The sequence below is a fragment of the Cyclopterus lumpus genome, chromosome 13, assembly GCF_009769545.1.
Source record: "Cyclopterus lumpus isolate fCycLum1 chromosome 13, fCycLum1.pri, whole genome shotgun sequence".
In the NCBI taxonomy this organism is placed as follows: domain Eukaryota; kingdom Metazoa; phylum Chordata; class Actinopteri; order Perciformes; family Cyclopteridae; genus Cyclopterus; species Cyclopterus lumpus.
The window spans coordinates 14496754-14627516 of NC_046978.1; the positions used below are offsets into that span (position 1 = coordinate 14496754).

At 42.5% G+C, this 130763-nt stretch overlaps 3 protein-coding genes across 6 annotated transcripts; 1 reads left to right on the top strand and 2 right to left on the bottom strand.

The window, feature by feature from the left end:
- Window positions 1-11620: 11620 nt before the first annotated feature.
- On the bottom strand, window positions 11621-29841 carry tiparp (TCDD-inducible poly(ADP-ribose) polymerase). Of its 2 annotated transcripts, none has more exons than XM_034547934.1 (7): window positions 29524-29841; window positions 27285-28341; window positions 19856-20045; window positions 19218-19405; window positions 15666-15968; window positions 13954-14211; window positions 11621-12475 (listed from the first exon to the last, which is right to left on the bottom strand). In XM_034547934.1, the coding sequence occupies exons 2-7, from the start codon at window positions 28313-28315 to the stop codon at window positions 12286-12288; spliced, it is 2160 nt and encodes a 719-aa protein (XP_034403825.1). In that variant the 5' UTR covers window positions 28316-28341; window positions 29524-29841; the 3' UTR covers window positions 11621-12285. The 2 variants fall into 2 exon arrangements, with proteins under 2 accessions (XP_034403825.1, XP_034403826.1); XM_034547935.1 differs by lacking the exon at window positions 29524-29841 and adding an exon at window positions 28987-29208.
- Window positions 29842-53140: 23299 nt separating this feature from the next.
- Window positions 53141-55057, top strand: ssr3 (signal sequence receptor, gamma). Its single transcript, XM_034549235.1, has 5 exons — window positions 53141-53375; window positions 53839-53965; window positions 54067-54165; window positions 54408-54539; window positions 54759-55057. The coding sequence occupies exons 1-5, from the start codon at window positions 53243-53245 to the stop codon at window positions 54823-54825; spliced, it is 558 nt and encodes a 185-aa protein (XP_034405126.1). The 5' UTR covers window positions 53141-53242; the 3' UTR covers window positions 54826-55057.
- A 1096-nt stretch (window positions 55058-56153) lies between these two features.
- On the bottom strand, window positions 56154-112530 carry kcnab1a (potassium voltage-gated channel, shaker-related subfamily, beta member 1 a). 3 transcript variants are annotated; one of them, XM_034548601.1, is made up of 14 exons: window positions 112322-112530; window positions 83925-83968; window positions 73790-73827; window positions 68729-68808; window positions 67727-67771; window positions 66660-66704; window positions 65529-65572; window positions 65323-65409; window positions 63081-63166; window positions 61205-61325; window positions 60885-60979; window positions 60044-60164; window positions 59442-59530; window positions 56154-59259 (listed from the first exon to the last, which is right to left on the bottom strand). In XM_034548601.1, exons 1-14 carry the CDS (start codon window positions 112528-112530, stop codon window positions 59170-59172), a joined length of 1194 nt encoding a protein of 397 aa, XP_034404492.1. In that variant the 3' UTR covers window positions 56154-59169. The 3 variants fall into 3 exon arrangements, with proteins under 3 accessions (XP_034404492.1, XP_034404494.1, XP_034404493.1); XM_034548603.1 differs by lacking the exon at window positions 112322-112530 and adding an exon at window positions 85405-85461; XM_034548602.1 differs by lacking the exons at window positions 73790-73827; window positions 83925-83968; window positions 112322-112530 and adding an exon at window positions 69521-69545.
- Window positions 112531-130763: the final 18233 nt, after the last annotated feature.

The window sequence follows — 130763 nt, forward strand, 5'->3', positions numbered from 1 at the left end:
ATCTGTAATGTGCAGAACCTAAATGTGAAACAAGGGAACAAAGGAATCACACTTTGAAGGACTTAATGGGCGGTATATTCTAACACAATCTTAAAAACCTGATACTACCTTTATTATTTCTACAGACACTGAACTGACAAATATATTGAACTAGTTATCCACAATTTAATGAAAAATACACGTCAAAATAAATAAATACCCACAGAAGCTAAGTATTATCGTTTTTACTAGAGCCTAATACAAATGTATATCCTGCCCTTCATGCTGCTTTCCATTGTACCCCACAATCTCCACCGTACCGAGCAGCTGTGTTTGTCAGTAAACATCCCTTGGCTGGTAAGTACAAACAGCTTAAGACTGAGTCAGTGAAAATGACCTGAAACTCTTACCGTCCTCCACGGAAGAAGTTTGGAATAGAAACGGAGCAGAAAAGGTAACGTGTCCCCAGTGACTACAAGGATCTGTTCCTCAAGGTCTGCTATTTCTCTCTCTCTCCATCTCCCTGGTTTAGGGCGTGTGTTGGATACTTCCCAGAGAACCAGACACTGTAGCCCTGACCCAGCAATATCCTGTAAGCCCTCCTCAGCACCGTGACGAGCTACAGTGTATGCGCACGTGCTAGTGTGCGTGTGCAGTTCAATCAGGCAGAACATCTTGACTGCTAAAACAATATCAGATGATTGGGGACCTTGACACGCCCCCATGGCTTGTTGTCAAGGTTACGAGAGTACATAAATAACAACAAACATTTACAAAACTACACCACAGACACATGACAGATCAGGCTGTCAGATTATTACTGGCCTTCTTTCAGCAGCCAGTACCGCAGCCACCTCTTAGTTTTACATGTAAAGCATTTAGAAGTTGGTCTGTTTATTTGTTTGTTTGATGAATCGACATATCACAATTTCCCAAAGCCAGAGTTGACATCTTCATATGTTTTCTTTTGTTCCGACAAACCGTCCAAAAAACCCAAAGATATTCAGTTTACAATCATAGAAGGCCAGAAAATATACACATTTGAGAAGCTGGAACCAACCAGTCAATATGAGGTTTTAAGACTTATTTCATAGCTCATTATCGCCAAAAGGACATGAGCATCTCCTTTGCCAGTCATTGTGAAAATGTTGTTCTCCAGGTCACTCGGTAATTTGGCTAAAAATACAACCATCCGGCTGGATGGATACATGAAAGGTGAGCCACTTTGGCTACAAATTCCAAAGTGTGGTACACAGTTCACAGGCTGACTGACTGCAGAAGGCTGGAATGCAGGCCTGCTGTGGCTAGTTAGCCAGCCGGAGCTAAGCAGCATACAGCACAGTAAATAAAGTGCAGCCTTTGCCTTTCTGTTACACGGTCTGTTCTGGTCCGGTCTCCGGGATAATCAGGACGAATGGAGAGCAGCTGTTTTGGGGGGTGGGGCGTATGGGAACGGGTAGGGGTGCGAGGCCGAAATGGAGAAGGCAGAGTTTTTACATGGGAAAAGAATGTGGACGCAATGAATGGGGAAGGAAACAGGCCCGAGGCTACTTGTCAAAAAAAAACAAGATCCGGCCTGATACATAAGAGTGAGTTACGAGATGAAAGTGCAGGTGTAAGGTAAACGGCACAATTAGAAGTCAGGCGAAATACTTTCCGAAATGACTTTTCCCACTTTCAAGGGATTCTGCGCCATGAGCAGGCGGAGGAGAGGCGTCGGCATGCGACGCAAAAGGTCACCGGGGCAGCCCTTGAAGTCGTGAGCCGCACACTACAGTCATTTGCAGGGCTCCCCTGAGATCCCGCAGTATATGTGACTCACGCTAGCGCAGCAAGATGTGAGGGAGAGTTTGAGAACTCAAAGGGATAATGGGATTGAGTCCCGCTCACTGCAGTTGTCTCATCTCTCTTTCTATCACTCTCCCTTCAAAGGCAATCTCTCTGACCTTTTTTCAACGTCCCAAAAGGCCCGTTCGCTCCCCTCTGCCCGCCGCCGCCAGTCTCTTTCATACTCTGCTTTAATTTCCCTCACTATCTCGGCATACAGATCTCCCCCTCTCTTGCTGACTGTGTGACTGCTGTCCCGTACAGGGAGGGAAGGGACAGCAGAGAGGAGGCTGAGGGAAGGAGAGAGGGAGAAAGGAACGTGGTGCACCGGATGGAGGGATGAGTTTCCCAGACGTGCCACCGTGCTGTACACATTCCTCAAGGGCTTTGCATCCGGTTCTTTCGTCACCACCTCCACCAAGGCTCACACACCACGCTGCACGTACGCACATATACCCGCCTCGAACACCATACCCGCTCCTACTCCCCACAATGGTGCCAACTCTTCCTCCAGGACAGGAAACAGTGACTTCTACTTTTCTCTCCCCCCCCCCCCCCCTTTATTTTCATTTGCTCATTAGCATTTTCCTCAGCACACTGGTTCATACACCACCAGTATTCTTTTTCTCTTTCTATTTTACCTCCACCCGGCGGAGATGATGGGGAACCAAATGGTTTTGATAAGATGAGTTTGCCTTCTGCTGGTCACCATTCTACATTCCCTTCCCTCCCTGTAACCTATTAGGGGGAGACATGGGGAGAGAGAGACAAATGAAAAGAGAGCAAGATGGAAAGCAGCCTGGCTTTGGTTTGCTAAAAATGGTTTTAAGAAATAAATAATTCGTTACGTAAATCAAGTATGCTATTGATGCTATTTAACATTCAAACCATCATGTATATAATATTAGGTTTGGTCTTTTTGGCGGAATACATGCATGAGTGACGTCTTCTTTACTTAAAATAAAAAAAGTAATGTTCTTACATGCATGTGTTCATATTGTTTTATTCTGATTATTGGGAAGAATGTATAATAAAATGATCAAACCCTTCCCCAGCCGTCTACCAGTTATACTCCCATTGATTGCATATAATATTTACTAATGAATAGAATATCAAAGATAACTTTTTGTAGTCGTTCCGGTGTTTTTAAAGCTATGTTGCTACTCTGGATGTTCAACCCGTTAAATCCATGACTCCAATGTAGACAGCGCGTCAAAGTTTAATAAGAAATGTGTGACAGAAGCTTATACTGTCACTGCTATTGTATTCCATTTGCTTTGGTAGTGCGAGTATGTAACCATATAAATACTATACAAATACAGAAAGAGATGCAATACAGAGATACCAACTATAGCTCATTGTGAACCATGTAAATGCTGTAATCAAACTATTATCTTAATCTTATTATTAACTGTAATCAGTACATCCAAATATAACGTCCGTTTGCTGGCTGTCACAGACTCGTTTTCAAACCAATGATTGAGGAAACAGGAAACCACACAAACTTTATTTGTAATAAAATATGCCGTTCAAATAAAACTGGCAGTGTGGACACAGTTGGCTTTTGCATTGAGCAGAGGAGCTTCTGTTCCAATCGAGGACAAGAATAGGCTCTAACCCATTTAGCCTCAATTGCTGACTTGGACGGATGAAAAAGACACACCAGTTAATTTATCATGTCGGGAGCAGCCAGACACATTTTGAGTCCCAGCCCCAATATATTAAGAACTCTGCAGTACAAAGGGTGGAAAAAAAAAAAAAAGAATGGGTGCGCTGATTCGTCATTTAGCAGCAGCTAGAATTTAGTCACCCTGTAGTCTAATTGTTAAAGGTGTACATACACCTGAGTAAATAGGGAGTGGATGGGACTTATAATGTTCTGGGTGTGAGGGAAGCAAAAACAAGAGTCTGTGCGCACTAGATTGCCCATGTATGAGCATCTGAGGGGCTGAGTAAGGATGAGATTTGCAAGACTGAGCGAGTATTTGAGAAAAGCCTGTGTGTGTGAGTGTGTGTGTGTGTGTGTGTGTGTGTGTGTGCATGTGTGCTTCAGCTATAATCCTTAAGGCCTTAGGGAGGTGTGCACACATTCAGCCTTTTCCTGTTGCTTCCCATTAATTCCACCTGTATACACTGGGAATGAGCCCCTGCTGGCCCTCACCCTTCCTGCCTCCACCCTCCTCCTACTCCTCCCTGACTCTAAATCCCCAGATGTAGGCTTACTGAACACCCAGAGAGACCAGGCTGCTCCCTTCCTTCGCATGCTGTTCCTCTCTGCACACAGTGTTCTCAGCCACGGATCGACACATTACAATTTGAATGGATAGGATGAGCATATTTATTCAAATCCACATTTGAATAGCCATTTTTGCTGGAACACGTAGGACAGCTGCCACATGGCTGTTGAACTTTTGATAATGTTGCCATGGGAATGAGCACTGGCACGGTGCGAGAGCCAGAGAGCTGAGGTGTTGCCAGCTGTGCTGAACATTTGCATTGTGTGAGCCTGTTTGCACTGCCCCCACACACACACACACACACACACACACACACACACACACACACACACACACACACACAATGTGTGACAATGACAATCAGGGTTGGGTCATGGATGTATAATCATAATAATAATACATCCATGGGTTGAGTCGGACCATCTCAGTTACATACTAATATTTATTAGTAACATTAACCCGATTTCATGATTTGACAGATTCACTCGTAAGTAATGACAAATTCAAACTGTATTTCAGATTATATGCCAATTGTGTGCCACATATGAAAGAGACATACAGTAGAAAATAAAATTAAAAAAATAAACTGCCACTATTTTCAATTTTCAATTCAATTCAATTGAAAATAGTGGCAGTTTATTTTTTTTAATTGTATTTACTGTTAATTGTCTTTAACATTGACTTTAAACCAAGTAATCAGAACATGTAGCTCAAGTTAACATAATGACGCATGGCTATTTGTTTTTTTATTCAAACAGATTTGAATAATAGAATATCAATTAGATATTAAATGCAAAAATACCAATATTCTGGAAGTGGTAACCATCACCGGGGAGGGAGAGCGAACGAGAGTGAGATAATAGATGTAGATGGATAGATATTTAAAAATATATTCAAAAATGTCCTTCCTGTGGGAAGCACTCACTTTAAAAAAGGGCGTGAGACAAAATGCCTTTCAACGTCAGACGAGAGGGTTCTGAATAACGTCATTCATGAGTTAGAATTCAGCTACTTCATACCTACTCATTGTGAAGCGGATGCCGGTGCCTAATTTATAGAGATTTGAAATGTTATAACAGATATGACCTGTCCTGCTATTTTATGTCTCTGTGTGAAATTGGCAAATATAAAAAGTGTATCATCATGAGTTGCAAGTGACATCAGCAACCCAGTTTTCCAGCATGGATGAGAGGAATATGACACCTTCCTTGAGAGAGATATGAGTGATGTGGTGAGATTGATGGAGGTGGTTTTATTTCTTTGCTGGTGACTAATAGACGAGTGGGCAGGTGTGTTTGTTCATCCTACTGAGAAGAACTCATTATTAAAAAATAAAATACAAATCAAAAAAAGTTCCCAGTCACAGCTACTAAAGCGGAAGCCTCCGGGGGCCACGAGAAGGGAAATGGGCTTCCCATCGGCTATATGAACTGGTGAATAATTGATTTAGGATAAACAAGCACTTTTTGCTGCTCTCAAGTCTGAGCATTGACTGACTGAGAGAGGGGATCATGATGTTTTAACTTGTGCTTGTTAAGCCTCAATTATTAAGGCTGGATCTGCAGCCCTGTGGCATGGCTAACCTTTTGAACTCGGCTCAGACGAGCTGGGTTTGCATGCACGCTGGCATGCATGAGCATGCACGCACCCTCCATATGGCACAGATCACCTTTTGAACTCCAAACAGACACACACACACACACACACACACACACACACAACATGAACCTGCATGGAGACACAAACATAAATGAGCAAACTGAGACTTTTACACGCGACCTCGTGCTGGTTCGTCGAAGGCTGCTGAATAAGTCCTTGATTAGAAGCCACCTTTCCTGTCTTTCTTCCCTGAAAGGCCACATTATACGTGGTTCGGCTGCTGTGAGCAGAAGCCACCTGATTCTCACGCATTTAGTGTTTATGCTTAGGAAAAGGAATGCCGTTTCCTCGGGAGCGGCAACAACCTACTTTCTAAGCTTTTAATTGTAAGTATACCGGTGAACCAAACAGGATGCACATGCATACGGATGAGCTAATTGAGCAAAAACATGCTGGCAATTAAAAACAAATGAAAAGAAATTCAAGCCATCATTCCGCTTAACATTTGGTGCTTCAACATTTACCACAATGTACAGCTGTACGTACCTTTGGCTTTCAAGGAGCACTCAGGGACACATCCTGAGGGCGAATGCAGACTCCACCCGTCGCATCAGAAGGAGTAGTTGATGTATCACCTAATGGTGGCTCCTCAAGAATAAAAATAGATTCATACATCTAAAAATTAAGCAGGACTTGTGACAATAAGACACACTGAAGTGAGAGATTAAGCATCATTAGGATCATCTTTCAAAATGTATTATAGATGATTACACGTTGATAATAATTGCCTGTTTGAACTCGCTCTTTGGTAATGCAACAGTTATGACTCCAAATGGTGATGTTTTTGATGGGCCATCCCAAAGTCCCATCAGCTCTGGTTATAAATGACTATTAAGCAAATGCATGTTTAGTTCATCTTCCTGTGCAAACACACTCACACACTCACACACACACTCACTGTAGCTAAAGAAACGGGCTCGGTACTTTGTCAGCGAAGAAGCGAGTTCTTTCGAGTCTTAATCTTTCTGTTTAATGAAGAATATTCCTGCAGAGATATGTACTCACTGCTCACAGCAGAGATAGCCTGGATTTTAACTAACACAATCAAATCAAAGATATACTTTAACAAGCGTTAACCAGGAGTTTTGGAATTACCTTTAGAGCCAGAGATTAGTGATTAGTGATTAGTGATTAGTGAAGCCCTGACTTGAAGTCATTGGTGGTCTTACCAGGAGTGTAAACCATCAGTAGGTCTAACAGCTCCCGATAGGCCTGTTCCTTTGTCCCTTTGTCCCCCCCCCCCCTCCTCCTCCTCCTCCTCCTCCTCCTCCTCCTCATCTCCGTCTCCTGTCCCTCCTCCCTGCTGCACTCAAGTCCTCTAAACCCCAATTAGATAAACAGGAGATGACAGCAGCGCTGGTGGAGCTCAGCCAGAGAGATGGATGATGCTAAAAGAGAGCGAGAGGGAGAGAGTTGGACACAGAGGGACACATTTTGTACCTGCCCAGATCAGGCACAGAATTTGGATGAGTATTTGTTTTTTTGGGACGCGGGATTTATATTTTTTCTAGCCGCTCGTTTGGTACCACGATGCGTCATTATGACATTGCCTGCCACAATTTCAGAGGAAACATCAATAAAACTCAGAGGATCTTTGGTATCATTACGGTATCCACCTCAGGCCGCATCTTTGCACAAGCACTGGTGTAAACTGCTCTCTGTTTGTGGGTTCAGGTGGTAAAAACAAAACAAAGGCCTTTGGGAAATGTCCACGCTCTCTCTTCACATCAATATGCTACATTGTGGGAAGGCAGATTATATATAAATACACACTGTGCTTATCAGTCCTGTTTCCTACATCTCTTACAGCATTAAGGGGAAGCAAAATGATAATGATAAAAGATAGCTGCTAGAGAGAATTAGGAAACCATAAACCAAACAGTAAAAGAAGCCACTAAATGGTCAGAAATATGTCAGAGGTCATGAACTCTCTCTCAGACTTACTCTCGACAGCTCGCACACGCACACACACGCACACACGCACACACGCACATCTGACTTCTTTCCGTGATCATGCAGGACGGTGCCTAAGCTCAGCCTCAGGCGGGGTCTTAAAGGTCACGATCTCTGTGCCGCTTTAGAAGGTCGCGCAAAGTTCATGACACAAGCCTGACCATATTTGGCTGCTGGCTCTCTTAAAGGCTTAGAGCTGAAATTTGAAATGATAGAGAGGGAGGGAAAAAAACAGTAACTGGAATGTTCATTGGTTGCAGCTGGGCATCGTTGGAGCAATATGGACCCGGGCTAATGCAGGAAGTGTGTGTGTGTGTGTGTGTGTGTGTGTGTGTGTGTGTGTGTGTGTCTTTGTGCATACATATGTGCATATATGTTAGTGTGTTTATCTGTGCATGCGTGTGAGAGAATATGAACAAGATATTGGGTTAATGCAGACCAAAGCTTTAGACATTTCCAGATACATGTGTGAGTGCGAGTCTGAAAAGTAAACACATGTATGCAAGCTTCTGCGTGCGGGTCTGCATGCATGGCAGCATGTGTTCGAGTGAGGGAGATATTAGAGCAATATGAAAAGGCTTATGTCGGAAGTTTAAGGGCAGATTACCAACAAAAAAAAGGTTCTCGAAAGTGCGTTGACCCTTTTTCTGTGGAAAAACACATTCACCAGGTAGTTGCAGAAGTAATGTGTTCCTCAGCATGCAGCTGATTAACAATTATTCTGCTGTGTTTACTGGTAACAGCATCCCATATTAGATGTGAAATAACTCTACAACGAGTTCAACCCTTGAGTGAAAATTTGTTATTCAAAAATCCCCCCAAAACTCCAAAGCTGCATATTACAAATTCGTGTGGGGGTATTTAACGGTCTCATTTCTCTACAATTGAAACCCCCCTTTTTCAAAACTGAATCATTTAGATCGGAATGTGTAATAAGCTTGATTCAAACTGATGTGGATGTGTGCGCATGCATGTGTGTGTGTGTGAGTGTGTGTGTGTGTGTGTGCACATTTGAACCTAATGCACAATGAGACCCAAATGAATTATGAATGCATCCAAAATGATTTTGAATCTCTTTTAGAAGCCTGGTCTTCCTTTAGATGGTGCAACGTCAGACGTAAACACACACACACAATAATCTTGACTGCTTTGAATAATTCAAAGTTGTCGTTGCTCTTCTGAAGGCTACGCTTCACTCTCCGCATGCCTTTATCTTTCTCTCTCACACACAAACACGCAGAGTCCTTTTTTTCTGCAACCTCATCTCCCTTTTCTTTTTATTTCATCTCAGTCCTCTCCTTCCGTTGTTTCTCTCATCTCCTCTCTCCTCTCATCCGCCCTCAACATCTTCTCCCGTCGTCCTCCTCCTCCTCCTCCTCTTCTAACCCCAGCCAGCAGCTCTACAAAGTAGTGCTCTATGTGTGCCAGCAGCCATTCCTGGAGGGCAGTCAGGCAAACCAACCTAGCCAATGCCCGCTGCATGACTCAGAGACTTTAGAGAGAGAGAGAGACAGAGAGAGACAGACAGTGAGAGAGAGAAACGGAGAGACAGACAGACAGACAGGGAGAGAGGGCTAGAATCACTGAGGGCAAAAGGATTTTAAACTGCTAAGATCGGATGAGAGTTTGGTTTGGGCAGGTTGGGAAAGGAGAGAGAACGAAAGGCTGTAAAAGAGATTAAGAGAGAGAAGCTCGGCAAGTAAGAGAGAGACGGGGAGATAGAGAGAGATGGGGGCAAATAGAGGGCAACCTGCGCGATCTTGCATGCACACGAGAAGAGCAGACAGGCACGCAGCTCAGCGAGGAGGCACGAAGAGAGCAACAGAACTCCTCCTCCCTCGTTCCCCTCTCCTCTGCCAAAAAGCGAAGCTCAACACGGCAGTCTTACACGACACGGTGACCCGAGGCCGAGCACAGCGGGCTGAGGGGGGCAACTAAAGGGAGTCCCTCGCAGGGAAAAGGAAGGAAATGGGTGTAAAGGGTAGTAGCACGACACATGTGCTGATGGATGAGGAGTCCCACATATAGGCTGTCAATCATTTTAAAGCTGTATTGTGTCCGAGTTGTACTTTTAAATGTGAATTGAATGAAAATGTAATTTTTTTTTTTTTTAAATGATCTAAATAAAAATTAAATAAACGTTTCCGTTGTATTGCTCACAATTGTTCTCACAAGGGTCAACAAGTGTATCATTTTGAAATATCTGAAGCCCGAATTTGAGATATGATCCAGTCATGAGTCAACACACACCACCACCACTCTCAGATACTAGATAAAACAAATGTCTTCTATATTACTATTTTATTATTTTGTTGGTCTAAAAATAGAAGAAAAAAAAAAGATTAATACGCTTAGAAAATAAACGCCATGTGTACATTTAAAGGAATAGTTTGGGTTATGAGTTGAAATGTATTTTCTAAAATAAAGCAGATAGCATATAGCAGACTCCAGGAAGTCACTGGGTCTAGCCAAAAAAATGTCCTGCACATATCCCACTAAAACTAAAACTTCATTTATTGCACAAATTACAAAAACAAGATATACCATATTATATATAGAGAAAGAGATATACATCAGATTGTGTTACTTTTTGAGAGAGCCCGGCTGGCTCTGTCCCCCGTTTCCAGTCTTCTGAACTAATGTGGAATTATTCCATTATTGCCCATATTCACACGAAAAGATAATAAAATAAATCAGAAGGACCTGATTTCAGTAATGTTCACAATGGTCGCTTTGTCTCTGCAAACAAATAAACACTGCAAATGAGAACAAGCCAGACTGAGAGAAAGGAAGGTCAGATAAAAGGATTAGGGACAGAAAGACAAGAGATGAGGTGAAAGATACAGAAGAGAACGAGCGGAGGAGGAGGAGGAGGAGGAAGAGGAGGAGGAGGGGTGTTGAGTTCTTCTGCTGATCCCTCTGGACGGCATTAGACATGGCGCTCAAATAATACACTTGGGCTGTGGATGTGGGGGAGAAGAGCCTGAGGAGGTGGCAGACAGACGGAGGAGGGCTGAGCACAGGCAAATTCTTTTCCGGCTTTAATACCACTGGACCCAGACGAGAACAAATAATCAGATGAACGCCTCAAAACCTGCTGACTGTAAAACATCACGCACGTAGCTGTGGTTCGGCGATCGGTGTCACTCTTCTCACTCTTTTCAGAAACAACTGGGATGACCGTATATATATATATATATATATATATATATATTTGTTATGCATTCTCGAAATAGGTTTCTAAAGAATGAAGTCTCGTTTTGCTGCCTGCACAGAGAGGACTGATCGGTCTGATGTTTAGAGGAACGTGCAGCTTCATAACTAATACATCTGACTCGACATGATTTGAATACAGCACAAGTTGACCAATTACACTTTTTTTTCTTTTAGATTCTTTATTTAATCAATGTTACATTAAACTAACATAAATAAATTTGTTTATGAACAAAAGGCACACAGTTCAAATATAAACAAAGAGAACGCCTGTACAGTTTGTCTCATTAAAACATATCTACTGTCTCTGAGAGAGAGAGAGAGCGGTCCAAGAGAGATGAGTTTCAGGGGGGGGTTGGGGTAGAGGGTGGAGGGCTTGTTGACAAAACGCTACAGCGCCGCCGAGTCTCAGCGTGAAACTGTACACTCTTCAATCCCCCGCGAAGAACTGAAGTGGTGGGCGCAAAGGCAAAAACGCCGACCAGGGCACAGCACTGGCTTCATGGGAAACCTCTGCCGGGAGGTTTTCTGTGGATGTCCATTTGTAAAAGTCCCACTGAAACTCACGTCCATTTGTCTGTTTGAAGAGGCCACAAGTTTCATTTTCACAAAAAAAAAAAAAAAAAAAAGATTCAAACACGCAGCACAAAAAATTGAAAAAAAACTAAAAACGTTTCGGGCCGGAGGCTGGGTAAACACTCACAAAGATTTTTTGTAAGAGAATGCCGGGGGGGGGGGGGGGGGGGGGGGGGGGGGGGGGGGTTAGCGTCTGATTGGTTGGTTGCTGCTTCCTCAGAACAATACTGCCAGTGGGTCATTCAAAGCACTGGCAGGACGCTAACGGCCTACCACAGCATTTGTCCTGGTGCGGAACGGAGTTCATGTACAGCCATACGACTAAGTCAAAACGATAAGAGGACTAGGTTTGGTTTCTCCTGCATCTGCTCCAGATCAATAAGGTAGATCAAATCCCGTTGTGATCATCACTAGGCTCCTGATCCTACTAGATAAGAACGTGTGGAATATGAGTCCAGTCAAGTCAGTTGGGGTCGCAGCTGTCGATGTCAGTTGTCATCCACCTCTGAACACTGGATGAAACAGGTGTTGTCCTTTGCTAATACAGCGTTGTCCAGTTTAATCCGGTCTAGACCAGTCTGTTGTTCTTCGGTGAATTCCAGTCTGGTTGGATCCAGCCGACTGCAGACCCGAATCATGTAGTATTTGCAAACATGTCCGAAGACTGTTTTAACCTGTTTAAGCGCAGCAGATGGGTGAAGTTTAGTCTGGCTCTAGAGTTCAGCTCGTTATTGGCCTAAACTGTAACCTTTTCACCTGAAGTGGCAAACTCCACACATCTGGCACATTCACAGACTAGACGCATTTGCAAACGCAGGCAGACCCAGGTCTGGTCCAGGGCTTAGACGGCGACAGTGCTGGGTACCTCCTCGTAGTGAATGATAAAGTAGGGGTAGCTCTGGTCATCGTTGAAGATGACATAGATCTGGGGGTCCACCCAGTTGTCCACACAGGAGTCATAAAGGTCACTGGAGGGGTCACGAAGGTTGATGGGTGGAGGTCGCCGCATGGAGGGATTTCCTACAGTAAACCTAAAAATATAATAAACACAACAGAGACAAGGTTAGTAATGTGGTCTGGACTATATATAGTGTCGACGAGAAAGCAATTGTCTTTATATTTGCATGGTACAACCGATTTTAATTCAGTTCTGCAAGTCTGGAGTTACAGAAGAATAATTTACCATTCAAAAGTAGACTTGTAAATTCGATGACGACAAGATTGCAGCTGCTCCTCCTTAAATAATATTAGCATATGCTGTATGTGCATGAAAAAGTATGTGTTTGTAAGTATAAGAAATGAGCCAGTGCATTGTAACCAGTGTTTTTTCCTCTCTTAAATATTAATTTCCCAATCACAAGACCAGTAATCCATCACTGTTTGTTCCACTTTCTCTGGGGTTCATGAATAAAACATATTCAAATGAGAACATGTTCAGCTACAGACAGAGTGGATGGGTAGAGGCGTCACACAGCCGATGGGCCAGATACGGCTTCGGACCGGAGAGTTAACCGCACCACGGGAAGCTTCCCTATTGGTCGATACCCCCTGCTCAGGTCTGGAAGCAATGTCTCCGCCGGTGCCGTGGAACACATTGAACACATTGAACGTGTGTCGTGTGTTTCCACACCATCCTCCGGGCGCACCGCAGACTGTCTGCTGCGCCATAACAAAAGTGGAGATGTATGTTGGCTCCAGCCAAATCAGCCATTTTACATTTGTGGCTCTAGATTTGACTTGCATTGTAAGGAATGGGAGTCACATGACGCACAGCATGACTGAATGATGGCTTATGGAAAAATAACCCTTAGGGATTTCCATGATCCAAATTAATTCGGATATATTTTGTAAATGTTTTTTTGAAAGGGCTAAGAGCGAGATAGTGATAGCATCAGAAGGTGCTGTTGTTAATGCAGAGGTATGTGCTGGAGGGAAGAGGCTTGTCAAACAGCTCCGATGGAGACCGTAAAATATGAAACCCAAATAAAACTGGAAACATGAACTAACTTGCAGCTTCAAACCGAAGCATGACGTGTCCTAGCTGAGCTATAACACTGACAAAAAGAAGAATTAAACATATGATGCCGCCAATACTGAGAAGTTAGGAGGTTCAATATCCCATTAAATATATTGAGAGCTGTGAGTGTAGTTTATACAGAGGAAACTACCCCGTTAATATCTCTGGTTGTATTGTTATTGCTAGCAATGCTGTTAGTGCGATCATAAAAAAAAAGAAAGACAGTTGAATTGACTGCATTAGCCAAAACCTAGAATCTATAGTTGAACGTTAGAAATATAATATATCACAATATTATTTATATATATATATACACATATATATACACACACACACACACACACACACACACACCTAGATACATACACACAATGACTTAAAAAAACCCATTAAATCCATAACACCAACCCCCTAATAAGACATGAAAAGTCCCGTCCATAATCAAAAGAAACTAAAATGTCTCCCACTATCAACTACTGCGCCCACACACACCTGCCAGTGAGGACTTTGGCCAGGAACATGCAGTGGACTCCTTTGGGCGAGCGCTTGGAGAAGTTGTGAGAGTAGACGGCCTTGCGGGCAAAGTAGGAGCCCTGGCCAAACATGGTGGCGTGTTTGCCGCAGACTCGGGGGTCGAAGTTGTGCTTGCAGATGCCCTCCACCACGTCAGCCGAGGTGCCGTGGAAGAGGTGGCGCTCGCTCAGCAGCCGGTCCATCTCCGACATACGCCGAGACATGTACTCCTTCTTCCTGTTGGAGCAGAAAGGGGCCGAAGGTGAGATTTGTTGATGATGAAAAACATAATAAAGTTATAAACAAACCCCCTACTCTTCATTCTCTATTCGATGAGGCTGATGCACTGTGAGAGAATTGGTAAACAGCTGGGAGAAATCCTGCTCATTCTATTGTTGAAAAGTTGTGACCACAGCCTTGTTTGCTCTAAACCGGTTAAGAACATTGGGCCTAATCCGCTTCATGAGCAACACACACACGCAACTCGTTTGATGTGAGCATGCGGAGGTGAAAGCGGCTCGAGCCAGAGAGGATGTGACCCGGGCGTGACCATGGCCCCGCTGCCTGTGGCTTGACACAGACAGACTTTGATGCATCTGGGCAGGATGACTACCTTTAATATGAGCAACCAGCAATCTCATCAAGTAGCACACAGCTGGTCCCTCTCCTCCTTTTCACATTCTTTCTCATTCATCCTGTGCTTGTTGTTAAGAGATGTTCTTATGCATGTTTTTGTCTGCGAGCAAATATGCAGCTGTGTCAGATATAATTTGAGGTCAACAACAGAAATCTGTATGACAAGAGTACATTTTGAGCAAAATATGTGAAGCTGGGGCCAATTAGACCCCAAATCATTTAACATGAAACCGCACCACACTAATATTTTGGTACAACTTTAGCACCACTTTGGGTTCCTGATATCCTCTAAATATAAACTTATTCCTATATGCTTCTAAACTAAATACTATCTTCACAATCACGAATGCGTTAAAGTTGTTATATATATATATATATATATATATATATATATATATATATATATATATATATATATATATATATATGCCACTTGCACCACACAGCATGTAAAGGGAAATTAAAAGAATCGAAGCTGGTCACTCAGACCCGACGAGAGCAAACTGTCTGATTGAAATGTTTCCTCTGTTTTGTTTTGAAGATTTTTTGACGGTTAGATTAACAGAGGATGTCTCCAGAAATGAGCAAGTGGCTCACCTCTTGTACTTCTCCCCATGTTTAATGTAACATTGATTAAATAAAGAATCTAAAAGAAAAAAAAGTGTAATTGGTCAACTTGTGCTGTATTCAAATCATGTCGAGTCAGATGTATTAGTTATGAAGCTGCACGTTCCTCTAAACATCAGACCGATCAGTCCTCTCTGTGCAGGCAGCAAAACGAGACTTCATTCTTTAGAAACCTATTTCGAGAATGCATAACAAATATATATATATATATATATATATATATATATATATATATATATATATATATATATATATATATGCCACTTGCACCACACAGCATGTAAAGGGAAATTAAAAGAATCGAAGCTGGTCACTCAGACCCGACGAGAGCAAACTGTCTGATTGAAATGTTTCCTCTGTTTTGTTTTGAAGATTTTTTGACGGTTAGATTAACAGAGGATGTCTCCAGAAATGAGCAAGTGGCTCACCTCTTGTACTTCTCCCAGAGAAAGGGGTTCTGCACACGCTGGATCTTGAGGATCCTAAACTTGGTCTCCGACACCGTCTTGTGGAAAAGGCTGTACACCGTCCGGTAGCTGCGGTCTTCGCGTGACACCGGCACCTGCAGGAAGTCCTGGCTCATCGTCATGGGCAACCATGTTTCCGGAAAAAGGCTGGGTGGGTTGGTGGTGGTCGGCGAGAGGGGATGCGACACAGTGAGATCCATGGACAAGGAGGAGGAGGAGGAGGAGGAACAGGGGAGGGGAAATGAAGAGAGGCCGCCCAACGTCCTAGAGAGAAATAGAAAAGGTGTCAAAATGATTGTGAATTCAAAGGAGGATTTCTGTAATGTAGTACTTATGATAGGGATCAATTGTTGAGGACACTTCCAATTAATTCATACAAATGACTTTTGCTGGCATGGAGTCAAGTTTGAAGTCAGTGCTCAACCTTGTGTAAAAATGTGACATTTGATAACTAACAAGGATACACTTTAACATACATGTAGAATATTATAGCATGAATGGTTTGAATGGAGGGATCATTTTCAGCAGCTAAATTCCACTGGAAATCAACAACCTCCTATAAACTCAACACAACGCAATCTACAATTAGCACCACATTACACTGCCTAGAATCAATTTACTTTTGTTCCCCACCATGAACATCGTTATTGTACTTTTCAACTACAGTAGCACAGATCTAAAAAAATATATATGCAAGGATAATTTCTCAAAAGATAAATAAATAACATACAGTCTACTAAAAAAATAAAATAAAACATATATACATTTTTACTATAGAACCAACAGCCTCTTAAAAGTCTTCACATATAGCACAACATGCTGAAACCAGCGATGAGACATGGAGCACACCTGATCGAGGCCGCATCCCAACGTTAAACCAACTGCCTTCCAAAATCATATATCGCCAACTGACAGCAGTGACATCACTGTGGGGCTGAGCAGAGCAGCTCCACAGCAGCTGTCAGCCGCCACCGACCAAACAAACAGCTCAGCGCCAAAATGAAACAAAACAAGACAACGGGGAGGCAGAGTGAGGGACTGACAGCAACGAGACCAAGCGAGAAGGAAGAATAAAAAAAGCCAATTGCAGAGCTGTCAGGAAAAGCGACAAAAAAAGCTATTGTGTCTGACATTTCAGTCAATAACAGTGGTTTGCCTGTCAAGTTATTGCTCTCTAAGTGTAAATGCTGTTAGCCCTATCAGCCCCAAGAGAGCGTGCATATGTGTGTGCGCGCGGCGTCGAGAGACCGTGATCAGTGCGACTCCCGAGTCAGTGCGACAGTTTTTCCTCATTTCTTTTCTCGCTCTCTTTCTCTCTCGTCTGTCTGTCTGGCCTCGATTTCTCCCCGCCAATCGATGTCGCTCTATTCCCCCATGTGTGCTCTGGAGAGATCACAGCACGGCCTGCTGCCGTAAACAAGTGTGACATGAAAAGGGACATAGGACAAGAGGGTGATGGATTCGAGGACAGAAAAGACAGAAAAGGAGAAAAGATTAGGACAGATAACGGGGGGATGGGAAAGATGGCTGAAAATAACATCATCAGGAGAGAGGGATGACAGAAGGCGAGGGAGAGAGAGGACAGGAGGGAGCAAGGGAGAGTGCCAATCAAGCTAATGACTTCTAAGCCAAGCACAGATTGTTCCTGACACACACACATACACTAGATTTAACCAAAAAACAAGTGTTAATGATATTGCTATTTGCCTGCTTTTTGTTCCCATAATGTGACTTTGTGATCACATCTTTATCCTCCAGAGTGATTAATCAAAGCACACCCACACACACCCACACAATAACAACCGGATGAAAAAGTCCCAGGAACAAATCCCTCGATCCAAAAATTCCAGCTTCCCACAGTCCCATTTCACACTCTTTTCACTCAGCAGCTCTGCTCTGCTGTGCAACCAGTCTGGAAACCATTTAGACCACTCTCACTTCCTCTCACTGTGCTCTCCATCTCGCTGTCTCTTTCTTTCTTTCCTGTGTCCTCCACTTCCTCCATCTAATTTCATCCCCCTTCCTTCCATCTCCTGGTCTCCATCTTGTCTCCTCTTGACTGTAAGTCCCTTTAGGAACAGCTCGTACTAGCGCTCGCTCTGTCCGGGACACTGGCAGGCCGCCGCTACAGCAGCCTGCTCGGCAAAGGAAGTGAAACATTCTGCAAATGGGGTGAGATGACTCCACTTGTTTCCAATCTGGTATCACTTGTTTTAGGAATATCATTGAGGCGAGTGCAGCGAGGCAAATCACTTCACTTCTATGAAGAGAAACTGGGAGCTGAAAGATGAAGAAAGTGAACAGATCTCATCTCATTCACAGATTGTTCTCACTAGTTATCAGACAAATAAAATGAAAAAGTATTTCTTTATCGATTTGCTCCCCCTGTTTCGCCTCGCTGTCTATTATCCGTTTGTCTGGTTCAGGCCTGTTTTATTCTACTCTGGTCTGCTCCTGTGTTCCGGTAACTCGGTTTGTTTTGCCAAAACTCAAGTGTTAATATGGGTTTGAAGTGCGGCTTTCTCGCTCATGTGCAACAGCATTGTAATGGATTAAAGGTGAATGTGGTGCTGAGAGGATTTTGAGTATTCAGCCCTGAGTGTGACATTAGCAGTGTGTACCGACCTCTGTGTGCCTGTCTGGCTCCTAACAGGGACACTCACAGAACACAGAGCCACAGGAAGACAGTGTATACTAAAAAGTCAACTGTGTGTGTGTGTGTGTGTGTGTGTTAATGTGCATGTGTTGCCAGGAATTTTATGTAAAATCGAGGACTTTGTTATACTAAATGTTGCTTCATATCCAAAATACGAAATGTTCTCTAACAAGGTTGAGATGTGAGAACTAAACGATCAACTGAGGACTGACTGTTCCGGACACTTGCTTTTAACTAGCAGCTAAACCCTGATGTTTATCAGGATATTTTTGCTGTCCTTCACGGAGGTTAAAGGACAACGCTCTTTTGCATCTAAATAGCTTCCACATCAACGACTCCAGACATGTTTGAAAATGAGCTTGTTGGTCAGCTCGTCCTGTATTTGACGAGATGATTGGCCGAAACAAGAGTCTACAGCCCAATGTCAGCTCACATTAACAATGGTAGCATTGTGATGTTGAGCAGGTATAATGTTCAGCACGTTCACCATCTTAGTTTAGCCTGCTAGCATGCTAACCATGCTAATTAGCCCAAAATACAGCCGTACAGTTCAGTAAAGCTGAGGCTGACGGGAATTAGTCTGGAAGGTATGTTGATTAGTAGTGAACACATTTAAAGAAGCTTTAAATTCACTCTGAGGGGGACATATGTCTCCACAGACTTTTGTTGCAATACAAGTGTTGACTGATGAGTGGGCCGACCGCCAGACCGAGACCGTGGTCCCAATAGCTGCAGCGCTAGAATGGCTACAAACAACTCTGGATTGCTAACACACGGCCAGGACCGATATATGTCCTGACCTCCTTATTTGAAGAGCAAGGCGATAGTGACATCACGTGTTAAATGTCTCCACTTACTGTAGGAGTGGCGTGAGCATCACAGAGGACATGAACGTGGGCCGCTTCTTGATCTGACGCCGGAACCCGAAGACGGCGTTCTGCTGGAAGCCCTCCCTGATGTTGAGGATATACTGGTTCTGGAGCGTAATGAATCGCACCTCCTTAAGACCCCTTGAACTTGCCTCCTCGATGAGCTTCACCACCGGCTGTGTCGGCGAAGAGGTGAAAGAGGACGAAGAAGGAAAGTGGAGAAGGGAGAGGAAGACAAAGAAGAGATTAGACCCAATCATTTATCACTTTATGCAGTTTTGCATTTTCATTCAACTGTGGAAGGAGGAAGGGGGAGTTCGGAGAGGGAAATGTCAGTGAAGTGTGGTACAATGTTCAGACAACGGAAAGCCAAGCTAATAACGACATCATCGTGAAACACAAACAAACACTGACGCACAGATAGAAAAACAGTCAATCTTTACTGATTTGGTTAAATAAACTGCTGGGGGAAGAGCTGTGTGTGTGTGTGTGTGTATAAATTGATCACATCCCAGTGGCTGGACGATCGATCGGTGTGGGCAGAGTTAATGCATCTGGCCTCGTGTTAATAGAGCGTGCGCGCAGACAAACACAACCCACATGCATAATTGCACTGAGTGGCTTACCTCGGAGTATTCCCTCCAGCCAAAGTTGTCTCTGCAGTAGTACTTCCACACTGTGTGACAGCTGGGGGTGGGGTTTGGGTTCGTTGGAGGCGTGGGTAGAGGGCTGGCGGGAGTGGTCAGTCGTCGGACGCGGTCAAACTCCAGGTCACACACTCGCATCGCGCCGAAGTCTAGGGAAAACACACGACCCCTGGAACAAAAAAGTTGAAAACCAGTTAAAAACAAAAAGTATATTGGCACGGTCGGCTAACATGTGGCTGTGGCACGGTGACCTAAATGGTCACAGTTTAGAATCCTATGAAACCTTAATTTCACCAATGTGCTCCGGAGCAAGTCGACCAAACCGCTAATTGCTCACTCAGTATGAGTCACGGAGGGTGACAGCATCAACTACATGACTTAGAGGTCACAAAATTGAAAGACAAAACATTGCCAAAACATTATATGTTACACAAACTGAAAACACTTATGTCATGATTCACACATATATCTTCAATTTTTAAACTTTACTTTTACTTTAGTCTGTCAAGATTTTAACCAGAATGACGTAAGCAAGACTGCCAGGGAATGTGCCATTTTACTTTGTAGCATGATGGTTAAATGAATAGTAACAAAGATACTTCTCTTATGTCTGTGTAGTATATATGAAGCGTAGCTCATTAACTTAGCTTCGTTAATATTGCGTTAATGAATAGTGTTTATAAGTGAGCTTTTGGGGTTTCTACCTTTGGAAAAAGCCAGGTTAGCTGTTCTCACCCGTTTACAGCCTTTATGCTAAGCTAAGCATATTTAGCGTACAGCCCTGAGAGTGGTATCGTTCTTTTCATCTCACGCTCGGCAAAAAAATGAATGAGCTCATTTCCCCAAAATGTCGATGTAGTCCTGCAAAGCGTTGACTCTCATTTTAGCAAAGCTGACATTTCTCCTCTTGAGAAGGCCTCAGTCGGATTCAGCTAGAACAATGATTTATGTAACATGCTAATGTCTTAGCATCTGCTAAGTAAATAAATGTTAGAAACACAGAGCCTAATCTTATCATGTGCATATAACCTCCCTTAACCCCTCTCTGTCTCGACAAGCGTGGGACAAATCCCTGTGTGTGTGTGCGTGTGCATCAGTCTCTCTGCATTAGTCCTCCATATGGCCTCTGGCAAATCCTTTCTGGGTCAGACATACCACTCACATAAATGTGGGCATCATAGACTGGCACGCCATGCCATGGAAGGAAGCCTGACAGAGAGGCAGACACACACACACACACACACAAGCACACACATTCTCACACATAGTCTCACACATATGCCTATCCATCACATACACACATAATCACATGTAAGATTTGCAACACACAAAGGATGCACATAGCCTGAAAGTGTTAATGGCTCATTGATTTATGCCGGGAAACTAATTGGTCGTCATGTCAAAGGTTAGTCATCGGCGAGTGTAGTGTGTCTGTCTGGAAATGAGTGTATGTGTCTGTGTGTGTAAAGCAGGGGTTGTGTTCTGGTAATGTGGGGTGCCTCAGGTTTGTTCTCAATAAAGCACATGAATTACATTATAGATGTTTCCCATCTAAAACACAGAGGAGCTAGCTGTGTGGACCTGCTGAGTTATTGTTCAACAGACTGGAGAAGTGAAACCTCATTTCATGATAGGAACATGTGTGTGTGCTGCTGTATGTAAGTATATCGCTTTGTCTACTGGAAGTGCAATTACTGGTTACTGGAGTTACAGGCGCACACACACACAAATCAGTTTCGGTCAGGAAGGTGATAATGAGAGGTGCTGAGTCACTTTCCGAAAAAAATGAATACTGAATACGTACATAATATTTACAGTCTGTGTTTCTGCTAAGTCACACTGGGACTGCATCCCTACAAGAGGAAGTGAAATAGGAATTGAGCCAGTGAGCACGTGCAGAAACAAAACAGCAACCGAGGAGTGAGTCACCAGGTCACCGGTTTACCAGAAAGACAAGGCAGATGCACAATGCAGATGTCCACAAGTTATTTCTCTCCGAACTGCATTCAAGTGTTCAAGAAACAAAAAAAAAACAAAAAAAAGGTTTCGGTTTCAATGCAAGCAAAAAAATTGAATTTGAACATAAAAAAAAGGCAGAACAGGGAAGCAGAAGAGAAAAGAAGAGTGAAACGGGCGCCACAAGAAAAGACATACAGAAGGCAAGCAAATCAACTGAGAATGTAGCAGAAACAAATTAACTGTGAAAACAGTACATCCTTTACTTCACCTCAGCCTGTTCTCCCCTGCTCACTTTGTTCTCATAATTCTTTCTCTCAAATTTTTTCCGTCATCTTTCTGTTCTGTTCCCTGTTTCACTCCTCCTTTCTCGTTTCTCTGTTCTCTAAACTTCATGTCTGAGAAAAAAGATGCACCTGCATGGCCCTTTCTCTCTCTCTCTCTCACACACATTGTCTCTGTGTCTCAGTACAGAGCAGTTTCTGCCTGCAGCGATGTCATGACGACAAGAGCTTCTGTAAATGTGTGTGTGAACTTCAGAAGGACTTATGAGGCACGTTGCACCCACATTTTCAGGTTTTATTATGAGGAGGTTGTGTGAACTTAATTGTCGCATTTACAAGAAGGCTCCCAACTCCACTGATTACCTTGATCTCTCTCTCTCTCTCTCTCTCTCTTACACACAACACACACACATGTTAAAGAAGATGGCTCTCTAGAAAGGTCAGTCAATGATTTTCAAAGCCTTTCACCGAGTCCTTTCCCCTCCCTCGTTCTCAGACTAGTTTGTGCCGTTGTAAAAATAACATTCCGCCGGTTAAATTAAGTGCACTGAGATTCGCTGCTTTCAAAGTGGAGGCCAATCAAAAGATGGAAAGAGACGCAAGGCACGGTCACTCTGGCAAGGTCGACACTTTCAAGAACCGAATGTCGGGGCTGTTCCAGCTCGTGCAAAAAGCACACATGCGAAAGTCAACAGAAAATGCAAATTGAAAGAGTAGCGCGTTTTAGTTTTACAGGAAAAAGACTTAGACGTTCAAATGGTAAACCCAACTGCTGACTAGGGAGGGGTGTTTGTATGCTAAAGGTGAAAGACGAAGGCCCTTGAGCAAGGACGTGCAAAGAAAATCCACCAAACCGGCTCTGTTCTTGTAGCGGGCAGCTCCCGGGCGTGTGGATCAGTGGTGACTATGGGAGCAGGGTGTTGCTGGAGAAAATGTTTTCAACAGAACCTTTCCCTGGATAAATAAAGGTTAAGAAAACTCACAGCACTGTCCAAATGTATGTTAATCCCCCACACTGCCTTAAGCACACACACACACACACACACGCACACACACACACACCACTTCAAATTTTCTCACGGCTGCACACACACAAGGACCCGCATACCAGCATCAGTCATGCTATTGTGAACGTCACAGGCTGGGAAAAAAATAAAACATGTGCACGTGCACGCAAACTTCATCAAGTAATGCCCTGATAAGACAGTCAGTCAACCAAATCTGCTGACGAAGGCTTCTTCACACACACACACACACACACGACCTTGATGTCATGGGTAAGTGTTATTTCCTCATGTCGGAGCTATTCACTTCCCAGTAATCTATTCAAATGTGCTCCATTTGAGTTTTTTTTAGGGCTCTTAAGGCTGCGAACTACATGGATTCACACAAAGAGAACGAGAACAAGTGTACACGGCTCCAGCGCGTCCTGGATTGTTCCTTTTAAGAGCGAGTACCTGTCCTCCTCTGCTGCACATCGTTAAGCTAACAGTTCAGGTTGTCCTTTCGCTAAGTCCTTTAACCCTCTTTTTTAAATTGTAAAACTCTGAGGGCACAAAACATGAAAGCACCAGCGATGGGATGGGAAGATAACTGAATTTGATATAAAAAAATAACACAGAGACACTTGAAAGGAAAAGAGGATATTGCTTTAGCGCCGAGGACAAACAAGCATTTCCATATCTCTTACACCTCTTTAGGGACCTCGAGGGACAATTGAGGAATGAAAAAGAGGTACAGGGACAGCGAGAAAGGGAGTGAAAGAGGGGCGGGACAAAGAAATGTACAGGACGAAAGATTCAGTCAGGAAAAAGGAGGAAGCAGTGGGGAGGAAATAAATAAAAACAAGATGGAGGGATGAAGGCAGACTCCGAGTAATAAGAGGCAGAGCGACCCAGACCTCGCCCGACTGATTCATGGCATGGACTGTCTGACACGTTATACACACACACACAGTCTGATTATCTTGACACCGCCTATTTTCCCACACGCAAACCAGCTCTCATAGACACAACCATGCTTGAATTTCTTTGATTCGTGACACAATGAAGTAACATGGAATCCCCCACGATATCAACACACCGTGGTGTCAGGTCGCTCTGCCCTCAGTGCTCCGTAACTCTTTATGGCAGTTAATGACAGGCAAGGCTTACAAAAGAGTCTCTCTCAATCACTCTCACACACACACATGAATGTGCTTCGTCATGATAATGTAAAAGAAATCAGAACAAGTCGCCTATAGATATACACCACACACAACACGGTGAGTGTAGAAGATTATCACAGTACAACTTTTAGAAGCGATGACTGCGACATTCATCCTTACTGCTGAGTTCATGACTACGGCGGATTAGCCAGACTTCAATTCCTGCTTATCATATGGATGGGATTAACCTGTGCTATGGATCATACACACATGGGAACAGCTCAGCGCCGAACACACACTAGCATTCGCTACAATAGGCCGCACAAGACATAATCAGACGCAGACACACAAAAATGCCTGTAGGTTTTCTGTCCACTCACTTTCTCTCTCTCACACACGCACAGACACACGGCAGATGATAAAAACGTGCCTGTGTTGCCATACTGACAGTAAAGCTTGTTAAGGCATCTGCTGCTCTTTAGATCGCTAACAATGTTATCATTTGGCTGTGGTAACCATGGTGATACCTTCGCCCTGTGTGTGTGTGTGTGTGTGTATGTGTGTGGACTTGCGTGCATGAGAAGACAGGCTGGACTGCGTCTCTAAAGAACAGTATCAAAAGAGTTCTCACACACACCCAGTGCAACACAAAGCGTCGAGTAAATGACTGAATTGAGTGTGAGCACTTTACTGACTTTCCGGTTTGTCACTCATCGCCTGATTAGATCTCACGAGCATCAAGACATCACTATAATTCCACAAAATGACCACCACCGTTGGGTCCTAACCGTTGGTGTAAATAAACATTGGATTTGGAGAAGACAACACTTTTTTAAAACCAGGAATTAGCCAGTGTTTGCGCTTACTGTGGGTGACTGCGTAGCCACTCAAGAAACCCACATATGTGCGAGTGTCATTTGTGCGTTATGTCTTCACTCTACCATTCTCAGTCAAACCTGTTTTTAGGGTCAGGGTTAGAAAATACTTAAAATACAAAAACAGATTATTGAGAGTATTATGCTGTGGGTGGTTGAAGTGGAATGTTCTCCAGCAGCAGTAACAGAGAGGTTATGATAAAGAATAGCCATGATGACAACATATTTGACAGTGACAGCCCTTACAGAAGGGTGTTTACGGTGTCAGGAACTGTGTAATTAGGTAAGAATTAGTGTGAATTCAGTGATTATCTAGCTCGTGACCAAGGGTGTCAAAATACTTGAAAGACTAATTACCAGAGAATACAACAAACACATTGTTGGGCAAAATGTTTAGTGCACAAAGTAAAGTAAAGTCAAAATAATTATTGTTATAATGACAACAAGTGAGCTAGATGGTCCTGTCTGACTGCGAAAGTGTGACACACTAAACGGGCCTCAGAAGAATTTGGGTTGACACCACCAGGTGCATGTCCTGTTGGTGGAGCAATATGCACTTTGCATAGAGTTTCAGTTGAAAACATGAATCAACAAGTCAAACACACAGACACATACAAATCTTTGTACACAAACGCAAACCTGTGTGTGCGTGTGTAGTGTCAACACAGACATAAACAAAGACAAACACACATGGCTGCTCAAAGGGCTCCGGTAATCATGAAAGACCTGATGATGTGGACGTGGTTGAGGGTATAATGGCTTTAACGCTGTGTCGGTAAGTATTTTACACGGACGGCACTTTTAACTCAATTCAGACAATAATAGGACAAAGACTGTTCAAACGTCCCAATTACATTATGAGACTGTGCCTGAAGTGGACATAGTATAGTTTGAAGGTGGATGTTTACAGCTCCAGTTGCCTTAAAGACTGGAATATAAACAGAATGAACAATAAGCTAACTGTTTAGAACAAGGCGAAGAGCACCCAGGAGTACATACTCTTTGTGCGTGAGTGCTCGTGTGAATGTGCCTGCATACAGTACCGTTTCACAGGAAGCGGTGCATGCTCCTTTATGTCACCCCACTGGGGCTTGCCAAGTGCTTGCATGTGTGTGTGTACATGTGGGTGTGTGTGAGAGAGCGAGAAAAAAAAAGGTTTATCTCTGTCTGCTAAAAGGCGTGCGTGTGAGCACTACAAGCCACTGAGCTTCTCTATGCAGCCTATTCGTGTGAGCGTCTGCGTGCCAAGCAGTGTGTGTGTGTGTGTGTGTACACAGCGGTGTATAACCGAGGGAAGATGAGAAGCTGCCAAGTGCGTCTGTGTCAGTGACCGCACAAGGCAACTGAGGGTCGTGGAAGTTCACAGCTTTCTGCCATAGTTTTGGACGGAGTGCCAGCCAATCACAGGGAGTTTGGGAGCAGGGGGGAAAAAATCCAGTAAATAGATAACCAATATCAGGGCCGGGATATGAAGTGCCGTGAATACGCAAGGGCACAATAGCTGATATGATAGTTCAAACAAAGATGCAGCTACACATTAACTAAGACACGTGAAGGCCAAACCGCACGCACACACGTTCACACATGCATTAATAAACCACATTGATGGTAATAACATCTTTGACAATAACAGGAACATTCATTTGGCTGCAGTCCACGAGCCACACATGCAGAGAACAGCTGTGGAGTCAACGCTTTCAGTTTGTCACTGGTGGTGAAACCAAAGAGGAAGCTTGGGCCGAGGTCTACTGTTTCCAACACTGCGGACTAGAGGTGCTTATCATTCACAAGCAGCCTATCAGCTTACTGCACCATTGTTGCCATGTCACTTGTGTCAAATATTTGTTAATTCATATGTACTTGTGACATGGTGACAATGTAACTACTCAGTGTACTGCTATACTGTTATTCAAGGTATATATGGCATCTTTATTCTGATATTATTATAAATGACATTAGTGCTTGAACTATGTTTTCAGTTCCTTTTTTTGAATTGATTGAATTGAAAGTGAATTGACCCCCCAGAACTTCTCTGTTATGGCTCACCTGCACAGTAAGTTCCTGTATCAAACTGGAGGGCATACAGTATACACAACAAAGGATAACAGCCGATAAAGGTTGCACTGAACTTATAGAAGGATACTTACTGAAACTTGAGCCTGACTTGCTCATTGTCCGGGTTACAGTACAGTCTCTCCAGCTGTTCCTGGGAGTCGTCTGCTATGCTCTGCCACGTCTGATTACTGCTCCTGCGGATCTGCCAGTGGTAGGGCAGGACAGTGTGGTGGTGGGCGCAGTCATTACCGTATACACACTGTCCCTGGAGGAAATCTACACAAATGTCCACTGAGTCCGACTGGTGTGTGTGATACTGGAGCTGCGTGAGCAGCTCAAAGACCAAGTCCAAGGAGGCCTCTTCACTTTTGTCCTGAAATAGCACTCCTTTGTCGGGCTGCAGGAGGAGGGAAAGGGGGGCCTGGACACCGATGAAGTCTTTGACTGGAGGGTTTTTAGACCCAGAGGTTAAGAGGTCATTGCTTGTGATGCTCCCCTCCTGGTGAAGAGCCTGGGGTGCAACTGTGGGAGGTATATCTCGGCTGGGGGTCGTTATTGTCACTGTGCTACCGGCCGCCCGGAGGCCAGGTTTCGGCTGAAAGCAGCGGCTTTCGGGGGGTGTAGGGTCCGTGATCTTGGGTCGCTCCGCTCGCCGCTCAGTCTCCTCCAGCTCCGCAGTAGTATCGGCTATTTCCACGTCACAGTCGCGGGCCATCAGTCCCGGCACCCCGGTCCCGGCTGCGGTGTCGTCGGCAGCACTCGGGTCTTTGAGACACACTTGGCCCATACAGTTCTGTTTCACCACGACCGCTGCGCACAGGTTGCCCGCAGTCCTGCCCGGCTGGTTCCGGGGAACGAACACCCCGTCCCCGGACACAAGCGCATCCGTGCTCAGTAGCGTGGTCAGTATGGGGTCCTCCAGTGCGCGGTGGAGGCATTTGGCGTCCAATTTCCGCTGCTTCTTCTTGAAATATGGTTTCACCAGAGGTATTTTGTCCGGGAGACCCACTATCCGCTGTTCCGTGAAATCTTCCCCTTCGTCCATATTCAAACTCATATCCAGGGAGATCCCAGTCGGCACACCGTCTGTGGATTTCTGGAGAATGTGCAAAGTTTTATCCATGACGCCCTTCCTAAACCACGACAGTCCTGGGAGAAAGAAAAGGGAAAAAGAAAGATGTAGTCATCAAAAGATAACACGCACACACATATAAACCTATACGCTTAGATTCCAAGGTGAAGTCATCCCGTCCTCCATAAAGCGATATGATTAATAGGTTGCTAGGGCGAGCTATTACGCTGTAACAAAGAAAAGAACAAGCCGGTAGACCTTTCCTTAGGGAAGGCAAAGCCCTCGTTTCATCTGCTGAAACGAAACCTGTTTAACATCTCCGACAAAAGCGACACTCTGGTCTGCTCTCATAATGACCCTACAGGGGTAATTAAACGCAAATGGGCCCCAACACGAATAACACAGCGAGAGCCACAATAACGATGAGCCGAAACAGACGATTATAACCCCTCAAATGATTGTTACAGCTTGTTAGCCATGTAATGAATCTCGTTGGGAAAGGCGACGGGTTCACGCAGCTGCTTGCGTCCAGTTACCGAAGCGGAACAATATATATATATATATATATATATATATATATATATATATATATATATATATATATATATATATATATATAAAAGCCTACCTAATCCCTGCTGTAGAGAGCATAGTCGCTAGTTTCAGATTCATTTTATGAAGGGGAAAATATATATAACACCGTAGACTATTTCGCTTCTCACTCCGTGTGTGGGTCTTTGGGCTCTCAGCAACATCACGCGTGCAATTACAGCTGCGTCGCCGAGCAGGAGCGATACCATCACCACTGTAACAAAACCCCTCTCTCTCTCCCGGGACTATATATTTTGATCACGGGAGTCCGATACGCGGCCGCTGCCGTCTACGTGCCCGCTTTCACATGGTTGCGCGAGCAAGTTTGCACGTAGGCTGCTGTCGACACACTCACCCCCACACACACACGCACTCACCCCCCACCCACACACACACAGACAAAAACACAAGGCACTGCGGCGGAGCAGCGACAAAAGATACCCCGAGAGCTTTATTATTTCACCGCCTCGCGACAACTCGTTATAACAAACGTGTCTCCTCCAGAGGAGCGGGGCTGCGGAGTTGAAACGCTTTAAATATATATATAAATAACAAACAACCAGAGAGGCACTGCAGTGTGCTGGCAGGGTGCTCTGCAATAGCGCAGACGAACAACCTCGCTATATTTCTCTCTCTCCGACACAACGAGACGACACCAATTCCCCTACCTGCGCGATAAAGTCCGCCCCTCTCCCCTTGGTCTCGACACTCTTTGGTGGGTTAAATCCAGTGCGTACATCGGCGGAGCTCCGTATCCAGTCTGAAAGTATTAGTATCCGTGTCTGGACTAGACTGTAGTCCGGTTTGGTTTCTCGTGTCCCTCTGCTGCCCCCGCCGCTCTCATGCTGTGTCTCTATTTCATGCTGTCTGTCCCTCTCTCTTTGTATCCTACGTACCGGATAGAAAGGCGCAGGCGAGGAGCAGAGACCGACAAAGGGCGAAGCACAGCTGTGGCGAGCTCTGCCTGCCTCCCGGCTCCGCACAGCCAGGCCCCGCCCCGTAACCTGGTCACAGGCGGGGCTTCGCTTCAAAGACGGCGGGGGGAGGGAGAGAGTCGTCTGGTGGTGATCGGAGGAAGCTGCATGGGGGTTGTGGGGACCCTCCGGGGAGAGGGGGGGGGGGGGGGGGGGGGGGCTCCGAAAGTAGGGATTAAACACGACAAATGTCATTATTATACAACCATTAAGGCAGACCAGCAAGAATAATTTAGATAATGTCCCTAAGTAAAACGAGCAGCCTATTAAATCAACATACAAATACTCCACTTCAAATGCATTCAAGTTTGGGTTAGCAAAGTATTATTATACTTTGTATAATATTAACAGATTCATTTTTTTAAATCCATTGAACCGTCAGTGTGTGGTGTATGCACACTGTCACATTCAATACAGTTCACACAAAGAACCCTTAAACAACAGTAGCTACTTTACTGGGCCGTTTGTGAGTTAGTTAGAGCTAAAGGAAATAGGGTCTTATAACACAGGACCCCTCAAGACGGGTTTCCATGATTAGGTAGCTTAATAATGCAAGACCCTTCTTAGTTGTAGACCTATTTTTTGGTTTTGGGGGCCCCTCGGAGGTCTGGGGCCCAAGGGTATAGTTACCCAGCTTTGTCCGGTTGGTAATTCAGTTTTACTTAAATTAAAGGTACTGTGAGGATCCTTACAAAGGACTACTCTCCCACCAAATGGATTATTTTACAACATGGAAAACCCCAAATACTCTATTTTGTGGTTTGATTCATTTATAATCATTACAACAAATATTACATAGACATTAATAAAGCCAGTAGAAACCACTTATGAAGGATGACATATAAGAAAGTGATGATCAGTATTTTAATGTTGAGGCTGATTTGAGTGGTTTCAACAATAACAATTCATGATAAGAAAACTCCATGGCACTCAAACTATTGTAAAGTCATTAAAGCCAACTCAGAGTTTGCTCTTAGGTCTAACATTACATTTCAATAAAGGAATTTCAATTGTTTACAAAGAGAGTGCCTTGGGGATTTCTTGTGATTTTTGTGTTTACATGTATCTTTATCCAAAGACCACCTCAAACAAGTCTACTGGAGTCCAGGAAGCGCTCCTAACCAAACATCTTTGTCATCATATTTAATAAAAAGTGAAATAAAAAAATGAAGTATCCTAAAATGTGCGGTAAATACAGTGTCATCATTTGTACATACAAGAAATGTGTTAACTCAAATATTTAGTTAATTAAGTCTTGTGTGAAGATGATTATTACTCCTCCCATGACAAGTCTTTTAAAGAGGTGAAACTACATTGGAAACATTTGGATGGATCACAGCAGATTATGCCACATGAGACTAAGCATGAAACCTGTTGAGACATAATTGTAATTACACCATAAGAAGAAGAGAACGAGTCATTTTCTTGAGCTAGTATTTATTGGTTCCTTGGTGTATTTACTAGCCTAACTGTCCTGTGCACTTGATCGGTCACATTTCCACAAGGGAGTGAAATGCTTACTGACATTGCATTGAGTCAGCTTCCCTCTCCTCCCTGTTTTACCAGAAGTAGTTTTTTAGGAACCTGCTGTGCTGCACTGCCTTCCGGCTCAAGTTTCGTTGTGTGCAGACAAGCCTGCTCAACCAAACAGTTTCTAAAAAGAGGATTTCTCGAAAGGGCTGGTCTCTAAGCACAAAATGCAAACCGACCACAGAGTCATATACAGTACGTCAGATCATAACAGAAACAATTCAGGGATATATTTAGTAAGATACTTGGTGTGGTCAGAGTCATAACTGTATGCAATCTGTGTCCAAATATTACTCTATGAAACATCAGATAAGTGGATTTGAAGGTAAGCCTGCTGTGACAGTCACAAGCTGTGTGCTCTGTTATTCCCTTTCAACTGGAATTAGTGACAGACTTTTTTTATAAGAACACCTACGTCCAAAAACTCAATCAAGTATTTAACCCATTAAGGTTTAGTGCAGTGTTTGTCTCCGTAAGGATGAGTGACAACCGTAGGATGATTTTTTCCTATTGTTCTAGAAAGTGAAATAACAGGAAATTAAAGCCACCCTCATTTCCCCCTCAGGATCCCTGTGGGAGCCACTATAGAGGAAAAAACACATCTAATATGTTATTCATGAGAATAGTTACCTATTAATCGCCCCCTCAATGCCGTTTAAGCACCCACACCTTTTAACATCTCTGCCCATCAACCCCCTAAACTTTAATGACTACGGTGAAACGAGCAAACCTGATTGTGCCACAGCTACTTACATGCAAACTATGTTCACACCTTCTAACCACCAACAGGTCTGCACAGGCTTTTTAATAATTTATTTTTTCTATACTACAGGCCACATGCTGCGGTTCAAGAGGTCAGAGATCAACAGCAACGTGTGCAACCATCTACCAGGCTAACACTATGCCGTCAAAGCAGCTCCAGTGAGGGTTAGTAATTGGGAAATTGCTGCCTTGCTGCTACATGGGAGAGCTGACGTATATGAGAGTAATTGCCTAGTTGCATACCGACGGATCTCCGGCATTCATCCCTGGCTGACGTGCATAACGACGTCCTATTGTTCAAGTCTTGACTTGTCTCAGAGGACGCCCTATAAAAGAGATACCAGCCTGCCAACTTCAGCTTTGCATGTTGTCTTACAAATGTCAGTGAGTGATCGCAACACATGAAACAACAAGTACTGCGATGGGCCTTCCATACATCTGGGAAGTGCTGTTATGAAGTGTAATAGAAACATTAGAGAGAAAACTATCAACATAACCCTGGAAATTGAACATAATGTTCCGTGAAGTGTGTCAGCATCTGTACAGGGAGAGTTATTACAGTATTTATTTGGCAAAACTCAGGTATACTCCCAGTAAAAATGTAAGGTGAGGTCAAAGGTCCAAACAGCAGGGTGGCTGCTGGCAGGAGCAGGAACCAAATACTTCTAACAGTAAACCTATTCGACACATGAAAGGTTATTTGGGTGGGTCTTTTTAAGTGGCAGGGTAAAGGTGCTGCGTTTCAGCCCCCACCACCTGAATCTTATCTGTTCACATAACACAATTACTGGAGGCAGATCAGTTAACACTGGTGACATGCCTTCAGACTTGACACACCTGTTTTACACACACAAAATGGTTTCACAGCTTGGAAACATAAAAATACATTTTATTGAGGTAATTGGTGTTAGATTGGTAGTGGAACCCGTGGGTGCCATAAACAACGATGAAAGTCTTGTTGTATAATTATTGTCATTATGGCCATTCATTTAGTCTCTTTCATGTGCATTTCAATGGGTTTTAGGTTTTACAAGTGGAATGTAACACATTTTCTCACACCACTTTGCATAGTTAGTACTTTAAGTCCATTTAGCCGCTTATTGTTCTTAACCTTTACTCAATTAACATTTTGAATGCAGGACTTGTGATTAAGTATGTGTACATTTTTGTGAGTAGGTGAATCATCTGAACACTGGTCGGCTTCACTGATGTAGAGTGCTGTGAGAGTTGCCTGCTGAGACTATTGACTTTATATGACTAAAGTTCCAGATATGTATAACTTCCAACGCCCAGAGCAGGTGCTTTATTTTGTGAGTCAGCAACACAGCCTGTTCCATTCTTTCAGATTGAAACTGGTTCTGTGTACATCTTATACCACTTTTGAGCTGTGCCAAGGCCGTTTTTCTACGAGTAATTATTTTGTGCAAGAGATGAAACACCATGAAAATAAAAGACTATGAAATAGCCCCATGAATACTGGGGAAATCCAGTCAACAATGCTAAATGAGGGGTAGTTTTATATATATATATATAATGATTCATTTCCCCCCACTATTTCAAAGACAGAACACAACACATGGAAAATTTAAAGAGATAATGATAGAGATATGCACAAGTCAAAGTGACATTATGACGAAAGTAGTAGGGATAAACATACCATTAAAACACTGTTGTCTAACATCTAAATCATGTATTTCTGTGTCACTGATTCACTGGAATCCAAACACCTGCTTTAAATATCATGCCGTGTGAACCATATTTCCTTCTAGACAGCCAACAAACTGTCAAACAATCTGACAGAATGAGTTTCAAAAGCAAACAGACTTTTACAGAGAGAAGGGTAGCGTCACTAATGAGCTACCTGTAGCCTGCATGTACCCAAATAGACCTGATGTACATGATCTATTCCTCTGCCAATTTATGTTTACATTTTGCTGCGATGAAAGAAGACACATGAAAGAAGACACATGAAAAAAAAGAATAATTTTTTGCAGGCCGGCTTTGATATGTGAACACACCCAGAGGCATTTCAATTGACTAAAATAGTTTAAATGTTTTTTGCATATTCTCTTTGTGTATTGTGTTCCAACTGCACACATGCAAACAACACTGGGAACACCAGCGAGAAATAATTATTTTCTGTTAGAAATGTATACTATTTTAGTGAGCAGCAACATCTACTTTTGAGAGACAATGTCATTCGTCAACAGGCACAAAGAGTGAATTCTTAACAAAGGTAATGAGATGATGATGGTGACTAAAATGGTTGAATGGGATGCTAATGACTTGTAGTGCTGGAAGGAACACTCTGTGGTGGTGGTGGTGGTACTAACCCATTATGAGGATCCCTTCACGGCTGCAGTATAAAGTAGCAAAAATAATTTCTCACATCTATTGAACCTCCACTACTGTCTCAGTTTCTTTACACACACAGACACACACTGTCATTATCCTCTCGTTCTAAAATACAACACACACAGACATCATTCTCCTTGTGATCTAACCAGTCAGGCTACCTGTACGTTAGTCTGTCTCTAACAATAACCTGAAATAGCTAGAAGTTTGACAAGCAGGCTAACTTAAGATGACTGAGTGGAATCCTAAAATACCATCTCGATGTAGTGTGTGTATGTGCGCCGGAGGTTTAACAAATGCATTCCTGCATGTGATGTCTGCACACCGGCCAGTGCGTCAGATTGCAGACATTAACTTTCTTACACAGTGAGTTCAGTGAAACTCTTACAGCAACATAACAGTAAAGAGTTTTAGACACAGTCTCAGTTTTAAATATGTATTAATGTTACTCTGAAAGTGCTAAAGAGTGCTGCAGGAATGAGTCCCAAACCCAGAAATTAGTCAGCGTTTTGGTTCCCTATTCTCAACACCGATGTGTTTTTTGTATGGGTTTTTGGTCCGATGTCGAGGGAACCAGTATGATTCGAGTTGGCCTACAAAGAAACATCTTCCCCGCAGCACTCTTTAACTGCATCAGGTTAAGCAAGACGTAGGCCCAGCGGGGCCTTGAGCTAAATGCTAACATCAACATGCAAACAATGCTCACAATGACAATGCTAACATGCTGGTGTTTAGCATGTATATTGCTTAGCATGTTCGCCATCTAAGTTTATCATGCTCACATTTGCTAATAAGCACGAAACACAAAGTACAGACGAGGCTTATGGGAATGTATTTTTGTAGCAATTTTGTCAAAAATCTAAGAAACATTTTGACCTGATGATAGAGCGACATGAAAAGCTAGAGGATAAGCATGTCATTAGGATTACTCCTTTGACCACCATGAATATCTGTAATCCATCTAATAGTCGCTGAGATATTTCCTTTTGGACCAAAGTGGTGGACTCATCAACAGATAGACAGACTGTAGTTACCGTCCCAGACGCCACGCTGCTAGTGCTGATCGTTGACTTGTGTATTCACCTTTTTCTACACTAACATGTCTCCGTAATGCATGCTACCTTTTCTTAAGACTTTCCAAGCTTCTAATCATACTTTAACCTTTAGAAGGAACCATAGCAGTGTCAAATCACATCTGTCTGAGTAGACCCCTAAAGGTGAGAATGACCTACTCACATACAGGTTCAAAGCTTGGTATCGGGGATCTCTGCTGCTATGGCAACATAACAGGAATGCATGTGTGTGTGTGTGTGCGTGTGTGTGAGAGAGAGAGAGTGTGTGTGTTGGTGTGAGCCTGTGCTTTGGTGGTCTCTTTGATGATCTATTCCAAGAGTTTGGCATTAGTTTATGTTTGAGGTTCAAGGAGAGAGGGAAAAGAGGTCAAGAAGAAAGAAAGAGGGGGACAGGGAGATGGGGAGGGGCAGAGGAGAGGTTGAGGGTCAGCTAAACAAAAGGCTCTTTGGCCATGCTTCCCCAGGTCAGGGCTTAGAGGGCAGGAAGTAGCGCAACAATATCCGGCACTTCAGGTTAGGTCCTCCCGCCCCCATTAAACTTCTGTCTCTCTCCCTCACACACACACACACGTGCACACACACACACACACACACACACAGGTCACCCAGTGTGCCTTGACAATGTATGCTGATCAAAGGCGAGCTCTGGCTCTTAGAGGGGGGCAGTGTAGGAGATTAGTCCGGGAGGGAGTGTGAGCTTGTGTGTGGTTGTTCATGTGTGCTGTGGGTCAGCAGGTCCTGTGTGCCTGCCATTCGTCAAAGAGTCGCGGGCAGCTTTTGTGATTACACACTCCGAAATATAAAGGGAAGTTATTGTCTCTTGAGCAGTCACAGCCGGTATTTGGGGTAGATGCTGTTCTTAGACAGTGTATTAAGAAGCATTGGGGTCATTGGTTAGCAAGCAAATCCTTTTTTCAATTGATGAGACAAATTTATTTAACATTCTGGATGATACAGCCTTTTTGAATTAGCACATAGCACACGTATTGTTTATATTTGGCTCATCGGTCACCTTACTCATATATCAATAATAATTTCTTTGACTCCAATACATAATGTCCAGAGACGACATAGTTAATTTTGATGGTTGAAGGTGCAGCAAACATTAAATAATTTTCCAGTGATTTGCACTTTTTATAGATTTGCAAAATACAATATTTTTTGGAAAGAATGGCAAACAGCCCAAAATATCCTGGCTTTTATTTTTGTCATGTCAATGTTTCAATATCTTGCATCCAGTTAGAACAAAATGTGTCATGTATATTTATATATATACTATATCAAGTTAAATTGGCTGGGACTTGGTATCCACATGGACACGCTGACGCATTTATGTTTGCAGTCCTCACGATTTAAGGTCATTGAAATATAGACTTATTGTGTTGATACAAAGACAGAGCTCATGTTGTATTTAGGTTTGTTGCGTTATATGGGAATTTGCTTTGATATTTAAGCAATGAAATATTTATATTATGTTAATAATAACCACATGGTAATACTGTGTAAATAATCCGGGGCCTATCTAATCATGTTATAGTACAGTTACGGCGACGGACTCTCTCTCCACCTCCCTACACTGCCGAAATAGAGATAATAATAATAATAAGGATACGGTCATTATCGTGAATTATTTTGGCCACGACAATCATGGCAACCTGAGTTGTGTTACATAAACAGATTGCTGGTAATCCTCAAGCACCATGTACAATAAGCATGACCGACTAAAGCTACTTGCCAACTTAACTTCAACACACTTCTCTTGGCAGTTTTTGTGGTACTTGTTGTTTCCTCTGTTGCGTAGGTGACATTTGGAAGTGCTCGGGTACTCCGGTTGCCTGAACATATTTCAGTCAGGTCATGGCTGTTTTTGTTGTGGTTGTTGTTGTTGGCAGGGGATACCCAAACAAGTGGTAAGGAGTCTGGGCAGGTTTGGCATTTACTTTGTTTGCTTCATCATCTCAGAATTGAGCACAGGTGACACCCTAGAAAATACCGCATGACACACTTCGGTGGACAAAGAGGGAGGAAGGTGAGACGAAGAAAAAGTTGGAAGGGAGTGAAAGAAGACAAAGATGAGGGATGACTCATATCTGTGCCGTCGGGGAGACATTATTGCGATCACATGTGGATGTGGAAAGGAAAGAAAAGGGGTGACGGAGAGGGAAACACAAGGCAGCCAGAAGGACACAGAGAGAACGCTTCTGGAGAATTGTGTCTTCCTGGAAAAGCAGTGTGCTCTGCACCAGGGAGATAACAGAGAGAGACTCAAGGTGCAGAGGAGGAGAGGCCGAGCAGGTGGACATGAGCCAGCATGTCGCTCGGGGCAGAAACTGTGGCTTCAGAGAGGAGAAGTGAGGAGAGCAGAGGAGGAATTTTAATGACCCATAAACCAGCCCAGCAGGTTTGGATTGGAGAAATGCCTCAGATGCCTCCCATATCCTCCTCTTCTGAATCTCCCCCCTTGTTAGGTTAAATATAAGTGTTGTTATTTGCAGGGACCATCAGCAGCCGCAGCAGCATTATCTACCGCACCTTGATATCTTTACTCAGTTATGCCATCGATGCTCTGTTACTGTTTACATATCTTGTGTGTGTGTGTGTGTGTGTTTGTGTTTGTGTGTGTGGTTTCTGTGTGTTTTGAAGTAGGATCCCTGTTTCCAGTCACGTATAACAGCTAGTTAATGATTCCTTTAGGTTTCTGTTTACATGACAGCATGTTGACTTTCCCTTTCCCTCCTCAGCTGATGTCCCGAGCTTAACTTTGACCCGAGCGTGACACGGCAGTCACATTCCGTCAGAGTGGTGTGAGCGGCTATTTTCCCTTCTCTGTCAGACGCTGCACTGCGTTTCACCCTATCAAGCCTTGGGAACCATCTCTCTTATGTGCATGTGATATGTGAGAATGTGTGTGTGTGTGTGTGTGTGTGCGTGCGTGTGTGAGGGGAGAGGGGGAGGTTTGGGTTTTCATTCTCCGTCCCTGTTTTGGTCCCATGTTTGGTTGTAGCACATGTTTTACAAGCTCATTGTGAAATGATTTCATGTTATCTAAAGACCCATTTAACTGCTGATATAACTTGTTTATTGTTTTTATATTGATTAATGTATTAATTGATCAGTCTCATATTGGAATTGTGTTGTCTGCCTTCTCGTCGTTACTGAACTGTCCCCTGTTTTAATTTGATCTTCTCAGTATTCGTCCCCCACGTTACTGTCTCAGCATGACATAATACACTGTGGTTATGATTAGTTGCTTTTGAATTTAAAACTGGTTATGTTGTTGTCCCTCAGCTCAAGGGGGTAAACTGCAGTTCTTTGTTAGAACATTTTAATTGAGGACATAAAACTAAAGTCAGTTTTTAAAGTCAGTAGCCTGAAGTCAGCCATCGCTGCTGTGTGAAAGACGCCTTAAAGCTGGTTGACCTGGGAATGAACTCGACCAAGTGGTACCATCATTGCCATAGTGTCCAGTACCGCCCCTGGTGTGCAGGTTTTAACCACAGAAGCTTGAGAACCCAGGAAACAGAGAGAAAAGAGGACATAAAAGAAGAAAAGAGGACATAAAAGATCTCTTTTTGTTCAGGAAGTGGTCAAGTTTGCTTCGCTGGCATCTCTAAACATGTAAGAAGTGGTGGCATCTGTTCAAGTGTGTAATCAGCCACATATTACTCAATATATATTCTGTTCAGGAAAAGGAACTCTGAGTGCCGATTCAAGTTTTCTCCCCCAGTCACCCTGATTCTCCTCAGAATTGTAATATTGATTGGTATTGCTGCCTGATTGCTCCCAGGATGACAAGAGGTTTCAGTGTCAATCGTTTGGTCCATCTGTCCATCCGTACATCTCCAGAAGAAGACTGCCATGAAATACATAAAGTATCTTTGGTCCCTAGAGGCTGATTCCCGGTCACTTTTTCTGACCCATTGACCTTTCATCTGTTTTAATCAATACTTTAATCTGGCCTGATACTCACCAAATTTACTCTGGATATTTATGATCTTCGGAGCAGGAACACTAATACTTTAATGACTTCCTGACCTCTCAAGTAGCGCCACCATCGGGTCACATTTTGCAGAGCATTTATAATTTAGTGAAATATACAACTGTACACACACTACAAAGAGAACAAATCCTTTCTATTCTGGGCACTTCAGGTCATTTCCTCCTGAGGTAAATTCAGGCTACAATGTCAACGTTTCACAAAAGATATCCCGTAGTAAAATGGATACTTTCAATTTAAAGAATGGTTCTTATCCCGTCATCAAGACAAAAACAATGTTGTTTTTTCTGCCCTGTAACTTTCATATTATACGGTGCAATGAATTTTACTGGCTGTAATCCACTAGTCCACGTTTTTTAAACTTCTTTTTCCTCCCACAAACTCTGTTATCACCTCCTGGTCTGTCTGTCTCGTCCGTCTCTCCCACTCCCACTGATCTGTGATACCCCTTTCTTCTACTTATCCTGTCATATTATGTTTCCTTGTCCTCCTCCCTCACTGACCATCCATCACACCGAATGACAAGTTTACAAAGGCATCAGAAGAATGGAGAGAGAAACTGAAAAAAACCTATGTGAAAGCAAGCTGGAGAGCTGTGGGCTAGTGTCAAGATTTCAAGTATATTGACTGAAGTGGTGGTGGAGGATGATAAAAAGAAACCACCATTTCCTGACTGGAAAAACAGTTTTGTCAGAGTGGTCCCACATACACCCCCATGCACAGAAACAGGAAAACATCTTGTTGCCAGGACGGAATATTCATTTATTACTTCCCCTCTGTGTCAGTGGATGCACCATAGGGTACTGACAAACAACACACCAGCATTGTTCTGTACATTGTTCTGCATTTGATTATGCTTGCAAGGCAACTGCAGAATTATGCAATAAAGCAGCAGTATACGTGTCAGAAATGAGCTCTGAGTAACCGGGCTCAAGGTGAAAGGTGTGTATGAGCTTGTGCATATGTGTATATATTTTTTAATGCTAAATACACAAGCAGGCATCCACCAGCTTGTTTGTGTGCGAGTTGTAGGACAACTGACTCACACAGAAGGTGAACTTTATCCCCCGAACGTTCTCCAGAGGAAGCATGTGTAGAGCAGTTCTCTTTGTGTTGCCGCATGGTTTGAAATGGAGTCAATCACCTCATTTCCTGGCAAAAGGGCAGAGTGGCACGAGTGGAGAGGAGGAATCGGAAGGGGAGTAGAGCAGCAGAGAGAAAAACCAGAGGATGAAATCTACTTTTATGACACAAAGTCCAGGAAGTGGAGGCAGCAGGGTGGTATAATGGACAACAAGTCGTCCTCCATCCACAGTTCATGACCTTCTGAGGATAAACACACTCCCTGCGGAAGTGTCCTCGAGCATGACTCCGAATCCCCACCAGCTCTCTATCTGACCCTGATCTCTAACCTCCTCTTGAAACGAATCAAAACAAGATACAATTTCTCTACAGGGAGCCAGGAGATTTCGTTTCATTAATAATATCCCACCACTTGTTTGTGCTCCTTATTAAGAAATATGAAGACTTTAGCTCCACCTCCTGGCCTTGAGCTTCCATACACCTGCTGCATGGGGGAGCGACAGAAGGAAAAAAGATATCTGAGTGACTCAGTTCCTGTAAAGGATGAAGATACAAAAACATCCTAGACACTCACACACACACACACACACACACACACACACACACACACACACACACACACACACACACACACACACAAACACACACGTCCACTGCTATGGAGTCTGTAGTCTACACATATGGGTATGAGCCTATTCAGTCTTCCCAGAAATGATACACTATACTAATCTGGACCAGTTGGACTATTTCTTTTGTTTTCCTACATGGGAAAGTACCACACCACACCTCCCCTCAAGAATTTGTGATCATATGGGGGGTCATGTGCAGGGCTTTCTTGTCTCTGGCGCTGTGGCTTCATGTCGGCTTGTCGTCATCGTGCGGTTGCCTGGTGTCAGTAAAGACAGCAAAAAAAAAAAATAGTCCCGTACATAGCTCCTCGAAAAACACACTTTAAATAAACAACATTAAAAGTTAATTAGTTAACTTTACAGGTTTTATTAGCCAGGCTGTCTGTCAATTCCTGTTTCCAGTCTTTAATAAATAAAAAAAAGCTAAGCTAATTGTATGCTGGCTTTAGTTTCATATTTGACAGAGAGATATAAGCAAATACATGTTCATGGTGTAAACCATGATTGAAACCAGAGAAAGTGAGATAGTGGCGGAGAGAGAATATGAAACAGTCGAGCAGATAAAGGGGAGTAAATGTGAAAGAGGGAAAACTGAAGTACAGACAGGGGTGGGAGTTAACGCAGCAGTAGGGAGGAGGTGGTAATATGGAAAATGTGCTGCTTGCTACCGGCTTGGTGCAACGGTTAAGTCACATTGTATGATTCACTGGAGGACCACGGACCCATCTGGAACACAGCTGCAAGTGTGTGTGTGTGTGCGTGCGTGTGTGTGTGTCTGTGTCTGTTTTGCCTACGTGTGGCAGATAAAGCCAACATGTGCAACATCTAGTGTTCTTGAGAACTAAAGGATTCATCCCACCTCACCCACCCAAAGAAAGTCCACTCCAGTAGAAATACACATGTGTATGCACGGTGTTGCGTCATTGGGCCCACACCTCCGGATGTTATCACCAACATAGCTTGTCATTCACAAAATTCACGATAATGTCGCCGAACGTTCTGGGAGCCTTCAGGGGCATGCCAGGAATCCCTCTGATCCGGATGGGTACAGCTTTACAAGAAATTGTAAAGAACAGATTACTCACCGTTGCTCCCTCATTTTTCTTTTAAAATACCCAAGTCATTGCTCTACAGGGAACACCACTTATTTTTATTATGAAGTCACTCGCTCTCAAAGTCTCCGCTCAAAAGAAATGAATTGGGTTTTTGTGTTGGTGACACTTATTTTGAGCGTACATATTTTCTCATTGAATCAATACAGCTCATGCAAGTGTTCAAAGTTACTGTTGCCATAAACGCTGTGAAGAGATTCTGCATTTACATGTAGAATACAAATAGTAGTACAATAGTACAATATTCTGGGTTAGTCTGCTTTCCGTTCGTAGTCCGGGTCGTGTTGACTAATCATTTTCGAGCAGGTGGAAAGTAAAAGAGGCGGAACACTTCTCATCCCAAGATAGCAACCGCTGATTGTGTCAAAGGGCAACTGACGCTAGCTTTATTGATCTTCTTCAGTACAGTAGCTGCTTATTAGATTACAGTTTGTTTCATAACTTGATGGACTTTTTTATATTTCCATCTGACCCTGTTTAACACAAAATCCATCTGAAGGAGTCTTAAGTATGCCTTTTATGGCAACATATATGACATTGTGTTAGAAGACTGCATGTCCCATTAAGAAAGCATCAGATCTTCACCAGCTGAGGATCCATGTGGAAGACATGGAAGAAAGGAACAGCCGTGCTCTTCCGCAATAGGGCAGGACAGAACCCCGAACGTTAGCCTTCACTATAACGTTTCATATACGTAAGAATACGGCGGACATGCTAGTCGTGAACAAGGCTTTTTTTTTTTTTTACATAATCTCTGACCCCCACAAACTAATGTAATACAAAATGCACACTCACTTAGACTGTATTACTCCTGTAGGTAATAATACAGTTACATTAGAAAAAAACATTTTTGCTGTCGTATTTTGGTTTTGGCCAGGTATAAAAAAATTAATAAAATGTAATTTATCACTCTTACTGCAGGTCCATGTATACTATTGCAACATTTGGAATGATGTAGTGCCCAATTGCTGTTTTGGGGAGGAGTTACAGTCATGTTAAATGTACATAAACACCAACAAGGAGGTCTTTTAGTATTTTGTTATACTTTCACATGCACACATTCTGGAGCATGTCTTTGTCATACAGTATTGCTTACAACTATCCACACACACATGCAGAAGCACACACACATACACACAGAGAGTGAGAGTGAAACACGCCATTGTTATCCTAATAACGCTCCCCAGTGCATGTCTGCTTTTCTGGTGTCAGACCCGTCTATCCTTCACGCCAGCGGCTCCGTGACCTACTGCCTAGCGTGCCTCTGTCTGCATGCATGAACATGTGTCTGTGTGTCTGTGTGTGTGTGTGTGTGTGTGTGTGTGTCTGGAGGCTCCCATACTGCCAGCTGTACTCTCAACATGCCCAGGGAGAGCCTTGCCTCACAGGCTAGAGAAGAAAGAGAGAAGACCTCTTTCCACGCTAACGCTTCTATGTTAACACGAGCTGTGCACGCATGTCTGTTTATGTGTGAAAGTGGGAATAAGAGAACATGTGTGTGTGTGTGTGTGTGTGTGAGAGAGAAAGAGAGACAGAGGGGGAGAGAAGGCCCGACGGGATCCAGTACAGGGGGGGGGGGGCAGAGGTGACTTGGAGGGCTTTCACATTTCATTAGGACGGCGGTTCACACATGTAAACACACACAAGCACTCACACATGTCCTGCCCACCTCGTCCACTCCTCATTTAGCATCCCAGTCACTATCATGTTTATTTCCCTCTACCCCCCCACACCCGAGCACGCACAGCAATATTCTCCTAAGACCTTGGCCCCGGCCTCCCCCAGTGGCAACACGCACACATTTACACCCTCTCATGCAAGTATGCCAGCCTCCCACAGGGAAGTGGACATTAACTCACACATGCACCTGGAACATATGATCAAAGTGACACACACACACCAGCAAACAAAGTACTTCCATATTCACAGTCGTACATGCAGACATCCAGAGCATCATGCAAATATGTTTTTTCATTACCATGCCATCAGTGGCCTCTGCACACAATTCCTTCTTGACACACACGTTCGGCATAGGTGGTGTTTTACATGCAACACACACAAACACGCATGGGAACAGTGCATGTCAGCTGCATGTCAGTGGACCAGGACGTCAATTGGAGGAAATATCTTTGACCTTGTTTTGACAGATACTCAGACATGCTGATTGAACAGATATATCCAGAACAGTGGGTGACAGCAGAACAAAGAAAAGAAAAAAAGGGAAAAAAGAAAATATATAAAACTATTCCTTTTGGTTGAGTTGAACAAAAAATATGCCACATGCAATAGTGTTTAAAAAAAAGAATTAGATTAAATCCAGTGACATAATCTCTTAACAGATCAGAGCTTGTGTGATTCAAGGGACTCTTTACTTCACCCTGCAGCAGCACCTCTCATGATGCCTTATATATATATATATATATATATATATATATATATATATATATATATATATATATATATATATATATATATTTTCTGGTCTCTTGGAGCTGATAGGTGTGATACATTTATGTTGTATTTACTGTATATCGTGGTTGAAGTATAGTTCACGAAAGGAAACCTAGGCTAAAGAAATATATTCATTACGGTTAATAAACAATCCAACATTGTCTGCTGACACACGCTTCCACTTTAGCTGCAGTGTGTCGGTGTCACAATACTTCCTGCAACGCCACTAAACATAAACTGTGTGTTGATGAATTGTCCAAGTAAATAAGTGAGGCCTGAGGTAGAATGAATATTAAAAATGGATACAAAAAACAGGGAGAGAAGACAAACAATTAAAGAGAATTTTGAAAATGTGACAGAAACTAAAACTAACACATTGAAAATATCTGTCTGCGCTTCAATCTGTCTGCTATCTGCAGTAGAAGCCGACCGTCTGCAGCAGCATCTCTACAGCTTTGATCCTGGGATTTGTAAGCAGTAGGTCAGACATACAGTATATCCAAGAATAATTCCTTCTGTTATCTCACACATGTTCCCTACCCACACCGTCTGATCACTCACGCTCCCCATATGGTGAGTTGCACACATCCAAAGACACAAACAAATGTTCACAGAGGCATGCATCAGTGTATACACATGTGCAGGATGTATGCAGCCGCACAGCTGTGTGCACACACAGTCAAACAATCCCACCGCATCCCCTCAGTAAACATTTAATTTCACTGAGATGCTTAATCTCTGGAGGTACAGCAGGCCCCATTCAGTCCCTTTCACCACTGCTCCCTATCTTTGGTAAGGCGCCATCTGACTGGGACCTTTTAGGCAGTAGTCGCTTCTATTTGTCGGAGTCTTTGTGCCTTCTCATAGGGTCCATTGGACCTGACTGTGTCTGAAGCTGGTCCTGGCTCCTGTGTCCTGTCTCCTTGCCCCTGCTTCCTGCATCCAGCCCCTGGCCTGGACATGGCCTCCTTCCCAATGGCTCTGCCTCCTTCTCTGTGCCTCCTGCCTCAAGGGCCTGGCCTCATTGGTCCGGCCTCTTTCGCAATGCCTCCTGCCTGGGGGGCCGGCCTCCTGCCTCCTGCCATGGATGCCCCCCATCCCTTTTCCTCCTTCTGTTTCATGGATTGTGGAAATCTGGATCGTGGTCCATGTCTACTACTCATTATTCATAATTTCTGTCATATTCATGTAATGTGTTTATGTAACTCTGTAACACTGTTCATTCTGTACACATGACATCTATTGCTTCTGTCCATCCGGGGAGAGGGATCCTCCTCTGTTGCTCTCCTGAAGGTTTCTTCCCTTTTTACCCTGTTAAAGGTTTTTTTTCTGTTTTTTTGGGAGTTTTTCCAAATCTGATGTGAGGTCCTGGGACAGGGATGTCTTATGTGTAAAGCCCTCTGAGGCAAATTTGTAATTTGTGATTTTGGGCTATACAAAATAAACTGAATTGATTTGAATTTAATTGAAGTGTAAAATCACAGTCTCACATTTAAAATCAAAAGGCAAAGAGTCCAATGAGTGAAAAAATGACAATATCATCTGCAGACAACAGAACTAAACTAAACTGGACACTTTCCAAACCGTTCTGGCATCTTGATATGCCATCCATGAACATCATAAAGAGCACATCTGACACACAGCTTAAAAAAAGGCTGACTTAATGCCATAAATGCAGCTCTCACACAAAGTGCATAAAGATCAGCTAAACTCTTGGTTCTCCACACGCCACACATACTTCTGTCAGGACATATTTGCCTTTTACAAATCTATAAAACGTGCGGACACAATTAGCTAAGCTCTCATTATTCATGTGTTATCTCGGAGACGGCGAACAGCTGCTCTTTGGTTACATGACCAGGATGGAATCTGCATTGTTCTGGGTGAATCTGAGGCTCAGCGCTTGGTGTGGATCACGAGTGACCCGTAACCACAAGTGACCCGTGAAGTACTTAGCAGACTCAGGTCGCAACTATGACAGGAAGGCCCTGAACACATTTTTGGCCATAGCTCCTTGCAGCTGCTTCCATGACGGCGGATCAACTGGAAAAAACGTTCAGACCGACGTCCTCGAGCACACACACGAGGTGCCACTTGAAATGCGTTATTTCAAAGTGAACGTTTCCACCACATCCTTACTGCAGGTGTGAGTTTACGAGGTTTGCCCCCCTTTCCTGTCATTTGACACGACTCACTCATCGGTCGCCCTCGCAAGTGTGTTTGTTATTCACGTCCAGCACAAACGTCTCCGTTCCAGGTTCTTTGGTCTTTGTCCTCAATGTCCAAACTTGCTTCTCTTCTTTAATTAAGCCATTAGTTAGTTGGAGACAAACAAAAAAATAAAAATGTTTACTCTAATGCAGAACTATAAGGAAGTTTCATTTAGAAATAAAAACTGGGTTGACTCTTGGAACTAATGGTGACTAGCTTAAAGCTATATGTTAACAATGTTTCAAATGAAAAAGTGTTTAATGTGAAATAAGCCATTTCTCCTCAGCTTATGGAGCCTTTTAGCCACATTGTCAGACACAACAGGAAGCTGTGTTCAGCGAAGAAGCTTTAAAGGAAGAAAAGAAGTTAGCGACCAGCTGGTGAACATGACCCAAGTTGGTGGAGACCAAAACAAAGCAAAAATGAATGAATACTGGACTTAGATCTGTTAGGTCGCCTTAAACTTGACTTTTGTGTGTGCTGGATGTGTAAACAAGGACCTATCTTCTAACACGTGAACCACAACGACAGTTTTGTTTACAGCTTGTGACCAGATAAGCGATCAATGTTGCTTCAAGCTAACACTGTGAGAATTAGACTGACACGAGGCTGTCAGACATCTCCAGATCGAATACAACGATTAAACTGATCTAAACTTCGTTTAACTTTAAGCTGGGAAGACAGAATTCCACAAAATGTCAGAGGAGTCCTTTCGCAGAAATGTTCAAGTGTTTGTTCCTATGTAGTTCCTATAAACATCTTCAAAGCAAGAATGTGTGTGAATGTGTGTGCGTGGTGTGTGTGTGTGTGTGTGTTTGTGTGTGTTTGTTTGTGAGAGAGGCGGGGGGGGGGGGCGAACTCCTACCAATCTGTTTGTGTTATGCCCAACACTTCCAGCATCTTTGTTTATAGCTCTCCTCTGCTCTTTTCACACAGAATTGATGAGAAAGACACACACATTAAACACATTGCTTTTGGCAGTCACAGGGACACGCACGCACATTTACACAATGGCACACATGCTGCGCTCCAAAACCCACCGCAGTGACCTTTCAGATGCAGATGGAACAGCAGCTTCCCCCCACTGCCAAAATGTCAACATCTTCTGCTCTCTCGCTGCTTCTTAGACAAGCCAAGTTGGCAGCAGGTTAGCCTTCATGTCCCTGCACATTGACTAAATACTCACACACACACACACACACACAATGACCTGTGCACAGTGTTCTCATTATTAGATCTGTTGAAGGATATAGATTCCCACGTATTTCACTCAACAGCACACTGCCTTGCATGCAGACAGCCGTGCTCACGGTGCTCACGGTGCACTCGGCCTGTATCCACACATTAAAACGGAGCAGTGCAATCTTATCCATTTGTTTTTCTATGAGCACACTGTGAAATCTGGGTTTTGTTGCTGTGAAGGAATGAGCCGCGGCAGCATTTGTTTTGGGACCGAGCTCTGCCTGAAGGGTCACCATAACTCTGCCAGTGGAAGCCGAGTGTCATCGTAGTCCGGATAGTTAAGAATCTCAATGCCTGGGTCCAGCTGACCCAATAAGTAATGTTTATCTCAACCGCAGCTACACCTCCACACCTACAGAGTAACTCACACACTGGCGCAGTCATCATCGGTTAAGAAACGCATACACACTTGCAAAAGAAAAATACATTTAAAAAAAATCCAAATACAAGATAGTTTTTTTGCTAATTAATCAACCTCTAGTTTACAGTGTTTCCCTTCTAGGAATTTTCCAGAAATAAGCTTCAATGTCATGAAGCTTAGCAAGATGATACTCGGAACAGATAACAAGATATCCGAAACCAAATATCTCCACCTTAAAGAAAAAGGTCATTTGGATGAGTCTAGATTTATAAATGGAATAGAAAAAAAATCTAAAAAACAAGCAAATAATCTTGGTTTCGTGTGAGCGCATGCACATGTGTGTGCGTCATGGCACGCACACATTTTATAGTTTTAACTCCGACACATTTCCCTCCCAGTGATGAGGGAAGGGGATGGTGAAAATAGATCAAAGTTTCCGGGGTCCCGCCGGGGTCCTCTCTCTCACGCACGTACACACAGTCACGCGCTCGCATGCAGGTTCACATGCAAGCGCACAACCCCGAGGGTGAGGAAACTATTTATGGTGAAAGTGGGCAGAAAGTGTAAACACATGTCTGGCATCCTTTGAAAAGACAAATATTCCACTGCTGATCCTCCCTTCATCTCTCTGAGGGATCCCCACCCCTCAATTCTATCCCTCCGTCCCTCCAGCTCCACCATATCACATTCTCCTCCATGCCTGTTAGCCTGGAGGGGGAACATAAATCACAGGGCATGACGGAGATAGGAGTGGAGAAGCACACGCAACCATTTGAGCAAATGTATGTTGAAAGGGTGGGGGGGGGGGTGCATATTGTGTTGGAGGAATACAATCCCTCCCTGAACGAAAGCAAGATATGACAGAAGAGATGTTACCAGACCCTGAATCTGTTGAACGGCGCCTCCAGTGCCATCTCACAGGTGCTTCTGTCAGTCCGTCCTCTGCTCCTCTAATCTGTTCATTTTACAACCTCTCCATTCATCTCTCCCCCTGACTCTAGGATATATATCACTGTCAAGGCGGTCAACTGTTGGTGCATGCAGCAAATTCACTTGTCGACGTTCACCAGTGCTATTAGTGTATTTGTGTATTTGTGTTATTTTTGGTTTATTGCACATTGGATCAAATCTGCTATTTAAAGATGACTTTTTACGAGCCTAAAATACTTTTCAAACACAGTTGATTTGATTGTTTGACTAGAAATTGTATATTATACAAGATATAAGTTATTTGAAAAATACACCGGAGAAGTAATTGTGTATATGTACATGGCACTTCAGTCCGATCAAACATCTTTTCGGCTGTAGTTTTCAGAACAAAGCTGTGTCCCCTTTCGTTGGAATCGTTTCTTTGAACACCGAGAAACCAAAGCTTTTCTAGGAAAAGGAAAGACAAATCTATAAAATCCCTCTCTGAGCCTTCCAATTGAAGAACTCGTGCCACAGGCCAGTGATAAAAGATGAATACATGGTGTTCCTCTTTAAACCGGCAGACGCCAGGGGATGTTGTGTGAGTGACCACACGCCTGCTCAGTCAGGCGTCATACTACTTGTGTGATATGTTTTTTGTGGCGAAACATGCAGGGGACTTCCATAATATCCAAAACTGTGGAAAATTATTTAATTCTGTAACCACTTTTATTTTAGATGCCTTTTCAAATCCAATAAGGACTTATTTAACTCATCAGATTTTTGTCTCTGTGAGTCTTCATGTGAGTTTGTGGATGCGAAGCTGCAGAAACATGAACTCTGATAAATAGAACATGCTAAGAGATTCATGTTGATCTCATTCTGTATTCTGAGAAAGCCGGTGGCACAATATACTATCTTTACACACACACGCACACACACACACACACACACACACACACACACACACACACACACACACACACACACACACAATGTTGTGGCATGAAGATGTTAGAGATGTAGGGCTCCAAGAGATTAGCTTTGGGCAAGTGAGATAAGATAACTCAAAAATAATGTGTCACGATGATCTGTCATAAATTCACCTAAGGGTACGATCGGAGTGAGATAAAACACACCAGCATTGCTAGGCACAATGTCCTGAAGCCGCGTGTGTGTGGGTGTGTGTGTTTTCTATATTCCCTGGCTGTTGATGGTCAGTATGTGTGTTTGCCCCTGTGGTTATGTCTCTGGTCCCACCAAAGCCGAAGTAATCTGGCACAAGCTTACACAAGAGAGAGAGAGAGAGAGAGAGAGAGAGAGAGAGAGAGAGAGAGAGAGAGAGAGAGAGATCACCAGCCTTGCCTGGCATTGTGTTGGCAGGCCTTTTGGCATCACCTCCTCCCCCCCTGAAGTGCACGGTTAATCCCTAAACTCTATCCCCCATTTAAAGACATGGACATCACGCAAACCTGCCTGTCTGCATTGCATTCTAACACCACCACCCCCCCCCCCCCCCCCCCCCCCCCCCCCCCCCCCCCCACCCCTCTCGGCGGCGGGCACGTGACCGGCTTGGAGGACGAGATAAGGAAGAGAGGGGGACTTTTGCAGATGCTCGTGCTCCACTAATGGGTCATGAATCTGCACGGTCACACTCATATGCACACCACGGAGTGGGGCATGTTTGTGAGATGAGGATGCGTGGAGGAGGAGCTTTAAATAGCACCTTGTGTGCACTTAGAAGCAGACGTTCGACAGCAGGCGGAGGTATGTGGGCCTGTAGGGTGGACCGAAGTCTCATTATGTTTATGGAGTTTGTTTTTTAATGTGTGCTTTTGAGAGAGGTAGTCTTCACTTATCCCTCTAGTCTCCAGTCGGTCCAAACTTGATCGAATTTTCCAAAACTTAAATATGCCCCTCCTTAATGATATCCACCTTTCTGCGATGTGGAACTGCTCTTAAAAAACCCGATAAAACCCAAAATAAACACGTTTTCTCTGTCACTATAAGCAGTACGCTTCTCGGATGTTTAGAATCCTTGAGATTTAGAAGCTGCAGATTGCCTCGTTGCCAGGCGCTCAGGACTGACGTGTACGGTTATGTAGATACTGACCTCTAGTGGCTGAAGTGTGAATCCTGCAAGCACAATAGGATTTTTCATATTGCAGTATCTGGTTTTTAGGGTATTATTTCATTAAACGTTAATAAAGTGTGTAAGCTGTAATGAAGAAGTATTTTGGAACAGAGTTTCCAAATAGGAAGGTGGGAAAAAAATGGGTATTTAAAGAGAAAATATTATTATTATTTATTCTTTTAAAGCGATAAAGACCGGGCCATTGCATGTTAGTAAATGTGCTGATGTGACTGTTATGGTATGGGATGTGGTTTGGCACTGAGCATGATTCATGAAGGAGGAAGAACTCTGCAGAAAAGAGGAACTGCCCTTTTGATCTTTCAAATCCTTTTTCTTTCAAAGTGATATTTGCTGATTATATTAAGCAGATTGTCTGGAGTAATGTAAATATTCTAGTTTGTTTTTATCTGTTTAGTTAGGTTAGAAGGTTAGACGCATTTCTCCTCACCCCTATTGCCCATGTTCACCATTTTCTCTCTTACTTACCTTTTAAGTTTATTGTCTTCTTTTCTTCTTGTATAGCATTGTGTGTTCATGTTGTCCTTTTGCTCTTGAACATCAGGTCGCAATTACAACCTCTGTTTCACTAACTATAGCACACTTGTACAGACATGCATTGTTGCAACTGATCACACAAATGCACAATAAAAAAAGTTAAAATATGAGAAAAACCCAGGTTGGGAAACAGATGGCAGTTTGAATAAAATAATATAACATACATATTTTTTAAAGGGCCAGTTCATCCAAAGTGCATACAAAACATTTTCTTTGCGCATGCTTTAAGGTATACTGTAAGAATAGAAGAACGGACACATTTTCAGTTAGTTTTGCAGAAACTCGCAGGTGCTGCTGCTAAATTTTTCCATGGACTCCTTTCTTAAAAAGGGCGGAGGAGAAGTTGGGAAGACACTTTGAGTTTTAACACATTGTTTTAGTGTAATCCACAAATAAAAGTCCAGTAAACTTCATTGCATTAGAGTACATTTAGAATGTGGCATTTAAGGCTCAAACACATACACATAAATAGATATAGGCCTACATCTGTAGAACAAAGGACAACAAAGCTGAACAAAGGTCAAACACTCAGCTGCTGCAGAGGCAGATTGAGGGTTTCTGTAACAAATTTACCAAGGCTACTTCTAAGCTGCCTGGAGATGGGAAAAAGTCTGTAGAGGTAAACAATAAAAAATAAAAATCCAACAACTCTTGTATTATATAGAACAATTTCAATGTCAGCGTTTAGCCCTAATGCAACAATGTTAGAAATATTAGAAATATTATGGATGAAAAACCAATAAAATAAATCCCAACTTTAACCAAGAGAAAGTGAGGAATATGTTTTTTTAATGTGTCCACTGACCGTCCAAAGATGAAGCGTTACAAGTGCAGTGTCTTTCTCTTCCTGTGGTGGGCAGCAACACGCGGAAGTGCCCGAAACAACGAAGAAGAAGAAAGCCAGTGTATTTCCGGGTTTATGCTGACGCGTCCCTCTCCTTCTCCGACGTGTCAGTCTCTTTGCGTCCCGAGCTGAGAAGCAGACAGACACACCGGTCAATCCGCAGACATGGCTCCCAAAGGCAGCAGCAAGCAGCAGTCGGAGGAAGATCTCCTCCTCCAGGACTTCAGCAGAAACCTTTCCGCCAAGTCCACCGCTCTCTTCTACGGAAACGCACTCATTGTGTCTGCCATCCCCATCTGTGAGTACCAGCTAGCTGATGCTAACGAGTCGAGCTAACGCTGCTTCAATGGAGGAGTCTTTCGAGAAAATACAAATGTCATTTAAAGCGTGTGAAGACTACTTTGAATTAACTTATTGAACGCGCACGATTAAAGGCAGAAGGGCAACATAATACAAGATTATATCAATAAGAATGACTGGTATGCTAAAGGGGAGGTTAATGTGATTGCTAACCCTGTCAGTGTGGTTACTTTAGGTTTAAATGCACATTATTATTAAATAACATCTATAGCTAGTGGTCATTGTAATTATGATTTTGTGTTTTTAAAAAGCCAAATAAAAAAAAAACAGGTTGTGCTCCCAATCTTCAGTTGACTCTGCATACATCTAAAGTTACACTACTGTAAACACCTGGATTATAACATGTATTTATTCAACATACTGCATATTGGGCCAATATTGATCGACTCACATCTTTCTAGGGCTGTTTTGGAGGATTTGGCACATGGACCTCGTCCAGTCCGCAGTCCTGTACGCTGTGATGACCCTGGTCAGCACCTACCTGGTGGCCTTCGCCTACAAGAACGTCAAGTTTGTTCTCAAACACAAGTAAGAAGCAGAAACGCACTGTTCTGCATTTTTAAAAAAAATAAATGTTGTATTCGGCCACAATACTAAATATGTGTGACCGTTCTCCCCTCATCCTCCAGAGTGGCCCAGAAACGTGAGGATGCCGTTTCCAAGGAGGTAACCAGGAAGCTGTCCGAGGCAGACAATCGCAAGATGTCCCGCAAGGAGAAAGACGAGAGGTGAAGCATGCGTTGTGTTGTGAAGCCATTCCTCATTACAGCGTGTTGTGCTGCAGGTCTACACTTAGCTTTGGCAAATTAAGTGTTTTCAGTGTAGCATATGTCAAGACATAAAGGTGTATGAAGTATAACTGTGGTGCTGACGTGCTGCCAGTCTTCTTAAACATGGGTTAATGTTTAAAAGCCTCCCCACATGTTGTTCTCCGCATGACCATGAAGGTTTTTTTTTTTTGTCCGTCTAGGATCCTGTGGAAGAAGAATGAGGTCGCCGACTACGAGGCCACCACCTTCTCTATTTTCTACAACAACACTCTGTTCCTGGTGCTTGTCATCGTCGCCTCCTTCTTCTTGCTCAGGAACTTCAACCCTTCTGTGTATCCTTTTTAATCACAATATACAAGCCATCGGCATGTTAACTGTTTGGAATTGGAAGCTTTAAACATTTGTCTTAAGATGGCATTAGTGCAGTGGAGTTTTATTGTCGTACACTTCATGCAGATGAAGGCTGATGTTGCATAATTCCTTTAAAATCTAATCTTGACGAGTTGTCATTTAGCGCTCCGACGTTTTGCCTTAACTTCCTTTCTTTCCAGCAACTACATCCTGTCCATCAGTGCCTCCTCAGGACTCATCGCTCTGCTGTCCACAGGCTCCAAGTAGAAGAGGAAGAAAAAGGAAAATAAAAGCTGGAGGGGTGGGTTTAGTTAGGAGGGGAGCATGTGGGTTAAAGATGGGTATACACTTTGTTTTTCACTTAAGTTAGGAACAGGGTTTAAAGGACCGAAATATCACAATTCAACTTCATGAAATTCATGATCAAATGTCTGGGGTGTGTTTCTCCAGGTCTGTCTTCTTCTTTTTGTAACAAATAAAGCAACCAGGTATACTTTTCCTCCTGTGTTAATTTTGTAAGTGTGTCATTCAGTGTGCTTGAGAGCGCTTTGAGAATATGATGATAGGAAATATATATAATTTTTTAATAACCTGTTTAAAAAATATTGACAAGTGAGACGTTGATGTTTCCATTGGCAATGCATTTAATTAGAATCACACTTTAATATAGACTATTTACAGAGAAAACTAAATGATACACTGAGGATTTAACACTTTTTTTAACAAAACTTCAAGGCTTTTCCATAAACTAGGTTAAAATGTTTCAGAAAACTGCAACGTCAGCAGAATAGATAAACTTTACATTTTTATGAGAATTGATCTAGGTTTGGCTTCATACCAGAAGAGGAAATCTTGGGTCAAAGATCACGAGTCACATTACACATTTCATGTTGTGTGAATCAAAGTTGATAATTTAGCCACGGCTCAATTGTTTCTAGCTTTGATCCTTTTTGACCTTCAGACTTGTGAACAAGGTGGCAAACCAGCCTTTATTCTCGTAAACAAGGCGAGTTTCCCTACATTATCAATGCATCTTATTGGTACCCAAAGAATTAATGAGCTGTTGACTCAAACTGATGCACCATGAAGCAAAAGGCTGGTTGAAGATGCTAAAGACAATCGGTTTGACTGAACTTTTCCCATCACATTATTTTGGTGGAAACAGCCTAAATAAAGGCCGCTGTAGGGAAGGACTAAGTTGATGATAATTCTAGTAATCGTTTATTTTGAAGGTACACTGTGCAGCATTGTTGTAGCCGTTGGCTCCTTCCCGGTTTCAAGCGGTGCTTTAGAGAGAAATAAGAAGTTTTTACTTCTTCCAGTTGTTTCCAGGCGGTGACGTTCTAAAGCACAAATAGACAGCTACACAATCTGCGGCATTGCAGCACGCTTCATCTCATCGCTGCAGCATCTCGGCTCTGTGGGTTGTGTGTGGAAACATGTAAGAGACCAGTCGGTCGCCATTCACTGCCGCTTTGTATCGTAGACCCTAAGCGGTGCCTCGGCAGGACAAAGCGGTGGTATTTAAAGAGCTGGGAATTAGAACCTAGCGTTTAGGCTGGGGGGAAGGGGGGGGGGGGGGTGTCACACTTACGCGTGGGGCCCAATGGCTGATGCCCAGAATTTTCCTAAACACAGCAAGAGAAAATACAGGCCGAGGACAGAGACACACACTTCTAGCTGGTCTGAAGTGATGATTGACAGGGATTCTTTTTATATCATCCTACACATCCTTTTTTAAGGGAAAGGTATGCATACTATAACTTTAAGTCAACATCCAAAAAGTTACCTCTACTTAAACCAATGAGGTAATACTTAATATATATACTTAATGTTGTACTCTTACTTTGTTCGTCGGACAGCATCCGGACACCATTTAACAACTCGTAATGAAAGACATCCCTGATTTGTTTTTTTCCGGTAGTGGGACTCAAGTCAAGGCACTCTGTCGGGTGGAGAACTTCTCCACACACACCGGCAGGCCGCGGTCTAACATGCTCACTGATTCAGCTTGTTGACTTGCAACCAAACTAAAGGAAAGTCTTTAATGAGAAAAAGAGCAACGCAAATGCTTTTCTGGATGTTTTTTGTTTGTAAATTGATGATCCTTTGCATTACAATGATGGCCAAGGTCGTCAGGTCAGCCTTCTTTTAATACAACAACAAGTCAATGCAAATAGTCACAAGAAAGTCTACTCATTATCCAAGGCCAAACACCGCTCACTGAGGCTTCATTTCAACAAAATAACTCGCTGAAATTTCCTTAGAAATTCAAGATCTGGTGGGGGTTTGAGCTACAAGTCAACACGTGCACACCGAGGACGAGTCAGTGACTCAACTGGAACTGGGCCAACATCTCTGCTGATCGCTGTGATGGCTTGTTTTCCAGATGGAAAAAAGAACCAGAACATCAACGCACAAAGGCGACATGAGAGAGCTGAGCGCCCTGGTTTAGAGATTGTGGTTCAAGCTCCATGCTGAAGTTCGAACAGAAGCTCATTATTTACAGAAGCTCCTTCTGTAAATGTCATTATTTATACAAATGTTCATAATCTGACTTCATGATGCAAAAATAAATAAATAAATTGACCTTATAAATACTTCTGTGAAATATCTTTCCGGAGCCAGAAATGAATTCTGTAAAGTCAGGTTGGAGGAGGATGGACGAAGAGGGATTCAAACACGGCATCTTGTGCAGTGATTCTGCAGAGGAACAACAAAATAACTCTATTTACATCATATCTATATTTGCCATACAGTACTGAGAAGTCCTCATATGCACGAGAGGCTTCTTACGGGTTTTGCTTATGTTACAAGGTATGCCGTAACGTTTTATGTACATAAATAGATCTCCAAACAATATCTCAAAATGTCAAAATAAACTTCTATATATTAACTAGTCTAGAATAAATACTGTAATCTTTGCCACATTCCAAAAACCTTGCCTATCTGCCTCCTTGTGCCGTTAACAAGCGATTGTTGCAGTTATTATAATCATAACATACATTTCATATAAGTCCTTTTCTCCATAGTGTCTCCACAGTGAACGCCAACTGAGAGAAACATAGTCCACTTCTTTTGCAAAGAGTTCTTTCTCTTCTCTATAATCGAAAGAAGCAGAGCAGCAGTTCCTGAAAGAAACCACACGAGGGCGACATGCTTCCCTCTGATGTTCCACCCTCCTTTGCTTCACACACATCACAAACAGTTGACAAGCTTGCAGTTTTTTTCCTTTCCCTTTCATTATGTGCTTTGTAGAAAAGTAACGAGGCACACCATAGCAAGAGAAACATGCACCTGTTGGATAATATACTCAGGATCTGCAGCTTATAATATCTAGTGAATACTATTCTGTGCTCTACTAAATATGGGACTGAGTACATTTGGTTGGTAGTTTAAAGCTAATTCGAGCTAACTCGAGCTAACAGAGAGGTGGTTTGCTGAGGCCTCATTCATGAAACAAATGTGAGCGATGTCATTGCTTGACCTCACATTTCATGAAAGAAGTCATTTTGCGTCACGTTTTTCGAGCGTGTGCCTCTGACACAAGAGGTGAGATGATTGAGCTCATACGCTAATTTTCTTTGCTGCACTGCATAGCAATTGAATGAAAGCACTGACTGACTGTGGGGGGGCACAGGGGGGGGGTCATGCAAATAGAAACGTCTCCGTGTCTACTTTCCTAAGCTACCGAAGGTGCTTGTATTGATGTGTTCAGCTTGTGGTACAGCAATGCTCATGAATAAAATATGTGCTCAGTATGAATTTAGTGCTCAAATTAAATGACTTGTGGGTGGAAGTCTGGGCATTAAAGATGAGGACGGAGACCTGATGGTCTGAGTCATCGGGAGGATGTAGGTAGGAAGAGGGAAGAAGTAACCGTTGCCGTCTCACTCAACAACTACTATCAAGGTGCCCTTGAGCAAGGCACGTTCACTTGAAATAGTCCTGCAGTGCTTTTCATACTGTCCTGCTCAAATCCCAACTGTGAATGTGTAAAATTGTGTGCATATGTATCCTATATTAATGAGTCCCCTGCGTGGTTTTCTGTAACCTTGCAGGCTGCTGCTACAACCAAATTTCCCCCTGGGGATGAATAAAGTATCTATCTATCTATCTATCTATCTATCTATCTATCTATCTATCTATCTATCTATCTATCTATCTATCTATCTATCTATCTATCTATCTATCTATCTATCTATCTATCTAACCGATATGTGTGGCTCTAGATGGGCATGGGTAAGACTAAGCTCTGCATTGATATATTTAAATGGACCGGCGCTGAAAGACAAACACTTTGGGTCGGGGGAGGGGAGGGGTACAACGTTTTGAGTCACTCGGCTGGACCAAGTTGCATTTTGAGGCTGCAAAAAAGCTGAGTTTGTTAAGCGTCTCTTGGCTGAGCTGGACGGGACCTGAGATGAACCCGATCTGAGCAGGACAACGCTGGGCCGAGCAGGGCGGTCTGTTCCAGGCTGAAGTGGGCTGGAGCTGAGTGGGTTCCCAAGGAGAGAACCGTGGACTTAAACATTGAGCGGTGGGTCCATGGTAGCAGTATGCTTAAGTAGGTAGGTGAGTAGGAGGGCTCGGTAAGTCCACCGGCCTGGTCTAAGAGCGGTAGTCCTTCTTACTGTACGGCCTGTTGCCCAGGATGTGGTCGATTTCAGACACCACGTGAGATGTCATCTTCGGAAGGACCTGGGCAAAAGACAGAACGATGAAGTGAACATGCCGGGCAGGAAGGAAGTGAAATATACAGTGAGGCAACAAAAGGAAACCCAGATTTATAAAGAGATTCAAATATGAGAAAGCTTTTTGATCTAGAAATCGATGGAGCTGGGGGGGGAACAACAGCTGTGTGTGTTCCTGCCTGTTCCCACCTGGATGGCCCCGAGGTTCTCGGTGAGCTGCTCAGGGTTGGATGTTCCCAGGAGAACTGAACTCACTCCTTCATTTCTAAGACACCAGGCTGGAGAGAGAAAGAGAGGTTGATATTCACACAGAGCCCACTTGATGGCGCACTGCTGGTTATTATTGTCCGACAACAAAACACAAATAGGACTGAGCTTTTAGCTTCTAGTCCTTCATTTGCTCTTCCTGGAAGTATATACCAATGTATAACTACAAATCAATGGTTTTAGTTTCTCTAAAACCTTAAATGTCTACAAGCCGTTTTTTCTAAAGCGCGCCACAACGTTTGATTAAATTGACTTCTAGCTTCCATGCAGCTCAGATACGTTATCGGTGCCCAACAATGCAGCTGAAAGCACAAACGAGGTATTGAAGTCTGTTTTTGGCGAGGAAGCTGCAGCGAAAATCAAACTACGAGACACAAATAATAAGCAAACACAGACATTGTGGAAAGGATTTGCTCACGTCTCGCATTAAAATGATTTCTGTGTGAAAGCCCTGAGCGGTTGTTTTTTCAAAGCCCTGCTTTCGGCTGCCTCTACAATATACTATAAAAGATATGAAGTCTTACCAACAGCCAGCTGAGGCAGAGTGCAGCCCAGCTTCTCTGCGATGTGGTTGAGCTCTTTCAGCTTGGCTTGCTGCTTCCTTCCATCCTCACTTACTATTTTCTCCTTCAACCATTGATATGACTGGCGGGGGAAAAGAGAGGGAAGAGATGGAGTGAGCGAAAGACATGGAAAGAGAAGAAACAAAAAACAGAGCGAGAAAGTAATGGATGAGACAAAAGGTTGAGGCTGTGTGCTCTTTATACTTTACAACATATTATAAGCACAAAAGACACCTAAAGATTTTGGCTTCAATATATTGATTATAAGTTAATTGGTTACAGTGGTTTTCAACTGTTTTGGCTTGTGAATCCTAAAATGAAGCCGTGTCTCTTATGAGAAGTTTGACTTTACTTTCTGAAGAAATACGTGTCAGTGTGTTGAGCCAAGAATGAAGGGTCACCATCTTGATATTAGAACAAATACATTTACATTGCAATTATTATTATAATTATTATTTCCAATGCACTGGCAGTTTTTTTTCCATTTGTTTTAAGAATATAAAACTTAAAAGATTCATGTTACAAGCAAAAATAACTTAAAAGACAGATTTTCGCAGTGATCTTGTTCCCAATATATCAATATATATATAAGTCCTGACCCCCATGTGATGAACCAGTAGATTAAACAAAAATGTCACATGGACAAACAAGCTACAGCTCTTCTGCAGAAAACATTTGCTTTGTTGAGGGACAGTTAACCAGTTACCTCCCTGACGATGACACTAATTGAAGTAATAATTAAAAAATCAACGCTTTCTCTTCAATTCACACGGTCCTTCGTGATGAAGTCAAGTTTGCATACCTTCATGGAAGCCCTGGAAGATTCAGGAATGCCATTTTCATATTTTCCCGTGATGATGCCGCACGCCAACGGTGACCACGTCATCGCTCCAACTCCTGTCACCATGGAGACCATAATGAGGTAAACAGGTTTGGAGGTTTTAGTAAGATGTGTTGAAGAAAGACGTGTGAGAGAACAAAAAGAAGTAAAAAAGATTAAATTAAAACTTGGAGGGAATGAGCAAAAGATAATTATAAAGATTATGTTTCGGTTTAATTAGTTCATTAATTGGACTCATCTATGAATTTGTGCGAACATGTCTTGGGGGAAAGAATACTTGCCTATCTTGTGGTAAAGTTCAGGGAGTTGCACTTCTACCTTCTCCCTCTGGAAGAGATGATACTCTGCCTGCTCACACACTGGAGGGATAAGATTAAACTGTCTTGCCACGGAATACGCCTCCTAGAGATAAAACAAAGAGGAAGGCAAAGAGAAAACGGGCACAAATTAATGAATGGTTGTTATGACTCACCTTTTTTATGTGCCGTTCAATGTTTTCTCTTTGGTGAGAATAAAAGAGACGAGGGGAGAAGAGAGCAAACATTGGGAGCCATAGATAGATAGATGGCTTCGCTCGGGAAGAGCTGGGGGCCGTTGATCAGCTCGTGGGAGCGTGGTACACATTTATATGAAGGGCCCACAGTAAGTCAGCCAATCGATATTACAAATCATAACTCTCCGAGGCATCGTTTTCAAATTTCCCTCAATACTTTCTTATCTGGATTTCCGCTTGTCCTTTAAGAATACATGGCAGAGAAAAACACACACACACACACACACACACACGTTAGGCTTGCTGCTTCTTTAAACACTCTTTCATGTTGCGTGTCTCCTGCTGTGAAACATGTCAGGATGAGAGAGCGGTACAAGGAGGGGAAATCTATTTAGCAACGATAACGTTGGTGCCATCGCTCAACTTACAAATTACATGTTGCCCTTCTCTGCAGCAACCCCATGACATGCCCCTGGAGCCTGCGTGTGTGTGTGTGTGTGTGTGTACTTTACACCTGCCATGGCACGCATACGAGAAGACGTGTTTAACCCCCCCCCTTTCTTTATTGGTGCTATAAATTACACGTCTTTCATCTGGGCTTGTGCTCTACAAAGATATCGGCTCTTTTTCACCGAGGTCACAGACAGAGAGTGTCAACACATGCAGAGGGGGAGGGCCAGGGTGAGAAAGAGGCCAGAGAGACATGAGAGAGGAGAGAGTTGGTGTTAGGTCCTTGAATGTCAGTTTAGACATGTGATTATTTCATAACTCTCTGTTGTGGCTTCACACTCCCCCTGTATATATATGTATGTATGTATGTACGCACGTACGTATGTATGTATGTATATATGTATGTATGTATGTATGTATGTATGTATGTATGTATGTATGTATGTATGTATGTATGTATGTATGTATGTATGTATGTACGCACGTACGTACGTATGTATGTCATGTATGTATGTATGTATGTATGTATGTATGTATCTATGTATGTATGTATGTATGTATGTATGTATGTATGTATGTATGTATGTATGTATATATAAACGGGGGGTACATCGATTCTGACAAGAAGAGAAACTAAAGATGGAGGAAAGCACTGTGCCTCTGTGGGAACACCTCACAGAAACAGTTTTTATTCAAACTTTCACACTTTTTCACAGCTGTGACTATGCATATAAGCAATCTGTCCAAGAATGGTACACGATAATGAGCTGCTAAGAATGGTTCCTAAGGATGTGAGGGTACTGAACATAACCAGAGTAAATATGGCTTCTTGAGACTTCCTTCTATGGATCATTGAATCAACAAATAAATGGTTTAAATTCAAGGGTCTGCCAATCAAAGTGGCCATCTTCTGATCTTCTAGTTAGCGCGGTATGAAATCTATAGCAACAAGAAACTTTCCCATAAAACTGAATGACAAAATAAACAATTGATTCGCTTAATTCTGACTCGCTGAGAAGTGTTTAAAAACTGCAGTACAGCAACTAAATAATAGTTTATTGACATTAAAGTAATGTATTCTGCACCTTATGTGTTGTATACTAACTTTGCAGAGCTACCGTTCAAGAACTACCGTTGTGACTGATAGAAAAAAAGTGTCTTTCCATTCTTTTTCTTCTCCAAAACACAGTTGTCACGACAAAACAATGTCCTACCATGATCTCCATGGCCGTCCACCGAGACGTCCCCCAGTACATCGCCATTCCTTGGTTGATCACGTAAGTCATGGCCCGAACAATCTCTGCAGAGAGACACACATGCCCACATCGCATCAGTCATCCGGATCAACAGTGAACAATTAATGTACAGTGCTCGTTACAGCATCAAAACACATACAAAATGCATTCAATAAAACGGTGGAATCTTTAAGGCTCACAGGGGGAAAAAACCTTATTGTGTGCAAAGACAAAATATTTCTCAGCCGGTTTCCTTCTTTTCTGAAAGCAGTTAAGAGGATTCAGATCAATTCAATGTATACATTAGAGCCGTTATTCACTCAGAAGAGTTCATTTCAAAATGCAGCAGACTTATTAACGCTCAATGAGTGAGAGTAGACGTAGGAGAGAGCGTTATTGGTCAAACGACAGTGAATTTGTCAATCGTGCGACCGTCTGAAAAATTAAACTTTATCTGAAAGTAACCACAATATATTCAAAATGAGAAACTCCTTTAGACCATTTATCATAATCCACATACAGAAAGCACAAAACAGAGCTGGCACTCAAAGAGAAAATGATTGAAAATGTGTTTTGTTTGTTTGCTTTATTTTGTTCCAAATATAAGGATAAAGAACAATAGATAACTTGCCCGGAGGCGAGCGGTATTTTATGAACCAACAACAGCCAGAGACAGAGGGAGAGGGAGAGAGATGGATGAAACACAGAAAACAGTCAAACAGAGAGGTTGAGTCAAACGGAAACAATGACATTTAGGAATGGGTTTGCCATCAGAAAAAGAAAAAAAACAACAAGACGAAGAACATTTGTAATCAAAATCTGAGATAAGTGTTGGCCTTGAAATCACACACAATAGAAAGAGTCTCCTCGAGCCTCCTCGAGCCTCTCTTACCTGCTGACGGATCGTCACCCGTCCCTAAAACCTCAGGGTGGGTACACACACACACACACACACACACGAACACACACACACGCACTAACAAGCTCACATACAAAAGCCCCCTCCGATCACACTCCATCTGCCACTTTTTTAATGACGCAATTAGCTCCAACACGGCCGACAGTGCGAGCCAACAGCGGTCAGGGCCAACAAAAACTCAGATTAGGACCGTCATTAAGGTTATTCATCATCGCCCCGCGCTCACTCCAATTATACTGCAACCCTCCACTGTGGCAGGACTCTTGTGCTTCACTCTGGCTCTTGGCAAAACGACAGGATGTGAGGGATACTAAAGTTAAGTAAAAAAAATTCAAATGAAAAGAGAAAAGGTGAGAGACGCAAAGAATAAGTAGAGAAAGACTTTCTTTTCAGTCTGGTAAATGATAATTAACCACCTGAAACCCAGATGTCTTTCTTAATACCATCCTGTCAAAGGAAATAACACAGAACAAAGGAAAGGGACAATTCTTCCTCTTGTTACTTCTGCCTCTCTCTCTCCACCAGCTCCTGCAACGGGCTGTGATGGTGCTCACTGCGCACACATTTAAATATACTACTCATCTCAATTTCCGTCCAATATGACAAAGGAGAGAAGAAGACGGAGAGTAAAACCAGTTCATGGGAGGAAGAGCGATAGATCTAATGGTTGAGGGGATTCAATAGGAAATGAACAGTGACAGATGGTGGAGAAAAGTAAGCTGTGTTTGGAGCACCTGCAAAGAGTATAAATCAAGGTCTGTGTTTGAATGCATCATAAACTACAATGCTATTCTAAAAAGGATGAAAACAGCATCCACAATATCACAATTTAGACCTGAATATAGCAATCATATGTTAAAACATAAATAAATCACAAGTTAAAACGTGTGCATTATCAGTCGCATAGCAGGCGCCAATAAGGGGAATGTAGGTGTATTATTTCCGCCATTTAGGCTCTCATTTTAGTTTTGATGAATTCAGGTTATCTAGAAGGTGTAAATACATATACATATTTTTGAAAAGCCCCACTGAAGGAGAGCTGAAAGTCTGGTGGAAAGCAGAAGTTAATAATGAATTGACATGCAACTTCCTTATCGATTAGCTGTGCGTGCTAATTAATAAAGGCATGGAGAGCAATAGCAATCGTACACAATTCATTTCTGATGACTCATGAGGAACCCGTGCACTCCATAATGCATTGCCAATAAGCAACTTCTTGCTAATTAATTATACAGGGCTACCTGGCCAAGACGTGGACATCGAGTTCATTGTAACAGGAACATCAGCTGTAATATGACTCACCCTCCATGGGAGTATTGCTGTCAGGGCGGTTGGCAAAAACCACATCTACATACTCCAGCTGCATCCTTTGCAAAGAGCCTTTTAGACCTGAGAGACACAAAAGGCAGAGATAGTGGTTTAAGGTTTGCCGTGAGTCCAACGTTGTTGGTTTGTCTGTGTGTGTGTGTTTGTGTGTGTGTGTGTGTGTGTGCGTGTGTGTGTCCTACCTTCAATAATGTGTTTCCTGGACAGTCCTCTTTCCGTCTCCGCTCTGATGGGGCGAACACAAACCAAACAATGAGCCTTCACTGTAAATCTTTTTCAGTCATTAATTCACTTTTGGTTCTGGGGCCATTGTTGTCTGTGTACATGTTCGACCCACAGACAAGACTGTGGGAGGAGTCAGTTCTCATTTTGGTGCTCTTGTGTCCTTCTTGTAAAGTGTAACGTCATGTAACTAACCATGTAAATGACTGAATAGACAGCATATGAATTTAATAATCATGTGTGCGTGATGCTGCGGCATCGAAATAACTCAAATATGATCTGAACGTTCTGGTGCTTAATGAACTGTAAAATAGTCATCTATAGTAAACTGTCATTGAGCTTTCCAAGAAGAGTGATAGTCATTTTAAAATCACTTTTTGACCCCGGCTAGGGGGCATGACATGAGAAAGTTTGCATCGGGCTGTTTTATGGAAATGGATCAGTGCCTCTTCAAATGTTCAACATCATTATGCAACCAACTTCTGAAGAGGTGAAGGACTAAACCTTCCTCAGAGAGAAGTAGGAGAGCAGGAATAACGTCCTCCTTATCCCCAGACCCAGTTGGACGCTCTCAGCTAAAGTGTGTGTGTGTGTGTGTGTGTGTGTGTGGTTAATGTACTGGTTACTGCATTTGGCAGGAAGTTGCTCAGGTTGAGAGAATAAACTATTATCGTGTTTGCACAGTGCATGCTGAAGAGATATGTAAGAAATAATGTACTATTGCAAAATGAACCTCGACTTTATCCCACTATTATATAAAAAAAACCTTTTCCTCACGCTGTGTATGGAGATCAGATTAATGTTCATAGCAACAAACTGCTTTCCATAGCAAGGATATGCTATCAAAATTGCCCTAATTGACAAGAGTATTATATGATATTTGTTGTCCGTGTGACTGAAACTCTGCTCCTCTGAAGGACTTTGACGCTTTACTAACCGATATTCTCAAATGAGTGTGTCCGTGTGAGAGGAATGCTTTGTGTGATGTTCTCCGGCCAGACCTTGGTCCCAATGAGACTTCCTCAATAAATAAAACTGAACCAACCACTCATCTGCCTTCAGGCATGAAAATCAGAGTTTCTTTTACTTACTTTCCTCCCCAGAAGAGTTTAGTTGTAATGACCATACTGGATCGCCTGAGAAAGAGCAGAGAAATTAGAAGATGCAGCAGAGTGAGCGATACATAAAACACATTATCTTTCATCAAGTGACAATTACAGAGTTGCTAATTGAATGGGCACGTGTGCGTGACAAATCAATACACGCAGTGGATGTGACAACTGAAGAAGGTCATTCCTTCACTTCGGTAAAGTCATGATGACACTCGGAGACTGAAATGCCACGTCCATCGTGTCTCTACTGCCCCGGCATCAAGCGTCAATAATGACACCCGAGGCAGGCGCGCGCATTACGACTGCGGAGACGGTTTTGGCCTTTTCGGTGCAACTTGCACTGCATGTTAAACAGTGCAAGCTGCTGGTTGACGTCCATGTTTGTGCTTGTACAGATACTGAGTCGTAAGGTTTATGGTTTGAGTGTCAAAGAGGAAAAGTTGGTGGAAACAATCTTTATGGGTTCGTCCAGTCGTTATAGATTTCAGCTCGCTGTCAGGTTTGCTCCAAGTTTAAGCTGCACAATGATGAGATGGCAGCATAATGATCCATCAGGTACTTCCTAGTACTATCAGTTAGTTCCTTTTCCTTTGATTCTATAAGTCTGTCCTTTATGTTTCCGACGCAGTTGATAAGTATTAAACTGAGCTGAAGACTGAGCGTGTTTAAATAACTTTGTAAAGGGAAGATTTGAGATTTGAGGAAATGGAAAATGCCTGCAGGCAGACTTTTATACAGTAACCGTTTCATGCTGCTCTATTGTGATGGAATGTGTGTGTGTGTGTGTGTGTGTGTGTGTGTGTGTGTGCAGAAATACACAAATTACTGCAAATAAGGAATGTAGTCAGATCTGAAGAAATAGGAAAAAGAACGGACACAGCAGAGATAGTCCAGATCTCAGCATCACTTTGACATCAAACATATCACGCACACACACACACACACACCCTTCTCTTGCTGCCTCTTGCAACGTGCACACACATCATCATTTCTCTCTGTCACAATAAAGGGGATGAAGCCATCACACACATTTATGTCACCATTACCTCCAGCATTTCTTCTTGATAATGTTTCCTAGAATGACTTCGGCCCTGCAAGGCAATATAAACAAGTTGGCGTTATTAAATTGCAGCTTGAATTCATAAATATTCGTTCTCCAATATCAACCCTGCAATTCATTGATATCAAATTAAACTACCCCCTGTGCATTGAAAAGATGGCAATATTTGACAGAATTTGGGTTTTATTATTGTTTTTTTTATTTTATGTTTTCTGGTACGTTACAATACAGCTAAAGGAAATCACTCCTCATTGGTGGAAGTTTTAACTGTGAAAAAAAACCAGACACCACTGACCAATTATAATATGTATCGTCACGGTAACTATCCCACATTTAAATGTGTTGAATGCTAAGCCAATAATGAAAATCTTCTCCCTTGCCCTGATAAAGCTAGCACATGCTGGAAAGGTGTTTTGCAGGATTTTCCTTATGTTTGCATCAGACGGTTTAAATAAATAATACATATCAGATTCAGCTAATTAGTTCACAACGTAAGCCTGTTAAAGCTGCGATGGACTTTGTTCTAACACAAATAGTGACAAAATATTCCTTTAATCCTTAAGATTAACCTAAAATTCTGCATGAATAACAATATTTATTCAAAGACTTTCCAAAAGCACTGTCTCGGGTTACTTCAAGGAGCTAAAAAAAACCTAATAATCAATAAAAACAATGACTCCAACCTCACATTAACAGCAGTGAGGTCCAAATGAAAATATCGAGCATGTCTAGTGTGGAAACCTTTTCTCAACTTGCACGACACTCCAGACCTACAGGTTGATATCGGTTCACTAAAAGAGTGAAACAAACTAGACTCTGCATATATATATATATATATATATATATATATATATATATATATATATATAACATTTGAGCTAAACATGAATAAGAACTATAAAAAAACCCTCTTGGAGCCAGACGTCTGTACCTGATCACACCAACCTGAACTAGGAACAAGGGAGAGGTCATTTGGTTTGACACCCACCTGCCGCCTGCATAGACCTCAGCTGTGTCGAACAGGTTGACTCCACTCTCATAGGCAATGGTCATCAGCTGCTCGGCAACCTGGCAAGAGGTCAGGACACACACACACAAACACAATTAAAATACATGGAAGACCTGTAGCATTTAGCATATCAATATCTTAAATATAAACATTTGTGTTTCCACAGCTGTGGTGTTCCAGGTTTACTAAAAAAAACATCAATGAAGAAAAACCCAAAAATCGTGCTGCTCCATGATTTCTTTTACTTTTATCATTGCGGACACATTTTAAACTGAGGCCTCCCTCAGAGAACAAGTATTGTTTAAGTGTAAGTCAATAGAACAGACAAGAAACACCACAGCAACATGCAGTAGGGGTGCAAACTCTAATAGCCACAAGAGGTGACAAAAGTTAGAGACGCAGGCCAAACAACACTAAGAATGCACAACCAGGAATACAACCAATGTGCCATCAAACTAAATTGTTAGAATGGTTTAAATGATGAGATTAAGAGCTGCTACATCTTTGGGGTTGAACGTTAGATTCTGTCTCTTGAAAGCAAAGACGTCTTCTGTGGTTTGACCAAAACCTTCTGCTGAACACACTGAAAAGTACCGTGCATTGTATTGCACGGTACTTTTCAGTAAATAGCAGGTTTTTTATATTGAATCAGAACTGCTGATGTTAGAGATCAAGCAAAGGTTTGACCTTTGTTCTCTAGCTCTCTTTTTGCATTCTCTACAGAACTATTTCTGTCACTTTTCATGTGAACTCAAACGATTTCACGCCTACCCCTCTCTCCATGATGCCAGACTTTTGAATGTAGACCTTAAGAAAAGCTATAACCCTTAAAACCATAGCAAATTGTATACACTGGTTCTGTTGAAGCATAACCTTCCCTAGAGCTCTCAGCTGGAGGCTGGCCTGGCTTATGAAACAGCAGGGCAGCAGGCATGGCAGAGCCCAAGAGTGAGCTGTGCACAGAGGTTTAACAGGAGTGCCCTTTATTGCAACGGATGTGTTATATGCGTATCTGCTGCAGGAAGCGCAGCGCTGTGCGTCCTACGCTGCAGCAGCGCGCGCTTGACAGCACATCCTCAAACAGAGCTCGTACTGTAAGTCTGTTGAGTACAGACGTCATTGAGCAGGTGGGATCACAGCGGTTTCTGTTAAAACGATGAGGTAAGGTGGCGTCAACTCATCCCTCTTTAGTTATTAAGTGTGTTTTTGGCATATGTGCAGATATTCCTACATATTTTTGCAGACACGGTGACCATAAATCATCAGACCGAGATCCAATTTCCCTGTGGTGAGTTTTATAACATGGGGGACTTTCAGTGTGTGTGTGCATGAGTTGAGTTCTGAAACGCGTGCCGACAGAAGGTTGTGTTTTTGCACGTGGCGCTTGTTTGTTTGCGTTTACATGCCGTTGTGTGTGTGTGTGTGTGTGTGTGTGTGTGCCTGTGTGCGTGTTGCCGTTTTAACGGCGGCAGACAGCGGAGGTGTTAGATAATCTCTCTTCTGAGAATCTGTCTCGACCTTCTCTCTGCAACCAGTGCAGACTGGGCAGCAGTCCAAGCCTGTGTGTCGATGATGAAATGATAATACAATGTATTTAGTTAGTGTCTTTAAAGACAGTGCTTTGAAGGACTCAACCAAAGTACTAAGCAAGACAATACAACTATGCAATATGATGTTAGGCGTAATAAATCAAAAGGCAGAGAAATTATGTGACAAAAGAAGTAAAATAAAGACTACAAATGATAATAAAAGATTGAGGTACTAAAAAGTGAAAGCCAGTAGACTGCTCCCATGTGTGGTCTGTGAAAAAAACCTAATGATATTCTTAGTATCAGTACTACCTTTAGTATATCTCATCTTTACCAGATGCAAACGCACTGCTTTCAGAGACAGTTGCATGGGCAGTGAGGGAGGAAAGTAAAGGACCGCCTTAAGGCAAACAGAGCAGAATGAACCAACAGAGCTATGGAGAGGTTAAAGAACGTCGGGGTCAGTTCAGGAGAGAAAGACTTCGGATGACAGAAAATGAACAGCATGTTCTTTCTCCCATGTGTCTCTCTGCTGAGTTCACATAGGGAAACAATCTCTTTCAAAAACGATTGTGGGCAGTGGAGGGTCATTTTCAATAAAAGTGAAGGAAGGTGGGGCTAACCGAATTTCTTTGCCGAGGTAAGAAAAATAGATGATGAAGATAAAGAAAAAGTTAGAAGAACATGGAATAAGTTATCAAGTGCTGGATGGACAAGTTAATCGAAAGTGGAGAGAATGTCAGGAGTTTCACAGTGGGTAATAAATGTTTTGCAGGAAAGGTTCGGTAAGGTTCGGAACATGCCGAGGACAGCTTTATGGAGACAGACGACGAGACACAGACGAGCAGAAAGTCCCATACAGAGAGCCGGGATGAGGGTGATAGAGTCGTTTTTTTTAAAAGGGGGACTGTCCTTTGCTGATTGCTCATTCACAATGAGTCTTGTAAGATGGAAGGTCAATCACTGTCGTGTCGAGGACATTTGTGGGGATTCTGAAGCATTGCTGCTTACACAGATTTCTAACTTCTGGCCATTTTGGACGAACTGAATGTGACTGGTGGCCTTCAAATGGTGCAGTGGCCTTGAAAAAAAAAAAAAAGGAGGACAATCTGTCTGCAACGGACAAACATACACACATGCACTTCTGCCCTCACCTACGGGAAAAAACACTGAGTCACTGTTAAGTTGCAGAAATACATGGGTTGGCTACGCTTCAGGCTTCTGCCTTTGTTTTATTCTGGGGCACAAAAATGGTTTGATTTCCATACATAGAGCAGTGAGTGACGGAAAAAATATATATGTTTCATCTCTCACAACCCCAGAAGCAAGACCGTGGTAGCCTCCCACATACTACTACCCACACGGCCGTGAGATGATTTTATGGCTGCGCTGCCTCCTCCCAACATCAAAGTTAAAATCGACAAGACACACTTTCTTCAATTCACTTTGTGATTTATGGATCCACTTTTGGCCTTTTTGAATGAGTAAGCAACGTTAACTTGCAGCCCACCATCCCTCTTGTGAGCAGTTTGTCTGGGAATGTGTTGCTGCAGACAAGCAAACTTACTAGCCCTTTGAAGAAATATACATCTTTCAATAAGCTTATTTTTAATTGAGAAACCGTCCTCTAACTCTGCATAAAACACATTAAGCTAGAACATACAGGTGATTAGCTTAGCTTAGCATCAACACGGGGAAGTAGCGGGAAACGGCACTTCTAAAGCTCTTAGGCCCTTTTCACAGCCGTCATTTTGATGCATCATCGCAGGATGATAATATGATAATAACAATAATTACCACCCTGTTCCATTCAGGTGGGTCAGAGCCCTGGTATTGTGCATGCTGGCACTACAGAATCCTTGAATCGCAGGGTTGATATTGTAGAACGAATGTTTATGAATTCAAGCTGCAATTTAATAACGCCAACTCATTTATATTGCCTCGCAGGGCCGAAGTCATTCTAGGAAATATTATCAAGGAGAAATGCTGCAGGTAATGGTGACATAACTGTGCGTGATGGCTTCATCCCTTTTATTGTGACAGAGAGAAATGATGATGTGTCATTGAACAGAGGGCATTCAGCTGTTGTGCGGTCGCTCCACGAGACCCTCCCTCGGCAAAACTGACTATTTTTTTTTAATTTGGTGGTTATTTTCAACGGATATAATGTACTGTTGTGTGTGTGTGTGTGTGTAAAGCAAGCTTAAACATTATCTTCAAAACTGAGTCAACAAGGTAAGACTGTAAACCTTTCCCTTCTGAATTGTTGTTCAGTGATACCAGAGACATTGATTTGGGGACATTCACAATAATGGAGAGAAGAGGGGTGCTGAGCTTTGTGGTACCATGTGAGTTGATGGCACTAAGCCTCCAGGTAAATGAAATAATACTGTGAGCTTACCGGTTCTGTGTCCCATGGGGTGAGATTAGTTCCCCCCTAATCGAAGTGTGTGCATATGTGTGACGACCAAGACCACAGCAGCAACATCAGAGCATGTTAGAGTTCATCAACACGAGTGTAACGCGGATTTAAGTACGAACACATGATGTGTTGACCCTAAGCATGACCCTTTATGTAGCAGAACATTTGAGTCAGTCCTAATAACCCAAACCATGTATGAAGGTTGTCCACATCTGTTATTACATCATGAGAGGGAGCAAACTAGGCTAATTGAACCCGTAGGTGTTAGCGCTCGTCAGTCAGCTAATGGGCCGATCAAGGTTAACTGTGACAACAGCTGTGTATACATTCATTGAAAGAGGAGTGTGAGACGGACATCAGAAAGAAAGTGTGTCTGAAACGCTGAACGAATCCTTTCCTTATTGATTCTGCAGGTTGAGTAAAACTAAATTTTTATAGCTTGCCTTCCGATTACAAAAGAGGCACAAAAATGATTGAACACTGCTCCTCGAATGTTCAGCCAACCCTTGACCTGCGCGCTCCATTTTCAAAGGTCACTCAGTAATAGATTCAGCAATAGGTTTTGGGCATAAATGGTCTGAGATTTCTGGAGGTATCACTTGTTCATCATGTGTTTGAACGTGAGTGCAATGACAACCCGGGTCTCACACCCAACTTCAAATACCAACGCTTAGTCCGTGGCCCTCGGCGTCTAATCCAGATGCAAAGAAGCCTCTTTTTAGCATCTGTATGGGACTGGCTGGAGCGTCATAGTTTGACGCTTGGGGCCACTGACTAAGCGTCAGTATTTTACGAGTTGGAAATGGCTCAGGGCATTTTTTTCGTCTGTCGTTGTTGGAGTTCGGTCACTGTGTTCACAAGATTATTTCATATGTTGGCCAAATCAAAAGGATCTGAACACATAATACAGAGATAAAGCTTTTTCAAAGTAAATTGTCATTTAAGAGACAGAGGTGGTTTGTCTATGTAATTCGTTCTTTGTGTCGTGTTAGGAATGTTCTTGTTTAAACGTTGTGTTCCAGACCAATGCTTTATTTATAAATTCACTAAGATTAAATAAACATACAAAATGAAGGAAAGGAATCATACCTCATCTGTTATCTGCCCTCCAAATGTCACCCATGTACCTGCAGGGACGAGACAGACATTTCAACATTAGAAAACATTGCTGTGTATTTGACATCCTAGCGTAATGCACGATTACTATGCACAGTAATCCCTAAGATTAAGTTTCCAAGAGAAAAGTTTCTTTTTTCACTGTCATATTTGGAAGACCGCGTGTGTGTGTGCGTGTGTGCGTGTGTGTACACATCTGACAACATGCTCCTGATTATACTGCAAACAATGCCGATAAACCAGACACGAAGCTCAGCCACCTCAACCAGAGGAGAACCTAAATCCTTTACACACTCCCTCTCTGAATTATGTATGTAGCGTTGTGGTGGTAGGAAACGTTTCCGATTCTGTCAAAAATGTTTACAGACACGTCTGGTGCAAACCTTTCAATGCTGCGTGACTTGTGTTTGTTTCCTGGGCTCCCTGATAAGATATGAGATCCTCCGTGTTTCAGTGCATTTTAAATGTGGCAGGGCCTCGAGGACCAAGGACTTTTTTTTTACCACATGAACATTGAGGAAATCAGACTTTGTTGGTATAATATAGCCTGACAGTAGTAGTACTGACATTTTGAGGCCAATATCAATATGTGAGCGTTCTGATAACGATACTCTATACCAGTCAATGAGCCTACATAAAAAAAATATATAATAACTTATACTTTAACTTTACTCAGTGCTTACACTTAAACTGCTAATTACAGTTCTGTGAATATTTTTGATTTCTACAGCCAATTCAACTTGAACTGTTTCAGCATTTCAAGTAGCGAGTATACATACCTTTTGCAACATTTGGCATTTGCTATTATTAATATTAGTATTATTGTTTAATACATCATCAAGTAAGTAAGTATAAGTACGTTAATTATATGAACATGTTCTATTGTTCTGTATATCTGGAAAAATATATAAATGTGGTCGAGTTGTACTGAGTATTTTAAAAATAAACTTGTCAAACTGGGTATAAACATTACTTTGGCCTTTTAGCCTTGCTTCATTTATAATAGCATTGAGGAGAACTATGCAACTCCTCCAGCTAATTAAGTATTCTATTTTTTTAAGTGATATCTATTTATTTCTTGATTTCATTCATGCCATAATACTGTTTTAACTCCCCATTAAATCCTCCTCACACACTCACAATTTCACACACATTGACAGTTCTCTCCCCTGACACTGTTGACCTCCATGGCTCGACTGTCTGACAACAATTGATGTACCTCAGAGACAAATTCACTTAACCATCGACTCCTTTCGACAGACAGGATGTCATGATGCAATAGAGCTCATTGAGCCAAACATTGTAATAGCAACAACTCCTGAGGTTTCACTTACAGATGACGTGGGATAAGTGTGATCTGTTGGTAAATAATGATATTATCCTAACTCGATAAGGAGCAGAAAAGCTGCCGTTCTCAACATGCATCACCAGCGGCATTGTAATCAGAGTCGTTTCCGGTATTTGCTGGTGGGGAAAGTTGCTTTTTGGACATTGTTAACAGCTGTAACCATGGCAATCTCATTAAGCCTCAACTGCACCTCCACTACATTGCCCTTATTATACAGTACATGCATGATCATACACAAATGCATGTAAAGTTTGTCTTGTGTGCGTTTCCGTACATGAGGACATGAAGGTATCTCCAGTATGGGGGAAATGAAGTCAAGGCTAACGATGTCCAGTAGCAGCTCTGAGCCTGGTTTCCGAGCATGGGAAGATCTCCCTGGTTAGCTCTAATGTCAATGCCACTGCTCTTATAGGTTCAACTGAATATTCTGTTTAATGGACATTAACCCACTAGAGAGCTGCACTCACTGAATGCAAGGCTACTTGTGGTTCCTATGATCTTAAAAAGTATGATGGGAGCCAGAGCTTTGTTATCAAGCTCCTCTTCTGGAACCGGCTTCCACTTTCTGTACACATGACATCTATTGCTTCTGTCCATCCGGGGAGAGGGATCCTCCTCTGTTGCTCTCCTGAAGGTTTCTTCCCTTTCTTCCATGTGAAAGGTTATCTTTGGGGAGTTTTTCCTGATCCGATGTGAGGTCCTGGGACAGGGATGTCGTATGTGTACAGATTGTAAAGCCCTCTGAGGCAAATTAGTAATTTGTGATTTTGGGCTATACAAAATAAACTCAATTGAATTGAATTGAACTTTCAGTCTGGGAGGCAGACAGTCACCACATTTAAGAGTAGACTTGAGACTTTCCTCTTTGATAGCGCTGATAAGTAGGGCTGAATCAGGTTTGCCCTGGTCCAGCCCCCAGATATGATGCTATAGGCCTAGACTGGTGGGGGACTTCTTTGGATACACTGAGCTCCTCTCTCATCTATCTCTTTCTGTATGAATCCATGTTCCAAGAATGCACATTACTAACTCTAACTTCTTCCCCGGAGTCTTTCTGCTTTCTCACCTCACAGGTTTTCATGGATCGTGGTTATATCTGGACCCTGATTCTGCCCGACACATACTGCTATTATCATTATTATAAATATTAGTTGCATTGTAATTAGTATTGCCAATGCCATTACTGCTTTTATTGTCATTGTCATACTATATCCACTGTTGCTGTTATTTTTAAGTAGTTGCAACTTTTTCATCATGCCTACTACTATCAATATATAAATAATTTCTGTCATATTCATTGAATGTGTTGTAAACTCTGTTACGTTGTTCATTCTGTACACATGACATCTATTGCACTGGTAGAGGGACCCTCTTCTGTTGTTCTCCCAAAGGGTTCTTCCCTTTTTTTCTCCTTGCGAAAGTTTTTCCTGAAGCGATGTGAGGTCCCGGGACAGAGAAAATCGTATGTGTACATATTGTAAAACCCTCTGAGGCAAATTTGTAATTTGTGAGCTGCGAATGGAAAGTGCCAGAAGTGGCACTTGATGTTGCTATGCAACAATACAAAAATCGAACAACCTTGCAGTGCTTTTTCCTAAAGCTGAAGGGTGTTCAGGTAAACAGTCAAACTCGGACTAATTCCTGACAAAGAAACTGATGAGGTTATAACATACATAGTACAATCAGGAGGTCATTGTTTGAGCACTTCACTGTCCACCATTTTTTCCTCTCAGCCACATGTTTTCTACCTTAATATTTTTCCATTATAGGGATATTTCTGCCGCGTATCCACACACACACCAAGCACTTCAATCGAGAGCAGCAAGACGAAGCCGTTCATGGGAGAAGAGAAGGAGAAAAGAAGTGAATGGAAAATAAAATGAGGAGAACGAGGAGAACATGGAGCGAGAAGATGATGATAGAGATTTGGATTTGGCAAGAGGTGTCAATTGGGTTTTTTCAGCTTTGTTGTGAATCCTTTTAACCTGATTCAGTCTTGACTCCAGTCTTTGTGCCTGGCAGCGTGCTAGATGGCACACATTTAGATGAAAGATTTCTCTCTGGTGTCTCAGTTTAAGCACCTCCTCACTCTCTTTTACCACCGTGTTCAGCTTGTCTGCCTACAGATAGAAAGACTGAGTCATATTCTTTTGTTGGATTACTTTTCGAGCTTTGCATCTCGGAGTCGGTTGTGGACTTGGCTTGAATCTGGAAAACTGTACCCGTATGATCTAAATTGTGTCTCCCGGCCGGCTGGTCTCATCCAGCATTTGTAGCGATAAATATGAAAAATAATGCGCCATAATTCATAGGTGTTATCCATGTAGTCATGAATGAGGAAGTATTAAAAAAAAAACTGCAACAGCCCACGCAGTGTAAATCTAAGCCCTAACCCCAGTGTAACTCTAAGCCCTAACACCTTTTCCTAAACCTAACCAAGAAGTTTTGTTGTCTAAATCTAATCGTTTCCTGTAGATACAGAAGTTTATTATGAAAAGACTGTTTGCATGTAAAGCTGAAATTGACATGTGTTGCTGACTTTTTCAGGAAAATGCACGATAAAATTAGGAGTACATTTTCATAAGACGCACGGACAATCCTTTGCACCTACTTTCAGTTCAGTGCATGGCCCCGTCTCCTGTACCGTTTCTTCAAGTTCTGACTATTCCACTTCAATCGCCTTCGTCTATACTGTTGTATCCGTTTCTGTCTCGTCTACTCTTTCAGCAGCGGCCTACCCGGCGTTTACGAAACAATAAAAAACCTTTACAATGTAACACAGCACAAACGTAAAACATTTCTGGTTTCTTTTTTGAAAACTGCATCACAGAGATCAGCCTCACAAATGATCAAAGTGTTTTCAACTTCTTTCTGACAAAGTATTAGAGATAATAGGCTTTAGTATTTGGTTGCATCACGTTTCACGTGACGCACAATACTGATCAACCACAATCATCACAGCTGGACTGATAAATACAATGCACTGTGATTTGAATATCAGTCGATGTTTGTGGAGACGATGTTCTATTTCAGCTGCAAATGATAAGTATGAACATCAAGGTGAACATTACAATCAACTTAGATTGTTGCTTTAGTGAGGGTGAAAAGAGTGGACCTTAAAAAGAAGACTAAAGCGATGGTGGACTGTCTTCATAACTTCATAACAAAGGCTGGTCAAAGGCCGTCTTCTCGCCTTAGTGCCATGAGGATATGAAATGGCATTAGGATGCAGAGCCATACTGCTGTAGATTTTAACAGATGATGTTAAAGTACAAGTCAGAGTATAAAAACAGATGTGAGGAAAGCGAGGGCTGTAGAAGTAGAGGAAAAGAAGCCGTGGCCGACGGTGGATCAGTGGTGAGCAGGGTCTTCCATCAATCATAGGATCGGCGGTGTGACCATGGGCAAGACACTTAACCCCAAATTGCTCCCGTAGCTGTGCCTACGGTGTGTGAACGTTAGATAATCCTGATGTTCAGGTGGCTCCTTAGTAGTAGTGTGAAAGCGCTTTGAGTGGTCGGAAGACTAGAAAAGTACAGGCCCATTTACATGTTGGGCCACTCCGAATCTCCCCTGCAAAAAAACTGCAGGATGTTCTGGGAGAACCATTTCAATAATTCATCAGTCAATAGCACCGCAGCAGTGCAGCACGCATGCAGGAGCCAATATGGACCTGGATAGTGTGTGGCATGTGCGAGGGAAAAATAAGTTTGGGTTTCACACAGATTGCTTACAGTTCAGATACTGACGATTGCAAACTTCTGCAACAACTTTTTTTTCTCGATTCAACAGCTAATTAAACGGGTTTGCACATGCAAACGCACACAAACGCTCAGTTTTCCCAACCAAATAGCATCGTTACGAACCAGTGTGTGCGTGTGCGTGTGCGTGTGTTGACAGCACACTGAAGCCACTGCATACCTCCCTGTCAGTCTCTTATCAGTGAATGAAGAAATAGTGATATTAGACTGCCTGTGCTGAGAGGTCACACATGACTTCACTTATCACCATCCAAGCCTCTCTTCTGCAATTATCAGTGTTTTTTTTTATAAATCACTTCAGTTACAAAGAACTGGTGAGAGGTTTTTACACCGCGGAAAGAGAATGGGACATTTTCAGATGCGTATAAATTTGACTGATTAAATTGTACTTTGTTGTAATGTGAAATTAACTCAAAGTGAACCGCCGCCAGCAAAAAGAGGGAGCAGCACGTACACTCTACAGGACTATATAGTACTGGTATTATTGTCAAGGATGTGTCTAGCAAATACAGCAAATGCATGATAATAAAATTGCATCTGCAAATGTCAAATGTGTTTTTCTTTGTCTTTGTGTGTGTGTGTGTGTGTGTGTGTGTGTGTGTGTGTGTGTGTGTGTGTGTGTGTGTGTGTGTGTGTGTGTGTGCGTGTGTGCACCCTCTTGATCTTGCCTGAGCACAGAGCTAACCTCTATCCAACCTCCTTTAACCAGATAACAAGCTGCTCATACCAGCAGCTGGGCCCTTTGAGAACAATGCCCACAGGGACAGAGAAAGCAACACACAAAAAAAAAACATGAAGGAGGAAGAGTCGGAAAAGAGGGGAAGAAAGGTGAGTGCGAGTGAAATAAACAACGACATCAAGACCGTCAGGGCAGATCCAAAATTGCCAAGGCAGGAGTCTCATATTTCCTCTCATTTTCGTCCTGCACTCTGTCCCAGCTGACAGGTTGTGTGGAATACTAATTAATCTGCCTCTTCAGATTCTCTCCTTCATTAGCACACAGCAAATGAACCAAATCAGTAAGAAGGTCCCACAGAATATTGAATTATTACTGCTATTAATTCCTCGGCTACACACATAGAATGTGTGTATATGAGTTATAAATATGAGTTAAATATGGCGAGATTTGTATTTCACTCATTTAAAACTGTAAAGAATAAACCCAGCCAACTAAAAACATATCTGCTACACTGAACATTATAAATAGACTGAAAAGAAAGAAGTGATAACGGAGGAAAGTAATAACTATGCATATGACTATTTCTTCACTAGAGCCTTATACATTGGTAGTCAGCTGATGGCTGATTGTACTGACAAAGTATTTTTTCTGCAGCTCATTAAACACATGTAAGTGGAAATGGTTCATTATCATACACAGCACTGAAACTTTGTCAACTTCTTTCTAAATTTATTGAAAATGTATCTAAATCAGAAATGTGTGAAAGCAGAACAACACATGATATAAAGATTACATTTGCAGTACTTTGTATACACACAATGCCACACACGCATGGCTTTAATTAAAGCTTCAGAGCACGCTTACAGTCGGCATCCTAAATACTGTAGCAATCACAATCACTTTCCTCATAGCAACAGAGTGAAGTAGATGTGAGCGAGTCACTCCACATCAAGGTCACTCTCCTCCTTTATCGTTGCATAACGTTCGGGTATTTCATCTAACAACGCGTTCTGGTTTCCAGCTTAGTTTCAACGTTTTAAAAGCAGCCTTGGGCCTCAAGTCACATTGCAGCTGCAAAGCACTCTAAATTTCATTTTTAGGAATTGCCACAAACAACTACGGTCTGTTTTAATGTATGGTTCTGAAATAGCATCTTCACTCGCATTAAGTGAAGAAGTAGGATGTGGGGAATTCTGAACAGCAAGCAATTGTTGTGGAACGACTCCACCGTTATGTAAATGAAGCCAATGCAGGTGAGGGGGCGCTGCACTCGGGGCGTCGTCCTCCCAGCTGTGGTTCACACAACCAGCGGCAAATGACTGAATCACGATGTGACGGTGTTTTGTTCATTTTTTCAGTCAGGTGATACAAGTGTGTGGTTATCTGCTGAATTTTTCTGTAAAAAGACGGTGCCATTGTGAGAACACACACACACACACACGATCTTGGCACTGTTCCTTCAAGTTAAACAGGGAAAAACCATTTAGCATCCTGCTCTTTGCCCTCTCTCTTCCTCTTCCCCCCTGCCAGCATCATGTCCGCCCTGGGCGCAGCGTGTGGCGGACAGCTGGCATTACGCTGACCTTTTCTGCACCGTGAAGGCTCAGCAATATTGAGTCAGACCTCTCAGTCTACCGTGAACCACCTGGGGCAGCAGCGCTCAGATCCGGCCTTGAGACAGAGACATTACACTCTGAAAAACAAAAGCTTCTCTCCATTTAATCTTCCACCAGCACCGGAGGAAATCCTCTTGGTTCACAAATCTATTCAGTGAGCTTAGCCACTTATACATTGAAAGGTTCATGGTGACCCTAGAACGATCAGCGCTGGGCAAAACTGAAATACAATTAGAACCATACAACAAAAGGATAATATCTGCATGTTTGAAAAGTCAAGTTAACCACGAAACATTGAAGATCACTTCCACATAATTAGGATGAATGCACCCTGCTTTTAATTATAAGGTTGTGGATGCTATGGATTTTCTACTCATTGAAAAAGCACAGATGAACTTTCCTGCTCCAGCAGACAACTGTGAAAACAACAGGTGTCGAACTCGTATGCGCAAACATCGGTCACGGTGAAGGTCAAATAAGCACATATTTGAGGGGAGGGGGACTTTAAAATCAGGCCTGTCAAAACAAAAACAGAAATTAACCACCGTGCCATTTGGTGATATTTAATGTCAAGCAACACTAATGATGCATGTATTGCGACGCTAAAACAGCAGTTATCTTGTGCAAAATGGTCAGCTGGTAAACAGAGAAGCCGGAGCTGCTGAAAACGATAACTGAGTAAACTACATCAGGTTTGGCCAAGTCAAATCCATGCACGAAGGATGCCACCATAAGAGATCAGTAAATATGAGGAAGCGGAGTCAGCAAAAGTACAATGTAGGCCTTGTTTGGATTACCAGCTCAAATGTGTGTTTTGGCTGGATTGTATCCAGATTGATTTGAAAAGGTCCGGTAACGCCGCTAATGTTGCCTGCAGTGGACGAGGACGGACGGCTGCTTGGCAAACATTTGCAAACTTTGCATTTCTGCAGATTTATTTCCTGCTCGTTTTGCCAAATGTGACAAATTGCTGGCGTTACCTCCATTACTCGCGGGGGTTCAATTGCATTTGCAGAGAGTTATCAGCATCTACTGGAGTAAAATGTGGCCACACTCTTTTTGTTCCCGCCTGCCGTGACGCGTGTCTCACGCTGTACTGAACCCGAGTCCGTGTGTGTGTGTGTCAGAGTGAAGCGTGACTCCGGACCTTGTCAACCTTGTCTTGTTACTCATTTAGAACGGCTTCCTGTTTAGAGCAGAGTTTCGTGGGGTTATCCCTAGTTGTAACTGACATCTACTTCGTTACCTTTCTGATCCGTCTTGAGAAACAATACCTGACGTCTGAACGAAGCCTTGGAGTGACTTGGGAGATTTGTAGCAGTTATGGGAGACTAACAGCTGTTATTGAAAAGACCAGAGGGAAGCGTAAAGTTGATATTAAAACACAGGCTGAAGCAGGACTAGACAGCAGGTCTGAACTAAAGACAAAAACATGATCATCTCCTTTGACAGGAAGTCTCTTCTACTGCTGAATAAAAACGCTGAAATGTGACTGAACCACCGTCTGTTCGTGGACACTGTCTGAAACGTCCTGCTCAAGGTCGACCTCTCTAAGCCGGCTAAAGCTCATGTCCCATGACATGGAAGTTGTGATCGGATTTACGGGAAGGGGGCTGATCCGAGTCCTCGAGGGCCTCGGAGCAGAAAGAACAGTGAGGATGGTGTTTGATCTCATCCAGAGGATCACAGGTACTGAAGTGTAACTTGCAGCATACCTTTTCATATGTCTTTTGGCTTGGGACTTCGGTCTTGATTATTCAAACTTGGGTTTATGCAAAGAATCTTATCAAAGGGAAAACAATTCTGTATACATGTGTGTTGAGTGTATAATTAACAGTACTCAGTGGGTCAAAACGACTTTAGTTACCTTGTTGGGGACAAACTCTATTTTCCTTTTCTAACAACTTCATGGGATTTCATCGATGTGGAAGATCCCTGAACTCCTCTTCAGAAGATGTATGATTTATTTATGGACAATAGAAGAATACATGCGATAAGTGAAAGGGTGTGTGCCCTTGTGAAATTGAATGAAGAAAACTAATAAACTTTATAATTCTGTAGGCCTATGTAGTGGATGTGTATAGTAGGCGTTTATCCTCCTGGCTTCTATTGCTTTCATTTCATTTCCCAGCTCTGTCTGAGATAGCAGGAACAAGTAAACACACACGCACACACACATACACACACACACACACACACACACACACCTCTATTATTCGAGAGCTCTCCGTGGTGATAGATATAGGTATGATGTGTGTGTGTGTGTGTGTGTGTGTGTGTACGTGTTGTCTTCTACCCACTCTCATGCTATATATTGAAGCTGAAATGGAGTGGGTTTGACTCTGAACGATTTTGACCAGCGATCCACAGTGAAATGGCAACACACACACAAACACACAGACAAATACCATCTGATTAAATTACAGCCAGACATTTTATCAGAAAGTACGCTGATCTTGAATTATACCACCACAGTAGACGTGTTGGTTGAATAAGAAAACAAGCTGATCTTAATATAATTTGACTTAATAAAGTGTGTAAATGGCTTACGGCAAAACGTATCCACACCTGTTCCGACATTAAACAATACAAACAGGTTGTTGTATTTTAAGATGGTCTCTTTTTTGTTGTTGTATTATTTGTTTAGGCAATGTAGTTGGTGTTATTGCTGAGGGAGAAATGCAGTGAAGCAGAGTCTACTCACCCAGCCCTAAGCAAGATACTCTGAGTCCTGACTTTCCAAGGTTCCTGCAAAAACAAAAACAAAAGGGAATCACATAAAAGCTAAATCAAACATGTATTAAACCAAATAAGATAAAAGATCCTAGAATCCAAACCGGAACATCAATAAAGATTATCCTGCAAAAGAATAAGGATCAGGATTAAATCATATTAAAAGTTGTATCTTGGACATTTAAATCTGTAGGGGATGAAAAATGGTGTATTTAAAATGGTGTCAAGGAGACTGACAGTCAGGTGAATGACAATCAGACCTTTCAATTGTACAAGTCGATCGTTGTTGCTTTGCTCCTGACAATCACATGACAGCTTGACAGTTCTTCTGATTTCTCCACAACAGGAGATGAAATTCAAATGAAATTCCACTTTCGCAGACCTTGAGGTGGACGTGCCGACACTGCCAACATCCCATCATGTGTAAATAGGTGTGTGTGTGTGTGTGAGTGTATGTGTGTGTCAATATGTGTGTGTGTGTGTGTGTAGGAGGAAACCTCAGAGTGGAATATAATGGTCATCAGTCCTTTAATGTTACTTTCCAGTCAGCCGTGAGAACATACAGAATGATGGAGAGAGAAATGAGACGAGAGGAAGAAACACTAATGAAGAAACATCTCCACTGTTTGGGCGAAATGGAAAAAAAACACTAATCAAATCAGCGCACGCAGTAGTGAAACATATCAATGAAAACAAAAGTTACAGATGGTTTACAGCAGGATGGAGATGACATAATGTTGCCAGTGTGTGTGTATGTGGGTGTACTACACACATTTAGCCTCATTAGCGGTGTCATTAACAACACACACAATCTCTGCCTAAATTGGACTTGTTTGATGTGTGTGTACACTCACATGCTTCCCTAGACATCATTTAGTCTCTCCCTCTATTAAATAACTCCACACCTGCCTTCGCAACCTCATTAACCGGCAACATCAACGACATGCTGACGATCGTGTCTATGGGGTCGTTGGCCTTTTAGCCCGTTCAGCCCAGGATCCCCTCTGGAGAGAATAAATAAATAATTAGAGAAATGCACTCAGAAGAGTGCAGCCAGATGTGTCTCCCAAACCAAGAGGAAGTTTCACTTGGTTGTCCCTCCCGGCTGCCTTACAGTCAAGATGATGGGAGTTATTCATCTTGATTAGAATTATTATCAATATTGTTGCTATAAGTATTATCCTTGACTATTACATGTACCCATTAAAGTTGATATGGCTACAATGTCGGCACATAGTATTAAACATCTACTGTAGCATACACAAGCAACATTAACATTCATTTGGAGTTGAGTTTTTGTCCAATATTCACTCTCCTTCCATCTCTAACAACTCCTGAAGGAAACATCTGGCTCTGCAGCTGCTAAAAGGTTCACCAGCTAGCACTTTACTCTGGTTGTTTGATGCTAGACGTGTAGTATGCAGTTGTTTGGGCCAAAAACAGACACCTACCTCACATGAAAATGATGCTGAAGACAGAAGTGAGAGTGACGCAAAACAGTAACGTTTTGGTGTGTAAACAATATATAAATGAGATGAAAGATGCTTGACTAACTCTTAGATTTCAGCAGAGGTGGTCCTTCCTGCCGGTTCCACTACTGTAGGCAAAGTGGCAGATCCCTGCCATGTCCAATCAAGCACGAGCAGGAGTTATTGTCCTGTCAGTTTCCCAATGACTAAACAGAACACACACACACACACACACACACACACACACACACTTTTAAACAAACAGACTTCTGAGTTTTGAGCAGGTGCAAAGCTAAAACCACGGCTCTAATTCATCAGCTTGTCGGCAGTACAGGTGGCATAGTTTAGAATATGGTATGTCTGCACTTTCCCACTTGCTAAGGAATTATATTTAAAGAAGAAACTTAACGATTGATCTCAAATTAAAATCCCCGTCATCATTTTTGTTTCAAAACTTTCTATTCTTAGTTGCACTTTTAGGAAGTGGAAAGTACAAGAAGGAAACATCTGCGAGTGGTTTACTTAATCACAGTTAAAGTTTGAGAAGCAGAACATATCTGAACGAAAGGCAGAAAACATATTTGCGTTTCTCGTCCTGTGGGGTACAGTACATATTGTTCCTTTTTTTTTAAAGGCCCAGATTACATTTTTTTTTTTATTTACCACATCTATGCGAAAATTATCACTTTGAATACCAGCTCCAAAAAGTGTCTGATTGCAAGTCACTGCAATCTAACACAAACCAATGGAAATGCAAAGAATGGTTCTCCTTTAAAACCTTTGATAATTATCAAGTCGTTTCAATTCTCATATGTTAAGTCTCTCAAAAGGCTGAATTAAAAACATGCACAGCCTCATTACAAGCATCAGATTGTTTGTGCATCGATTGACGGCTACATTATTCACAGCTGTCAGAAATCTTTCATTTTTGCTCATCGTTCAAAAACACTTTAGTTACGCATTGCTGACACGTCACCTCTACATCTTTCTGAATAGTTAATTGGGCATAAAAATCGAGGCCCCCCCCTTAGTTAATCGATTCTTGGTGATGCATTATATCCTAACCTTAAAAAATCTCCACAAAAGGACACTGAACATTTTGTACAAGGAGCTCTTGAACAAGTCCCAGGAGTTTATTTTGCTCTGCAAATAAAGCACCAAGAGATGATTATGTGTGAATATGGTTTAAGCATCACTCGTCATAAGTGCTTTATCTCCTTGACATGGTTATGGCTTTGATATCTACAGTTGTAATTTCTGGCTGGAATTTGCACTTTCCTCTAATGTTTGCATGGGTTTCCTTTAAGGCTGGCCCGATAGCAGATTTTCACTGCATGTTTATTGGAGCCAAAATAATTCACAATAACGATATTTTCAAGATATCTAAAATCGAATTATAATAATAATAAAGTCAAATTCATCTTAAACTCGTTTTAAACTATTGTTCATTTTGTAGGGAGGTAGAGAGAGAAGCTGTAACCTTTAAGAGGTGCTGGATTATATATACATTATATGGACCTTATGAACATGATATGAATTATTAATTTTAAATAGCAAAGTTAGTGTCAATGCCCGTATAAAACGACACCCCTAGTTTCCTTCCACAGTCTAGGTCCTAAATGCGTGGAAGACCGCTGTCTGATGTAAGTGAATGTGAGGTATTGATACTCTGTGTTTAACCTAAATATTGCACCTTTCACCAAACATTTGCAGTGATCCTGAAAAGGAATGAGAAGGTTAAAAAAATCATGAATAAAAGTCGTGTAAAGTTGCTTTTCTTGCACAAAGAAGATGGACAGTTTCAGAAGTTTAAAAGTACAGGCCTGCCTATAGTCAGGGCGATCTTTTGAATCTAAATCAGGGGGACTGCAGGCGCTGAGTCAGGCATTGGATGCCCCGCAGGCGATTAATCAGGAATGTCGCTCGTCTCCGGCCACAACCATGAATGATTACAATACCAGGGGACCAGGGGACCAGGGGACCTCTATTTCAGGCCCAGAGAGAAAAGCTTCTGTGGAGCCAGAGCAGATCACCTATCAAAGCAAAAAACTGCACATTGAGATGAGTGATACGACCACCACAACCCACTCAGACAGAGTGCTTTAGTTGCAAATGGAGTGATGGTATCTGATGTGTCCTCGCCACTGGGCATTTATATCAAGGTATAATGTCTTTTGTTCACTGTTGCAGAGCTTTCCACAAGGATATGGAGCAGTGGGGGAAAGTAGCCACCTAAGGGGGTCCGGGTGCATGCGCTCAAATACTTTGGTCATAAAAGCCCAAATGTGGTGCCTCTAGCACATTCCAATGTCACAATTTCATTCTTATTGCATGCACTCACTGATTTTAAATATATAAATAAGTTCGTAAACATGTAACTAATTATTATTATATAGGAGAACAAGGCTTGTTGTGCTTTCCTCATGTCATGTTGCTGGTCAATTAGCTTGTTAATATTTGTCGGAACACTGGAGACGAAACAAAAAATAATATTCTGAAAGTAGCCGGCTGGACTCAAATGAGTAGTCGGTTGTTTGGCCGGCAGCGATTGTCTGACTTGACTCGACTAAAGTAATAAAAAGGAACAAATAACTTTTCCCCGATCAGCTTGGTTGGCCCGGATACTGCTGAACCTACACAATTGCTTTCCCTTATTCAGCTTTCACGGCAATAGATGGATGAAAGAACAGCAGAGAAGAGGATAATAGACGAGATGGAGAGAATGATGAAGAAAAGAAGATTTCCCCACTTGATGGAGTGAGAAAGTGATCTTCTCCCTCCTTGAAAACCCCTTTTTAAATGATCTTCATAGATATGCAAACACTTATAGCCCCACGCATAAATAACCAAAGCCCCACCACTAAACACACACACACATACACACAAAGCCGTCCTCGCCCATCAAATATTTATTGAAATATGAACCCCCCGTAGCCGCTTTTCCAAACAGATATACCATAACAAGCCTTCTCCATCAATGAGGTTATTCATCTCCACTTAAAAATGTCTTCCTTTGCCTGATGATGGACAGTAATGACTTTCTCTAATACCCTCCCCCCCGATACTATGGCAATATTATCCTGTGTTCATGTGCCAGAACAGTGTCTCACCCTCCCCCCCACCTTCCCCCCCTCTCTCCTGCATATCAACAGCCTTCACCACAGCCCTGTCACCGACTCACCCATTACCTCCTCCGCTATCGTAGCTGCTCATTATTCAGGGAGAGACAATAAGGTTATGCAAGTCTTTAAACTACTAAATATAAAATATTTTGTCAAAATTTGATTTTACTAGACAGTTGGAGCATCGTCTCTATATTTGGCAAAAGTCTCCTTGCTTATCAACCTCATGAGATTAATGACGAAAATGTTCATTAAACCACTTAACAAAACTATGCAGTTATGTTTATTTATTGCACTTAATATTTTGTACATATTTAACAAGAGTGGATAAGAGTTGAAAACGATGAAAATGCAATGAGAGTGAGAATCTCGATTATAAAGAATTCCATTTAAAATGTTCTCAACCGATTTTTTCATGAAGACATCGGCCGCCCTTTTAAGTATATAGTTATTATTTGTCAGTGTTTTATTTATGGGTGTACTTTTCCTTTCATGATGTTGTGAATGCCTTCCAGTAGGAATTTGTTTCACTTTTGTGACCAATTTGAAATGCCGTTTACGATACGGAAAAACAGTTATGAGCCACAAGAGACCGTCTGACACACTTCGCCATCAAGTGTAAAACAGTCTGTGTGTGTGTGTGTGTGTGTGTGTGTGTGTGTGTGTGTGTGCGTGTGAGTGTGTGTGTGAGTGTGTGAGTGTGTGTGTGTGTGTGAGTGTGTGTGTGTGTGTGTGTGTGTGTGTGTGTGTGTGTGTCAGAGAATCAATGAGACGGGATGTGGGAGGGAAAGAGGACGAGGAGGAAAGCAGGAGAGCATGCCGAAGGCCACCTGAGCTCCAGATAAAGTAGGTTGCAATGTTACAGTAATCACCCAACCTTTGGCAACACGCATTGCTCGTCTGTGTTGCCACTTCCTGGAGACGAGAGCAGTTACCTCGCTGTGCCTCACGTTTCTGTCCGGAGGCAACCCCCGGCTCTGGAAAGTAAAGCCAATACGGTAGTGCCTTAGACTTGCATTCTCTGACGACCTTCAGGGGGCGACTCCTCTGGTTGCAAGTCTGACATGAGAAGATGACCTCAGTAAAAATTGTGTTTATGGTCTCAGTCGCTATAGTTTCACGTTTTCTTCAATACAGCACAATGTTAATTTAATAGATTATGGTCCCATTTGGAGGAAGTGAGACGATAAAGCAAGGTATGCTTGAGGGCGTGGCTATCTTGTGGATGACAGGTCGCTACCAGAACCATATACATTAGTTCTCCAAAAATAGTCACCTCCCTTCACTGGTTGCAAACAAACTAAGATGAGCCAAAAGGCCAAAACTCAAGGCTTCAACCGCAGAGCACAAAGCAATGGTTGACGCCACGACAACGTCTCCATTTACCACTGTTTGAATCTGTCTCTATGTCCTTCTGTCTGTGCCTTTACAAGAGTTTCTCCGTCCCTATTTTCTTCTTATTTTCCGTTTCGCCACATTGGCTCTCTCTCATCATTTTTCATTGCCCCCTTAATTACTGTTAGTTTCTTTTCACACTATCCTTCACCTTCACACATGTAATGTTCCCTGCAATAAACCTTGTGTCTTCATTTCTGCCTCAATCTCTCCATTACAATTTCTGTCCATCTGTACGAGACAATTTATTTATATATACATACATATTTATATACATATATACACACACACACACACACACATACAGTATACACACACATATATATATATATATATATATATATATAAATATGTATGTATATATAAATAATTTGTCTCATACATACACATATACATATACCTATACATACATGTCTGTGTATATGTGTGTATATATACATACATAGTACATTTTCTGACTTATTATTTTTAATAATCAAATGTATTATTTTCTATCGGAAAGCATTTTAATACTGTAGAAAATCACCTGCAACATTCAAACTACATTGATTGGTTTTGGCTATAAAAATACTGATAACATCAATTTTTGCAAATCATTTTAAAGCATATACTGACGTAGCGGTAATCATGAGTGCCTCCCGTTCCTCCTCTCACACAGACTAACAATCTGCCCTTCCTCTAACACTTTTTTTACCACCCGCATGCCATCATATTTTAAACAGAAATCTGCTTATGTGATATGGATATCCAGAAGCGAGCCATTAAGAAAGTCCTTATATTCTGTAGCTTTAAGATTGTATTGCTGTAATTCGGGGGAGAGAATATGATATACACATTCATAATCAGTTATTTCGAGTTGTAATAATATATTTACATATTCTCTTAGTTAAAGGCTGCAATGCTGATGACTTCACTTGAGAGGAAAAGGGAGCCATCTGTAGATAAGCATGATGATTCGAGTACTAATTACCCCTTCATATCTAATTGGCTGACTAATTAAGAAAGGGAGATAGTTGCGATGATTGATTAAAAATAACTAAAAAGCCAACACTCATCTGCTGAGATATGAACTATGAGACACTTTGCTCAGCCACATCAATGAAACGCAGATGAGAAAACATAAAAATCTGTAACCACCGATAAAATGTCCCAACTTTCAAATCATGCAACATGTGCAAGCTTTAATGTAGGTTATTGTGGAGAGGTTTAATGCAAATATGTCAGCCAGATGGGAAAAAAAACAATTAAAACGGAGGGAAAGAAAAGAAAGCAGAGAACGGAATAAAAACAGAGCAAGACGCTGATAAACTGAACCAGGGACCTGCAGATCAGAAAAAGATTGTGTGTATGGTGATGAATGACGTACCAATTAAAGGATTACATATATTTAGGGGTGAAAAAAGAGAGTGATGAAGTTGTTGGAAATAAAGAGGAACAGACTAAAAGAAAAACAGACAAATCAAATGAAACTGCTGCTTCCTCCGTCTCCGAGTTGCTACAGTCAGTGAGACAGAAGCCACATCAGGTCGTTCTAATTAAAAACACATTTTTTCAATAAAATTAAATAAAAGCATTCGGCTGATCCACCACGTTATCTGACGTTCTGCAATATCGTAGCTCCAGAGCGCATCCATCCACCTTGCGTCCATCGCTTCAAAGACACCCATACTCCCATAGGAAAACAAATCTATGCGGGAAAAAATACAACCCGTCATTTTAAAAAAAAAGTCTCTTTTGAAAGCGATCAAAGCTCTCAAAGCCTTCATGCAGGCAGAGTAATGCAGCTGTCTGTGTATGGGAGTAATATAGCAGTTGTCACCTTGCAAGCGAGGCGAGATAACACCGCCAATGGGACCAGTAAGAAGCACACTTTCAGCAAATCAGTCTTTTGACACCTTCACAGTTGCAGCGGCAATACATACCGTGAGGAGAGCAGTGATGGAGATATTTGTGGTGTGCTTGTGCATTTGATTCAGCAATGGATTATGGGAAAATGCATTGCGTTACAGGTGTTGTGCCCTTTGGTGAATGCGGCTAGTGAATGGCTGAATGCAGCGTGTAGAAAATGAGTACACTAAAAGGTGCTGGATACGAGATTGTGAGCACTTATATTGAGCTGTAGGCTGGCAGTTAACAGTGTTATCAGCACAAACTAAAGGCAAACATATAGACTGACCGAGCCAAACGTGTACTCACATCCTGTGCATGCACTAAAAGCATGCACGCATGGCCGGCCCAGACGGGTCAGCAAGGCGAGGAGAAGCTGAGAGGACGACACACGCAGAGAGGGAGAAACAGAGGTTTACTAAAAGCTCTTTTGTTCTTCTTTTATCCGTTTTTTTGGTAATATTCTTCGTATTATACTATCCTGGACAGTGAAAATCAATCTTAAAAAAAACATATTACTTTGATTGCATTCATACACGAGCGATGAGGGCTTGATGGCGTCCAGACTCGCAGGAGCTTCAATTCTACTGCACATTGCTTAAAACCCAATGTAGTGTAAAGAGATTAATGAAAGAACTCCAGGCGTATTTAACAGAGACTAACTTGATCATGAGGAATAAATTCAGCTCTCTTTACAGGAAAATAATACTGTAGTTCCACCTCTAGAGTAAGAACATACCACGGGAACATAATTGCATATTATGCATTGCAGCTCCTTCCATCCTTTCAGGTTTGTTAGAACAGGATCGCTGTATTGGTGGTGTGTCCTTGTTATGTAAAATGCACAAATACCTCTTCATTTCTCTCCTGAGGCAAATGTGCATTAAGTAAAGTACTCAAAATGCAAATCACCCACAATTAGCTTCATTCTCTCAGAGACAAGCAAGAGATGTATTTGTTCATGCGTTGTGGCGTTCATCAGTGTAACGGCACTGCTGGCTAAGTGGATGTTCTAACATGCGTTTGAGACAGTTCGGATACCATCATGTATGCATGTATGTATACTCACCAGTCATTACGTGTACAGTGGAGTAGAAACAGAAGGACACAGCGAGCACATCTCCATATGTGCCTGCAGTGGCTCAGAGTGGCTGCGTGGGCAAAATCATTTCAGCTGAATCTTTCTGCCAAAGACTCTCTTTGTTGTCAAGTGGCCTTGAGAGACTACATGGCCCCCAAAAGCTTTATGAAGCCAATACACCCGAGAAAGGACAAGCCGTTTCCAATGACCAAGATCCATCACACGACAGAATCATTTCCCATCTGCTACTTCTGTCATCTTTTATCCTATGTTTATCTTCCTTTACATATTTATTGTGGCTTTAGAACCAAGACGATATCCATAATTTGAAAAATAGCACCCCACCTGCCTCTCAGGCAAATCAATTTCCCCTCCAGTTTCCAGTGTGCTGATGGGAAATCCAAATATTTCAAACAATTGCCAAACTGACAACAGCTGTTGAGTAGTATTCTGTTGAAATTAAAGATATGGAAATTAAAGCACTCACATCGAAGTGTGGCTCGAGGGTAAATCCTTCAAAATTACAGTAGCGCAAGCCTCCGGGGCCGAGAGTCACGACTTCTCTTATGAACGTGTTAATATTGCAAGACACCAGCACCAAGAGGATGAAGCTATGGGCCCTTTGTGTGCTTAAAGAAAACACACAGATTCACATTTTTTGGTGTTCTTTATTTGAGAACGAACAGCTATAGCTCTGGTTTGATTTCCCCAAACCTCGAATGTGGGCATGGTTGACTCAAAGCCCGGAGGCAAAACAAAACAAAAACTAAATGAGAAGATCTTAGAAGATCCCAGACTCTCTTTCAGCATTGACACACAACAGCTCCAAGCTCGTACAGTTGTAATGATATCCTATAAGTGTTGGGAAGATTGAGCACCACAATCGTGTTTTTCTGCTGATGAATGTGTCTCTCTTCTCATCAAGAGGGAAGAGATGGACAAACAGACCAACCGACCTTATTGTATTTGGCATTTAGTGAAAATGCCATCGACCAATCCAGTAACATGAAACAAATCAATCATTTACAAAATAATTGGTGCTAGATGTCATTGAGCCTCTGGTCTCCAACAGCAGTACATGTGGTGGCACTGTTGAAATGATTGATCTAATAATAAGATACCGGTACTGTAAATATGATACAATTCAGTGAAAACAAATAAAAATGGTTTGTTATGGTGTTTACGATCCATAGCTAACATGTAGGAACTACTGATAAACATCAATGAGCTTACGTGTAGATATGCATATGAACCAGTATAGATGTGAGGTCTCACAAATTCAAACCGTGTTACCTTTCATTGATCATGAATCCATCGTGTTCTCTCTGGCCGCCAATTCTAACTGTGCCCCCTTTCATGTAGGCCTCCCTTCCTTTCAACAGGGCTTCAGTATCCTGTGGGCATCTGGGACGGGAACAATGCGTATATCAAACTCAATAAATGTACTTATTTGGCTCCAACAATACTACAATCGTCCAAATAATAAAAAAAAAATGAAAGTCCATCTTTGCACTGACGACCCAGCGTGATCCAGTTGACAGTTAGCGCACAGTTATAGCGCCCTGAGGTGGCACCCACGGGTCACTCACAGCTGTCACCAGCCTCCAATTCTGCCTTAGTTTAAACAATAACATTATTTATATCGGTGAGTTATATAAAAGTTCACCCCCCGTACAGTTACAGGAATTAGTTATAGAGACCAATCTTGTTTTGAGCCAGGCCACCCACACACACACACACACACACACACACAGTGATGTGCCTATAAAATGTACTACAAATTGTTGTGTTCACGTAGTAGTGAGGATTTATATCACTATTCGGTCATGTTTCATTTTACTGGGGGAGGGCCTGTAATGTAATTTTCCCGTGTTACGTGTAAGACTCCAGAGAATATTTCATATGGGATGAAGCTCTCAATCTGGATGGAGGACATGCTGATCTGCACTTCCTCTCCTATGAGCAGCTGGTTAGACAAACTGCTGCACGACAAGAAGGTGATGGAGTATTACTTTACACGTGATTAGTCTGTGTTTAACAGTTATTTGTTGGCTGAACACAAGGTTGTTCTGGATTTTGTACTTGAAAGGTTTCTTAAAAATTACAGCCACATTAAAATTCATCTTGGACTAAAATTAAGGATGCAACATCCACTATAACCAGACTAATCCAGTTGAAATGGGGACCAATGTGTCTTTCTGCCTGCAGTTCCCTGCAACCAAATGAGGAATGAACAAACTGCTGACATAACAATAAACTCTCAATGCTGTGATAATAAATGAAATGTAAGAGAGGACATATTCTCAAAGGTCTTTACATATAGATCTGTCAAGCACACTCAGACGATGCTGGCATGGAGCGTAGACGTCACATTAATCAAGACGGAAGGCTCGGCTGCTTACAGTGATGACTTTGCAGTGTTTATGATTAAAATGTACAAACTAGGAGTACGGCAGGCTGCTGACTCAGCAGAATGTTCTGTGTGATGTCCAAAGGTCTGTCTGCCTGTGTGCTGTTGTCACCTGGGCCGCACCTCTGTTGTTGTGAATGAGGCAACAAGGTTGACTTCCTTGTGTTGAGATTTACTCAAATAATTTTTTTCTTGGTTGCATATTATGCATTGCAGTGACAACCTCGCACACAATAACGTGAGGCGGTTGTTGTTTCTGTCCATCTGCAGCATGTTCAACTAATCCTGAAGGGTTGTTGAATACACACATTTAGAGAGAGAGACAGAGAGAGAGAGAGCGCGAGAGAGAGAGAGAATACACATTTAGACTTCAGTGCAATCGATAAAGGACATTGATGTATGGATGGAAACACACACACACACACACAGAGGAATGAACACAAACTTGTTTTTGTCATTCCATTATATTTGAGTCTCAATGGAAATGGACTAAATATATCTACAAGTATTTGAATGAAAGCTGTGTAGACATTTTAATGCATACTTAACATACACAAAACACTCGTCTATTAGGAATTTTTTAGTGCACAGGCTACATCATTATCATATTTCATACAGTGGTATTAGTCCCTAACTTGTGGAGCCAATAGAAGGGAAACAATGTCGATCCAATGACTACCTGACAATGAGAGAAGGCTTCTAATTAATTATTTACACACATTAGCTTTCCTTTCATCTCCGGGGTCACAGCCGTTACATTAGAGAAGCACATTTTCATACTAGCGTGTCACTGCATGATGGGAGAGTCCACTAGGAATGTCTGAATGCAGCACCGAGTAATTCACTAGATGACATTGGTGGAAGAAAAACATCTATTAAATACATGGAATAAATACTGATGGTGCCGTGTTGTTTAAATTAATAAAACACATTGATCACAATACGTGGTGCAACGGTTGCAATGCAAAGAAAAAACATGTGTAAAGTGTATAAGAATGTAAATGTTCTCTTCAGACTTTTCTGTTTTCCGTTGCCTTTAATTGAACAACAATCAAGGATGTCAATCAATTTCTGCATCTCACTCCTGCATTTAATTTCTCTAACTGCACTGCAACTTTTATTCTGTTTCTGTTTTTAATGTTTTAATGAATGTTCTTAATTGTTTTTAAATCTTGTTTTCTTTTGCATTGAGTTTTGATGCTTTTAATGGTTTTATGTGAAGCACTTTGAATTGCCTTGTTGTTGAAATGTGCTAAACAAATACACTTGCCTTGCATTGTTTGCTTCTTTTTGGGGTTAGTCTACTAAACTCAAGCCCAAACTCCTTCATGTTCACTTCATCACTGGAATCTTTAAAAACATTTTTACGTGGACTAAAACATACTGCTATTATAATGACAGGTAGTTATGAAGCTTTCTGCAGCCACTTTCAGAAAGGAGTTATTCTGAGATATCATCAAAATAGAAGTTTAAAAAAATCTGTGATTTACTGAAAGAACAAAGAAATTAAATACAGATAACACTCCCGGGATATTATTATCTGTACTAAGGAAAAAATATATATAATTTTTCCAAAATACACAAACACTTAGAAACACTTGATGGTGTGTGGTGAGACTTGGATACTAAGTGTGTCATGTTGTGCACATGCAAATTGACGGAAATCGTTGAGTAACCAATGATAATAGAGAGAGCAGCAGTTCAAAGCACTCTTCACCTTGAAGTCAGATGTTTCAGACTTGTCTTCACGCATTGCCATAATTGACCATCTCTGGGACTCGAGAATGCATGAAGAAATAGCTGAATCAGTTCAGATTGTTGCCTTGAGTTCATCTCAAAACGTTCTGCCGCATATGAATGTCAGCATCTATTTTGTTATTTATTTGTTCGAGAGGGACAATGTACATTAATGAACACTTTAAATTAAAATGTAAATGCAACCAATTACAGCCGCAAGGCTGATTTCCATTGCCTGTCCCCCTGCCAGAATCTATCTCCTTCTAGCTGCAGAAACATATGGCAAATGAATAATAATCTCATTATAACTCTTGTTTTATAATAATTTCCGCTTGTTGCTACAATCAGATTCTCCCATTCAACAATATTTACCAGTTCTTTATATACCAGACTCAGAACACAAACAAACTATTTACTATGGTGAAGGAAACAATTGTTGTATCTTGGGTTACGCATGGATTGTAATTAGATCGCCATATCCATCAATACCAATATAAACAGTAACGGTTGTCTTTTGTCAATAAATACCCTAATCTGAGACTTCCTCGTCCCCCAAAGACACACCGACATCGTTGTTGTTGTTGAAGTTCACACACAGAAGCAGTTTACTTCAAGTATTTATTCAGATTAAAGGAGAATATGTTTACTCTGATGATATCATTCAGCAGCCTTTCATCGTGAGGAAAGCTGTAACTAAACAGGAGCAACTCTGACACATCCAAATACACACACACACATACACATACACACACCCGAGCACAAACACAGACCAATATAGATGAACGCACATTAGCAGACATAAATTAGTGAGACAAATGATTTTTACAAGCATTCACACTGGCTTTTAACACAACATGCAGTAGTTCTGACGCACACATTCAACCGCGAAAAGAGAGATTTAATTCATTTTCCTCATGGGAAGCGGAGAAAAGTCAGGAGCCAGCAGATTTTCTAGCCATTAGAGTGCATGTTGGGGGGCTGGAGTGTGCGGGACTCGATCAATAAATCCTCACGGAGCAGCGGGCCAGAAACAATCCAAAAGGTTTCGCTAAATTACTGCTTTATAGACTTCGATGAACAGCGCACGTGCGTGCACACACACACACACACACACACACACACACACACACACACCATTCACATCGATACATGTCCACACATGCATACCTGCACTCCCGCAAACAGGTCTTAAAACAGTCATACACACAAGTACACACATTTAAACCGTTTAATAAATGTCATATAACTGCTGTGGACCATAAAAGGTCAAATACACAAGTCTAGGCTGTTCCAGGGGAGAGACGAGCCCTGCTGAATCTCCTGCATATTATTATGACTTATTGCCGGCAGTTTTATGGTTATTATCGCTGTATCGTTTTATAGTGATAATAAATGGCACTGAACAAAAGCCAAAATAAAACAAGATACTTTTTCTGTGTCTGGATGTTTTTGACAATATAAAATATAAGAAGGATGTCGTGTGTGAAATGTCCCGTCAGGCTCTTTGATACAGCGTCGGCTGTGAAGACACACAGAGAAAAAGAGACAGTTTCTGTTTTCCTGGAGGAAAAAGCATCCGCAGCCTTTCAAAGAGCAGAAAGTGGCAGAGTTCACACTCTTGCAGTCTTTTTACAGATGAAAGGAAAGTGCCTTTTCTGTGCCGGACAACATTTTTTTTCTATGCTTCTTCTCACCGCCTCGACATTATTATTGTTTTAAGACTAACAGGCATATTGAACATACAGTAACCAACCGCATAAAGTATTCTTTGTTTTCTTATTTTGTGCTTCTATAGAGCAGTTGTGGGACAAGATGTGTTTGGACAAGATTGTTTTTTAATGTTTTATGTATGCAAGTATGATCCATTTTGAATTCAGAATAAAACTGTGTGTTACATAAAGAGCACGCTGACTTTTTGGCATTTAGACTGCATCTGCAATTACAGCAGCTAAATCCAGCCCCAGCATCCTCCCTGCTGTGTGACAACCCAAATCCCTTAAGGGATCGATACATGTCTCCGGCTCTGATTCAATTGTGAGATATATATATATATATATATATATATATATATATATATATATATATATATATATATATATATATAAATAAAGTCAATCTAAAAAACAAAGTCAATCTTGAATAAACTGTAACAAGGTAACCTACAATGGGATGCAGAAGACATTCGTAGGTTTACCAATCAAAAATACTTTCCAATGCATCCACGTGGAGCCACCGACTCTACACCGACAGTATCGACATGCTGCATGAACGTGGAATAGTGCCGATACTAAAAATCAGCCATAACAAATTCAGGTGGCTCACAAACTGTGGACTTCTCCGTCGATTAACCCTCTGCACAAGGGAATAGTTGTGTCTTCTTCTTCTTGCTGAGCTATGAATTAGTGAATGTATAAGATAAGCACACTCTGTAAACATGGCTTGATCACTCCATCCTGCATTATTCACCACACGGCCTCACTGCTGCTCAGCCGTGCGCCACACCGCAGCATCCCTGACTCCACCTGGATGGTCTGCGCTGTCACCTTAAAAGAATCTCCATTTCTCTCTTGTTTGAACTTGTTTACGGGTTTTGTCAATCACCCCAAAAAAAAAAAAGAAGATGTCTCTATTGCACCTTAGCTCCTCTCTTGTACTCAACGTGTGAGGAAAGGGAGGTGACAAGAAGATGGGGATTTAAAAAGAAAGGAACAGAAGAGTCTTTTACACGCCATCAAAAGGAAAAGCACGCCATCTACCTGGACCTATCAGCTTCATCGGCACTACAGAACCCGATGAAGAGGAGCTCGCTCAGGTTTCATTATCACAGCAGGTCATGATCCCCCTGTTAAGGGTTTAGCATTGCTGGGAATTATTAAAAGACTTTTGCATGATCTCATCAAAGTGAATGCAGGGATGAATTCCTGCTTTCAATATATTATGTGCAATATCACTTTTTTGTTACCCCTCAATATCATGGACAATATTACTTTTCTCTGAGGCACTGGTGCTAGTTTTACTTCTCATAGACTTTATATCTTTACTTTTGTGTTGTCTGTGGCGCTATCATTTCCCTTAGGATGAATAAAGTTATAACTTATGTCGTCTTATAGAGAACACTTCTGTTCATGTACTATGCTGTACTGGACCGTGTTTAGGTTCAGTTTATTCCCAAGTTGCTGTATTGTGTTAACTGGTTGGCAGTTTATTAACCTGGTTTCAGCCTAATTGTCCTGACCTTTTCTTCGTAAGCACACTTTATCACTTTGTTTGTTGTCTCCATATTCTTTTTATTTATCACTTTCACAAAACAGGTGACAGTCGTTAATGTGAAGTCTTTAAAGATACAAGAGGGGACTTGTTATCTTTGTCCTAGTTATTTTCTATAATTAGGCTACGGTCATCAATTTAACTTGAACACGTCTCCTAAATGGAGTAATATTTTTACACATTGGATCTGACTTTTCATTGCGTTGATTATTCAACATCTCATGGCTGAAGTTCATCATTTGTGCTGGACTGCACCTGCAGCAGTTTTTAAGGGTTAATAACAGTCAGTTAGTGAACATGGTTCATGGTCAGAAATATGGGCATTAATGTACTCATCGTAGGGTTTAATTTTTGTAATGTCTTATAGGCAATAATAATATTAATCCCTGTTTTAAAGACTACGCAGTTTTCATAATAGTAAAAGGGAATTAATACATTAACTTTCTAAATGTATGTGCTGTTCCAAAATAGTGGTAAATAATGGAGACAGGAGACAGGGCCACAAGTGATAGCTAATAAACCCCGACAATACGGGGTGAAGGGTTTACAAATGTAAGCTGAATCCAGTAGAAAAGTGAAGCCAAGACAGGTGAAGTATGAGCCTTATGCTTCTCAATTACAATAACGAGTTTATGGAGTTATTACATATCAGTCTGTCTTTTCACGACTATAACCATTGCCAAGATTTAGTTTCCGCATTGACACGGTTAAGCTTCTCTTTACTAAACGGCAGATGCAACTTAACTGCATGGGAATCAATAAGAAGAAGATCCCCATTTTCCTCTTCAATTATGAGCTATAATGGACATTTGAAGACCCACTAGCCGACAGGTCTTTACAATGATGCTGCACGTGTGAACGCGGCTTCCTAAGCACGACATGAGGATTAGTACAGTGAACGTAAGAGGCGCTTATAGGAAGATGTGATCGTTTCAGCTTTGATGTTGACCCAATATAAAAAACAGATGTGAAAAAAGAGGAGAAGAAGAAATCCATCTTGAAGAATTAGCAGAGGGATTTTCTCACCATCTCTTCTCTTACCCTATACATATATACTTTACACAGGGTGTGCATGCTCATATGTGTTGTGTGTCTACAAAGGCATGTGTGTGTGTGTGTGTGTGTGTGTGTGTGTGTGTGTGTGTGTGTGTGTGTGTGTGTGTGTGCGTGTGTGTGTGTGTGTGTGCGTGTGTGTGTGTGTGTGGTTTCATTTGATAACACTGCTCACACTAATGTATTTCCCAAGAAAGGGAATTCAAATGAACCAATCAATCTATTTCTGCACTCTGGGTCTGGAAAATGAAAAGATACCAAATAAATAAAACATGACTTCAAACTAGTGAACGAGTGAAACATTGTATAAACATCACAGATCTCAGCTTTAAGAAGATCACACATCACAAACTGAGCAATAAGATGTACATATTCAAAACATGCACTTCATGTTTTGTTTAAATACCGCATCGGAGAACCAAAGTCTTCACGGACCAAAAACAAAAATGAAGCCACAAAACCTCCAAGTGAAATCTAACAAACACATCAGACAAACCTACACGACTGCAGCGTTTGCCCTCATTCACATCTCCATGGAGACTAAAGTCCATTACATGGCCTTCATATGGAAACACAGCCCTTCTCCCCCACACTATACATATATAATGTGTTAATTGCAGCGTGCATACACTAAATATTTCATTTTCTGCTAAACTGTCACTTTCTAAGAAAAGGGTGTGGATGACCATGTTGCTCTTCAAATACAAATTGCAGGTTCAAGCTCCTTCCTTTTCTTGGACAGAGAACCCAACCAGCCAGAAGGAGCTGCTGATGCCTCGAGCAGTAGCCATTGAAGTCTCTCAGATTCAGTTCACTCTGTGCAGTTGCCTACTTATGTTTAGTCATTTTAGCAAACGTTTTTCTAATTTTTCGTGTTTTTCCAGGCATTAACCTCTTCCTGCAATATGCCGCCTCCGTTGCCCAGTCAGCTGATCCCCTCACTAACGAGCACACCTGTTCTTCATTTCCTTAATAACTCTCCTGCATATATGGCTGGTTGGTTGGGTTGTCTGTCCAAGAAAATAAATAAATAAATATATATATTTGCATACATTATGGGTATGTTAAAAGTCAGCCCACCATGACATCGGTCTCGGGACACATTTCGGTGATTTTGATTATGCCACGGATCAAAGGAACTGAGCTCAGCAGACACGGTTACACCTATCCCTCACAGGGTTTAGTATGCCACTGCTGTCTGCGGAGGGAGGGAAGGGGCGAGGAAAAGTGAGAGAAAGATGAATTTAAAAAATACAGAAAAAGAGACGCTGAAAGGGACGGAAGAAGACAGCGAATTGAAAAAGGACATCTGTTAGGGAAGGAAGTGTGTGTGCGAGTGTCATACAGATACTGTGAGCAATTCACAGGCACACACACATGACTTATAGTACTCACAAGTTCACGTATAGCCGACGTGCATTAAATACACACATTTTTAGACAGGTGCACAAATAGTTACCAGATCGCTGGAGCTGAGGATTCGCTCAAAGACAGTGAAATAAAAAAAAGAATAGACTTCTAAATAATGTCCATACAACCTTCTGACGGTAACTCAATGTATTTATATCAGCAAAAATGTCTTCCTTGATAAATAATGATGTGGAGGAGAGATGAGGATCATTAGCTGGCCGTATCATCTTCATCAAACTGGTTGTTCATACGATGGTTGCAGTATGCCAGAGATCAAAGCGCGGGTATGTTAAATTACTACACAGTGAAGTCCTCGGGGGTTGTTATGATCCTTCTCGTAGTCCACACACCGACTGTTTGTTTCAGCAGGGCGATCAGAACAAAGAGCTTCAGACGTTTCACCTCAGGTGTTTGGAAGAGGAGCACAGTTTACTTTTTGCTGTACATCCCCATGATTGATCCGCAGAGACCGACAGGCTGCTAGTGACACAGACTGCCCTGTGGCTCTCCAGCTGAGTTTGCGTAACAATATCTGCTCGGAGAGTCACAAAGCTATCTGCCTTCTTGGGCTGCCGTCTCATAATCTTTAACTGGCATCAAGTCAAGAGCAAAGGGCGCATCAAACGAAACGATTATCCATTCATGCTAATCCGCTGAGAAACACATTTCCTTCATTATGTTTCATTTTGATATATGGGCGGTCGCGGAACGTGGAGTGTCTTTCCAATTCATTATCATCCCACTGCAGCCCAGTTAGTCACAGCTGCATCGCTGCTTCGGTTTAACATCCAAGCAACTAAACCAGCAAATTGTTGAAAACAGCACACACTCATAATACAATATTTTAACAATTACTGGAAAGAAAATATGTGATAATTGCTTGGAAGCCCGTGTGTTTACATTACAACTCGGGGTCAATCTGCAGAAGTTCTCTGATGACTCTGCAGTGGTCGGGTGTATTAAGGATGGACGGGAGGAGGAGTACAGGGCAGTAACGGATGACTTTTGTAGAAATCACCTGCTTCTGAACGTGGCCAAGACCAGAGAGATATCTCCACAACCGCTGAGAGTTCTGGGAGAGGATGTGGACGTGGTGGAGGAGTACAGGTTCCTGGGTGTCTCCATCGTCAGCAGACTGAACTGGAAGGCCAACATCAACGCTGTGTACAAGAAGGCGATGAGTCGACTCTTTTTCTTGAGGAAACTTGACCACTGACTACTGCAGGGACAGCAGAGCACGTTCTCCAACAGACTGCTTCAGCTCCACTGTCACAAGGACAGATACAGGAGAACATTCTTGATACAGGAGAACATTCTTGATACAGGAGAACATTCCTGATACAGGAGAACATTCTTGATACAGGAGAACATTCCTGATTCAGGAAAACATTCCTGATTCAGGAGAACATTCTTGAAACAGAAGAACATTCCTGATTCAGGAGAACATTGCTGATTCAGGAGAACATTGCTGATTCAGGAGAACATTCCTGCCAACTGCAATTAGTCTGCACAATAAATCACCAGATCCTCCTTGAATTGAACATCAATACACCTTGCACCACTTTCACTTTATACGTTACACTGTATACACTTTCATTTTAATTTAATTTTAATTTTTACATTTTAATTTCCTTTTTATTATTTAAATTCTTAAATGTAATATGTCCTGCCCTGCTATTTTATTTCATTGTATTGTCTATATGTAAACATGTTAGCTGCTGCATCAAGAAAGTTCCCCCTTGGGATGAATAAAGTAATATCTTATCTTATCTTAAACGTTTGTGTCACCAACTTCAGAAGACTTTTGGGAGGGAACGTTTCTTTCTGAGGAGAGAGGACTGCACTTTCATCAAGATGGTGGTACGCGCTTAAAAACAGAGTAAAACCACTGATGAACTCCTGTACTCTGTCTGAACCATCTCCAGTTCTCAATTTTTGCAGCTTAAGAGGTAAACAACATTAGCAACGCATTTCCTGGTGCTCAATTTCATTTTTTGGCTCTCTGCTCCGTATGAATCACTCTGCTGCCACGCCATGCACCCGACCTCACGAGCAATCCTCGCACTTCTTTTAATTAAAAGCAAAAGAGAGTGAAGAAAGCACTGAAAGCATTTAAATGAAGATGACCCCATCATCCTCAACTCTAACATCAGAGAAAGCTGTGCGGCGCTATCGGGATCAGATCAGAGGAGCGGTGACGCCAACGAGAACAACTACAACTACTTTATTCTCACGGTACCAAGTGAAATATTTGATTCAGCTATGCACAGAGAGGTATTAGTCATCATTATCAATTGATGACACATACCAGATGAAAAGGTTCAAACCAGTTTCAGCTGCCTTTCCGGATGCCCAAGGACACAGCAACTGTTCACAGACACACTAACAACCATAGACGAACACTGTTTGTTATTCTGCCTCCAGTGGACAATATAATAGGCCCCTGTAGGGATTTAACGTGCAATCATTCATAGATTTGACACTCTTCTCTTCTTCCTCCAGTTCCTTTTACCATCCCCTCCGAGGGAATGCCTGCGGGAGTTTCTCCTCCAGCATAAACACAGTTTAACCCATGTCAAATCTCTCAAAGTCCCCACAGCCCTGATGCTTGTGAGCCACGGGATGTAAAAAGGTAGCGTGTATGTGATGATAGGTTTGCCTTCTTAAAATGATGCTTATTTCCTATGTTCTTTTTGTCTTACAGCCTAAATCATGACAATGAAATCATGTCCGTCTACTCTTTGCCCCTAAATCACTACTAAAAATGAATAAATGCATATTCTGTTCATGCATTCATGACATCTTTTAAAGCCCATCATTCCTGTCACTCTTTAGTTCAGTTGCCTTTTAGTTTAGCCCCAAAGGCTTAAAGTCTTTCTTAAACGTGTGTCCTCTACATTGAATGATGGCATGACAGAGCCAAGGACATGATTACCATAGCAACAAGCAGCGATACTGTGTTGGTTAGGGCCGCTGAGTATTTGTTGTGTGGTGGATTCGAGCAAGAATTCCTTCCCTTAATTATTATCATCTCACGTGTTATCCACTTTTTTCCTTTGTATAGAATTTGTTTTGTTGTTTATTAAAAAGCTACGTGAAAATGAACAGCTGTCATCTTTCTATAACACAAACACACAAAGGGGACCCACAGTGTGAGTATTTGCACACATTGCTAAATAATGATAATAAAATTGTAGGTCTTTCACATAACATGTCTGTAAAATGAAGGTGTGATTGTAAGAATATCACACACACACACACACCTCCTCCTTAAAGTGTCTGTGCACATCACACAGACACTTTAAGAGCAGTTGCTAATCTGGCCTTTCACACCACGATGCTCTCAGGAGGCTACGAGCAGTAGCTGATCGAACACCCACCTTTTTTTCATTTGTGAGTTGGCTCATGCAAAACATCGCCCAGTATTCACAAAGCCTTCATGTGTTTTCTTTATTTCAATGTTGAAATGTCATCAGGAATGTTTTTTCTGTCATTACTTGTGTCCTTCCACATATTTGCACTAAAATGTGTCAGGTCTCTGTTTTTGTTCTTACCGCTAACTTCAATAGAATTTCTTTATATTCGGCTCGTGCTGTGTTTCCGCTGCTTTGTGTGTTTCAGAGTCACAAGTCTCTGGCCTTGCCTGCTGCAAGCCGTTAAATGTCTCCCAACTCCCACACTGGCTGCCTCTCTTTTTCTCTCTCTACTGAAAAAGCCAAAACACAGCAGCAGTATTAGCCGTCATGAAGGAACATATTGTGTGAGACGATCTCTCTGATAACTCACCACTCAAACATCCACACTCTGATCTGCACGTTATTAAAGCATACTGTACCCAAACATGTACAAACAACAATTCTCAGTCTGCATATTCTGTCAACATGTGTACAGCCTGTTTTGTAAATCGTTACTCCAACAGATTTTGTTTTTGGCAAAAACCATAGGCAAAGGCTTTTATGAATGTGGTATTGTTTTAAATACAGGAACAAAAAAGACAGCTGGCTCAGCAGAAAAGGTGTTTGGACCAGAACCACCTGAAAGGGACTGTGTTGGTAGGTCGAAATACAAAACATGCAGAAGAAAGAAAACTATATTTTGAGTTGTAACTATACCTAAGAAGTCAATTTTTGGCGAATATATATTTTGAATATTTTTTAGGTGCCATTATTTGAATAGGAACTGTAGTGTTTTGCATGCTCCCCAAGTAATTGTTTTTAAAAAAAAGGTATCTGTAAAATGTGTGACTTTTGTCAAGTGCATGCATGCTGGTGACGCAATAATCGTTCCTCCTCATGGTTTCACAATATCACACTGACCTACAGGTGGCAGTAACCACAGAGAACCGCAGAAATGCACCAGCTAAGGCTGTGAAGAAGAAGACTGCCATGGTAAACGTGGACTTGAACAATGCAGGGTTTAAAATGTTCCCCCATCTCTTTTAAATCCCTGGACACAGAAATAACCACATGCCAACACAACCCACCAGCGTTAAAACAGCCGTCTCGCAGGTGTTTTATTCAGCAAGCTGACCTCCTGATTGGTGAACAGTGAAGCCTGTTGGAGGCCAGGGAGCGTATGCAACTGAAGAAAGCGTTTTAATGTATTTAATGTAATGTATTTCTGAGAGGGGGGTTGTACTGACACACATGCTCACTAACGATGTATTAATAGATGCGTTATTATGTCGAGCACAGCCTCGTGCCTCCTAATGATCCCCTCTATCAATTATACCAACATCTTGCGCCCCCTGCTCTTCCATTTTTATCTGCATAAGTTGTATCCTGGTGGCACTTTCTATACGAGTGCACACTGCCGACAGTAGTCCGACCTCAGCGAGGGGTCGAACTACTTTCACGAGAGCCATCTAAATCCTCTCTCTCCTGCGGATCTCCTTTCACCTGTCTGACTGACTGATGCAAATGTTGTTTACCGAGTCTGAAAGTAAAGGAAATCGTTATCAATTGAATGAGCTCCCCGCACAGTGCAATGGGAGTGACGGCAGGAGGCTTGAGAGGGTTTTTGTAACGGACTCCCATGAGCCTTTTGTTTCCGCCGTCCTGTCTGATATATGCAAAGAATAGGTACATAAATCATCAGAGTTGAAGTTGAGAGCCTCTAAAAAAGGACCACAGACTCTCTCACACTATTGTGTTACAGAAGTGCTTGATATATATATATATATATATATATATATATATATATATATATATATATATATAGTCCTTCATACTCATTTCTACCAGTCAGCTTGACATATTGGTTCTCCAACTATATTCATCTTTTTAGGACAGGTTTGCCAAGAAGTGTGCCAGATATGGTGTGCACATCCCGGAGTTCACTTCCTGAAAAGTGAAAAGAAACAAAGAGAGGACGAGAGAGACGGAGAAGGGCGTAGAGACTGTCTCTCTCGTCCCAGACTGTCCGTCCAAAAGAAGGAGACAATAGAGCGGTGAGTGGTTAGCGTGCACACACACACACACACACACAGGTATTATCTCCTGTCATCTTCCTCCCATTGTTCCTATAGAACTGTGAGTGGAAACTCTAGCCCGTCCTCATCTGTTGTCAGAGGCAATTTCCACCATGATTCCTCTGCCTACCGAACCTTTAATGACAAACTGACAGGAAGACCACACTGGCATATGACGAGGCATCCTATAGAGGAAGCTGTGTATGGAGGAGTGTGTGTGTGTGTGTGCGTGTGTGTGTGTGTTTTCATTTGATAACACTGCTCACACTAATGCATTTTCCAAGAAAGGGAATTCAAATGAACCAATCAATTTGAATCTATTTCTGCACTCTGGGCCTGGAAAATGAAAAGATATGAAATAAATAAAACATAACTTCAAACTTTACTTTACTTTACCTTACTATCAATATCCCGTTACCAAAACTGACAGGCCACCACAAGTAAAGTGGGCATCTTCTGGTAGGATCAACATGAAATATGCTCTCTTCTAATTCTGTACATAATACATATAGTATATTTACTGTACATAATCTCAACTGTACTGAATACTTATTGAAGCATTCCTTATCACTGCCCGACATGTGGGTACATTTTGGTTCATGATCTTGTTTTCTTCTTCGACCTTGTTTTGAAATACTGTTGCCTTTTTGCCAAGTAATATTCTGTTTTTGTGTGGAAGTATGCATGAAGAAAACAATAGTTTGAAAACATATTGAAGTGCAAATTAATCTAATGCCTTAACACTACAGAATCCTGGCACGCACAATAACACACGGTCAGTGCCGTCTCTGCATAGCCCTTTGTTGACTCGTGATCATACAGTAGGATAGCAGTAAACAATGGCATTAGTAGTACAGTAAACAATGGCATTAGTACAGTTAACCACGAACAGCTTTGTCAACATACATCTCTACTATCCATCAAAACATCTGTAAAATGATTATCAAGATATTTGACTAATTTGCTCCTTTCGGAGAACTGAAAAAGTAGAAACATGTCTTTTTTTGTCTCGCATTAGAATAAATCGAAACCAATGGCTTTTTTTATTTCTGGAGTGTAAAAGACCTAAAATGAGAAGGTCTATACCTTCTCATCTTAGGTCTTTTACACTTTACACTTTACACAGGTCTTTTAGACCTGACACAGCATCTCGTAGTAGCAGCGAACGTTCCGGCCAAACTACCCAAACATACATTTCAGCTGTGACATGACGTGAGCCAAATCTTTTTCAGGCCTCTCCTCGACCCAAGAGCCTCCACAGATACAAACAGTCTGTTGGCATGAGATCAGGGGCGGAAACACTCACCATCTTCGTCTTCACCACATAGTGCTTGCCTTTCCAGGATATTACATTGATGGTCCTCTCCTTAGCTATTACCTAAAACTTTCACCTAATAGTCTGTGACGTGTCTAACGTTGCTGTATTATCATGGCAGTGCCAGAACCGGTCAATAAACCGGTCAATAAACCGGTCAATAAACCGGTCAATAAACCCCATCAGGAGGCGTCATGAGAATCCTCAGTTATGGGCAGTTCTCTTCATGAAGCCGGATCAATTCTTCCCAGAAGTGCTGACACTTAAATCAATCAATTGGAACAACATCGGCATGCCATCCAGGTATAGAGATACAAATCGAAGGGTCTGCTTCTGATCATTTAAATGTTTCGAGCATGTTTTCACGTTATTAGAATCTTTCTGTGGTCCGTTTTCAGAAAAACAATACAAGGGCAGACCTTAAAAAACAACCTTTTTGGATTCCTCTAGCTCTACAGAACTGAATCCATTGGTAGAAAGGACAATCTGATTTCGGTACAACGTCACCCGTCGGGTGTAGCTCTGTACATCTCATTTGTACTCGTCCGCTGCCCCCCCCCACCATTCTGCGCTGCCGTTTCCAACGCAGAGGGCCGTGGCACCGAGCCACAGCCGGCACGCTGCTGACCCGTCTCCCAGCTCTCATTACTGGTAGAGCTGCATCACGGCCCACTTACATTACACATTGTCTAGACTACTTCAGTGTCTAAACAATGTGTAATGCAAGTCCATTCTTACAACTGAGTCCACAATGTCCAGTTTTCTATTAGCCTTAAAACAGGGCGGTGAATGTCCTAGTTAGGTGTTGAAGATCAAATTTGCAATACTTGATAAAACATCACGACATAAAAAATATATGCACTACCACTCAGGCACATGTTTGAATCATTACAGAAAACATATTTTGTGCTTTATTCTGCTGATATTCAGTTTCTTACACCGTGCCCTCTGTTGCCCTGTTCAATAATGAAGTAGTCAAGACTTATACTTATATTTCCATTTATAGCACAACACATAAAACGCTTACAGCAGGAGAAACCGTGTGCACTGTGAGAAGCCAATACTGTAACAAACAATTACTAAAGCAGAAATATTCGCTAATAATATAAATAACAGGGAATTATGCCAACAGACATCTATCATAGGTTTTATTTAACCCCTTTTATCCTTCAAAAAGGAAAAAACTAATAGTTTTGTCAATTTGTTTTACCATATGAAGAGCATGGCAATCCTCAATTTTATCAGAGCAGTCTACAGAACTTTCTTGTGGCACCAGCTCCACGTTAGTCCTATAACAACTCTAAAATGTGTCAACAGAAGCAAAACGTCTAATTTGTCTAATTCCCCATTTTGACACAGAGTTATATAAAATGCCTTTAAAAGAATATTAACACCATGAAATACAAGTGCGCTGAATACTTAAAAATATCTTTAGCCTGCAATCCGTCAGTATCTCTTTACACACACAAAACATGTCTTCGTACACACACACACACACACACACACACACATCCCAATTTGATTTCACAGTGACCTGCAGAGCTTGAAAAGAAACTAATGGCACCATATTTTTCTCAGCCCGAGGCCATGAGAGTCCAACACACAAGTCAGCGGAGCAGCAGCACTGCTGAGGTCAAATCCGACTCAGACACTCTGCCCACACTGCAGAGCCGTCTCACCAAACCAGGGTGAGAGGCGGAGGAAGACAGAGTTTGGACAAATAGTGTTGAGGCGTGTGGGAGCGAAGCAGAAGAGTCCCGTTCCATTCATAGCAATTGAATTTTTTTTTAAAAGAGAGAGAGAGAGGTTTAAGATTTGAGAGAGACAGACACACACAGGATAGTGTGTAAATGAACTGTGAGGAGAGAGAAAAGGAAGTGGAGGAGGAGACGTGACGACAGACAGAGAACCATCGATAAACTCTGACCAGGTAGCAGACAGCATGTGTTGGTAAAAAGCTGCCAGGTTTGCCTGTGACATATATAAGTGAATGAGCAGCTTCTGTGCCTGGTGAGTCTTTGAAATGTGAAGCACCAGCTCGCTAAAAAAACACACTGCAGGCTTGGCAGACAACGCTTCAGATGGTGCTGGCAAGAGTGGCTTCATGAGGTGTCACAATACGAAGGGGATTTCAAGGTAAAACGAGGGACTTCTGTGGCTTTCAGTGAGGCGGTGAGTTGTCAGAGAGATTTGAAGAAGATTTAAAGTGTTCTCATTTACATGCAACGATTCTTAAAAAGCGCCACATAACAAATGTCTCTGGGTTCAACATAAGTTAGTGTCAATGTGGTTGAAATCAGTGTCAAGACACAAATAAAGAGGTGTCTCTGATAGCAATGATAATTAAAGTATTAATATTACAATTCCTTGAAAAGTTGAGCAACAATAATTAATTATTGCACAGTCAAAACAGAGTGTCTTTTCTAGGTAGTGTGTACTTCTCTGGGATCTTTTTTAAATAAACTTTGAACTCTGGAAAAAAGAAAAGGTATAAAAGGAATTAAGTAGCAATCAAATGTACAACTGTGTTGACAACTTAATTCTCGTGAAATATTGAGCAGCATTATTAAAGAGTAATGAAGATGTAGCAGCTGAGATGGAGTAGACAAGAAAACAAATACAGACAGCACACACACAAACATGGGGAGGAAGGGAAACAAGTGCACCTAACAAACAGCGTCTTTTATCAAGAAACACACTAAAGCCTGCACATAACTCTGACACACACACACACACACACACACACACACACCTGTACTTCATGCCCGTGTGTTTCCCCGTGGACTCCTTGAGTGAAATGTGCCGCGGGGTGAAGGAGCCGAAGCTGCGAGCGATGATGGCCACGGTGCGGAACTTGGCCCTGGCTTGGTTGACCACGTTGGGGCTGCTGGCGCTCTGCTTGCCGTGGTCCCCATTCCCCCTCTTCAGGTTGTGGTCCGTGCAGGCGATGGACACCTGCATGGCTGAGCTTCAGTCGAGGGACGCGGAGCCCGAGACGCAGAGGAAAAAAGTACAGATGGGACAGAAGGAGCGGAGAGGGAGACCGACGGGGGACGAGTCTCGATTCAGCGTCTCGTCCTCTTTAACCTCACAATCTGTGTTCAGAATCTCCTGCTTCTTTTGCAGCTTGTTTTTCTTTCTTTCTCGGAGATGGATGTAAGTCTTCAGTTACTCACTTCCAAACGCCGTGTCTCCGTTTGCATCACTTTGTTCAGCGGGGCAAAAATAAAAGCTGCGAAAGCTTTTGCTCTGTGTTTTTGTTTCTCTCTCACGTCAAGTCTTCCATTTAAAGTCTCTCCTTGAAGAAGAGAGGCGGCAGAACGGGTCAATCATCAAAAGCATGAAAAGAACAAACGACTCTTAAGTTCTTGAAGGGATCCCCAATTCATTCCCCTGCGGTCTTCCCTGCTCCTGCCGCTGACGCCGAGCTCGGGGGGGGGGGGGGGGGTGGAGGGTGGGGGGTTCTGACAGGGTTTCAGCTGCGGAATGACAAACAGAGGAGCTGGGGAGAGTGCGGAGGGATGGCAGAGAGAAAGAGAGAGAGAGAGAGAGAGAGACGGAGATGCAGCCCAGGCGCTCTGCTCTCCCTGGTCTGCCTGTGGGAAGAGAGGGAGAGAGAGAGAGAGAGAGAGAGAGAGCATGAGAGAGGAGGAGGAAGAGGAGGAGGGGACAGGGTCAGAGAAGGGAGAAGGAGACAGGACAGAGGGGAAGGAGGAAACGAGGGGAGGGAGTCACTCTCGGGTCCACCAGCACACCTCTGCCATCAGCACCCCCCCCCCCCCCCCCCCGTCTTATCACTTCTTGTCCTCCTGTCCTCCCTCCACATTAGTGATTACGCATTAACATCGTCCGGCACACATGCCGGACGATGTTAATGCGTAATCACTAATGTGCTTTTGCCCCAGTTTCCCCCTCCTCTCCCCTTCTCCGATATTTGTTCTCATTTGGAAAAGCTCCGCTCTTCTTTTCTTCCTGTTGTTTTTGTTTGTCTCAGCAGGGCAGCAACACACACTCTCTCCCTTTCTCTCTCTCTCTCTCTCTCTGTTATGTGCAGCTTGAAACACAGGACCCAAACGCCGTCAACGATGGAAAAGCAACCTTTATTGCTAAACAGGATTCCAAAAAACCAGGATACAAAACATGCACACACACAAGATCTTCCACGATCTAGACAAGACGAACCGAACCAAGGGGAATGACATGAACAGGACTTAAATACAGAGGGCTGGTGCAGGTGATTGGACACAGGAGGAAACAATCAGGAACAGGGCAGACAATCACAGGGACAGGAAGTGAAGAGAAACAGAGGACACGAGAGACAAGGACTTCAAAATAAGACAGGAAACACGACACAACACTACAGATCCTGACATAACCCCCCCCTCAAGGGGCGGATTCCAGACGACCCAACACAGTCCCCCAGGGTGGGTGGAGGGGAGCCGGAGGCGGGACCAAAAGCCTGGCAGAAGAAGTCCGGGGGACGGGCCGGAGGACGACCACCAGGAGGACTGACCTGCTCCGGAGGACGGGCAGGAGGACGGCCACCAGGAGGACTGACCTGCTCCGGGGGACGGACAGAAGGGCGACCACCAGGCGGACGGAAGGGCTCTGGGGGACGGACAGGAGGATGGCCACCAGGCACATAGACCTGCTCCGGGGGACGGGCAGAAGGACGGTCACCAGACGGACAGACGGACTCCGGAAAACCGGGCTCAGGGGAACCGGGCTCTGGAGCCGTAGGTCGTGTCAAAGGAAGCGGCCAGGGTGGCGACCGAACACAGGGAGCCTGAGTCGGCCGGGGCGGCGATGTGACCCGGGGAACTGGGGTCTGCCGGGGCGGCGACGTGACCCGGGGAATCGGGGTCTGCCGGGGCGGCGACAGGACAAGGGGAGCCGGGGACGGCCGGGGCGGCGACGGGACACAAGGAGCCGGGGTCGGCCGGGGCGCCGACGGGACACGAGGAGCTGGGATCGGCCGAGGCGCCGACGGGACACGAGGAGCTGGGGTCGGCCGAGGCGCCGACGGGACACGAGGAGCTGGGGTCGGCCGGGGCGCCGACGGGACACGAGGAGCTGGGGTCGGCCGGGGCGCCGACGGGACACGAGGAGCTGGGGTCGGCCGGGGCGCCGACGGGACACGAGGAGCTGGGATCGGCCGGGGCGCCGACAGGACACGGGGAGCTGGAGTCGGCCGGGGCGCCGACGGGACACGAGGAGCTGGGATCGGCCGGGGCGCCGACGGGACACGGGGAGCTGGAGTCGGCCGGGGCGACGACGGGACAGCAGGAGCTGGGGTCGGCCGGGGCGCCGACGGGACACGAGGAGCGGGGGTCGGCCGAGGCGCCGACGGGACACGAGGAGCGGGGGTCGGCCGGGGCGCCGACAGGACACGAGGAGCGGGGGTCGGCCGGGGCGCCGACAGGACACGTGGAGCTGGGGTCGGCCGGGGCGCCGACAGAACACAGGGAGCTGGGGTCGGCCGGGGCGCCGACGGGACACGAGGAGCTGGGATCGGCCGGGGCGCCGACAGGACACGAGGAGCGGGGGTCGGCCGGGGCGCCGACAGGACACGGGGAGCTGGAGTCGGCCGGGGCGCCGACAGGACACGAGGAGCTGGGATTGGCCGAGGCGCCGACGGGACATGGGGAGCTGGAGTCGGCCGGGGCGACGACGGGACACGGGGAGCTGGACTCGGCTGGGGCGCCGACGGAACACGGAACTGCGGCGTGGACTGTGGCGCAGCGTCGGCAGGAACCGGCATTGACTGCGGCGCAGCGTCTGCAGGAACCGGCGTAGACTGCGGCCGAAGCAGGACCATGTCTAACGCTCGGAGGGACTCCATCATGTCCCGGAAAGCGTCCTGGGATAAGGCAAAGGAAGCAAGGGCCGGCCGGAAGTCCAATAGGTCCCAGGAAGTTGGGGTTGGCCGGAACACGGAGGCGGCAACAGGAACGGGCGAGGGCTGCAGCACGGAGGCGACTGCGGGAACCGGAGTAGTCTGCGGCACAGAGGCGGCAGCCGGAACCCTCCAACGACGCGGTCCAGAGGTTTGCGCCCCCCACTCTGGGGCTGGGCCTGCGTGACCTCTGCCACTGGGGCTACGAGCCCAACGGGTCCCGTTGAAGGGGTCTGGTGCCGAGACCCTATGGGGGTTGTAGTTCCCCTTCTGCAGGCTACGAGGGCCCCCATAGGCCAAGCGGGTTCCTTCGAATGGGTTTGGTGCCGAGACCCTATGGGGGTTGTAGTTCCCCTTCTGGAGGCTACGAGGGCCCCCATAGGCCAAGCGGGTCCCTTCGAAGGGGTTGTAGGCTGGGTCCATCTTTGGTCGGTTCGTTCTGTTATGTGCAGCTTGAAACACAGGACCCAAACGCCGTCAACGATGGAAAAGCAACCTTTATTGCTAAACAGGATTCCAAAAAACCAGGATACAAAACATGCACACACACAAGATCTTCCACGATCTAGACAAGACGAACCGAACCAAGGGGAATGACATGAACAGGACTTAAATACAGAGGGCTGGTGCAGGTGATTGGACACAGGAGGAAACAATCAGGAACAGGGCAGACAATCACAGGGACAGGAAGTGAAGAGAAACAGAGGACACGAGAGACAAGGACTTCAAAATAAGACAGGAAACACGACACAACACTACAGATCCTGACACTCTCTCACTCTCTCTCTCTCTCTCTCTCTCTCTCTCTCTCTCTCTCTCTGTAGTGCCCACTCGACCTGTCTCACTCAACCGCTCACTCTCTTTTCTCACATGCACTTTTGAAGGTTTCTGCCTTTCTTCTTAGCCAATAATTTCCATGCAGCAAAGCTGTTACCCTTTATTCCCTCTGTACACTATTTTCTGTATGGTATTCATTCTTCTTCTTCTTTCCCCATTGGTCTGTCTGTCTTTCTCTCTCTTTTCTGGACGAGTACACAGTCAATAAATATCGGTCTTCTCCAGGTCCTTTAGCACTGTCGCTTTAACTGAGCCAACTTTTTACTTTAAAGTCCACTATATATTGACAGCCTGTACAGTACACTGCAATTAGTGAATGTAATTAGTGATCTTCAAGGGCCCTCACGTCGTTTTCTGTATGTGCACACATGCAAACATGATGCAAAAGTCAGAAACATACTGCTGACATGAAATACGTTTTTCCCCAAATCCCCTTACACACTGTATATACAACCCCATTTTGCTGCAGGGTGCTCTTTCGGTGTGATGGGCACAGCGGATGGCCACGTGTGGTGTAAATGTCAGCACTGCCGTGCTTATTTATATGTGCAAGTGTACGGACAGAAGAAACTAACAATATCATTGTCGGGACAACTACTGTATGCAAAAAGAACAACAAAACGGTATTGTTTATGTATGCAAATGTTTGTTTGTTTGTTTGTGTGGTTCTCTTCATTGTCATCAGATACTTTTACTGTCACAACTGATAAATATATAATGTTACACACATGGGAAAAGGCTGTACCAACAACAATCTACGAGGTGAGAATAAGGTTATAGATGCCATGGGAATATCATGTTATCACTCTGGTTCTTCTCTCAAAATCCACAATAAACTGGAGGTGGGAGGCGCAAAGCCAAGACCAAAGGAATTCACTGGAGAAGATATTACTACATTTGAAATACATATCTGAATTCTTCAGCACTTCACACAAACAATGTGAGCCATATGTTCGTTAGGTTTGTTTTCTTGACACGAGAACATCAGCGCATTGGGTATTGTTTAAAAGTGCAGATACAATGCCGTTGGCCCAATAACGATACTTTTAGGATACATTACTTCCAGGTCAATAAGTGCTTCATACAAAGGAATATATACCTTTTAAAGACGATACTTTTGTCAGTTGGCCTCCACTTTGCTCCAAAGTGAAATGATGTAGATGATCCCTTGAATCTTCATCTAGAACCACCATCTCTTTCTGAGGTGGACATATGGCTTGGAGTGAAATGTCTCTTCAACTACTTGATAGATTATTATTACATTTGGTCCACACATAAATTGTCCAACATTGGCAAACATTTGATTCAAATCAGGTAATGTCTATTCTTATCCATGATTAAGCAAAATGTAAAACTGGCCAGGCATTCAGTACCTTTGGACCATTTGAGCACGGTGCTACCGAATGCTATGGTCAGTTCCATGAAAGTATTGCAGTTCGATAGCCAACTGTCTCAAAATGTATTTGAAGCAGCAAAGTGCTTTAGATGCATCCGACAAGACTGTAGCGGGTGTCATCAATACAGGGAAAAGAACTGCAGGTAAAAGAAACCCATGTATATATATATATATATATATATATATATATATATATATATATATATATATATATATATATATGCCGTCTATGAATACAACATAATAAATGCATCCGTGCTATTAAAGCCATTACTGAAGATCCTCCTGCTCAATCGACCTCGTCTAAAAAAGGCCTTGGAATCGCTCAATGAAAGTAATTTGGGGTAAAGTGAATTATGGAGGCCAGGGCCAGAACTCCCTGTTGAGGTAATATATTATATTTTATTATAAGAACTGGGAATAGGCCATTGTTTTAAACTGCTCATTGGTTTGTTTTCAACAGCACAGAAGCTCATTGTTTAATCATCTTCAAACCACACATCTTTTCTCAGGTTACAATTTCAAACATTGAACTTAAAACAAGAATCTGATTGTATGCAGTGTAATATGAATATTGTAATATGTTGTGTTTATTGTTCACTTTCTCCTCTATGTTTCCAAGGAGGAGATGTTCAGACAGCATGTCTGATACAAGTCCTTAATAAATGAACTCTTCATATCACCCCAAGCCCTCCTATCCAATCTTTCCCACCTCATTGCAAAGATGTGCTGAGCCTCAGATCAATTTCATACCAAATAGAAAATCCGTTCTTCAGCAGCTCATTCCAGATCGATTGCATCCCCCTCCTCAGGGGAACAGCAGGCTCCCAAGCATATGGAATTGGAGCTGGTTTAAGCCCTCTTTCCTCTAATGAGGAGCACAAAACTGCTGAGTGAAAATGGGCTGTGGTTGCAGACTGCGTCTCTGTCCTGGAGTGTGTGCAACTCATCGGCCTCCATCCATCACTGTCAAAACACTGAAGCTGCCGTATGAAATGCGAGTGTGTGTTACTGTAAACACTTACAATACTGTGGTTTATGACCAAATACCTGCAAAACTAATAATAATCCCATCAGCCTGAGCTTTACTTTGCATTTGGCGTCTAGTAGCGAATGGAAGCATGACAGCGACATGGTGGCTGAGCATAGCATCAGCATGTTGGCATTATCGTAGGGAACATATTATTATTACCATCAGCAATGCACTCAGTCTAACAGAGCCACAAGCACACACGTGTCTTCTTTACAGTTTGAGTCAAACCATTTGTTTAAATGTCTGAGCTTTGGGAACATTGGCTTTTTATCCTACTCCCTTTTTCAATGTTAGTTTGAACAGTTTGTTTGAACACACATGCACATCATTTAGTTATGACTGAAACGCATCTGACAGATGCAGCATGCCTTCAAAATCTATATTTCCAACATAACGCAGGACAAATTCACTGAAGCGTGAATGCACATGGACACGTACTGTAGCAAGTTTTATTAAAGGACTTGAAGCACCACACCTATTTTGCTCTGTTTCCCAATAAAGAAAGCTCAATTCAATCAATATAATAATTCATTTTTTATTAGAAGTTTTAACGTCACTCCGCAGCTGACAGAAGAGAAGAAAAGGCGAGCTCAGAGAGCTACTGATAAACTCTTAACGTCTGTCACAGCACCTCTGCTGTTCTTTTAATGACTGATGAGTGTCGGTACTAAAGTCCTCCAGCTTGCTCGTATTCTGCTGCATCTTCTCAAATAATGGGAAGTGTCACTCATCATGTACAGTACGTTCCGTTTTCCTGAGGCTCTAATGCAAGTGAACTTTTCAGACTGCAGCAGCTGTATTGCCCGATGTAAAGTGCAATTTAACATTACTTGTAAATACAATACACAAACCCTCAAATGTCTTTTTCATTTCTCTTGTATATGACCATTTAATTATAACTCATGATAGACCACAGCTATATAGCCTGGGTTTTCTGGCTCTGGTCTACCAGACTTACACCAGCCTCTGGTGGCATCTAAAAACAAAAGTGTGTGGGTTTAAAATGTGCCCCCCCCCCCCCCCCTCCCCCCCTCCCCTCCCCTCCATTTCTATGATCCATTATTCTGGTTGCACATATTTTAAGCTCTTTTCACCCTTTTTTCTGATTATCATCTTCATTTTGTTATTGTTTTCCCAACAGCTGCCCCACAAGCAGTGATAACATACTCATAACTCAGTGTAAGGCAGCGACTGTGTCCTACTTTTGCACCTGTGTGTGTGTGTGTGTGTGTGTGTGTGTGTGTGTGTGTGTGTGTGTGTGTGTGTGTGTGTTTTCTACAAGCTTTGTCAGCAAAAGCCAACACACTACATATCGAAATCCCCTTGAGATGGCCAACACAATCTGAGCATGTGTGTGCTTGTGCGTGTGCGTGTGCATGTGTCTCTGTCCAGTGATGAACAGTGATGAACAGTGATTAACCTCGGTCAATCACTACCTGACCTGACGCTGATTATTTCAATGACGCACATGATGCTCACAATACAGATTTACAGTGTACAAAACACACACATACTATTTACATATACATGCATGTAGACGCATGATGTATGTTTGTGTGTTGTCGGCATCCAAACATTTTCATATTGGTTATAAAAATAGTGCATTTCAATGTCAGGTAAAACATTTATTATAGACGCATTCACAATAAACGTAAATATTCCAAATGTGTCCCAGTTTATGACCTGTTGTATTGTATTTGAATGACATTATCTAACAGGAAATAAACATGGACCCCAAGCTCTAACCTAGCAATACAATTCTGTGGAAACAGCCTATAGTGCTGTGAAAATACAGCGCAAATCGCAGAGGAGCAGAGTTTTGGCGTGCCGTTCCTTTAAATGTCTCTTATTAAAAAGACTAAATGTACACACATATACACACACTGAATACAGAACACACTGTATGGACTGCAGAGCCCTCGTCTGTGGCTCTGCCCGAAGTGCCATGACGTAAGTTGACAGGGCGGCCTCAGGAGCGTCAGCCCTCCTTATGACTGTAAGCTCTGCCATGGACTTAACCATTTGTGGCAGCTGCGGGGGACGGGGGGCTTGTTTGTGTCCTCTTATTGCTAACAAATCTGCACGGTCAGCAAAACAACACAAAAGATTCCGTGCGCAACTCAGGGAAAAAAAGTTGAAGAATGTGCCCCTTAACGGAGTCTATTTTATCATCAGTTCAAGAACTTATTTTAATCTTTCAAACTCTCAGTCTCCCCTTTGGAGAGTCAGTGTTTCCAACCTAATTCTTACACCTGGAGAAGCTTATCAAAAAATACCTGTTTTTCCATAACATTTGCAGAAAATAATATATTGAAAGAAAAAAAGCCCTCAGTGAGGAGGTGACTGTCGAGTTTGACATGAATCAAGTGTATTAGTGGATCAGGCAACAAATCCTCCAAATGAAATAAACTAAATAAACTATAATAATATAAATAAACACAAATGATGCCATGCCCTCTAGGACAACACGCAGAAGCATTTGGGGATCTGATGCCCTCTTCGACAGGCTCTCTGCATCATTTGCCTGTCTTTGCCTTCCAAAACTAATCAGTGTTGAAAAATACATCGGATTAGTTATGTTCTTGGTCATTGATCAGGAACTATCCTGATGCTTTTGAAAAAACAACATTGATTGTAGACGAATAGCTGTCACCACCATTGTTTCCATCCACCCTGTCGCTCTTTAATAACGTTGCATTATGTCCTCCTTTTCTCCCGTCATATTCACTACCACCACTAGAGGGCTTTGTCGCTTGAATTGTAAATATATGTGGTTTTAGGGCACTTGCTTATTCGACTGATGCTGTTGTTCTTTTTAGGAGGCCAGTCTCAGATGAGGAAGTGCAGCGTCACCAAACACTGTTCCTACGCAAGGCTAAAAGAAGAGGATGTTTCAGAAATAAATATGATTTCTCTAAACACGAGTTGAGTCAAAGACTAGAACTTCAGCACACCAAAAAAAAAAAATATATATATATATATATATATATATATATTTGACAAGTAGACGATGACGCAATGCAGGTTTTGTTTATGTGGTTCATAGTCAATATAATAGATGAATGCTTAGGAAAATAGTACATATTGTTTTGATTTTTTAAAGCAATGAAATAATGTTTTAAGAAAAGCTGCACAGCGTTTAATGTTAGTGGCTTAAGATGGAGGAAACATACTTCCATAAAAGGCTTTGAGCCAAAAAAAACGATTCAAAACCAACGTCACACAATCATGACTGAGGTCACAGGTCAAAGAGCAGAAGGTCAAAGAAAGAAGTAGAGCATGAATGCTTCATTAGACAATCATATCCATTAAAATCAAATAAGAAAAAGCAGCATTTCATTTTCAACCCCGGCACTGCAGTCAGCGATTGGTTCTCAGCACAAATTGTGACGTCAAGCAGTCACACTCGCATGCCCTCGAGCAAAGCCGAGTCAAGTAGACAACAGGCAGCTTACATGTTAGATGTTGTGTATATTTTATTCTCATATATCTCATGCGCAAGGCATCCTGTGTGATAAAGATGAAATGTTTGTACACACTGAATGTTGTACATTGCTGCATGGGTCAAGGATACGAGAACCCTCAGCGTATTACAGTGATGAGTGTTGGCCCTGAGGTCATCCTCGTGTCAATCAAGGACGATGTGATGGGCCTCAGATGACAGTACCCTCCTCCCTCTCATCACTGTGGCAGAGCCGTGAACTTGTTTTCAGGGGAAGCACATGTGAGCTTCATGAAGAAAATGTGATTTTAATGACCAACTTCTGAGCTTGATAATTCAGTTTTATTCGGCTTAATTGTTTTGTTTTTGTTAATGAATGTTTTATCATTTCGAACCCATTTCATTGAACACGAGGCAACTGTGGAAGTACATCTCTAACAGGAGGTGACATTTTAGGAGTGGCTCCATAAGAACATTAAAAGCCAATTCAAACAAGGGGCAATAGTCTTCATGATTGCCTTTGGCCATCTCTTCATGGGAACTTACACGTCCTTTATGTTGCACGTCTGCATCATAACAAATCTGTTTTACAAACAATGCGGTTGGGTAAACTGTGTCGATTGCTGCTAAACAGTGGCATATGAGCAGAAGAACATTTCTCTACTAAATATCCCCACAGCTTGTCCATTATCCAGTGGCTGAGCACTGAGGTGTGTCACAGAGGAACGATGCCAGACCTCCTGCAGCTGCCACCAGCCCTCAAAGTAGCAATAGAATTACCCCTGAAAACTAAACCACATCTCCACCAGAACCGGAGAGGCTTATGCAACAGAGTGCTCATTAATTGCATGACTCCACTTCATTCTTGTCCAAATTAAGAGTTCCCCTTTAGTTGGCCTCATATATTAGATTGTTTTGTTCGGTTCACTTTTTAAACAGTAGTCGTGCCTGTTGTAACTTCGTTCACTGGAAGTCTTAATGTCTGTCTTTGAACATCATTACCTATCACTCTATAATCATTTAGACTTAGACCGAAGGATTATGGTTTGGCACGGACTTGTTCCACCACCAAGAACAAAAAGCTCAAACTAATAGAAACGGCAATGATATCAGTAGAAGCTGCAGCACATATACTTAATTCCAGTTTGTTAAATAATGTATTTTAAGATAATGTATTTTTAGATCCCCCAAGTTGGTCACCATAGTAATATCTGTGCATAGGGCCATATGAGGCATTAGCAACATAAGTCTGGATTTAAATGTTTTGCAAGCACAAACAACAACCTCATTATAAAGTGCCTGGGAGCAAGGTGCCGTGCTCTCACATTTTACCAGGAGAGCCTCAGCAGAGCGGTGTTTGTGCTGAGAGTTGGACCTCTCCTTCTGTGTGTGTGTGTGTGTGTGTATGTGTGTGTGTGTGTGTGTGTGTGTGTGTGTGTGTAGGTCCGCCCACTCAAGTCATTGCTGTATCCATCCAGGGTCACTGATGTAAATATCAACATGTTGCAAGAGACCAATTAAATATCCGTCTCTGTTTATCCATCTATCTTTTTGTACACTCTATGAAGTGAATCTAAGAATAGTTTGGAGACGTTAATAAGTAAGGCATAACTTCTCTGAAACTTGTGTGCATTGCGTCTAAATGCATGACATAATAAGGTTGTTCTCAAACTTGCACCATGTAATAAGCACATACTCCCACACCACCTGCGCCACAATTAGCTGTTTGTTACAGAGAGCAACGTTGCCGGCTGCTGGAGAGTCTCCAGATATGGACACTTGATAGTGAAGAGCGGTAACAACGAGAGAAAACCGTCATCTCAGTAATAGCATTGCTATGGAAACAGTATGGAGGCGTTATGTGTGTGGGAAAAAGCAGCAATAAAATAACACTAGGAAAGAATAAAAATGCCAGATGGCAGCCAGAGAGTATCTGGAGGAACGAAGGACACATGTATACTGGTTGCCTTGGAGAAGAGTATACAGTAAGGAGAGTAATGAAACAGGATGTTAAAGACACTTTGATCTGCTACAGTATAACTTCCTCCAAAACTGAAGTTTCATAGAGAGGTACACTGCTAACATGTTTGTCTAAGCCAGTCATGTAGTGCTATATTCAGTCTTAAAATCATAATTTAGTTACCAATTCAGGGAACACGTCAGTATTGTGTTATGAGGCAGAACATTAAGATAAGGTGCTAGATGGATAAAAAAAAAAAAAACATTTAACAGTGGGTACTACAATGTTCCTTTCATTTTAAGTGGGATCACATTTTAGTCAAACTCTGAAAAAAACACAGCGAAAAAAAGGCAGAAGCACTCATGCGGAGCCGAAGTCGAGAAAACTCAAAACCAACTTACCCTCGATTGTATTGTTTAAATTGTGTTCATGACCTTCGTGCCACTTCTCTAACAGAACCCATTCTTTTGGTCACACTCACTCACTCGGACACACACACACACACACACACACACACACACACACACTGTTTTGTTTGTGTTGCAGGGAAAAGGAGTGTGTGAATGTGCTGTACTGAATGTATATGAGGTGCCTGCGTGTTTGAGCATATTTTGGACAATCCAGTAATCACAAAATTAGTCGGACAAAAACGATGTAATGAGACAAAAATACATTAACGCAATTTACGTGAGATGTTGAAATCATTTGAGTTGGGTTGTAAGAGTTGCTTTTTTGCGCACACACACACACACACACACACACACACACACACACACGTGCACATAAAGCAAAGTCAGAGCAATGATTATGTACTGCACTATAGCCTTGGCTCAAAGTGTAAAACAGAACCTTCAAATGGGCTTCATGACCTTCATTCTCGGCACACTGAAAGGGGCGTTTATCTGTGGTTACAGTCTAGCGAGCTTCTTCGATAGTATACTAAACCCTTGTAAAAAAGTTCCATGTTAATAGCCTATTTCTACAATATTCTTACGTTGCAACAACAGTTTGGTTTAAATGTGTCTAAGATTAGTCAAAAAAAGACAATATTGTTGATTTTTGAATAATCTCCAAACTCTTCACCGTCACATTTTGCTCACAAATGAAATTTATAGACACAATGTTCACATCTTTTTTGATTTACAGAATATTATTTTTTTTTAAAAGGAAAACATTTCAGTCTTTAAGCTTTTTTGGGGCGTTAATAAGAGCTTGTTTGAAATACTAAAAAGTTCCGTTAGAATAATGATTCCTCAATGCTCAGTTTTGCTCTCTGTGTTCTGAACAGAAACCTTTTGAGAGAATTAACAGATGTTTGTGTCTGCAAGCGTTTTGTGCTCGCGAGCGTTCATTTGCATGTGTAATCATGTGCTCTTACATCAGCAATTTAGAGCCCGGGAGAGGGAGAGAGAGAGAGAGAGAGAGAGAGAGAGAGAGAGAGAGAGAGAGAGAGAGAAGGGGAGAGAGAGAGAGAGAGAGAGGGGGAGAGAGAGAGAGGGGGGAGAGAGAGAGAGAGAGAGACAAACGCACCGTGAGAGAGGAGATTGCATGTGCTTCGCCTTGTTTTGTTAATTGTATGAAATATCAAACACACTATAATGCGCATCTCCCTCTTTAGTTTCATGCTCCACGGTTACTGGCTGGCTCGTATTCATCTTGAAATGTAAAAAAAAAAACTAAACTAAACTAAAACAATGTCAATAATAAAAGAGCACATGCTAAACTTTAAACCTCTCTGGTAAACCCATGCAGGTTCAATAATAGACCACTTCTGAAGACTATATGGGGGCGAATATAGACTGAGCTTTTTTGGGGTGTTAGGGTGGAACAACTTACATATATATTACTACCCTATTTTACATAAATGTACATGACATGCATTATATATCGTCAGGATGCATGATCTAATTCTTACAAGGCAACATTTTAAGTAATCTACTGGATGCAGAACATTTTATAAATTATAACCCTCTTAGAGAAATGAATCTCTTGTCCCACTTTGCAGAGGAGGATCATTGGCAAAATTACTTAAACTATAAAAGTGTGGAAATTAAACCACTTGGAGATAATGGGGAGGTGAAGTGGTCACATGAAGGAGTGCTCTTCCATCCTGCCAAAGCACTTGGCTCCTCTGATAAGAGCTTTATTGGTGAGACTGTGTTTTAGGCCTGGGCCTCAAACAAGGATTGGGAAGTAACATTAGGATTCAAGTCCAAACTAGTAAAAGGAATGTTCAACACAAAAAAATGTGTTCTCCGTGTTTTGACATCAATCGTATTACTCCTGAAAAATTCCACAACTTTGCAAAAGCGTTTTGAAAATACAGAAAAAAGGTTGATCACGTGTGAGCGCTAGTGTGCAATGATCTACACACCAGGGATTCCCCATCACTCGTGTGAGCCGACAGGAACATCTTTGCCCCTCCGCCATTCCATCTTCTGTGCCACACACAACTCATTCAGCGGGTTTGATCGTCTGTGTGAAACAGGTGAGATGGTTTCCATCGGAGTCTGTTCCAGCAGGGGAGATTATATATTTTTAGATTTATATATTTGTTAAAGACTTTGTTATTAAGGGAATTGCAATATGGCCCAACATATTGCAATTCCCCTAATAACAATGTGTCTATAACGAAAAACGATACGAAATCTTGTCATAAGTGGCCACAGTAAGAGCCATTTCACACAAGGTTATGCTGAGATCAATACATCACATCAATAAACTGGTAGTAACTGCCCTCGTACAGTCCCGCCTGCTCTGTGTGTGGAATCGGTGGCGTTCTGTTGGATGGTGACTTTTTAAGACGGGGGGTGCAGATTTGAGGTGTTCCCATCATTGGTCCCGACTCTCCGATTCTCCTTTTTTCATTTGTTTTAAAAACAAAAGAATTGCCCAATCTTCGTAATTACTACCGCTCTACCGAATAGTTCCAAGCTTCATTAATAACGTTGACGTTCACATTATTATTAACTTACAGAAACAAGGCGTGTAAATAGTCCATTGTCCAAAAGCAAAACATTTTTGAAAAAAAGCTAGATTTCATAACTTCATTCACAATGTTGTGGTCTAAGAAATGTTCTGTTTCTATCCATATTTGTTGCCGTTTAGTCTTTCACAAACTACTTTTTCCCTGAGGCCAGAGAAGGTTTGCTCTTCTTCTTGCATCTGGGATAACGTGGCGGTCTAGCAGCAATCTAACGGCACCATGAAATCACATGAACCACAATTATTACACAAAATGAAGTCACATGAACCACAATTATTACACAAAATGAAGTCACATGAACCACAATTATTACACAAAATGATGTCACATGCTAGCCAGTTGATACTTTTGTTGACGTCCTACAACATGTGCTGAAGCACAGAGAAAGAAAGACGAGGACTGACTGTAGCGCAAAAAACATTCATATCGCTCCGTTGTCATGGACACGCGTGAACAGATGACTTCGTCGCATCATTCAAGCCCAGCTCCGTCTTAACAAGCACAATGGAGGCTGTAAATGCCATCTATTCAGTGAATAAGACTCATCATTGAAAGGCACTATAAAAATTGATGTTTTGCTGCTTTGATGCTATCTGACCGGAGAGGCCAGGGTTGTGTCATTTAAGCGAGCAAGAAAGAGAACCAATTAATTTTAGAAGCAAATGGAAGACAGTAAGTGAGTTGAGGGCAGGTGTGTGGTGTGCTTTCTTGTGTTAGTCCAAGTTCTGAATGAATTGCAATCACTCCAGTGGCGGAACACGCTTTCAGATCTTTTCAGTAAAAGTGGCAGAAATACAAAAAGAAAAGTTCCAAGAAACATCCTGAATTCAAAACTTTACTCGAGTTAAAATACACATATTAGCATAAAGATACAAGTACCAAAATTAAAAGTACCCCTTGTACAGAATGGTTGTAGATATTAATATGTAAAGGCCAGGATAGGTTTTACGACTAGGTAGCTTAATCTGTGAGTAGTATAAAGTACCTCAAAATTGTACTTGAACAGCATTATGGTATAGTCTATTTACCAGGTCTGATCAGAACTCTTATTTATGCAATATTCTAAGTCCTCACAAAATGAATCGTTTAACATTGTTGTGTAAATACTTGTGAAATGTCACCTTTAAACAGGTGACTGCAGTCATTGCCACAGGTCGCTGCATATTTGCTGCATTGCTGCACTGAAGTGTGTGTGTGTGTGTGTGTGTGTGTGTGTGTGTGTGTGTGTGTGTGTGTGTGCTGGGTCTACAATTTCCCCTTTAGTTGTTATGATGGCACTCTCTCATATCCCACTCTGCGTCCCTTGTCCTCTCACCTGTTCTCTAAATAGGCCTTGGAGGAGACTACAGTATATTACCTTTTACTGCAAAAGATATCACCGCACCCGGAGAACACACATCCACAGTCTCTGCCTCACACACACACACACACACACACACACACACACACACAAACTGGCCAAGACTCAAGCTCCACTCTTTTCTATACCAATCACACACACACACACACACACACACGCACACACACACACACACACACACACAAGAAAAAAAAAAATGAGAAAAGTGCTGATCCGGGGAAGCATAAACTTTGCCTGCGTCAGTGTATCAGCTTAGTGCTGTGAAGCAGAGCTATATGGTGACACTAAAACTGAGTGTCCATTCTGAGCATGACTGTGCAAAAAAACGTGGATGGAGGGACACCACTAATGACAGACCCAAAGGACGAAAGATTTAATGATAGAGAGAGAAAAGGATGGATGGGGGAAAAGAAAATGAAAGAAATGGGCATGATGAAATGGCAGAGTTAAAAGAGCAGGAAGACTAAAGGCTTGGAGAAAATTGGTTTTCGAGGGACAATGAGAGGTAATTGTTTATCTGCCGAGGGACCTGATTTGGATATATTGTCCCCTCTTGAGTCGTGGTTTCAAAGGTCTCTCCTGCAATCCACAGTAGGTGACACTCGTACTGATTCCACCGCTACATGCTCGGGCACTGCAATACAGTATGTACCAAACACACAGGATCTCTGGGCGCTCACGAGCAATTGACTTTTAGCTGCTCGGATTCACTGCCATCAAGCTGTGTACACTGGCTTTTGTTTTTTAATGTGTAGTCAATGAGGAAATTGTGAAAAATATCCACATCAATGTAGTTTAGAGTCTTTTTATTTGTGTGGACGTGCAACTTTAGTTAAACATTCTCGAAACCAGACAAAGGAAGTGACTGCTGGTCAATCTACTGTTGACGAGTGTTATTTCTCTCAGGGGCACACATCCAAACACAAAAAGAAACACACCAGTATCCCCACCTTTCATGACCATCGTCACGGTGACAGTAGGTTCACGGCTCCCCCTTGTGGTGAAACCACCAACCAGCACGAATAAAACAAATTACAGGCCATCTCTCTGGCTGTCTCTCTCTATCTCTGTTGATCTCTCGTTGCGTCTCCCAAGACTCTCCTTTTGGATCTCCTCTCTGCAACTCACTCACACACCCACATGAACCGCATCATTGTTAAACACGTTTTTAAAAAGTGTCTCTACGTCCCCTTTTTGGGGTTCTTCACCCACACCCACACTATTACCCCTCATGCGCATCATCATCATCATCATCATCAATACAAATTAGATTATTATAACTGTTGCTCTTATCATGAAAGATCCACTGTGGGGGAGCCCAAAGTAGTCCAGTAGCACACATCCTCTCACAAACACACCTATTAGCGAGTCTCTGTGGAGATTTCTCCCCGGGCTGCATTAATATGTGCTTGGACCTCACGGATCATTACCAGTTGTGATACTCTTGGCTGAGGTCTGATTTTTCAGAGGCTACAGAGTCACCTTTCACATCAGCAAATAGATTTAAAGGAAAAAGGATGAGAGCGTTAAAGTTAGAGCTCGCACGGCTCCTTTCCATGTCCAAGAAGCAGTGTTGAATGGAGCGTTATCCTCAGGCAACCTCACTGAGACCCAAGGACAGCCCTGCCTCTTAAATAACCACTTATCAGCTCTCATCAATAATGGACAAATACCAAGAGAGGGGATGAGCGAGTCAGCGATACTTAAAGACCCAGAGCGGGGAGAGAGAGATGGGGGGGGGGGGGGAATTAGACAGAGGGATGGGTCATTTATGTCTGTCGTGTCCAGTAAAATGAAAAGTTAAGACGACGACAAAAGACTAGAGAGAAAATATGAATCAACAGGCTGCTTGCCAACACTCAAATCTTTGTCTCATTGTCTGTCTTTCTCAGCACCGGTAGAAAAGTTGTTTTTTTCTTAAGCTGAGCATGTCAGAGTGTCAGCTGAGGATGGTGATCCACAGTGACCGCCTGTCACTCTCCTAAATGAGCACGTCAATAGGACAAACCGATGCCCTATTGATTCATTCAGTTGCCCCGTGCTGACACAAGTGAAATATACCAGAGCAGAGTGTGTGTGTGTGTGTGTGTGTGTGTGTGTGTGTGTGTAGAGACTCTTGAGAGTTACAGAGATGCATGCAATAGTCCCGTTAATCTTTCCAAGCTGGAGCATTGATTAATATCATCAGTCATTAGTCGACTAATGACCCGGTGATGTGTGTCATTGACTAATGGGGAACAAAACTAGTGTCCCAAAGTTGGGGTTAGACCTATATAGATAAGGG

Bases quoted from the DNA above. Each gene is read 5' to 3' on its own strand.
- tiparp (XM_034547934.1), bottom strand. From the start codon at position 28,315: ATGGATAAAACTTTGCACATTCTCCAGAAATCCACAGACGGTGTGCCG. The intron at 19,406-19,855 runs GTAAGCCACTCA...TCGCCGACACAG, and splicing joins GCTGGAGGGAATACTCCGAG to CCGGTGGTGAAGCTCATCGA. The intron at 12,476-13,953 runs GTGTGTGTGGGC...TTATATTTTTAG, and splicing joins GCCAAAGTCCTCACTGGCAG to GTTTACTGTAGGAAATCCCT.
- ssr3 (XM_034549235.1), top strand. From the start codon at position 53,243: ATGGCTCCCAAAGGCAGCAGCAAGCAGCAGTCGGAGGAAGATCTCCTC. The intron at 53,376-53,838 runs GTGAGTACCAGC...ACATCTTTCTAG, and splicing joins TGTGTCTGCCATCCCCATCT to GGCTGTTTTGGAGGATTTGG. The intron at 54,166-54,407 runs GTGAAGCATGCG...TTGTCCGTCTAG, and splicing joins CGCAAGGAGAAAGACGAGAG to GATCCTGTGGAAGAAGAATG.
- kcnab1a (XM_034548601.1), bottom strand. From the start codon at position 112,530: ATGCAGGTGTCCATCGCCTGCACGGACCACAACCTGAAGAGGGGGAAT. The intron at 65,410-65,528 runs GTAGGACACACA...TGTGTCTCTCAG, and splicing joins CAGGAAACACATTATTGAAG to GTCTAAAAGGCTCTTTGCAA. The intron at 61,326-63,080 runs GTAGGACATTGT...TTTTATCTCTAG, and splicing joins GGACGGCCATGGAGATCATG to GAGGCGTATTCCGTGGCAAG.